Source organism: Eutrigla gurnardus (assembly GCF_963514095.1).
Source record: "Eutrigla gurnardus genome assembly, chromosome: 21".
Taxonomy (NCBI): Eukaryota; Metazoa; Chordata; class Actinopteri; order Perciformes; family Triglidae; genus Eutrigla; species Eutrigla gurnardus.
Window position 1 is genome coordinate 482853 of NC_139932.1, and position 144179 is coordinate 627031.

A 144179-nucleotide genomic window follows, 5' to 3' on the forward strand; every position below is an offset into this window, starting at 1 on the left:
CAATATATGATCATGTGTTTGTTTCCCCCACAGGTTGTGGCATGTTCATGAGTACCTGTCGAGGTGAAAGTATATGGCTGGATCGTGTGTGGACAAAGCGTTTAATTGCAGCTCACAGTTCACTCCATTTGAGTAAATTATTACAAATGCATTTACAAGACCAAAACTTCATACTCGTGATTAAATGTTTGATTATGAAAGATCTTGTAATGAAGACAATTACTGATTTCTAAATAAGTCAGCATTTTTATACAGTTTATATAAAGTTAAGAATTGAAATGTGTTTCTGGTACCCAACGTAATGTATTTTCAGTACTCTTAAGTTAAACACGACATGAAATAAAATCCATCCCTCCCTTGACTCAAATCTTCTCTACAACCTCCAGCCTGTCACCAAGGCAAAACTGTTAGGACTTTTTGATAATTTTTCTGGTGTACAAAGTGTCAAAACATTGGGACTGTAGCGACTCACTGGAAAAGTCACTTCCTTAGATGGTGAAAAAGGCATCGCCGTGGTAACAGCGTTCAAGACGTCCTCCCAATCGTCAACAGGAAGCATAAGCAATGTGTCTGACCAAATTGGAGGTGGATGCGGCCAACACATCAGGAGGAGCACATACAAGTGTAAAAAGATGACATTTCATGTTGCCAATTGCCAAGGTGGCGCTCTGATTGTGAGTGAGGTGTGGAAAGTTTCATGACTGTTGATCTGGTGGAAAGAAGACTGGAACTGCATTAAACAGGGACAGAAGCTCCTTCCATTCCCTGTCTGTCTAAAGTCACAGAGCTGAGAAGTTTCTCCATGTCTCACTGATAGATCTCTGCCTCCCCCTAGTGGTTGCTGAGTGTGTCTGTACTGATAAGTGAGTGAGAGGCATGAGTGGGTTACGCAGGGGGTTTAAAACATTGTTTTGGCCGACTTCATGTTGACTTTAGGCCGTGGGTCCAAGAAGATTTTTTGTACAAATCCACATGGTCTATCTAGGAAAAAAACATTTCATGCATGTAGGCCCAGCTTAAGGGGGGGCTGTTACTCAGAAAAAGGGCAGAAAATCACTCACATTTCATGTCCCCATTAGGTGGCGCTCTGATTGTGACTCAAAATTGCAATGCAGACATGTTCAGGGTGGGCCTCTCATCAAATGTGAGATGTTTGAACCGGATCAGACAATGGACACTGAAGTTATAACAGTTTAGAGTATTGTGAAGCATGAAATTCATTCGCGTTCGTGGCGTCGTCCTCGTCACGCCCTTTGACTTATGTAAGACCTTTTGATGATTTTTAATCATTGAAGCCTCTAGAACAGGCTCATAGAGTTTGGTAGGAATCGGATCAACGGTTTAGGAGGAGTTCGTTAAAATATACAGCATGAAAGAGGCGAAAAATCGGTTAAAATTTCACATTAAATTCAAAATGGCTGACTTCCTGTACATTTTAGGGTATGGGTCCAAGAGGCTTTTTTATACATCCCTACATACTCTACGTACCTACAAAGTTTCATACAGGTACGTCAAAGCCAAAGGTGATCTTTCTCTTCAGAGGAGCGGAAAAAGTGTAAAAACATGATATTTCCAGGTACCATCAGGTGGCGCTCTGAACTCATGTCAATATTGCAGTGCACACATGTTCAGGGTGGGAGTCTCATCAAACGTGAGAAGTTTGAACCAGATTGGATGATGGACACTGAAGTTATAACAGTTTAGAGTATTGTGGCGAAGCATGAAATTCGTCCATGTTCAGGGCGTTGTAATTGCGCTCCCGTAGGACTTATGTAAGAACTTTCGATGATTTTTAATTGGTGAGGCCTGTAGAACAGGCTCACAAAGTTTGGTAGGAATCGGATCAACGGTCTAGTAGGAGTTCGTTAAAATATACTGCATGAAAGAGGCGAAAAATCTCTTAAAATTGCACATTAAATGCAAAATGGCTGACTTCCTGTTGGGTTTAGGGCATGGGTCCAAGAGGCTTTTTTGTACATCTCTACATGTTCTATGTACGTACAAAGTTTCATGCAGGTACGTCAAAGTTAAAAGGTGTTCAATATCCCAAAAGGAGCCGTAAAAGTGTAAAAACATGATATTTCCAGGTACCATCGGGTGGCGCTCTGACCTTAGGTCAATATCACAGTGCATACGTGTTCAGGGTGAGACTCTAATCAAACATGTCAAGTTTTGAGCAGATTAGACATTGTATCCTGAAGTTACAACAACTTCCTGTACACTGGCCAAAACGCAAACCCTGGCCACGCCCTTTGACTTATGTAAGACCTTTTGATGATTTTTCATCATTGAAGTCTTGAGTACATGATGACCAAGTTTGAGATGAATCTGATAAAGCTGCTAGGAAGAGTTCGCTGAAGTATAAAACTTAACACTTTCTATCGCCAGTAGGTGGTGCTCTGAATATCAGTCAATATTGCAGTGGATATGTGTTCAGGGTGGTACTTTTGACAAACATGTGACGTTTTGATCATATCAGACTGAAGTTTTGATCATATCAGACAATGTACATTGAAGTTATAACAGTTTAGATTTTTGTGGTCGAAGCATGAAATTCGTCCATGTTCAGGGCGCCGTAATTGCGCTCCCGTAAGACTTATGTAAGACCTTTTGATGATATTTAATTGTCGAGGCCTCTAGAACAGGCTCACAAAGTTTGGTAGGAATCGGATCAACGGTGTAGGAGGAGTTCGTTAAAATACAAACCTTTCAATTGAAAAATGGCTGATTTACTGTAGCGCCCCCAAGTGGTCAATTTTAATAAAACTTTCAGGATATGTTCCAGGGAGATAAATGAACATATCCTGCAAGTTTCGTGATGATTGGGTTAAATATTGTGGAGTTATGTGTATTGATTTACAGAGTCCCGCCCCTTTTGATGTTCATTGGCTAATAACTTCTTAACGCACTGATATTTTACAAAGCCTTTGATATGACTTGATCAAATTGGTCTAGTGATGATCCACAGCAATTTTGGTGAGAATGGGATCTACGGTTTAGGAGAACTTAGCAAAAACATATTTTTCAGAAAATTCAAAATGGCGGACAATTTTGGTAGGCGGACTTTAGTAGTCCCGATGGCAATTTTGTAGAGCACACTTGCCTGCACATGTGTGCAAAATTTTGTGTCAATTGGAGTTACGGTGTGACATTTGGTCTAAAACGCGTTAGGTGGCGCTAGAGAGCCAGTTGTTTGTGGCCAAGTATGAAACCTTAAAAATCTCAAATTTTTCACCAGTCCCCATGAGCTCAGAAATTTTTTTCAACTTCTGAATAAGATAAGGCCTCCAAAACAGCGACACAAGTCGTAGAAAAAAAAGAATTAAAACTGCGAGCAGTGATAACGGGCCCTCGCATGGCACGTAACTCGGTTAGTGCTACGGCCGCCTGACGTGTCGGACCGCCTGGCCTGGCCACCGCCACGGGGCGGGTCGTCCCCGGCCACCGCCACGTGGCCAGTCGTCCCCCGTCGTCCCCGGCCACCGCCACGGCGCGGGTCGTCCCCGGCCACCGCCACGGCTGGCGTCTGTCGTCCCCGGCCACCGCCACGGCGCGGGTTGTCCCCGGCCTCCGCCACGGCGCAGGTTGTCCCCGGCCATCGCCACGCCACTGGTCGTCCCTTGCCTGAATCGTCGCGTCGATCACCGTATCAGACGATTGAAGTTGTCGTTGCTAGACTGTTGTGCAAAGTTCCACGACACTGGGGCCTTATACGGGTGTAAAAACATGACATTTTATGTCGCCAATAGGTGGCGCTCTGATTGTGAGTCAATATTGCAGTGCAGACGTGTTCAGGGTGGGACTCTCATCAAACGTGAGAATTTTGAACCGGATCGGACAATGGACACTGAAGTTAAAACAGCTTAGTGTTGTGAAGCATGAAATTCGTCCATGTTCAGGACGCCGTCCTGGCCACGCCCTTGGACTTATGTAAGACCTTTCGATGATTTTGCATCGTTGAAGCCTCTAGAACAGTCTCAGCGAGTTTAACAGGAATCGGAACAACCCTTTAGGAGGAGTTCGTTAAAATATACTGCATGAAAGAGGCGAAAAATCGCTTAAAATTTCACATTAAATGCAACATGGCTGACTTCCTGTTGGGTTTAGGACATGGGACCAAGAGGCTTTTTTGTACATCTCTACATGTTCTATGTACCTACAAAGTTTCATGCAGGTACGTGAAAGTTAAAGGTGTTCAATATCCAAAAAGGAGCCGTAAAAGTGTAAAAACATGATATTTCCAGGTACCATCAGGTGGCGCTCTGACCTAAGGTCAATATCACAGTGCATACGTGTTCAGGGTGAGACTTTAATCAAACATGTCAAGTTTTGAGCAGATTGGACATTGTATCCTGAAGTTACAACAACTTCCTGTACACTGGCCAAAACGCAAGCCCTGGCCACGCCCTTTGACTTATATAAGACCTTTCGATGATTTTTCATCATTGAAGTCTTGAGTACATGATGACCAAGTTTGACGTTAATCTGATAAAGCTGCTAGGAAGAGTTCGCTGAATTATAATATTTAACACTTTCTATCGCCAGTAGGTGGCGCTCTGAATATGAGTCAATATTGCAGTGCTCATGTGTTCAGGGTGGTACTCTTGACAAACATGTGAAGTTTTGATCATATCAGACAATGTACATTGAAGTTATAACAGTTTAGATTTTTGTGGTCGAAGCATGAAATTTGTCCAAGTTCAGGACGCTGTCCTGGCCACGCCCTTAGACTTTTGTAAGACCTTTCAATGATTTTGCATCGTTGAGGCCTCTAGAACAGTCTCAGCGAGTTTGGCATGAATCGGATCAACGGTGTAGGAGGAGTTCGTTAAAATACGAACCCTACAATTCGCTAAAATGGCCCAAAATGGCTGATTTATTGTAGCGCCCCCGAGTGGTCAATTTTAATAAAACTTTCAGGATATGTTCCAGGGAGATATGTCAACATATCCTGCGAGTTTTGTCATGATTGGGGTAAAGGTTATGAAGTTATGTGTATTGATTTCTAGAGCCCCGCCCCTCTGATGTTCATTGGATAATAACTTCTGAACGCAGAGGTATTTTACAAAGCCCTTAATATCGATTCATCAGCTCGGTCTAGTAATGACACACAGCAAATTTGGTGAGAATCGGATCTACGGTTGAGGAGGAATTAACAAAAACGTGTTTTTCACAAAATTCAAAATGGCGGAAAATTTCGGTAGGCGGACTTTTGTAGTCCCAATTGCAATTTTGTAGAGCATACTTGCCTGCACATGTATACCAAATTTTGTGTCAATTGGAATTACGGTGTGAGGGGTGTGGCCTAAAAGGCATTAGGTGGCGCTAGAGAGCCACTTTTTTGTGGCCAACTATGAAACCTTTAAAATATCAAATTTTTCGCCAGTCCCCATGAGCTCGGACATTTTTTTCAACTTCTGAATATGATAAGGCCCCCAAAAAGGCCGTCGAACTTGCGAAATAAGAAAAAGAAGAAACGACAGCATTTCAATAGGGCTTCGCTGCCCGACGTTGTCGGCGCTCGGGCCCTAATTATAATAATAAGAAACACTACAGTTTCAATAGGGCTTCGCAGCCCGACGTTGTCGGCGCTCGGGCCCTAATAATTAATAAATGTCCTGCTCCACTCTGATGTTACAGTGCTTGGCTACAAAGTTTGTTCATCCACAGATATCTTCACTGTCACTTGATTCGGGCTGCAACTAACAATTATTCCCATCTGAGAAATAGAAAACATTTTGTGACATTTTTACAAGAACATTTGACTTAAACGATTAATCAACTATCAAAATAGTTGGCGATTAAGTGTTACCCTACAGGGCATAATGAAATATCCCTGACTTAGAGAGATGCAGTGATGGCCTCTCTTAGGTGCCTATACAAGTTCACAGCCTAATAGGGATCTCTTGATAGAGTCAGATGGGACTCCGCCATGAAGATGTTGCATAGTTCATACACATCTGGATCGCATGGTATCGGCCGGCGAAAGACACATTCATCTTTGCACAGCTGAAGATGTTCATCTTCAACAGGGGAAAGGAAGTCTCTGGTCCCGTAGAGTTGAGGCAATGCATACATCACATTGGGCCGACCACTGGGGACACTGATGTTTTTCGATGGTCTGATTGTGTGTGTATTCCAGACCTGTGCAGTGTCATCCAACTCATCCTGTTAAAAAGAATATACAAAATACAATTAGGAAGAACTGTACATACATATATACCTAAATAGTGCAACAAAAAATGTATCCACAATTCTCTCTGTCTCTTTCTTCTTTTTCTCTCCTCTCTCCCCTCCTCCCTCCCTCCCTCCCTGTCTTTTTCCTCACCTTCTGTCTCTCTCTTCCCTCAGTCTTTTTACCTCCTCTCTCCCCTCCTCCCTCCCTCCCTGTCTCTTTCCTCACCTTCTGTCTCTCTCTTCCCTCAGTCTTTTTACCTCCTCTCTCCCCTCCTCCCTCCCTTCCTGTCTCTTTCCTCACCTTCTCTGTCTCCCTCCTCCCCCATCCTCCCTGTCTCTTTCCTCACCTTCTGTCACTCTCCTCCCTCAGTCTTTTTCTCTCCTCTCTCCCCTGCTCCCTCGATCATTCCTGTCTCCCCCCTCTCTCTCTCACACACACACACACACTCACACACACACACACACTCTCTCTCTCTCTCTCTCTCTCTCTCTCTCTCTCTCTCTCTCTCTCACCTGGATGAGTCCCATGCAACAGAACTGAAGGATGGCCTTGTCCAGAAATCCGCCGTCAAAGAATCCATTGTCTCTGATGTCTGCAAACAAGCACATCCAGAACTCCACACACTGGTTGCGCAGAAAACACCACCAATACTCGATTCGTTGATTGGCGGTGCTTGCTCCCTCCAGGTAGCTATCAACAGTGCCGTCAGGATGGATCGGGACAAGGAACCGCTGAAAGCCTCTAACACGGCCGTTTTCGGTCCCGAGATCGCCTCTCACAATCCTAGGGCAGCCCCCTAAACGTTGGACTGCATCAACGTAATAACCCCCGATCAACTTTGGGTCACTACTCGTGGTATAGGCATTAAGCCAGATTATTTTCCTGGAAAAACCATCGATGCTTCCGTTGATACAAAAGCCATATGGCTTCAGTTTGTCATAGCTGTCCATGTGCCAAATGAAGTTAGGACCTCTCGAAAAGTAGCTCCGTCGTCTTAGGCGTCTTGCTTGCCTAAGAGACACTCCTCTCGGGTCCAGCTCCTTCAACACCAACCACACATCCTCCTTCTTTACTCGTAGTCCATGTTCTCTACATTTAGCGTACATCCACCGGTACCCGTGAAGCTGGCCAGAGTACTGTAGTTCGTTGCTGATGAATTCAACCAGGACCGCAAGATCACAGTACTCTTTACGACGAGAAAGCCCCCTCGCCCTGAGTATTCTTTTCAGATGTCTCTCACTTATGTCAAAGCCATGTCTACGTGCAAGAACGGATTTGATATCTTTATATGTTAGGCCAATACCAAAATAGAAATCAATAAACTTCTCCCACGGATGATGGGTAGGCTCCTCCATTGCTGTGTCTGTTTTCTTCTTCTTCTTCTTCTTCTTCTTCTTCTTCTTCTTCTTCTTCTTCTTCTTCTTCTTCTTCTTCTTCTTCTTCTCGTGTTCCGGCAGGCTGTATGTCTGTTTCACTTTCGGTTCACTGAAGTAGGAAAGAACTTTGCGAGATCTCGCAATACTTTTTGCGAGATCTCGCAAAAAAAAAAAATCCTTCCATGACCCTTTAGGGGCTCCGTAGATTAGCATAAAGTAGATTCACTTCAACTTTATGCAAATGAGGAGCGGCCAACTCGCGCGCCGTCTCTCGACATTCGCCAGAATGCTACCAGCGCCAACGCTACCAGAATGCATTGCACGGCTTTTCACATAGACAATGAATGGGACGTGGGGAAACACCGCTGCCTGTGGACATGTACTTGACACCAGACGTGGAGCGCCGCGAATAGGCGCGGCCGTCCCGCGCCGTGAAGCGATCATTTCCGCGTCTGCTCTATTTTTTGCACGTGCCGCGAGTGAACGCGTCACAGAAAAAATCACACAGAGAAACACGAGACAATCCGGTCAATTTTCAAAATAAAAGCAATTTTCAAAATAGAGAGAAGAAAACAATTAATAAATGTGAAGAGTAGATAAACAAATATGTGTATTTCAACGGTATATCTGCACTACTATTGTCTACTACCATACAAGTGTACAAACTTCTTGGTTACAGAAACATGGGTTATTTACTCCATAATGAAAAAAATAGCTCTGAATGAACAACGGCTGAGCAGAAGCACTTGTCGATCGTCACGGAGAAATACGCATCTGGTGTGAACAGGGTGGCAGCGGACCGCGCACGATTTTCGTCGGTGCGCTTCCGCGGCCGGTGTGAACCCGGCGTAAACCGCACCCCACTGCCACAATATATATATATAGGGTTGTACGTCTCTCTGTGATAAACAATTCGATATGCATCTAGATACACAGGTTATGATTCGATTCAAAAACGATATCCTTTTATTACAGACCGATTCAAATCGATTCCATACAGTGTAAGAACGATACGATTTGATTCTACGGTTAATATTTGTTTTAGATATTTTATAAAATAAAGAAGCCAATTCTCTGCACGGTGGTGTAGTGGGTAGCACTGTCGCCTCACAGCGAGAGGGTCCCGATTCGATTCCTGTGTCAGCCCCGGGTTCCTTCTGTGTGGAGTTTGCATGTTCTCCCCGTGTAAGCGTGGGTTCTCTCCGGGATCTCCGGCTTCCTCCCACAGTCCAAAGACATGCAGGATGGGGATAGGTTGATTGATGACTCTAAATTGCCCGTAGGTGTGAATGTAAGCGTGAATGGTTGTTTGTCTCTACATGATAGACAGACTGGCGACCTGTCCAGGGTGTACCCTGCCTTCGCCCAATGACAGCTGGGATCGGCTCCAGCCCCCCCCCCCCCCCCCCCCCCCCCCCCGCGACCCTGAATACAGGATAAGCGGTAGACAATGGATGGATGGAAAAAGCCAATTCTATGAAAGTGACAGTAAAATAGAAAATCAACAACGTCAATCACATGTCATTGTCTTTATTTTTAGACATGGACCAAAAAAAAGTCGGGCTGAATCGTTGGATGGCGGTCACAGGACAGTGTCGTAGACGCTACCCGTGCTGCGGCCGCCACTTGTGGTGCAAGTTGAGTCACAAGCGATTGACATTCAAAGCCTTCCATCTCTCACGTCGTGGAGTGCCTGCGGTCACTCGGCAGCATTGCAGCCGCCTACCTGTGCTGCGCCCGCCTCTCCACCTCCACCTCCTCCATGTTCCGTGTTGTCCCTTGTTTATCACTCATACCAGCTAGGCAGCTACGGCGTTTTGCGCACAGCTTCAGCTCTCGCGTTGTTTTAGAGACGCTGGTGTAATGCCGCCAACCGCTTCAAAGTCTTGCGATACCCGATCCATGACTCTATAATCGATTCATCTAGGAATTCATTGATAATTTGTATCGATTGACGAGGCTGCTACCGATGCAGCCGTATCTCTCACTTGTTGAGCCGAATATCCGGTCGCATCGGTTCATCGTTCACAATATATATATATGTATACGGCAACATTCACAACGAAATGTTGCAGCTGGTAAAAGTGGAGCTCATTTGAATTACATTATATACTGCTGCTTATTTAATCTATAATAACAAATCATCATCATCATATATTATTTGATTACATGTTTATATATTACAGGTTCACATATTATTTATGTGAAGTAACTTAAATTAGTAAATAAATATAGTGAAGTGGAGGTATAAAGGGACTGAAGATGTATACTATACTATAGCACACATACCTCAAAATTGTACTTAAGTACAGTACTTGAGTAAATGGCATTGTGAACATAAGACTTGACAGAGTATTTTTAATGAGACATATTGATATTATTACTACAGTAAATCATATTTTAGAGTACTTCTTTCATTACTCGTACCAGATAAATACACTAACAGATATACATTGGGAAGGAGAGAATCGAGGATAAATAGAGAGAGTAGAGTATGAGAGAGAAAGGAGGAGGAGTGGGAGGAGGAGGAGGAGGGGGAGGATAAATGAAGCCGGAGGGAGGTGAAACAGATTTAGAAGTAGAAAGCAGCCGGTGTTTAAACTCAACAGTTTCTCAGGCGAGCACCGTCGCCTCCTCCTCCTCCTTCATCCTCCTCTTTCTCACCTCCTCCTCCTCCTCTCCATGCCGGCGGAGGTCTCCGCGGGGCTGCCATGGCGAAGATCCGGGTGTCGTACGAGTACTCCGAGGCCGAGGACAAGAGCATCAGGCTGGGGTTGTTCCTGATCGCCTGCGGGATCCTCAGCCTCTTCATCCTTGGCTTCTGCTGGCTCAGCCCGACCCTGCAGAGTCTGCAGAGCAAGCCGGCCAACTGCACGGTGAGCCCGGCTTCGAGCTCCAAGCAGCCGCCGCTGCTTCAGACCCGAGCTCCGGTAGTGTTAAGCTAGTGGAGGCAGCGTTAGTAGACTTACGTTTCCTTGGAGCAGTGTAGTAGGCGTGTTGTTGTTGTATAGTATCGGTAGTACTGTTGTCATTACGAGCAGTAACACTAGTATTAGTATTAGTATCGTCAGTGATGACTCGTGTCCACATTAGTAGGTGTGATACGAGGCAACAAGTGACTGTGAAGGATGTTATCACCATTATTCATCTTCTATGAGCTCTACTAATTGGTGTAGAAGCAATTTTATTCCCATGTATTATATAAAGACGAATATTAAGACAAGTATCCAACTTATTAGTTAGAACAGGAGCCCAGTACTCGATAGGTGTATTAGTTGTGTAACTTGCTACATACTAGGCTACTATAAGTAAGTATTATTACGATTGTGTTGTTGTCAAATGAGTATGAGTTATATCATTATGAGTAGTAGAAGCAGTACTAGTTATGTAGTATCATGTGGTATTACTGGTGTACAGATGAGTATTTGTGATAGTATTAGTGACTGTGTGGAGGTTATTATTAAGCTATTTTAATAGTACTTATATGTGTTGCATCAATATCACATATGACTATTTTTGCGTTATATTAAGACTAACACTAGCATCCTGCATTTGACACATAGTAGTAGTTCTTTGTTCTTTGTTTTATCAGTGTCGTTGCATTCATATTTAACTTCTCACAGTGGTATATTTCTTCTTGTTATAATAGAAGGATTTTGTATTGATTTTTAAATTGGTAGTAATGTTGTCATTAAGAGCAGTACTAGTAGTAGTAGCATTAGTAATGTAGTATAATTGTTACTGCTGTCAGCATTAGGTGGTAGTACTAGACTGTGAAGGTTAGTATCAGTGTTATTAAACTATTATTAATTATACTAGTGGGTGTTGCAGCAATGTTAAATATTAGAAAAATTTTGTATGATATCAATGTGAAATTATTTTAATCACAAGTTAAATAATTTAATTTACAGGTAAAAATGGTCTTGTTTGCTCATAACAATCATCATTAACTTGAAAGTTTTACTGTTGATACAAGGAGGGTTTGTCCTCCTTCAGGTCATTTGGTCTTTCATGCTGCGTCACTGTGGATTATTAAAAGTGCTGGCACAGTGTTTCAAAGCTGTTGGGAGTTTTCATGACATAAATTACAATCACAGCCTGCACTCCTGGCTCTTTACTGTGGATGATGAATTCATGCCAGCTTGATTTATCTGGCTGTTAGCTTATTGCATCATCCTGAAATCATGTTCATGCATTACAGAGAGTGGAAGCTTTTTGTTTTTTCGTCTTTAAATCACAAACTTATGAAGCAGTGAGAGAGTCCGCGCTGTAATTCAACCTTGTGAAAATCACCACATTGTTTAGTTGATCAAAAATGACTATTACTGTAATACAAGTAATTAAAATGTGTGCATTGATATCAGATCCTCCAATCCGAGTTCCATCAATGATTCACTGATGCAGATCCCATATTCACCATGACACATGCTCACAACCTGAGCACAAGCTTCTGATGGAGGCGTATGAGGAGTTCAAGCTCCTCCTAAAAAGAAAGGAAACACAGCAACCATGTGAAGTACTGTGGTTTAATGAACCAGACGCTGTTCTCTTGTTACTGCACCGCTTTAATCTTGAGCTCGAATACAATATGAACAACATTTGACAGCTACAGTGGCTGGGGAGGGACATACAAGGCAAACTCACACTTTATATATTGCTCTCAGCGCTTTTTCGGGACATTACAACCACAATCAGAGAGAGGGGAAAAGAGAGTCCTGAAAGGCTCCCAGCTAAATCAGCATCTTTACCTGATCCACGTAGAAGACATGAAAATTCAGAACGTGCTTTTTCTGAATCAGTTTTGCGCATTCTCAAACCATTTATTTTCATTTTTAACATTTGAAAAGGCTTTTAGGATGAAGCCTTACTAATGTATTTGGCACATTTATTTCAGGTAGCATTGCAGCTGTTAATGGAGCATAAACCTTCCCAAAATTCGAAATAAAATGCAATAGCTAGAGCCGCTAATGTTAGCTGCTCTGATAACTCTGATAGCATCCATTGCCACCTTGCAATTAACCTGTAACCTCCGCAAACCATGTAGTTAGCTAATGAAATGCTCTTTGGCTTTGAAAGGACCTCCCATGTTACAACCATTAGAGAAACCATAAGAGAAAATACCCTCCAAATTGGGTTTAGGGAGAAGAGTACTGTGTTCACAGAAATCTAAAATTTGACTTGTACCTACCCGCTATTGCTGTTTGGCTCTCACATAACCGTTGGCTCTGGGAATGTCCAGGTGTTTGGGGTTTTGGAGGAAGGTTATTCGTACCCCTTTAGCAGAACTAACGGGGACAATTGCCAATAGATCCAATGATGATTCCTAAATCTCCCTTACAATCAAAACATGCAAAGTCTGGGTGGGATGCCTGACTGCAGCTAATAATAATAATAATAATAATAATATAAGTAATAATGAATTTAATTCTTATAGCACAATTTAAAATCTCACAGTGGTTCACAAAAAGTAAAAACAACAATAGCCAATACCTTGGCTGCTAAAATTTAGGTCATTTAGCAGACGCTTTTGTCCAAAGTGACTTACAATAACTACATTTGTCAAAAGAAGCAAACAATGAAAACAAAAGATATCATTGCATTACCTTAAGAACAACAGTGCTATGATCAAAGTGTGTGTGGGGTTGGGGGGGTGTTAGTGGGTCATGCTATGTAGAGTCGAGGTGAAGTCTGAACAGGTGAGTCTTGAGCCTTTTTCGGAAGATGGCAAATGACTCTGCTGTCCTGACATTGGTCGGGACTTCGTTTCACCACTGAGGCGCCAGAACAGAGAAGAGTCTGGACTTTGCTGAGTGACATTTGTTTGATTTCAGCGATGGTGGTACCACCCGGCCAGCTGAAGTAGAGGAGCGAAGTGCTTTCTTCGGGGCGTGTGGTTTGACCAGTGTTTGAAGGTAGATGGGTGCCGTTCCATTGATGGCCCTCCATTGTCTTGAACCTTAAAACAAAACAATTTACACAAAAGAACCATGCAGGGAAATAGGATAGGTATATCATTAAAAAAAAATCTCAGGACCCAAGATGAAAGTTATAATATATAAATAATTTTGTGTCCAGCATTGAAATCCTCATTATGCCTGAGCTTTTCTTACCTGGAACTATCATCAACACATTTCAACGATGTGTGACCGAACAATAAGGACCCATTCAATATGTAATTAAATTAGGATGCTCTGTGTGTGTTGGTTGTGGTGGTGTAGATATGGAAATGAAAATGTAATTGGCAACTTGTTGTATGTAATTGGTTGGTGCTGCAACAAACTAAATGGGGTATTGTCATCCTCTCTTGGTCCAGGTGGTGTCAGTGTTGCGCCCGGAGGAGATGTTCGAGTGTGTGTTTACATGCGGTGCCGACTGTAAAGGGACGTCCCTTTATCCCTGCCTGCAGATCTTCGTTAACAACTCGGAGTCAAACTCGGTGGCTCTGCTGCACTTTGATGAGCAACAGTTGGTCCTCAACCCAAAGGTAACAACCAAAAGTCCAAACAAAAATAGGCCAATGTAAATTTTGAGTATGAAGATTTTTTTTTCCACAGGTATATCACCTGTAGTTTGAATTTCGTATTGAATTGTGGGAGCAAGAACCTCTGTTAGCCCAAAAATTGAGGCAGCAAAATACAAAACGAATGCTTATGTTGTAGAGTTGGAGAGAGTTGTTCAACTTTCAGCAACCTGTGTGTAACGTTTACCTTACCAGGTATGCGTCAGGGATGTTTTGCTTACAACTTTACAGACTCCAATTTATCTTTTGATGTAAGTGTGTGACAGAGCGGCTCTGACTGCGGGCAGCAACACACACATATGCACATGCACGCGCACACAAACACACACACACACACACACACACACACACACACACACACACACTCTCTTGAAGGGAAGCGTCCACTGTCTTCTATTCAGCAGGTTGATGTGCCAAACAATTTCCTTGATTAAGTAGGGCATACTCTTGCACTTTCTAGGTCATATGACCAGCATATATATGTATAATTGTTAATTATGATTTTTTAGAATTATGAATTATTATTATTCAGATATTTTTATTGATTTTCACATTATACATCCACAGTAGAACTCAATACCCCAGACAATGGGGAAAACAAAAAATAAATGAAATAAGACAAAAAAGAAATAGGTATAAAATCAGGAAATTAAAACAGATGTGTATCCACAAAATAGTCATACATACACACACACATAACTGCATAGTAACATTAAAAAAAACAAAAAAAACCACACAGGTTTGGGGGGTTGGCTACAATATGTCAAGGGGAGTTTATCTTCAAAGTATGACAGAAATGGTTGCTATGGGTAGTGCCCCGGGTATTTAATTTTAATTTGTATTTAAGTTGTTCAAGTTTGAGGTGGGACATCACGTCCTCCACCCAACGTCTATGAGAGGGAGGCATGACCTTCTACCAACTAAGGAGTATCAGACGTCGAGCTAGCAGAGTGGAGAATGCTATAGCCTCAGCCTGGTGCTTAGATATTGGTGTCTCCTGAGGGACGACTCCAAATAATGCAGTCAATGGGTTGGGACTGATAACTTTACTACACATGTATGAAAATGTATCAAATTTATTTGTCCAAAATAGATCTAGTTTTGGGCAAAACCAAAACATATGACTGAGGCTAGCTGGGTCTTGCCTGCATCTGACGCAAGTTGGGTCCGAGCCAGGATAGAGTTTGGCTAGCTTACTTGCAGATAAATGTAACCTGTGCAGAACCTTAAATTGCAGCAGCCCATGTCAGACACAGAATTATGAATTCTATTTTTTTTATTTTATTTAACCTTTATTTAACCAGGTAAAAGCCCATTGAGATCGAGGATCCCTTCCATAAGGGTGACCTGGCCAAGAAGGCAACAGCACAAGTCAGAACCAGTATACAAAGACGTAAACAGCAAGACACAAGTTTAAATACACAGACAAGACGAGATCAAGTACACATACATAGAAAAGACAAAGACTACAGCATATTCAAAACCCCTTTTTCACCAACTCAGTGCGAACACGCGGGACAGTTAAGTTCACAACATCATGTGAACGCAGGCCATAGTGGCTTTGGCTTCTGTGGAGATAGTTACACAGGTAAGAAGGAGCCAGACCAAGGGCTGTCTTCTTAATAAAGCTCACCATTGTGTCCGGCTGCGCACATATAATGAAGGCCACTCAGATCTAGTGTACAGAGTACAGTGGTGTGTAAGATGTTTACATCCAGTGACAGATCTTAAGGCACAGTGATACAGTGTCAGCGACTGCAGACAATGGACAGACGCCCCCTTGTACAACACGTCTCCATAATCAAGCAAAGGCAAGAAAGTTGACGACACAAGTTATTTCTTTGCTCTAAAGGAAGAGCAGGACTTATTTCTGAAATAGAAGCCTAACTTCACCTCTAGCTTGGAGACTAGATTTTCAATGTGCCTTTAAATGATAGGCTTCGATCGATAAGAAACCCAGGTATTTATACCTTGGAACTAGATCAATTACTTTTCCTTGAACAGTAAAAATATTAGGAAGATTTGAAGATAGTTCACTTGCTGTTGAGAACAGCATCAGTTTGGTTTTGTCAGGATTCAACGCCAATTTTAGCTTCAGCAGGCTAGACTGCACAACATCAAATGAAGACTGCAATAAATCAAAAGCCTGTACAATAGAAGATGAAAAGCAATACATTCTAGTATCGTCAGCATAAAAATGATACATTGCAGTTGATACATTTTCACATAACTTATTGACATAGATGGATAACAGTATAGGTCCTATCAGAACCCTGGGGCACGTCCTTTGACACTGTCAGAAAAGAGGAGATGGAACCTACATCTGAACACATTGTGTTCTATTACACAAGTAGTTTGCAAATCAGGATGCTGGTATGCTTAGTTATGCCAATATGATTCAGCATATTGATCAAAATACTATGGTCAACTGTGTCAAATGCCATTGACAAGTCAATAAATAGAGCAACACAATATTGTGTGTAGTCTATCGCCTCGATGACATCATTTATCACCTTGAGGACAGCAGTAATAGTGCTATGCTGTTTCCTAAAACCAAATGGATATTTGGATAAAACATTGTTAAAATCAAGAAAGTCCTTGAGTTGACTCAATGGAGTCAGATACACAGCCAAGTTTGTTTACACTACCAGTGAAGTTAGCGCTGATGCTAACTCTAGCGCTAATGCTAGTGTTAAAGCTAGTGCTAAAGCTAACGCTAATCTTCCTTGCTCTGCTGCCAGAGAGGCATGCGACTCGCAAGCCGTGACCGCAGAAGGCGACGCTGCGACGGATGACAGGCAGGAAGCTTGGCTAATCAGTTTATTAGGTCAGAATAAAATTATTGGTCAGATTTTTCTCAGAAATATATGAGAATTAAATATTGATGAGTTTCAACACCTGATGGATTTATTTTACGCTTATTGTATTTTAAGTATTTTAAGATTACAAAAGAAAAGTGTAAAAATGCCAGCAGTAAGAATTGCTTTAAGTAACATCCCATTCTTAATCCATACCCACATAGCAGTGACATTTGGCCCAGATTTGGCATGAAGCTGGCACAGGTGGCATTCAGTCGGCACTGGCATAAGGCATGTGAACCAAACATGGCCCAAGTGTGGCAAAGGTGGCACTGTCTTGACTCTGGCAGACAAGATCTGGGCCAGTTGTTGAGTGTAGTATTCGGCCCACATATCAAATCAGAACGCTGGGCCACATAATGTGAGGGTGGACTCAACCACCCTTAAAATGAAGTTTGAGATATTTTTGAGTGAGTTGTTGTTAAACCCTCTGGGGTGTGGGGTATAATTGGCCGTTTAACTATTTTTGATTTTGCCATTATATTTAATCTTAAAAACTATTTACCTTGCCCTACCTTTGGTGTCATTATTTTCAGCACAACCTCATATGTGTGACTGAACAGTTATTTTTTCATTTTAACACAATGGACCTAAAATCACACAAAAAAAACATAAAATCAGAGAAGGAAAAAGTTCGATATTTTTTACTGTGAAAACCAGAAAAACATTTTTATTAATGAAGAGCTGCTCCACATTCAGCAGTCTCCTCATTGACTCACAAAACAAAAAAAACAATTACACCAAACACTACATAACACACAAACTATAGAGTGACGAAGCCCCGCCCCTTCCGCTAGACTTGAAAAAAAAATCTAATCTGGACGCACGAGAGGGAGAGAGAGAGAGAGTGAAACATGCCACTTAACGTATTGAACCAGAAAGAGAGAGAGAGAGAGAGAGAGACAGCGCGAGAGAGAGTGCGAGAACGGCCCAGTAGACGCCACCGGAAACACCATCCTGTCTCTCACTGTCGAGTGAGTCCGCCTGCCGGCATTGTTGACTGTGCCCACGCACGCCTGTGAGGCATCCAACAAAGACGTGGTGAGTGAAATGCATCTATTTTATGTTTGCGATAACGTTTGTTTTTGAGTGCGTTGGCAGTTGGCATACAAAGACAATTTCTGAGTCTAGCTTGAATATTATCAAGGTGCTAACGTCTAGCTTGAATGTTATCAAGGTGCTAACGTCTAGCTATGTGGCTAACGATTAGCGTTAGCCACATCCGGCTCAGGAAAGCATGGACTGTATTGTTTAGCTGTTAAACTTTTCGGCTGGCCTGGAAATGAAAAATTGCCTTAACTACAACATAATTGGATTTAGTCGAAGACTCGCAGTTATACGAATATTCAAATGCATGCTATAATATCTTAAATTTGTCACTTGTGCCAGTTATTGTGTCTGGTTTCACATATTGTGAGACTGAACGGTTATGTCAAGTCGTCCCGCGCATTATTAAACAAACATGGGAGTGGAGCATCTAATCTTTCTGTGCAGCAACGTCGAAATATGGGACAGGCAGGTTGGACGTGGTTTTAACCTGCTGTACAGATGCCGTCTTTGCATGCCTGTTTACTGTGCATATAAGTTTAGTGATATGCAGTTGGTTATGCAGTCTTTGAAAGCTCAGGTCATATAAACTTATTGAATGGATGAACTGTGTGATTTTAGCTGCATGATCCTAGATTCACACTGATTTATTTCAATGTGAAAACTTTCACAAGGTTTCTGTAGTGTGTTGCAGTGCCTCTGTTTCAATGAAGTATTTATATAAATAATTTTCAAGCAAATTGTGTTTACACAGTACTGTTGTTTTTAACTGTTTGAGGTCTGCGCAGTCATGTACAGTATTACTGAAAATATCTGTTTTTTCTTTCTTTTTTCTAGATGACTACTATGCAGCTTGGCGTAAACTCCCTCAAGCTGTCGATCATACTGACCTTGGAAGTGATGGAGGGGACTCAACAATTTCATTCAAAAGAAAAAGGTTGTATGAATGAACAACAGCTGAGCAGAAGCGCTTGTCGACTGTCGCGGAGAAATACGCGCCTGGTCTGAACAGGGGGGCGGGGGGGTCCATTTGTGTGAGTGTGGGGGGGGGGCGTCATGAAACCTAGGACCGCCCCTGGCTACACTTAATGGCAAAAATTGCACTGGTCTGTTGGACTTGGTTGAACAAAAATAAGCTATTTTGTTGCTTAAGCTTATGCATTCAGTCATTATTCAATGGTATACTAAAAATCTATGTGAAAAAAATTACTTCTCACTGTTCTCAGGTCAAATATTTATATGCGACTAAAATGCGATTAATTTCGATTAATTAATTACAAAGCCTCTAATTAATTAGATTCATTTTAGAGTCCCGGCCCTAGTTTTCAGAGAAGCATACATTCAAATGGCCACAACTTCGTCAAATATTATCGGATTTCCATGTCTTAGACATCATTGGAAAGCTTAGAAACGTTACACTTTCAGAATCTGTGAATAACTCAAAATGCCCCGAGGTCGACTTGTTCCTGGTTTTGCCGTGGCTGGTGACATTTTTTCCTATGAAGAAATAACAAAAACGAAGTCAGTTCCAAGTCTATGTTACATTTGGCACATGTTAATTTACATGTGCCAAATGTAACAGACACTTTTATTAAACAGGCTACACAATATCAACATGTACTTCCTTTTTAAATAACAATACATAATAATATTAACTTAAAATGTTCCTTAAACTTTGACCTTCTCCTATCTTGGCCATTTGATGAGCTGTCTGCAGGCTATGTTTGGCTTGAAATCGAAAACCCAGTTTTTAGAGTAACTTAGAAAAAATCCAAGCACCTGAATATTTGACAGATGGTTTAAGGGTGTACACAAGGGTGCACGATGAAGCCTAAAGTCCAGATTGTTTGACTAATGTGAGTGCTCCATCGGTACGTTTCCTTGGCCCCGGCATGCATGGAAGGGCGGGATTCTGGGTCGGGCTTGGGGCACCTTGGTGAGAGCGGTACCGGAGCGGAACCGGACCAGTACCTTTATAGTAAAAATGCCGTTCTGCGCTCTGCCCGCTCGCTCAGCTCTGCTTGCTTGCGCTCACATGCTCTGACGCAGGCCGAGTATACGTGCTGACGCGACTCGTCAGTAAAGTTTCAGTCGTGTTCATGACTGAAAACAACATCCAGCCATACTTGTCTGCCATGTTGTGGCAGACAAGTATGGCATTGTGTGTGAGTGAGCGGGTAGGAGAGGGGCTGGTATTGGTTTCACAGAGAGGAAGAGAGGCGGGGCGAGGCGGAGTTGCGTGAGGGACAGATACAGGGACAGAGGACGATGTTGTGATCGTGTCATTGAAAGAATGAAGCTGTGCAATGAGCCTGCTAAATGTTGGAAGACTCTGGGCCCTAGTTTCGTGGCGCAGCGCAGGGCGGCGCAGGGTGGCGGAGCCGGCGCAATGCAAGTTTCGACCCGCGCAGCCTTGCGCACCGTCAGTTTGGCAGTTTGGTGGATCGCCTGCGCCAAGATGGGTGTGGCGGCGCAGCAGGGGGAGGCGTCACAGATTCAGCTTGGCGTAGCAGAGGTTTCGTGGCAAAAAGCCTCGCCGAGACTGCGCTGAAAGCTCGCCAGCTCCAACCTGGTCTACTTTCGGCGCAAGGCGTAAATAAAGTCCATTCATTCAATGCGAATCACAGCTGGCGCAGTGGAAGTTTGGCTGACTGCGCGCAGTGCGTACACGTCACCGAGACCTCACAGGCAGGTTTCCACAGTTCCAGGCACATTTAAATGCAATAAATAATCACAACAAACACTATTTAATGTCTATATAGATTGTCCCGTCACATCTGACGTCAGATCAAAGGCGGATGGCACGCGTAACGGAAACTCAGCCTCTCGGACCAAAACATCTCCCTCTCTCTCTCCTGTTTTTTATAATATGGGCATTGTTATTATTATGATACGCGCGCACAGCGCGTGATGCGCGTGGTGGGAGCAGCGGCGCTGCTTCTGTCATCGGGTTGTCAAGTGACGGAACTTGCACTGAACCTCCCCTAACGCATTAAAGGAGAGGAGAGGAGCTCATTTGATTGGTGAAGATCTGAATCGGCTGTATTAATCCCAGTCCACGCCTCGTCTCCTCCTCGTCTCCCACTCACGCCTTCTTCTCCTCCCTCTTTCCCACTTGCGCCGGTGGGCGAGACGGGAGGTGTGCCTGCGCGAGCCTGCGCGGTGCACGAAACTTGCAAAGTCCAGGCGGACACACCCCGTCGGCGCGGCGCAGGTGCGCTGAAAGCTGACTGCGCCTGGTCTACGAAACTAGGGCCCTCTGTTTAAATTAATCGATCCCGATCGTGTCTAGGTGGAGGTCGGTGGTCCAGTTTGCAGCACTACTGGGACCGCACATCAGAACGAAGACCACCAATCTCCATGATCCTACTGTAAGAAGTAAGACTTGCAACACATATATTAAAAAACGCATTGAACTCAGTGTGCAAAGTGTACTGTACTCATACGATATGATCCTTTCCCATGTCGATCAGTCTGTAGCTACTTCAGTGACTGCGTGAATCAACGTCCATCCATCCATCCATCCATTGTCTACCGCTTATTCAGGGTCACGGGGGGCTGGAGCCGATCCCAGCTGTCATTGGTCGAAGGCAGGGTACACCCTGGACAGGACACCAGTCTATCACAGGGCCAACATATAGAGACAAACAACCATTCACGCTCACATTCACACATACGGGCAATTTAGAGTTCCTAATAACCTATCCCTATTGTGGAAGAAAAACTCTTCAGGTCCAATTCTGTGGCTGGTTCAAATGAGATTTAATCACTGACAGTGGAGAAAGGGCAATGCCACACAGTCCATTCTAAATAATGTGATGTGAGGGATAGCTTTATACACAGAACCAAAGGGGCAGGTCTAAACAGTGGATTTACATAGATTCAATACGCATCTCTCCCAAGAGATGTCCTGAGACAACAGAAAGGTGTGACTTCCCTCGGAACAGCTGAGTTCTTTCTACATAGTGTCACAACAGGGGTCATTCATGAAGGCCTTGATCAAGTATGTGAGATGAAGGTGTTTCGGAGACGGTGCAGGAAGGGGAACAGATCAAAGGGTCTTTTCGTAAAGATGGCAAGGGTTAAATACAATGAATACAGCTCATCAGGACATTTAATGTTCCGAGAGAAAGGAATATTAGTATGAGATACAAATAAGAAATATAAGGTAACACATTTTCTTCTACAATTCCCCATTTTGTCCTATAGGACAACACTAAATACATAAGAAAATGTTATCAAGTGAAATAAGAAAATGAATATACATCAATTCATCAAAAACATCATGAAAGGGTTCTTCAGGTAAGTGGGTAGTTGACTGAGCCATCATTTTAGCAGTCACCTTAGCTGTAGTAGTTTTGCATATTGTTCTTACATAAGTAAATAATAAGAGGTAATAAAAAAACAGATTATTCCAACATAACAACAAAAACATATATTCTATATTCGTTTCCAATCATTCAAAAGTTTTGCTAATATTGCTGGTGTGCACCTCATCAGTATTGTGTTGAATGCGTGCAATGATAATCTGTCACATAAGTACAACATTCAACACAAATCACTGCACAGGTGCCACCCTGGGATGCTAAAAAGATTGTCTAAAGCTGTAGGCAGGAGGCGAAGACGAGGTTGAAGTCCAAATGATTAAAGTCCTTGTTGGTCATGGAGGAAAGCACGAAGTGACAATTTGAAATTCATGTCATGACCACTTCCGGTGCCTTTAATACACAATTCGAATGGTCCTGGAACTACACTAAGAGGGATGGTAGCAGGGGCATCCATGCACGCCTGACACTTGTTTATGGATATTTTGCAGGGTAAAGTTCTAATTTCAGGTGAAAACTGGGGAAAGTTCATGGGTGTGAGAAGTGTGTATTCCGGTGAAGTAAATGGCACGTGTCACATTCGGAGTCATCAGTGGGAAGAGTTCATCGGTATTATGTGGAATGAATCCACATGTGTAACCGTTAGGGTTAGAATTGGAGCTTTGGTCAGCTATCATTCTCGGCAGGTTGATATAAGTGTTTGTAGAAATAATTTGGTCATGTTTGAGAAATGTATCGGGTCCAGTTTCCCGTCTCTGTTGAAGGATGGAGCATTCAAGGAGGGACGAGATATTGCTAATATGCTTCTTTTTTTTCTTCTGGTGGCTCCGTGGTTTCAGTATTAAGAGGGGGATCTTCCAAAGGAACCTTCTGTCCCCATTGCTTAATACTGGTACTGCAAGGGAGCCACAGAAATGATAATCCGGTCACAAGCAGCAGCCATGTTGGTGTCCTCCGTCAGCATCTGGTCAGAACAGCACGGCTCTGGGTTGTCCTCCTGCTGGGCTGTTGATCTTCACTGGTCCATGTTGGCATCCCGCTGAGCTGTTGATCTTCTGCAGCGTGAAGAGTGGATCCATGTGGGGTGTCCTTCACACTTCATGACAGTGTTGTTGGTCAGCAGTATTTGAGATGGACCGGTCCACCTGGGCTGGAGAGCGTTCCTTCGCTTGAACTGCTTCAGGGTTGAAATCACCAGGCTGAAGGTTGTGACAGTCCCTGTCAGTGGGAGGCGTGTGAGCTGCGATCACCTGTTAGTGCAGAGCTTAGACAGAAGAACACAGTTCCTTGCAGAGTTCTCGTGTGAAAGAGGAGTTGAAATGGGTGCCTTTGTTGCTGTTAATGCAGCGCGGGATCCCAAACCGGCAGAGACATTGTCTCTGTGGTGTCTGCTTTTCTGTTTGCAAAAACTTCAGTCTATGTTGAAAACATATGATTAAAAAAAACAATAACAATAACATGTAAACATATGACTTTGTACAAAGTCAATCAGCATATTAACAAAAGAGTCCTCATGGGGGGAATGCGCTTCTTGGTTTGTGTCGACAAAATTGTTTGAAATTCTGGGGTCTCAAATAGGGGACCAATTGCATAACCTGAGTCAAGTGTGGGGCTCTCTGTTTCCCACTATGCGCATGGACTGAAACGCAGAATCTGACAAGAATACCTGTAAAACGTGGAATTTCGTGGAATTTGTCAAAATCTGAAAATCAATGTTTTCTCGAACATTATAAGAGTTTGTTACCATACGTAAGCAAAAAAAAATCCAGCATGTCTGAAAAGTGAAACATAAATAGCGGCGAGTGGATCGACAGATACGCTGATTTTAGACACGGCGAAAGTCGGGGGGCTGCTAGAAATTTCTTTATTTTGATTTATCACCTACACGATTAGACACTATTTGATGAAAAAAATGCTATAAAATTGTAAAATACAGAATTTCTATAAATGAAAACGGAAAACAGAATTTCAAAAATAAAAACGGAAAACAGAATTTCGAAAAATGAGAACAGAAAACAAAATTTAGAAACATTTAAACGCAAAACACAGAAGTCAGAAAAATGGAAAACAGAAAGCATGGAATTAAAAAAAAAAAATTAAAATGGAAATCAGAATTTAGAAAAATTTAAACGGATTTCATAGGGTTCTAGTCAAGTGCTCCAGAGCGGTATGAGCTACCATCTACAAACAAAATTAACTCAGGTTTTGCAAGTGGTTTGTCTAGTGGTTCGGGACGGGGTGAGCATAATGATCAACTAAGATCAACTTTCACAACTATATGGCTTGCCATCAATTAGGGAAGGAAGGAGGGAAACAGAGTTAAGAGGTGATCAGCGTTCAATAGTAAGGTTAGGTTTGGAAAGAAGGGTGAACTCATAACAAGTCTGTCTAGACGAGGAAAAATGTTCAGAGCGGAAGACAACATGGGAGACAGAGTGGGGGGGCAAATAGTGTTTCGTGGAGATCCCAGTACCATGGAGGAGGTAGTTTCTACAGCATGACTGAAATAAAAAAATACAGGGATCTCAGATGAACAGAACAGGAGGAGAGGATAGTGGTTGGATCTGGAACTACAGGAAAAATAGGGTTAACACAGTCATTAACTGCACTGGGGTCTTATAACTTGTCTTATTTGTTTTTTTTTGGTATGGGCAAAATGGGAGTGTTACAGGGGCTGGAGGTAGGTATTATTATGTCTTGTATTAACAGGGACTCTATCACAGGTGCAATTCCAAGTTCTGTGTCGGGTTTAAGGGGATACTGGCGTTTCTTTGGGAGTGGTTTATCTGGGTTGACATTCATTTTTACACTAGAAGCAGAAAGAATCAGTCCCACATCATTAGGGTGGGAGGAACACAAAGCAGGAGGGATCTGGGAGAGAAGATAGAAGGAGGTTGTAAAAAGAGAAATAGTCTGGGGGGGCTAGGTGTGGTTCTGTCTGTGACTCCAGGGGGTCCCCCGGACCAGCCGTGAGCTATAAATCCCGCGGCCACCAGAAAAACTTTCTCTCTCCAACGTAACTCGCGTTACACCAGGTGAACATTACGTCTGCAGTTTTCCCCCCTTTTTCTCTACTCGTTTTATTTTTCTTTTGTTTATCATTTTGGATCCCGAGGAGACCACCGCGACAGTGCGACTCTCCCGTTCCCCGCGGTAAGAAGAAAAACCTTCTTCGTCCCAGCTGCCAGCAGAACGGATTACTCGACCCGTCTTTGTCTGAAATCAGCTGACTAAATCGCCGAGCCACGCGATTGTTCCTGCAGAAGGAAGTATAACTAACGGTTTTCTTCAACCAATTGGATCCGGCGCTGAAAGAGCGCCCCACGAACTACTGTCCGTTGCCGGCGTCAAGGAACGCCATCGCCGCACGGGACGTAAACCCTCACATCGACGCATCTCACATCGACAAAGTAAGAGGCTATTTGTCTGGGCAGAAGCAGAGATTCGATAGTGTAGGACATGCTTGTAATTCTTGTTAATGTGTTTTAAGTTCTGATCGCGGATCGCCGAGTCCGTTTGTTCATGTGTTGCTGTATGTGAATGCTGATCGTGTACCCACGCAGCTGGGTTGATTTCTGTAACAGTGTTTCCGACTAACCTCCGCCATATTCGCGAGCTCAGAAAGCCTCTACTATCAGTTAAAAGATCGGTCTCACGGAATAAACGCCAGTTCATTCACGCGAGCCCGTGTGATAGCGGCACGCTTTCTGTCCCTCCGAATATCGCTCGCGCATCCTCGCTCTCTTTGTTTGTGTCCCGCTAACACACACACACACACATACACGCCGCACACACGTGTCCTAAGCCAGCTGTTCCCGGCGGACGCTAGGGACATAGCTACATCTGGTGGCTACATACGGCTATCTCTCTCTCTCTCTCTCTCTCGCTACTCCATCGGACGCCAGTGGCTCCGCCCCTGAAAGCTGCGAGGAATAGTTCCATCTGGTGGCCGCCCATAGCCATCTCTCCCTCTCTCTCCCTCTCTCTCTCTCTCGACACGCACGCACACACACGCACACGCACGCACACACATACGCACACACACACTCCACGTGTGTCTCTCCCTTTGTTTAAGCTTAGCTTTGTGTGTTAGGTAGTTAGGTAATAAGGCTTTGTTAATTGCAGTGTTATTGATTGTGATCATTATTACTGATTTTAATAAATCTTATTATGTTATAACTAGCGGTCTCTTGTGCTTGTTGTGTATGTGTCACTGGATAACAGCAGGTTGTGAAGGCTAGTGCTTGAATTTCACGCCCTTCTTAATTGTTAGATTGTTTTTATGCTTCCATGCCAATGATCACGATGATTGGCATGTGAGTATAAAACCTTTATATTGAGACTGAATATAGTTTTAGGTTATCTTTTCCCTGATCCCAGGGTGGTGCCCCGTTTATTCATGATTATATCATGATAATATATTAAATATAATTATTAATACCGATAATCATATTGATATTGATAGTTAACTGTTGATAACCAAATCTGCTCCTGCTACAACCCCAACACTGATTCTTGAGATAAGGGACAAAACATGTCCCACATCAAAATGTTGCAATTTGTCTTAAAAAACAATCAATTATTTATTTTAAAAAGGCTTTAAAAGTTGGATATGAAAGACTTTTGTATGTGTACACCCTTAGTTTTGTATATATTTCTATTATTTCATAGTAATTTGATAAAATAGAGAGAGCTCACAGTATCAAACTGTCACAGTATCAAACTGCCGAAAATAAGTGTTTTAAAATGCCCAAAATGTCCAAATATTAATATGAGGTTAATTGTATGGCTTAATAAAATACCACAAAACATTTAAAGTGGACATTCCATTATTTTATATATTTACAACAGCCTCTCAAAGTTTGTCCTTAATTCATGTCAACTCCTTAAGATATTTTTCAAATTCTAAATAAATCAAACATATTTTGGTCAGCCTTAACCCTGAGGACCCCCTTTGACTCCTTCCTGCTGATGGATGCAGCAGTCCAACACACGGTCTCGTAAGTTTTACATTTTTAAAAATATTCAGCAAACAAGTTGAAATCTCTGAGGTCACAGCTAGTGTGTGTCAACACTGTCTTCAAATTAGGGGTGATTTCAATCAATAATTTTGAAATAAAAGTTGGTATTTAGGTTTAGTTTAGTGGCATCTGACAACTGAGAAAAATCTAAATGGCTACCTTTTACTAGATATGAGTAATTTGAAAAAAACACGTCATTTTTTCAACTCCGTCAGACGTCAACTCCGTCAGATATTTCGTCTAACGGTGTTGACATGTGAGCTGACGGAGTGGAAAAGTGCTCCCAAATCCTTATTAATTAATGCATAACAACTACATAACATGATAATATAATCTAAGTATACATTTTGATTGAATTAAAGGTGACATATGATGACAAAACCCACTTTTCTGGGATTTGGGGTGTTGTTTGGGGTCTTTGGTGAAATAAGGCCGCACATGCTTCTTTGAGTGAGAAACGGATTTCTGGAAATACCCCGCCCTTTTTTTCAGATGAGCCTGTCAATTTCGGCGCTTACTCTGATGTAGGAATAAGGCACATTTGAATATTCCCACCCATTCTAGGTCAGTGCCCACGACCCACCTCCCCATCCTCCGCTCATTAGAACATTCAAAATGTCTTCTTGGGGATCCACCCAGTATGTAGAAACAAAGTCCTTACAGCGATGATGGTGTGTTTTTTTTCTGATAAGACCTACCGTTTTGTCAGAAACAGCCCAAATGTGAGACCAGCGCAGAAGCCAAAAATGGCTCTTTTTCTCCACGTTTCTGTCTCCCTTAGCCTGGTGGGGACTTCAAGTTGCCACAGTAACCCTTTAACTGAGTCTCAGGCCACAGCTACAGTTAAAGGGATAGTTCACCGCCACGCAGGTGGTCTAGTGGTTAGAGCACATGCCATGTACGCATATATGCAGCGGACCCTGGTTCGAATCCTGACCGGAGGTCCTTTGCTGCATGTCACATCCCCCTCTCTCTCCCATGTTTCCTCTCTGACCACAGCTAAATAAAAGGCGTCTATGCCAGAAGAAAAATCTTAACAAAACAAAAACAAAGGGACAGTTCCACATTTTGGCAAATTGGCCCATTGCCATAATCCCTATAGTCACAGCAGTAGGTTCATTACCTTTATTAGTGTAAACTATTTTTAGCTGCTCAGAGCTATGCTGAGGAGGCTAATGGGATTTCCTGGTTTCCCTCATCAAACTCATCAAATAGACAATCCAACAACTCCAAAATGCTTTCTTGGACAAGTTGTGACCTGCACATTCACCACGCTATGTAATGAAAATGTGACGTTACGAGACGGAGCCGTTTTAGAGGTAAATTCATGTTTTTCAGCAAGCAGTCTCTGTATTTGCCTCTAAAACAACTCCGTCTCATTTGAAATCTCTGAAGAATCTCATCTTAATGTACACACTCCGGCAGTAGCCCCTGTGGTCCGTTCAAAATTTCCCCAGGAACATTTTGACATTTTCATGTGTGCCTTAAAGATCCTGTGACCAGGTTTAAAGTTTGATACCCTTTCCCTTGATAGTCTCTCCCTTTGCCATGTTCAGAACATGGTACATATCCTTAATCAGTTTGATTCTCCATTAATTTGTCAACACCGTCAAATGTGTGTCAACCCCGTAAGATGGAGGTTTTTCATGTTTATACAAAAATGCATATTTCTGTTGCCCATCTGACTGTGTTCATATATTAAAACACCAATTTATCTACATCCATCAGTGTCTTTTGTGCACAAAACCACTGATTGTATATATAAAAATGAAAAAAATACTCAACGAAATGAAGGTAATTTAAATTGGCTCATTTCAAAACAATGGAAAATAATATTAAAAGTGTATATAATGCAATTTATCACTTAAGCTTGTTAAGGCACATCATTTCTACACACTTAAAGATTTCATAGTGTTGGTGAATTGATCAAACACACAAAAAACATATTTTCATGTGTCCGACGGAGTTGACAAATGTCAAGTTACTCACTGAGTAAATGTCAACTTTTATAAATATTGGTTAAATAAATTGCCTGTTCCTTTTCATGGTAGATAGATGAGACCTGTGTTTATGAAGATATCCAATTCAAATTAATGTGGCATTGATTTTTTGTTTGTCACTTTTCAAAAGTACTTTTGTCCCTAATCTCAAGAATCAGTGATATATCATTAACATGCAAGAGGGAGGTTGCTCTTTCATCTTGTTCAGCTTTTTGAGTATACTCAGAATTTGGAACTGCATCGTGATGAGCTAGACAATGGAGTGAGGGAAACCAGAGCAAAGAGTCAGATATTTCAGAAATCAGCCAAGAAAGGAAAGGAAAAGTGGGTTGTTTGGTTATATGGTCATAGATTGTGGTTGTGGGTCAAAAGAGACACACTGGATGTACCCCAAAGAGCCAACCTTGTACAGTGGGTAACTGGCTACCACTGTTGGGCAAGTTACTTCAAAAGCGTAATGCATTATTTATTACTTGTTACTGTCATTTCAAAGCAATTAGTTACATTACAATATTACTGTCTTTGAATTGTAAGGCATTACACTACTTTTGCATTACTTTTCGCCAAAATAAAAGGAAATATGGATTTTTTGTTTGCAATAGATCTTCTTGTGTTCAATGAAGCTCATTACACAGCAGGATGTGATGTTTTTCGCTTCAAAATAAAAGAACGAAAAGTGGAAAATGACCCGTATCCAGTTATTTGTTTTAAAAACGGAAAACGACTTGTTAACTGATATTGGTTATTGTGTGCATGAATGGGATTTGGGGATAAAATAACAGTGCCATTTTTCATTCCAGATTTTGCCGTACGTCTTTTTTAATGACCCGGAAGGCACTGTGTTATGCTACGAAATTACCTGAAAGCCTACCTGAGATATTTAGGGGGAGCTCTGAAACACTGTTCATAAAAGCTCTGACAGCGTCTGACGCTCGCGTTTTGAAGTAAACCTACTGTTTTAAACACGCACCAAAAGCGTTATGACGCGGACATAAAAGCGGAGCCTCCGCCTCTTCGCCACCGCCGCCCCTCAGCTGTTGATCCTCGGTGTGCCGGGGTCGGCTGCGCTCTGACCGACCGGGAGCCGCTCCGTGAGTCGGTGTCCAGCTCATGGAGCCTGCTAACAACAGCGATTAATTAACATAGTGTAGAGTTACACGGACCGGCTTTCACACTTTTCCAAAAGTGGAGCACACTTTTCCAAAAGTGGAGCACACTTTTCCAAAAGTGTCGCAACGCGACAAATGTATTTAACCATTTAAATAAAATGACCATAAACGGTCTATGACAAAGTGTTGAAGGAGCAAAAGTCCCCAAAAAATGCAAGAGCGTCAACTTCAGCCACCGATGCTGCTCCGTATCCCACCGGCTCCCGGCGACAGCGAGCGATAACGGAAGCTGCGACATTCATGCTAGCTGAGGACATGGGCCCCATCAGTACGGTTAGCAACCAGGCTTCAACACTTTGGACAAGCGGTAAGTGTTGCCATCACGCAAATACTTCAGCAGAGTTGCACCGTCTGCTTTGTACGATAAATGTCGCGCTGAAGTTGAAAAAGATGTGTATTATTTATTGTTTTTACATTGGTACTGCTATTATTTGTTCATCACTGAAGCCTGAGGTGAAAAGACTGCTGTTCCTGCCCAAAACCTCAGTTTGTAGGAAGCAAACTTCAGAGGGAACAGTCTGAGTGCATGTGTTTTTTTTATTGCTATTTTTTATTATTATTTATATATATTATTTAATATATTATTATTTTACCTTTTTACTTGTTACTAATTTATTTATGGTTGTTTTTCCTAAAAGTTATATTTAAAGTTGAGTTTTGGTGGCTTAATAAATACTTTTTTTTAAATCAATGAATAATCGTGTTTATTAATCGTGATTTCAATATCAATCAAAATAATCGTGATTATTATTTTTTCCATAATCGTCCAGCCCTATCAAGGCGTCCTCCCAATCTTCAACAGGAAGCATGAGCAATGTCTGGAGTCTCTTCTGACCAAATTTGAGGTGGATCCGGCCAACACATTAGGAGGAGTGAAAATAAATACATTTGAATGTGGTCACAAACTACAGATAGCCTACAGTCTAACGCGTCTAACAGGATGTAACTTTTTCTATGACTTCCTGTCAAATCTTCAAAGGCTGCTGCTCCGCCTGCTCTCGTCTACTTTCCAGGCGAGGTGCAGTTCATCTCCAACGAGCCTACTGCCCTGCTGAGTGGTGGAAGGACACGATTGGTGAGGTTCTCCAGGAGCCACCCCAATCCAGAACCAGGGAGGCAGAAGGTGGGGCCAAACACCAGCAGGAGGCCTGAACAGAGCAGAGGCATACACAAAAACACACAAACAAGCCCAAAGGACTAGAGTCAGGCGGCCTTAACATCATCAATGACTGGGGTGAGAGGAGGGGGTCTGGCTGGGGGGCACAAGTGAGAGGTGGGATTGATAATGGAGTTGATAACAAAGGGACCCAAGAATCTGAGGGAAAGTTTCTTGGAATCAGTCTTTCTCATCTTGTTTGTATCAGGACAATGCCCTGCAATGATGATCGGATAGAATGCTTGTTCTCCTCAGCTAATCCCCAAAGTGCAGTTCAAGTCTCCTAAATCCTGTGTCTACAGCGGAGGTGGAGTTGGATAGACGGATCTCCTCTTCCTGGACTGGGAACAATGGTGGATTGTATCCTAGGGAGGCTTTGAAAGGGGAGATTGTGGCAGAATTAGTGAGAGAATTATGTGCATGCTCAATCCAGGGACTGAGGCTACGACTGGCTGGCAGAACTCCTTCCAGACCTGAGAAGCGCCTCTGTCAGAGAAAACATGGTGAACCTCCATTCCGACAACCAAACATGTAACAAACAGACATTTTTAAGCTGCAAAACTGTTCTAATTCAATGTGGAGTTCCTTCTAAAATGGTCTATAAGACTGATAAACATAAACTGGTCAGACTGGTTCGATCATTGTCTTTCCTGTGGAGGATAGATTGCTTCAATCATAATGTGGAATGAGGTTGAATCAGAAGTTCTGAATGTCTGAGTGACGGGACATGCAAAGATAAAAATGGAGCTGCATGTGTGGATGAAGGACTTAAATCTCCATTAACAAACAGCTGATAGTAAGAACATCACGTGTGTTTAAGCTCCGCCATGGCCAAACATAATATAGACAACACCATATATTTAGTTTGGGTAAACATGTACAGCCAGACCATTTTGATAGTCTCAGCATTTTATAAACCTCTATTCATCTGCTGTTTTGTGTTTTAACTCATTGATCTGGAGGCATTAGCTCAGGAGGTAGAGGAGACTGGCGACCACAAGATTGCCGGTTCGATCCCCGGCTCCTCCTAGCTGAGTGCCTGGTGTCCCTGAGCAAGACACCTCACCCTTATTGCTCCTGATGAGCTGGCTGTCGCCCTGCATGGTTGACTTTGCCGTCGGTGTGTGAATGTGTGTGTGAATGGTTGTGTGAATGGGTGATTGTCAGTCATTGATGTAAAGCGCTTTGGAGAAAAGCGCTATATAAATCAGAATCAGAATCAGAATCAGGTTTATTGCCAAAGTAAGTTTTCACTTGCAAGGAATTTGTCTTGGTTGTGTATGGTGCATACAATAAACATGTAATAAAAAAGAGAAAAAGTACTGGAATAAAATTTACACTAAAAAATATATGAGACACTATAATATAATATAAACAAGTATGTACAATATAACTGTTTTGAGGCAGTGCAGTTTTGTGAGTGCAAAAAATAACAAAACTGGTTGTGCAAGTTCACAGTATATATACAATATATAAAGATTTGATGATATGTGCAATGATCAGGGATAATAGTCCAGGATGTGTGTGTTAGTGTAACATGTAGTTACTGGGTGGGGGGTTAGAGTCTGTCAGTGGGGGTCCTGAACCTTGTTGATGAGGCCCACTGCAGTCGGGAAGAAGCTGTTCTTGTGGCATGAGGTTTTGGTCCTGATGGACCGCAGCCTCCTGCCAGAGGGGAGTGGTTCATAAAGTTTGTGACCAGGGTGGGAGGGATCGGCCACTATCTTTCCTGCCCGCCTCAGGGTCCTGGAGGTGTACAGGTCCTGAAGGGACGGCAGATTGCAGCCAATCACCTTCTCCGCAGAGCGGATGATACGCTGCAGTCTGCCCTTGTCCTTGGTGGTGGCAGCAGCGTACCAGATGGTGATGGAGGAGGTGAGGATGGACTCAATGATGGCAGTGTAGAATTGCACCATCATTGTTCTTGGCAGGTTGAACTTCTTCAGCTGCCGCAGGAAGTACATCCTCTGTTGTGCTTTTTTGGTGAGGGAGCTGGTGTTCAGCTCCCATTTGAGGTCCTGGGAGATGATGGAGCGCAGGAAGCGGAAGGACTCCACAGTGCTGACTGGGGAGTCAGCCAGGGTGATGGGGGCGGGTGGGGCTGCGTTCTTCCTGAAATCCACAACCATCTCCACTGTCTTCAGAGCATTTAGCTCCAGGTTGTTTCCAAGTGGAGGCTGTCATAGTTCTAATGAGTCATCATGAGAACTGAAAAACAAAACAATAGGATCAGTACAGACAAACAGTGTCAGTGTCGGACGTCTCCCTCCTCTGATCTCCCTCTTCTTTGGTGGACATTTGGACCATTACCATAGCAACAGAGGCGACGTGTCATTGATGCCGCTCAGTTACCATGGCGACCAAAACGGAGATGATGTGTAGAGAGAGAGAGAGAGAGAGAGAGAAAGATATGAGTCAACTTCAGAAATCCTTTAATATCTAATGGAGACAGTGGATGAATGTTGGGATGGACGTCTCACTCTGTGATCTTTAATGAGAGGGAGAAACCATTAATGCTCCACCCCCTACAACGTCTGAGGATGGGGTGGCCGGTGGCGCAGTGGTTAGGGCAGCCGCCCCATGTACAGAGGCTCAACATCCTCGACGTGGCGATCCTGGGTTCGACTCCCTGCCCGGGATCAGTTTCCCGCAATGTCTTCTCCCTCTCTCTCCCTGTTTCCACACTGTCTGTATAAAATAATAAAAGGCTTGAACGGTGCTCTAGCCCAAAAAATTAAATACCTGAGGATATGTAGATACATCTTTTATGAAAATGAAAAAAATTACTGCAATATCCTTTTTTGTGCCCGCAAGCAAGTTGTAAATACAGATATTACAATCTTCTGTTTGTCTTAAAACTCTGAGATTCCCATTTGTACCACATTATTACAGTTTTTCTCAATTGCTAAAACACTAAACCCTATTGTCTGAACCAAATGCTCTGTTGCCTGAACCCACTGATTGAATCAGTCACTCTTTTGGCAAAACCATAAGCACTTTTCACCTGTTTAGACACAACTTGCCAACACATTTTCTTTGTGATGCTCCTGTGTTGCATAATGGTGAGCACAGGTGGCAAAAGTCAAACACAAGTAAAGCACAGGTGTCACTGGTTGAACACAACAACTCAAAATTGATCACACTTGTGGCTAACGATGTGAGGGAACATATATTCAGAGAGCACTGGTTTGTGAGGCACTACAATGGATAGAAATCTGAGAGGAGGAGTTCGTGTGAGAGGTGGTCGAAGAGGTCGAGGTGGTCAGCGAAGACAAAGAACTAGGGGTGGGTAAAAATATCGATTCAGCAATGCATTGCGATTCTTTTCCCCGCAATTCAATATCGATTCAGCAATCTTCTGAATCGATTCAAGCCCCTGGCCAGTGGGGGCGCTGTGACCGACACCCTCGTGTGATTCGCGCTGTACGGACGGGGGCCGCACTAGACCAAACCATTACAATATGGCGACCGGAGTGAGTACACACCGGCCGTGGAAGCGCCGCGAATAGGCGCGTAGCGGAGCCCGCTTCCTTTCGGCGACCCTGTTAAGCTATGGTGTCGTTCACACCAGACACGGAGTGCCGCGAATAGGCGCGGCCGTCCCGCGCCGTGAAGCGATCGTTCCGGCGTCTGCTCTATTTTTTGCGCGTCCCGCGAGCGAACGCGTCAGTTCTGGCAGTAAATCACACAGTAGCTGTGTCCCAATTCAGGGTCTGCAGCCACAGCTAAAGAAACACGAGACAATCTGGCCAATTTTCAAAATAAAAGCAATTTTCAAAATAAAATACCGCGATTGACAAATGCGATCATAGTTGTGTATCTCAACTCGCACTGGGAAACAGGAAGAGAAAATACATTTAATAAATGAGTGAAGAGTAGATAAACAAATATGTGCATTTCAACGGTATATCTGCACTACTACTGTCTACTACCATAGCTTCCGCGGCGGTTACATGCACTGTAGTTCAGTGTTTAAGTAGTGTCCTGTTTTATCATGCTATGAGTTATACCACGGCTGTTCATAAGGCATGAAACTAAATAAATTATTTGAAAAAATGATCTGGTACTCTTACTTGTGTATTTCTACTTGAAACTGAATCGATATCAAAGCATTTCAATCAATATCGAATCGAATCGATATTGAATCGAATCGTGACCCAACGAATCGAAATCGAATCGAATCGTGAGATTCTAAACAATACCCAGCCCTACAAAGAACAGTAATATCTGATGAAATCAGAGCTACTGTGATTGACCATGTTCTTGTCCATGGTATGAGCATGAGGGAGGCCGGACAAAGGGTACAACCAAACATCAGTAGATTCACTGTGTCCACCATAATCCCAAGATTTAGAGAAGAAAACAGGTAATTACCTTTTTTGACATTATAGTATGTAAATGTTGACAGCAATTACTGTATGACTATACTATATACTGTACCACAGTATACTGTAAGTAAATATGGGTTTCAGTACATCACTGTGCAAATGTACTGTAGTATTGTAATGGAGGGCTAGTCTAACTGTTTGTAGGCCTAGTATTCCATGTATATTTTTGTACTTTATGTTTACGTAGGCTTTACTGTATACAAGTGCTAAATGCACAAGATTTCTGTTTGTTTTTGTACTGTACAAGTGCTACGTGTAAATGCACAGGATTTCTGTTTTTGGTACTTTTATTTTTTACTATGTACAAGTGCTAAATACATTTTTTTTTTGTTTTGCAACATGCATTTAGGCTACAGTAAAAAATAAACATTTATTTCTACCGCTTCATGTCCTGAGCATTGTGTTTTCTATTTTTCTATGTAGTGTTCAGTGACTGCTCTGTAGTGTTTTTAATTTTGATTGACTCGGGGCACGATTTGACAACATAGTTCAGTTTTGAGCACCGATTGAACTATTTTGAGGTGAGAGTTCAGTTTTGGGCACAAATTAAACTGTTTTGAGTTGAAAGTTTGGTTTTGCAAGAAGAGTTTGAGGTTTTGTGAATGTAGCTTGAAAATTGGGTTTTGTGTTCACAGTTTAGAGAAAAGGAGAGCAGCTTTTGAGAAATGTGTCTTCGAGAGCAATCGAGAAAAACTGTAAAACAACATGTAATCAACTATCCATCCATCCATTGTCTCGTGCTTATCCTGTATTCAGGGTTGCGGGGGGGGCTGGAGCCGATATCAACTGATGATGTATTATGATAGATTAAACCAGCAGTATATAAAGTCCTTACAATGAGTTCTACCTTTACTAGCTGCAACATTAAAATTATTATCATATTAGTGCCTTGTTGGGACCTCAGCCTGTAGGAAAACAAAGCGGCCTAAACAGAGGCCAAAAGCCTTCACTTGCGGTCAGAAAAAAGGAACAAAGGAGACAAAGAACAACACCCCAAAACCTCCATCTTGCTTTACTTCTCACTAAGGTATGAAGTGTCACGTCACTCCAACTCTGGTGCCCTTTTGGCTGGGAATCCCTGGGATATGGCCACCTTTAAACGCCCTCTCTCCACCGTAACACGCCGTTACAACAGGAGGTGAACTTTTAACGTCTGTAGCGCTTCCTTTGTCCTAGGCCGCAGTCTTTCCCCCAAACTCGCTGGACGAGAGACAGACTGTTTTCCCTCCTTTTTCTCTACTCGTTTTTCCCTTTTTTTATTATTATTATTTCGGATCCTGAGAAGATCGCCGCACCGCGCAACTCTTTGTTTGCCTGCAGAAGGAAGAACACAAACTGTTTCTTCATCCAAGCTACCAGCGAGAAGGATAACTTCTACGCCCCGCTGTCGCCTGGAGCCAGCTGACCAAATCGCCGCACCGCACGATTTTATTGTTTGCCTGCAGAAGGAAGAAACACAAACTGTTTTCTTCAGTCAAGTTGATCAGCGAGAAGGATAACTTCTACGCCCCGCTCTCGCCTGGATTCAACCGACTCGTCGCATCCTCCGCTGCCGCACCAAAAAGCGCCGCCACGTGTTTGGTCTAAAGGCTCGGTTATGCTTCCGCGTAGTGATCACGCAATTGCCACGCAATGGCCACGCAGTTGCTGGGAGACCGTGATGGTTCTGCGTTGGGTTTACGTGTCGAAATGCAATTCAATGCCACATCGGTAAAGGGCGCTATGTTTTTTGTAAAGACTGACCGACCAACCGAGACTCTTGACGTATATCGGCGTTAGCCTCGTTATAGCCTATTTGTTTACCTTCCAGCTTTAAACATCCACAATTTTTCAGAACTTGGTGTTTTATTTCTTTGTGCAAAAGCGACAAGGTGCAAACAATAAAAGTAGCCTGTATTGGTACATGGCTAATCTATTAAAAGCGAGTCAACGCGTTTCAGCCAAACTGGCCTTCATCAGGACAAAAGTGAAATGTTTGTCAGTCTCAGTTCACAGTTAAGTAGGTAATTGCAGACAGCTGCTCAGTGTGAGCAGGTAGGAGGTCACATGACCTGAACAGCAAGACCTGCAAATGACAAGCAGACTCTGTACAAAAAGAAAAAAATAATAAAAATAATAATAAATATTATTTTTTTTTATTTTTTTCTATTCTATTTTCTATTCTATTCCTCTATTCCTACCTGCTCACACTGAGCAGCTGTCTGCAATTACCTACTTAACTGTGAACTGAGACTGACAAACATTTCACTTTTGTCCTGATGAAGGCCAGTTTGGCTGAAACGCGTTGACTCGCTTTTAATAGATTAGCCATGTACCAATAAAGGCATTTTAATTGGTCGTACCCTCACGAGTGCCTCGGTTTTCTGTCTGCAACCCACCCTTTATGGATCTCCCCAACTGAAGAGCACCTGAGGGATACACTTTTCTGCAACACCCAAGAAGCACTCCATGCACTGCGTTCCTGTCTGAATAAAAGTAGCCTATTAAAAGTTTAAATGGCGGTGTTTATGAGTGGAAACCGGATAGCGGTCTCCAGCGGATGTAGTTAGCGGACCAATCACAGCCAATGCCGCTGCGTTGGTGTTGCGTCGCCTCGACGCGCGTCTAGGATTTTTGGGAGGTGCACGTCAAGGACGTAAGGGGTCCACAAGCCCACTTGCGTTGTGTCGACGCGGAAGCATAACTTGGGCTTGGGCCTAACCTCGGACACATTCGCGAGCTCAGTAAGCGATCTACTATCAGTTAAAGGACCGGGGTCCCGCTGAACGAACACCATTTCATTCACGAGTTCCCGTGTGATGGTAACACGCTTACTGACCTTTGTGTATTGTGAGGACCGATCTCTTGCTAGGGCATTCCCTGCTCCCCTCTTTGTTCCTGCGAACACACACACACACACCGCCCCCCACACATATCCTACGTTCAGCTGTTCCGCCTCTGAACGCTAGGTGAAATAGCTCCACCCAGTGGCTGCACCCGGCCATCTCTCTTTCTCTATTCTATTCTACGTTCAGCTGTTCCGCCTCTGAACGCTAGGAGGAATAGCTCCACCTAGTGGCTGGCCCCGCCATCTCTCGTTCATCACCTTCCCTCCCCCCACACATACACACACACACTTCACGTGTGTCTCTCCCTTTGTTTAGCTTAGCTTTGTGTGCATTTAGGTAGTTAGGTAATCTTTGTTAATTGCAGTGTTATTTATTGCGATCATTATTACTGATTTAATAAATCTTATTATATTATAACTAGCAGTCTCTTGTGCTTGTTGTGTATATGTCACTGGATAACAGCAGGTTGTGAAGGCTAGTGTTCAGATTTCGAGCCTTTTAATTGTTTAATTGGTTACTCCTATGCCAATGATCACGATGATTGGCATGTAAGAATAAAACCCCTTTATATTGAGACTGAGTACAGTTTTCGGTTATCTTTTCCTTGATTCCAGGGATGGTGCCCCGTACATTTATGATCATATTGTAATAATATATTAAATATAATTAATTTCAATAATTATATTGATATTAATAATTATCTGTTGATAACTGAATCCGCTCCTGCTAGTACCCCAACAGCCTTAATAATTGTTAAAAGTTAGATCTTGAATACAGACATGTATGTACTTGTATTTCTACACAGTGGTATTACAGCTTTTAGTGAAGTAAAAGTAGTATAAGACTACTTCTTCCACCTCTGAGAAAATATCCAAAAGTATTAGCAGCAAAATGTACTTCGAGTATTGAAATTGAACTTGATGAACGTATTAATGCATAGATAATGTTCTAATGAATATGGATGTTTACTTCTAACAATGTTGTATAATACATAAGTAACGTATCTGTGAGCTAATAGAACACCCATTTCTAATGGGTGAAGCCTTGGCCTAGAAGGCTTCTAACAAAGTATTTCTACAAAGTTCTACAGTAGTATTGCTACTTTTACTGAAAAGGTGTGTTTCTTCACCCACTGCTGTATCCGTCACTCAATAAAATGCTGATATAGTTGCTAAAACGACTGAAAACATGTCTTTTACTTCTTCTTCATGAGCTCTGCGACCTTCTAACTTCAGGAGGATGGACAGACAGATGAAAGGAGAGAGACCTGAGTTCCCCTATGGACACAACACCACTGTGATGTGTCCATAGGGGGCGATTAGTTAGTGGAGCCACCTGTGGACCAGATGACTGACATGACATTCAGATTGGTTTCTTCATGAATTAACCTTTTTAATAGCCTCTCGTTTAAATGCCCACTCCAGCCATGAGCATGGACTTAAACACACACACACCTTCACGGCCCCTCTTAACTAAACATTTTAAAATATTACCAGAGGGTTTTAGATATGATTTTAGTTTGATTTAAATCATGGACAACGGACAAATTGTCCGTACTTGTTCGCTGAGGTTCGTTCTGTTGATGAGTGTGTATAACTATGGAACTATGGAACACAGATTAATGCCGGAGATCAGTCGAAAATAAAAGGCAGGCGGGGGGGGGGGGGGGGGGGGGGGGCAATTAATGGGTTAGGGGCTGTTGCAGGCTGGGGTAGGTAGGTCAGGTAAACAGGCTGGGTCACGGACAACTGAGTAACACTGATCAAACCGACAAGCCACAGATAGAACACACAGACTAAATACACAAGTGACTAATTAGGAAACAAGACACAGGTGGGCAAACATGAGGGCAGGCTGATGGGGGACTGGAGGGAGACACAAGGAGACAGCGCAAGGCTGACGAGATTAATCACACAGGCGATACACAGAAAAATTGAGGGAAATCTAAAACAACAGGAGGTTAATCGAACACGGGCGGGCGGAGTTGGCTCAGGAAGCCGGGAAGGAGGCCATCGGCAAAGGTGTATCTGAACAGATAATGACTTAAATCTGATACTTTGATTAACATTTGTAAATTAGTATCTGTGCATGTTTGTGTGTGTAATAGAGCTTTGATCGGGCCCAAGATATCCAGCCTGACCCTTCCCGAGCACATTCTGTCCGAGCCTGGCCCGGCTCGACCCATTAACTGTAATTATGAGCCCAAGCCCGATTTAAATCTGACAATTGTTTCATAAGTGGGCAGTTATAACTGACATTTTCAACTAATATTCCGAGTTATTTGAATGACAGAAATGTGTTTAGAATGAGCTTAATGAAAACAAGGATGAAGCATGTAAGAAACTGCATGCTTGTTTATTCAGAAATTCCGAAGCTTGCTGTATTTAATGCATTCCACAAAGTCTACAAATTTGTTGTCACTGCCCACGACTAATTTAAAATGGTTCCACACCTCCGACTTTCCTCCAAACTTGCTCAATGTTAATTCTCCTGTTTTTATTTTTGTCTTGACATCTTCAAGCTCCATCTTGCACTTAAAGGGGCCCTATTATGAAAAATTTACTTTTCCATGGTTTTCAAACCTAAAATGGGTCCCTGGGGTGTCAATAGGTCCCCACAGTATCAGAAAAAAAGACCACCATCTCCCTTTTTCTCTTTCTCAATTTGAAAGAAATCCTCCTGATAAACGAACGGTTTGCAGAATGTCCACTAAATTATGTCAGCAGCTAATTTTTCTGTGCCTTATATGGGTCATCTCGGCTCATTAGAATCGCTCCACCTGTGTGGTCCCACCCACATAATCCCCATATACCTGTTAGCTGTCAGTGTGATGTACATACAAACCAGTGAACCAAAATGCCCAAATCAACGGAAATCGAGTGGGCAGTCCTTGGCTGTGTCAAGCCACACAATTGCTGATATTTACTTGCATCGACGATGGAAATGTGCGCACACGGTTATGCAGTTCACCGACAGGAGCTTTGACAACATGGGTCGGTACAGCTAAGGATATGCCTCTAACCTGGGGCTAAAGTTTGGATCAGTACCGACAGTCCGAGAGCCAACCACAGACACTGACGCGGTAAGTTTCTAAATATTATGTAATATGCCGTGTTACAGTTTACTGTTGCTTTCTTAGCATTGGCGTGTTGCGCTAAAGTTAGCATTGGCGTGTTGCGTTAAAAGCTTCCATTGTATTGATATTGAGGACCGTTAACGATACGTAGTACCAGTGGCACCGCCAGCCGGAATCCTGTACGCACTGTGCATACTTTTTTTTGAAGGTGAAAAAAAAAATGTAAGCAATTTTTTTCAGCGGGCTAGATATTTAAATTATGCAAATGAGCGGGTGACACCAAACAACGTCTGCCCAAGCAAGTCAGAGCTTTTCTTTCTCTCACACAGTGACCTGGAGAGACGCAGCCGCATTTGAGAGGACGATCGTGCGTGTGTGCGCAATTGTGCATAGCGTGTGTTGGCCCCTCTCCACTACACAATACAGCTCGGCTCTAGTCTCGTCACCTCTCTGCTGCTGAGCACTGTGGGCCGAGCCGATGCATGTCTCTCTCCCCGGGCCGGGAGAGTTATCATACCGTACTGTGCGTGTGTGTCCAAGCGTGTGTGTGCGTGCGTGGAGTGCTCACAAGCGTGCGCTTGTGTTTAGAACATGTGTTTACAAAAAAAATATTTGCACCGGGGTCCATTTGTTGTTGTATTTGCCGTTTCTGTGCGTACATTGAAATTGAATCCTGGCGGCGCCACTGCGTAGTACTGCGGGGACTTTTCCAACATGAAACACCTCAAACCTGTAAAATAACGCCTCGAGATCAGTTTGCTTGTGAACGTTTTGTTCGCTTGAATGCGGCAGCAAGAGCAGCTGATCAGTGTTTGTTTATACACGGCGATGCGTAGACGACATCAACAAACGTTTCTTTTTGCACTGCTAACGAAGGGATTTTACGAGCTATTGGCGCATCACATCAGTTATAGTGAAATAGTAACTTGTTCCACATTTCAGATAGTTGTAAGCTCTAACTGTCTGACTGTCTGTCTGCTTACAGAGCAGTAGTTCACATCAGCGTCCCACACCGACCCACCACAGCAGCTACTGTTGGCACTCACCTGACTAGGAGGACTCTTCAGGCTCCTTACCCAAGTAAAGGTGTGTACCCTGACATGTAGCCTACTTTACATCAGGTTTAATAGCAACTACTAGTAGTCGTGCAGATGTGTATTTCTATTATGTGATATCATGGGTTTCATTCCTCCATACAACTCTGTTACAGCTACCCAGGCTACTGTGTCCTGCAAGGACTTTGGTGTTGGCACAGCCATGGTTCCAGCAGACCTGTTTGACATCCACTCCAATAAGGAGACCATCAAAGAGAGCTCGCCTGGACCCGGTAGAGGAGGAGGATACTTTGGAGAGCAGCTCTTCCTTGACTTCAGAAGAGCTTGATGCCACATATGACCCTGCAGAGTTGGCCACAAATGTGACACCCTCAACAGACAGTTTGCGAGTTACGAAAATATATTTTATTGCCATACCACCTGTTTTTAATGAGGTTTTGTAGTGTATGATCAACCTGGAGGAAGTACATTTTAGGAATGCTTCAATAAACTGCTGCAGATTTATGATGTTACTATGAGAGATGTTTGTGTTATTTAGTCCAATCCACTGAGGGGGTGTAAAAATAAAGGCCTATCTCTGTTCAGAAACACTACAAACAAAGACAGAACTAAGATTTCTGCCTAAAAGTCAGTTTTTTCTCCCCACTGTCACACTGCAATGCTACCTCCTGGGTGATGTTTGGATTTCTGAAAATCAAAAGTTCTCATCCTGCTCAATGTGTGAAGTGTCCAACTGTGAACTTCAACTGCTGATTAATTTGACAATAAAGTCTTTACAGTAATTGTAAAATGTGTCATGGTTGATATTACTGAAGTAACGGTCAGGAAGACTGCATAATATGTTGCATAGAGGAATTTATTTTTATAAAACACAATTGATAAACAAACAACTGACTGCTGTATTCCTCTTACGTGTAAAGCACCATAACCAGCTGTATATATATTTAATGCCTTTTGGAGAGAGAATATTCAGGCAGACGACCAGGATGTTCCACCATGCAAGCCTCTTCCTCCTCTAGCTGCTGCATCCGTCTCCTTACCTAGTGTGAATCATGATCATCGTCATGATGTCATGGTGTAACAAACAGAAACATTACCTGTGGTGTCTCCATGCAGCAGACATGTTCGGTGTCTGAAGGCATTGTTGCACAAATCCCACATGGTCACCTAGACAAATATAGTGCAGAATTTGAGCATTTTAACAACATAAATCTTGTTAATATGGTTACCTGACGGACACTGCTAAACAAGCTGAGGTGGATGAGCAGTAAACTTTATGTTTGAATTTTGTAACAGTAAGTTTAGCACGTAATGTTGATATGGAGCACAATCACGTTAATAAAACCTAGCCTATATTTAAAATTCAGCACATAATTCTGGAGGACGACATGATACTGAGCAAATCCCGTTCCTTGTATATCTCTAAATGTGTAGAGGATCAGGTTTTTAATCCTGTTAATGTGATGTAAACAAACTGCCCGCATACAGGACGCTGTTTTCATCGGGTTTTCATCTGTTTAAATATACTGTTACATCCCCATTTGGAAAACATGCAACTGAACTGTCAACAACACGGCACTACTAACGATATTAATTGTTGCCGAAATAGCTCACAGATACGTTACTTATAGAGCGAAGAAAGCAGCATTAGCGTCATTGTGGCTACCGCTAGCTACGCTTACACACATCGAGTTACCGTCCAAAACATGACATGTTAACTAACCATTCAGAAATGTCCTGCTGCAGCTGCGGCGTCAGAACTTCTGCAGGAGCTGCTCCTGGTTCTGGGTCAGAGTCCGGTTCGAAGAGGTACGGCTGCACCGCTGTTTGTTTGTAGGGCAGAACCATAACCATGGTAACAAGCTGGACGCGGACATCACGGGGCGGAGAGACACAACCACTTCCTCAGTAGGAGCGGGGTCGGGGGTCATCTCATTGGCATACAGCTACACCCCGACAGAATCACCCGTACATGTTCCGATTGTTTTTTCCAGTTGAGTAATCCAAAGACTAGGTTTGGAGACATCAATAACTGATATTAACTTGTTGAAAAATAGCATAATAGGGCCCCTTTAAGCTACACTACAGCACAGCAGCCTGGATCACATTGCGTTTTGTAACTTGTGCAACTTTGTACACATTTGTTACTTAGACCTACTTTGCAAAAATATGTATAATATTTCTAATTATTGCATAGTTTTATCCCAACCCAATTAGGCTATTAAAACAGTAATTTAAAAAAAAAAAAAAAAAAAGTAAACACGCATGATCAAAGGTCCAGCCCGGCCTGAGGATAATGGCGGGAAATATCGGGTCGGGTCAAGTTCGGGCTTGGGCAGAGAATCTAAACTCTATGTTTTTGTTTGTATTTAGTCTTGTTGAAATGGTTGTCTGTCTCTACATGTCGGCCCTGTGATAGACTGGCGTCCTATCCAGGGTCTACCCTGCCTTCGCCCAATGACAGCTGGGATCGGCTCCAGCCCCCCCGTGACCCTAAATACAGGATAAGCGGTAGAAAATGGATGGATGGATGGATAGTCTTGTTATGATAAGATAACACTTTATTGTCCGTTTGCATGGAAATTTGTCTTGCAGTACAATCTCCAACAATTATACAATTATACATGAAGACATGAGACAACATCAATAAAAAACATAAACAACAACTATGACTAATAAATATGATGGGGGTCCTGCCCCGCAAGAGTGCTCATAAATAGTCCGTCACTTCTTTGCCTTCCTGTGCTGATTCAGCAGTGATATGGACAAAGGAACAAATTTATGTTTATATTTGTTCTTCCTGCACTCAGGAACCCCATAGCGCCTCCCAGAGGGCAGGAGCTGGTACTCCCCCGTGCAACACATGGGAAGGGTCCAGAGAGATTTTGTCAGCCAATCTGACTGTGTGCCTGTTGTCACAACTCACTAACAACTGAACTAAGGTTACATACTTAACTCAACAATACATCAAACAAAAAATGACTTGTAAACATTAATGTCATCACATTCAGTTTCTGTCCTAAGCTATGCTCAGATTGTTACCAGTCCTTGAAGAGAGTTGGTTGTTCCTCTGAAGAAAGGTTGCTGTCTTCAGGTTCCTGTGAAGGAAAGTTGCTGTACCTGTGTCACTTTCAGGGACACAGGCCTGCAGGCAGATGGGGTAGGGGGAAAGACCCCTGTGGAGGTGTGTGGCTGTGTTTCCTCACAGAGGACGCTCCAATCTGAATGTTCAGAAACAATTCAATCTGCATCCATGAATTGTTTCATAGGGCCCTAGTTTCATAGACCAGGCGCAGTCAGGGCGCAGCGCACCTGCGCCACGCCGACAGGGTGTGTCCGCCTGGACCTTGCAAGTTTCGTGCACCGCGCAGGCTAGCACAGGCACTCCTCCCGTCACTCCCACCCGCGCAAGTGGGAAAGAGGGAGGAGAAGAAGGCGTGAGTGGGAGATGAGGAGGAGAGAAGGCGTGGAGTGGGATTAAGAGGCCGTCCATACGAAGCAAAACATTTTTTCTCTGTTTTGCCTTGGCGTTGTTTCAAGACAATCTGCGTCCAGACGAATCCACTGAAAATGACTCAGCGTGCTGTAGTACATATTCCAGGCCCTTATACAGCGCTGTTTCTGCTACAAAAATGCAGAAGAAGAGACGGAGCTTGACCGGATGTTTGCCATTGCTATGGCAACACGTGAGAGTTACGGGTAATCACCGCCCGACCACCCGATCAATAAACACCCATAAAATGACAATTTGGCCCGTATAAATAAAACCAACAATAAGCATCAACAGCCGTCACCTAAGGACCTTGACAAGGCGTTATCAATCTTTGGGATGGATTAATTAGACAAATAAATGCCTACCTTCATGGGAAGTTAGCTAGTGGTTGTTTGTTAGCATCGTAATAAAGTAGCATATCTGCGACTTTTTTCCAGAATATTGCCCCCCTCTCTCAGCTCCGTTTTTTTTTTTCATACAGTGGCTCTGATACGCCACCGTACAGACGAGCAGAATGTCTGCTACGAGCACGGAGGCCACCGTTGTTGTTGTTGTTACGAGACATCGCGGGGGAAGAAGTCAGGCTCGAGGGTCGAGGGGCGGGCCGATGACGTCATCTTATTCGTTTTCGCCGTCTACACAAAAACGAACATGAAACGGAGGGGTGCCGTTTTTTTCTTTTCCACCCTGACAGCTGGTTTCAAAAAAGTGAGTTTTCAGGCCGCGAAAACGCCGGATCCGTATGGATGGCAGGGCGAAACGCACAAGACTTCTGCGTTTACGCACTAAAATTGTTTTTGTGTGGACAGGCTCTAACACAGCCGATTCAGATCTTCAGCAATCAAATGAACTCCTCTCCTCACCTTTAATGCGCCAGGCGAGGTGCTGTGCAAGTTTCGTCACTTGACAACCCAATGACAGAAGCAGCGCCGCCTCAGCTGTGTTAATTCAGTCAGGCTGAGTTTCCGTTACGCGTGCCATCCGCCTTTGATCTGACGTCAGATGTGACGGGACAATCTATATAGATATAAATTCACGTGTTGATTCAATTAGTTGCATTAAGTAGTGTTTGTTGTGATTATTTATTGCGTTTAAATGTGCCTTTAACTGTGGAAACCTACCTGTGAGGTCTTGTGACGTGTGCACACTACGCGCCGGTGAGCCAAACTGCCACTCCACCAGCTGTAATTCGCCTTGCGCCAAGAGTAGACCAGGTTGGAGCTGGCGGGCTTTCGGCGCAGTCTCGGCAAGGCTTTTTGCCACGAAACTTCCGCTGCGCCAAGCTGAATCTGTGACGCCTCCCCCTGCTGCGCCGCCATACCCATCTTGGCGCAGACGATCCACCAAACTGCCAAACTGACCGTGCGCAAGGCTGCGCTGATCGAAACGTGCATTGCGCCAGCTCCGCCACCATGCGCTGTGCCACGAAACTAGGGCCCATAGTCTCAAAAATGAAATCAGCCTGGCTTTGTTTGATGGCTTATGACCTCCATCTTCCTCTGGATCACATTCCAGAGGTATTCAGTGGGGTTCAGGTCTGGAGATTGGGCTGGCCATGACAGTGGTCTTGATCTGGTGGTCCTCCATCCACACCTTGATGGACCTGGCAGTGTGGCATGGAGCATTGTCCTGCTGGAAGAACCCATCCTGAGTGTTTGGAACATTTCCAGAGCAGAGAGAAGCAGCTTTTCTTCCAGGAGGACCTTGTACGGGTCTTGATTCAAACGTCCTCCACGAAGACAAACCTGCCTCATTCCAGTCTTCATGAGGACCAAAATCCTCCACCAAATAACACACACACCCACTGTGTGAGACACTGTGGCTTGTAGACCTATCCAGGTCTCCGTCTTACCATTAGACCACCATTTCAGCTTACCATTGAAGCTGAAACTTGGACTCATCACAGAAGATACCCTTCAGTCCGGCCTCCAGGAGCCTGTTTCTAACTGCCCTCCTTGTGCACTTCACCCCAGCTTAACTTGATGTCCTTGATGTTTTTATACTTTTCCTTGTTAAATAAGATCTGGTTCAGGTGATCACCTTATCACTACCTCATTAACTAGAATGAGGTGTGCCTGTCATCACAGGCACACCTCATTCTAGAATTCAACAGACACTGGAATTTAATATCTGCCACACATAAAAATGGAGTGGGCTCTTATTTTTTTCCAGAGCTGTATGCTGAAAGAGGAAAGACATGTCTCTATTGGCCCCCCAATCAGAGTGGTAGAATAGGGGAACTGCAAATAGAAAGCATCGCCAGTATCACAGCGTTAAACAATCTCAACATCTGCATAATGTTTCATATCTTTGATTAATAATTAATTACTCACTTAGTATTGTTGTGTAGGAACAGACGTGTCTGTTCCCTGCAAGCTCCAAACTTCTATTGGCTTTCCATAAAAATGTCTGTCCAGATGGGGATGAAGCCAGGAAACTTGCGCAATAACATGTTTAAATGCAGTACCTTTTGACACAACATTAACAACTATAAACTGCTTTATAATGGCTGGTCGTAGTTCTGCTAGAGGGTCAAGGATGGGTTCATAGATCATAGATCTCGGCTGTGTTCGAAATGCCATACTAACGTCCTACTCGTACTTAATTGTGACGTAAATTTGAGTACGTAGTGCGTTCACATACAATAGCATGTGAATTTGTGTACGCGAGAAATGCCCGGATGTATACTGCATTGGCAAGAATTTCTGAGTATACAGCGGACCTTGCTAAATCTACTCAACTTCCCAAAATGCATTGCGGCTCGTCTGACTTCACAAGTTTTGGATAATGGCGGACGACTGCGGTGATTCTGGCGAGGAGCCCGACACAAACCGCGTACACATGTAAGTATACTGTAACATGACTTTTATGTTTCCAGCTGACTTTTAAATCGTATTGATAATGAACGTTACTTTACTTTGTTGTTGGCATTGTACGTTAACGTTACGAATCGAAGGTCCTGCCAGCCGGCTAGCCTACTGACGGTAATTCACCATAGGGGTTAGCGAACGCAAGCGAAGCGGAAAATGTGCCGTTTTTACCGGCGTTAACTAATAATATAGTGCTTATGTTAAACCGTGGTTATATATTTACTAACGGTGATTAATAACGCCGTGCACCGTTGTCCGTTAAAGGGACGGATGCAGACACCGGGCGCCTCATTCAGTGGGGGGAACGATGAGGAGACGTTCACGTTCACCGGCAGGAGGGATGCTGCTCTGAGAGGCTTCACTTAAGAAAATATGGTTTAAATGTTATAATTCTTATATCCAGGACTGCTGGAGACTCTGAGGATGATTGCGGTAAGAATATGTTCGGTGACTGCTAGCTAAGCTAAAATTAGCAAAGCAAGCCCAAGCTAAAAGTAGCTTAAAAGCTAATAGTCCAAGCTAAAAGTAGCATAGTAGCCTTGTAAAAGAACAAGAGAGAGGAACCCGTGTAACGTTAAGTTGCTTTGTTAAGTGTATGTTGTTGGTCTTTTACAGGAAGCAGTACGCCGTCTTCACAACTCGGAGACGAATTGTAGGCGCTACGAACCGGAGCAAGGGTACGATTTAAAGAATATGCTTTCATTCTGCTGTATAAGGAAATAGATGCGTTAACAGTAGATACAGATGTGTTGTGTCCATGCGCAGTGCATCGCGCAGTACTGATTGTCTTTATTGATTGTTTTACAGCTGCTGGAAGCGAGACGGAGTGTGCTTGCTGGCGATGAGGTGGACCGTTGGAAGTGCGCCACCACAGACATGATGTCTGATGAGGAGGACGGCGTCGTTGGCGGGGTGTCTGGATGGATTGTGCGACCTCCATCCTCTCGTAGCCAGGAGCTCACCGAGCTCTGTGCGACTCTACAGTCGCGATTAGAGAAGACTCCCAAGTACAGGGCCACGCACCGCAGGCGGCTGTAAAATTGACCAAATTCGGACAGAATGTCGCCAGTTCATTTGTTTGTTGTGTGGGCAAATTTGTACAGTTGTGTGTTGTGTTGTCAATAAAGCTCTTTCTTTGAATACTTCCTCCTGGCAATTTTTCCTTTCCTCAATAAATTCTTTCATATTTATATTTATAAATATATAAATAAATAAAAATAAATATATGTGTGTATATATATATATATATGTATATATATATAGTGATAGATCTGCTAACCAATCACTAGTGATTATTCTTGTTTAAAAGACCCAGTGTGACCAATAGTAACACATCTGCCAACGGGGGTGGGGTTTACATTTATAATGACACATCAGGTTGACCAATAGTGACAGATCTGCCAACGTGGGTTGGCTTTACATTTATAATGACCAGATCTGCCAACCAATCACGAGCGATTATACTTGTTTAAAACTAGTGGTTTCATCCAATCCTGAGTGAGGATATTCAAGCCATCTCTGGCCAGGCGCGGTTTCGCTGCTATTCATATGCTAATTAGAGCCTTCGCTGTGGTTCGTTTTCGACAATTTTCGGCACAGACGAACGCGGCGTTCGCAGCCTGTAAATTGTTGTTAACTCCCGAAAATTAGGGAGATTTCCGGGCGTTTACAGGGACGAAAATCCGACTTTTCATGCAGTGTAAGCCCCCGGATTTTAAACCTAGCTGCTCTACTACTGGTTCCAAACACAGTCTTCGAGATCCTAGATCTCTGAAGTTTTACCAAATGGTGAAAACAACCCTCACTCAGGAATTTTTATGTTGAGTAAAACCTTTTTTTCTGATTCAGTAAATACTCTACCTAATTTCTTTTTGATGCCTCAGATTCCTCCTTCTTTGGACCCCGTCACTGCTCTCCTCTCCAGCTGGGCCCGCCTTGCAAGGTATTCAGGTCCGGTAGTTGGAGAAGAGAAACAGATATTGGGCCCTATGTTGGGCGCCAAAATGTTAAAAGAATTTGTCCGTAAACTAATAAATTCACCCAAGGAGGAGATCGGAGACATAAGTAAAGTCGACGTCTGACTTTAATCTTGATCAAGAGGAGCAGTTACAATGCAACAACGTGTGAGGATGCTACAGAGAAAGTGCTCAAATCAGTGTTGTGCGTCATTGACAGTTAATCTTCATGCAGAACAAGACATCATGACTACCAGGCCTCTGATAACATTTAGGTCAGCCATGGGGATACTAAAGTAATAAACAGTTCAACACATAAAGCTGTAACCTGAACAAAGAAAACTTTAAGACATGAGGTTATACAAAATTCTTATAACAAAAAGTTTATTATCTTTGCTCTCCGTTATGCCGGTGAGGGAATTAATGTAATCAACTGATACAATAAATGTTTCAAGTCAATCAGCAATCATATAAATTAAATGTAATTTTAATAGAATAAAACAGTCAAATTAGCGTGATATAAGACAATAACAGAAGTGATCATTGGGGTACTGATCAATAACCGTATCAACTCAGATTCATTGAGAGCAGCAGAATATATTTCTTCTTCATCTTCTGTGTAGCAGATTCATGTCATCTTCCCAGAACATGTCATATAAAGAGCAACGAGCAGTAAACCATGTGGTTTGAGCTGCTACATGGTGAATAGAAAACGAGGGAGACCGGAAGGAAGAGAGGGGATGAAGGCAGATGGGTGGTTTCACTCTGTCAATTACTCGTGGAGGCTGCATGGTGGTGTAGTGGGTAGCACTGTCGCCTCACAGCGAGAGGATCCCGGGTTCGATTCCCGGGTTGGCCCGGGCTCCTTCTGTGTGGAGTTTGCATGTTCTCCCCGTGTAAGCGTGGGTTCTCTCCGGGTTCTCCGGCTTCCTCCCACAGTCCAAAGACATGCAGGATGGGGATAGGTTAATTGATGACTCTAAATTGCCCGTAGGTGTGAATGTGAGTGTGAATGGTTGTTTGTCTCTACATGTCAGCCCTGTGATAGACTGGCGTCCTGTCCAGGGTGTACCCTGCCTTCGCCCAATGACAACTGGTATCGGCTCCAGACCCCGCGCGACCCTGAATAGGATAAGCGGTAGACGATGGATGGATGGAATTACTTGTGGAGTAATTTCCTCGTTTATTACCTAATTATGAATGTTATAAATGTTAATGACGGCAGTGTCACTTGGCTGACTGACACACGTTTTTTTTTTTTACCATAATTTTAATATTAACTGACTGAAAGAGACAGCAAATTACATTAAAAGGTCAGCAGAACTATTAATTTATAAAGCTGTGTTTCTTCAGCACTTAATGTAATCAGTGAGGAATTACGACATAAAATAATTAACTTAATCAATGAATTATGATGCATAGCTTCTGGAGCTCCCGAACGTCAGGGGGGCCACAGGTGTGTCCATGCCCTGCCAGGAGCCTCTGTCTACCTCCGTTTCACTCTTGTGTCTCCGGTAACACTGGGCCTCATTCATCAATATCTTCCTACGTTTTTTCTTAAATTTATCTTAAAAAAGTTCCAAATAAATGTCTACGTTGGATTCATTATGTGTTCTTAAACAGCAGAAATGTTTGCACCTGTGTTCTTATGATGATGATGATGATGATTCCCACATCAAATCTGAGGCAAAAAAGAAGTCGCCAAACACAGAAGAGAAATGCCGACTGCGGGAGGAGGAAAGACTGCTCAGAGTAATCGGTTTAAATCTCTGAAACACTTAAAGAAATGCATTAAAATCTTAAAAAACAAAGATATACTGAAACCTGATTGTTGAAGTGATGCATTTTTTTTTTGGGATTCATTGTAAACTATGATCAATCACACTGTAAAAGTCTAAATTTTAAAGACTTTATTTACAGTGACCAATTAAATGCTTGCGGACCGCAAGTCTGTTGTCCGGTCCCAGGAGTGGGTCAGGAATGTTGTCACTTAATTCAACACTTAATTTATCAAAACCAGGATCATCTAATCTATTAACTACAAGCTACAAAGGACTCTTGGCTGTTAGTGATCTGAAGGTAACTCATTACTACTTCCAGTAGTGATGCTGACATACTTTACTCTAGAAACATCTAATACATTTCCCCAGCTCCTGGGGTCTGGTTCAGGTCAGGTCATCACATTTTGACATAGGGTATCTCTCTATTCTCTCTGGTATCACACAACAAAATACTTAGTAACTTAGTAATAGTAATGTAATGTATAAGCAGTAACACCACAATGTGAAGATCATTTTTGAAAATACACCTTTATAGTGAAAATACTAATAGAACATGGTAAAAATGCTCTGTTACATTATAAGTATAATCAGTCAAACATATTAACCACTGCCTCACTCAGGGCCTCACTTAGCGTCACTCAGGGCCTCACTGAAGGCCTCAGTCAGGGCCTCACTCAGGGCCTCACTTACCCCTTTTCCACCAACGCGAACCTAGTTCAAGAACCGGGCCGGTGCCCGTGCTGGTTTGCAGTTGGTTCAACTTGCGAACCTTCTTGGAACCTGTTTGCGTTTCCACCGGCTAGAGAGCCCAGGGAGCCACGTCATTACGTCACTGTATACGTCTGAGGTTTCCCCGCAGCGCTAATTTCCAAGCATAGCAGACATGACTCTGCAGAAAAAGTGTTTATTTTGGCAAATAATACAATAACAATAAAATACACAAAATACTTAAATCACAACATTTTTTAAAGTGTAGAGCAGTGTGTGATCAACATCAATGATGAGTGCTTGATGTTTAGTCATCTGCAGGTTGGACCTCCGTTCAATATCGCCGATGTCCGACAGCTCTACAAACACAAACCAGAGAACAGCGGTTTAATCACAAACTTGTCCAGGACGCTGCGAACACAGATGTTATGTTACGTTGGCAGTCAGAAAGTGGCATGCTAACGTTGTTGTTAGCAATATCACGCTAGCTGGCTAGCTAGCCGGTCAGCTTACATTACCCGAGGAAGCATAGCCACTAGTTGCTGCTGTTATGAATGTAATCACTAGCTTGGTAAACTAAACAGAAATGTGTCGTTGGTTTGCAACGTGGTGAAACATTTTAAAAGTGAAACTTACCGGGAACAGTAACGTTAGTAAAACTCTGCAGCAGCGTATTTTCCCCCGTCGCCTCAAGCGTTAACCCCGCCCCCAGCCCCTGACGTAGGTTTGCGAACGGTTCTAGTCCAGCAAAGAGTTGGGGCCGCTCTGGAACCAGTTTTCCTGGCAGAGAGCCGGTTCTTTGTCTGTGGAAACAGGAAGAACTGGTTCACGATTGGGCACCGGCTCCAAACCGGCCCTCAAAATGCCTCGGTGGAAAAGGGGCTGAGGCCTCACTCAGGGCCTCACTGAGGGCCTCACTCAGGCCTCACTCAGGGCCTCACTGAGGGCCTCACTCAGGCCTCACTCAGGGCCTCACTCAGGCCTCACTCAGGGCCTCACTCACCTCCTCCATGGAGTTAAAAGACATCCTTTTACCCTTGTAATATACCTTTAAGATTGCGAGATATATGAGGAATGACTCAATCCCTTTCTGCCAAAGCTTAGCTCAGAGCTCCTTGTATTTCTGTCGCTCTTGTGCCGTAGTCGGCGAAGAGTGCAGCGGGAGGCCGCCAGGCAGGTCGGCGTATCTCAGGAGCCTGAAAGTCATGGTTCGCCAACAGGAGGCATGTTAGAATATATCCGATGTGTGCGATCAATCTCCAGCGGTGTGTCATGTAGATCCTTGACAGAGGGGATCAATCGACAGAGCATCTTCTTCAGGAAGCCCCTCGGATCGTCGCCCTCAGTGCCGCTCTGTAAGTTGACCAACCTCACGTTGTTCCTCCGAGACCTGTCCTCAAGTTCATTTATCTTCCTCCGTAGCACATTCACTTCTGTGACACATGAACTCGTATCTTTCTCGGTTTGCGCATTCTGGTTTGAATAGTATCTATTTTGTTGAAACCCATGTTGAATTTTTTGGCATGGTTTTCAGCTTGTTCTTTAAGTGACCGCAAGATGTTACCATTCTCTGCCATATGTTTTCTATGGGGTCGAGAGCTTTGGCCAGCGATTCTTTAAGCATTTCCTGCAAGTTTTCCATCTCTGCAGCCGTGACTTGCTTGATTAGCATAGCATTAGCCATATCCTCGTTAGCAGCGTCGGTAGCTTGGTGCCATCAGCTCAAATCTTGCCTCTTGATCGTGTTTGCTTCCCTTTTTGATGCCATTTCTCCAATGTTGTTGTTTCAGCTACTTTTAATGTGGTTTTAAGTTGTTTATGAGTTAAAAAATATAAAATATTTGCATCAGAGCTCAATGAGGAGCAGCCATTCTGCTTCACGTCTCACCAGAAGTCGTGGTCTCCTTTTTATTAAATTGGCCCAATGTTTTGGGTAATCTGTGCACATGAGATATACAGCGAGCCAGTACAACAGACATGTTCAACGTTGCATGTTCAATAAAGTTGATAGCAACCTCAAAGTCAGTGAATGTCCCACAGTTAGTTCTCAATATCCTCAATATTACCCTTTTCTGACAAACCCTTTCAAAGCTGCCCTGGGTTTCCAGGGCTGCAGTTTGGACTCAAACTCATAACTCCATAATTGTTGGGCCAATGATCACAAAACATGTCAACACATCTACCTGGAACACATCCTGGAAGTCAAGGCCTGCCCCTTAGCCCTTAGTACATGGAGCACCAACTCTACCTCTCTACGCTATCCAGCGCCCAATATCTTTATTGTTACTTATGGATTATATTTGTTCTGTTTTGCCTCTTGTTGCACTTTCCCCTTTGTTGCTGAAATCCTGTAAATTCCCCTACCATCTTATCTTATCTTGAGGCAGCAAATAAGATCCATATTCTCTCTCTATGGCTGCTCCCCACAATCACTCGTTTTACTAACTTTATTTTATTTTAACCACAGAAGGATTGTAAAGCTAATTTGAATGTCAACAACCTGCAACAACAGCAGCACCTGAGAGTAGAATACAAATGTGTGTTCAGACTGTTACAACATCCTCATGACAGGAAAGCCTCCACAGTCAACACACACTCCAGATTGATCTCATTTAGGCCTTTTATTAGGGCCTAAGACACACACACACACACACACACACATAATTGTGCCCTTGGCCTGTTGGCATAACAACCGTATTCATCTAGTAGGGCGACCCACTTATGACATCATTGGACAAGGCATGTCTGATTGGCTAGGTGATGAATGGTGTTTGAGCTGAGCGTGTTAGTAGCTGACAATTACTTGAAAAACGAAGAGGCAGTGTCTCTACCTTCACTGATATGGGCAACATGAAATCAGATGAATAGAACATTATCATAAAAACATCAGCAACACTATTGCAGCTGAGAGGAAATAAAGGATGTCTGTGGTCAGCACCAAAGAGCTTGGGTTCCTTCTGTGTGGAGTTTGCATGTTCTCTTCGCCCAATGTTAGCTGGGATCGGCTCCAAAATCATACATAACGATGACAGACATTAAGACAGGGAAAGGGGGGCTTGATCTCCTATGGGGGCATATGTAGGCCAATGTACAGTGCTCCCAGGGAGAGACAAGCCATATTTTTAGGGGGGGTCATCCACTCAAGACCATTGGTTACATCAGCTCAGGTCCTACTCAATTGGATACACTTTGGATTCGTCAGATTATTATTGTATTGTTAATATATTCTCTAATAAGAGTCCATGGGGCACCTTGCCTATTATCATATTCATTTAGAGTTGAAGCTGCACTCTCCAGTTCATAAGTATAATCCTCTTTACAGAGAGAAAGGCTAGTATATCGTGTAGTTCTTGATTGTGTATTTTCCACTCTCTTTCCCAATACACACAACAGGAAAATGAGGGATATGAACCTGCAAAACATCAATTACAACAGCCGGGCCAGCACAGCTCACAAGCATTTGGGTCCATTTTTTTTTAAACTTGTGTGGTGTAATATAAGCCCTATATGATCTTCAAATGGATCATTTTATATCTCACAGAATTAGACATAGATGGTGAATGCTTCAATATTGAATATAATCTTGATCAAGAGGAGCCGTTACAATGCAACAACGTGTGAGGCTGCTACAGAGAAAGTGCTCAAACCAGTGTTGTGACTTGAGTCTTTTAAAGGCACAGGAGATAATGTGTCATTGACAGTTAATCTTCATGCAGAACAAGACATCATGACTACCAGGCCTCTGATAACATTTAGGTCAGCAATGGGGATACTAAAGTAATAAACAGTTCAACACATAAAGCTGTAACCTTAACAAAGAAAACTTTAAGACATATATACAAAATTCTTATAACAGATACTGTAAAACACTATGACAACATATGAGTGCATATATTGTCTTATTTTATCAAGTAAAATATAAGTTACAGGTTTACTCAAATTTCAACAGCTTAACAGTTTCAGAAATTCAGGTAGAAATAGGTTAACTCAGAGTTCCACAGCTTATAAAAAAAACAACCTTTATTTAATTAACATAGGCTGCCTAAGGGCGCGATCCGTAGCATGGATCGGCATGATTTCCTTCCCACAAGGGGTAACGCCGCTTAGCACTCACACTGCTCAGCCCAAAGGGGCTTCGGCCCTATTGCTGGTTGTACATACATCATCGTGTCCTAATACTTCACACGCATGGCTTGATGTTGTTTTGAAGGAGCGCCGTCTCTGCATATATTTCCGGTAAACACTCGACCTGCATCAGCGCATGTGCGCACCAGCGGATCTGTGTGAGCAGGCAGCGTGAGCCCAGCCGATTTCTGACGGAGACACACAACGGCATGTTTATTATAAAAGTACCAGTTCCGGTTCCGCTCACACCACGAGTCTGAAGACTGCAGCAGCTTACAGTCTGCAAAATACAGTCTCAACTTTCCGAGTTTTCAAAGTAGAAATTGTGGTGGTTCAACGAGGCAGACGGTCATCAGAACAACATCAAGCGTGTTAAGTACACGAAGAAGAACGTAGCGGGGGCACGTGGTGGGGATTGCTGTGGCTGCGTTTCTTGCAAGTCTACACTGCTGTGCGGAGATGAGAGAGGGCAGCTCATATCGGCCACAATACGGCCAGCATGTTTTAATGTTTGTTCCACTAAAAGGGCCAGTAAATATTCACCCAAGAGTCTCGCATTAACGCAGCACGTTAACGCCAATAACGGCCCACCACTAATTAAAATGGGGTAAACCGTCAGCTAGCTAATTCCTAGGAAACAACAAAAAGAGTGATCTGTAATTCAGAGCAGCAGGAATGAGGACTGGTGACTATTGAGTGGTAAACGAAATGTGTAACACACCGTTGTTTGAGCTCATACTGGAACGATTGCAACACAGACGGAAACTACACGCACTGTGCCGCTTCACGCCGGCTACTGCGGGCATCGGGGCGAGTGGGACAGAGGAGAGAAGTGGATCATACCATACCATGACGTGGTGGGGGGGTATGTTGTATTTTTAAAGTAAACCATATCCTGTCTATTGTTTTTTGACCATGTTTAAGCTTGTCAAACACGGACTTGCGTTTAAAAAACTACATGACTATTATTTTATTTTGCATTTATCTATGCAATATTTGTTAGGGGTGCTGGGAAAAGCACCCCTAAAAACGGACTTGATAGGCCTATGGTCTTACCTCTCAGTATCATCTCTCCCTACTGCTTCCCTGTCTCTGCTACTACATCCAAATTATTTTCTAATCTCCATCTACAGGAGTCAATAATGTTTGAGTCACTCAAATCGAAATCAAAATGAGATCATCGGTATTATTTAAAAATGTACTTTAGTCCCGTGATGTCATGTTATCATTCCTCAATCCTGATTCTTGTTTCGCGCCTAAACATAGATTGCTGCATGCGAGCCGCAGTGCACCGACTACGACATGCACACTGCCGTGCACAGACAGTAATGTGCACGCCGAACCCGGACCGCAAGGTGTGCGCCTGAGCTTGTAGTTTAGGTTGAACTGCATTGGTTTGACATTGTGGATTAGAAAAAAAATCCATTCTTTTACCGTTATTATCAATATAAATTAATCCACTGCCAAATAAAGTACCTCGTTAAAACTCGAACGTGAGATTTTGCTGGGGCACGGCAGCTCAATACTGGGGTACGTGCCCCATTAAAAGGGGTCTAGCAACACCCGTGCTCCCAACTACCTACTGCATAATTATATCTTTATATGCCTATGTCAGTGGATATCTTGCATTGTAGATAATAAAGATGAACATCAGGGATATCCAGACCACCCTTGTTTCTGGACATGGCCAATGTTTTAGAGTTAATTCTAGCTATTTTTGTCCTACCACAGAAAACTTGAAGATAATTTGTCGATGTCCTTAAACCAATGCTTGGGAAACTTTAATGGTATAGCTGATATAACTAAGGAGATACTGGGTAGAAGGTTCATCTTTGTGACCTCTGCTCTGCCCCGCAACCAAAAAAAGGCCGGACTGTCCATCTCTTTATATGCTCTCTAAACTGTTTAGGCCATTTAGGTAAAATATCTAACTAATATTTACTAATAATACTTATATTTATTCCAAGGTACTTCATCCCTTGAGGTTTCCAGTGTATTGGTTAAGAGGGATAGTCTCACTTTTACTACAATTGATTTTATTTCCATTTGTGGGGGGGGTTAGCTCAGGAGGTAGAGCGGGTTGGCTGGAAACCGCAAGATTGCTAGTTCGATCCCCGGCTCCTCCTAGCTGAGTGCCTGGTGTCCCTGAGCAAGACACCTCACCCTAATTGATCCTGAGGAGCTGGCTGTCGCCCTGCGTGGTTGACTCCGCCGTCGGTGTGTGAATGTCTGCGTGAATGTCAGTCATTACTGTAAAGCGCTTTGGATAAAAGCGCTATATAAATGAGGACCATTTACCATTTCCAGAAAGTTGCAATTGCTTCTATAAGGACAGGATGAATAGTCAAACATTTGAAACTGTAAATTTGGCAAATAGTAAATAATAATTGATCAATTGACAAAGGATTAAAAACAGGGAAGTTCAGATGTCGCCATATTGAGACGCATTATGCACCTTTACATATTTATAGTAGGAACATGATAGCCACAGGCAGGAAGTCAGGCAGATTTTGGATCAGTTTTTTTTTCTGTAGCAATTTCCTCCTACAATCAACATTTGCATTTTCATTGTCCCATCTTTTATGTCGATACAATGTTGTTAATTTTGTTGAGTTAAAATGTAGTTTAGTTTGAAAACTACCCCTCCATTCCCCTTCTGTGTACCAATCACACAGGCACCATGGCAACCAGTTGATCCACAGTAACCAGACAGACGCCAATCAGCCTCCTGCTACGTGAATCTGTGTGTGAGGTTATGTTTGGAAACTGAGACTAAAACAGAATTGAAGAAAAAGAGAGCGATGCAGCCCTCCCTCTGAGCCAATCAGTATCACACTTGTTTTGACCTTATTACTTTACCCATGCTGGGCAATAATCACCAACTGACAGTTAGTTTATATTATTTGAGAGTTGCATTTCTACTTGAAAGAGTAAAGAATGTCACATGCGTCAATACTTATTCGTCATTTGTCACAAAGCAAGGCCATGTTCTTGTTTTCCTTTTTTGTAATTCAAATTGTATTCATTTTGACATTATACACATAACACAGGACTCACAAGCATTAAAGACATAATTACAACAAACCAAATAACTAACCCACCCTCCTCCCTGCAACCAAATCATTCTCACTCAAAGTAAAACCTACAGTTATGTTCATAATAATAGCAGTGCATTTAAAAAGTTGAGTAAACCTCAAAATTCTTCAAATAAATTGTATTTTAATGAATACAAATGCATTGGGGACACTGCACATTCTATTTCAAAGCAAGAACATTGGAAAAAGTAATTCCATCCATTGTCTACCGCTTATCCTGTATTCAGGGTCGCGGGGGGGCTGGAGCCAATCCCAGCTGTCATTGGGCGAAGGCAGGGTACACCCTGGACAATTCGCCAGTCTATCACAGGGCCGACATGTAGAGACAAACAACCATTCACGCTCACATTCACACCTATGGGCAATTTAGAGTCATCAATGAACCTATCCCCATCCTGCATGTCTTTGGACTGTGGGAGGAAGCCGGAGAACCCGGAGAGAACCCACGCTTACACGGGGAGAACATGCAAACTCCACACAGAAGGAACCCAGGCTGACCCGGGAATCGAACCCAGGACCCTCTTGCTGTGAGGCGAGAGTGCTACCCACTACACCACCGTGCAGCCCGGAAAAAGTAATTGAATTTGATAATATTTTACAGAAAGTCAAGAAATATAATGTAAAAAAAAATAGCAGTGTTGACATCTTTCTTTACAAACTCAAAAATGTACTGTATAAACTAAGAAATGTGACCAGCCACGGCAAAACCAGGAACAAGTCGGCCTCGGGGCATTTTGAGTGATTCTGAAAGTGTAGTTTCTAAGCTTTCCAATGATGTCTAACACATGGAAAGCCATTTGAATGTATGCTTCTCTGAAAACCGTTCACTGAGAAAACTGGCCTGAAAGATTTGCAAATCTCACCTCACCTCCCCTCACCTGGCCAGAAAAGAAACACAATGGTGCTCATTTGCATCTCATTCAGATAAGCCCTCCCCCCTACAAATGTCACTCAGTGATATCTTGTATCTGTTAGCCTGCAGGCACCGTCTAAGGGCCTGTCCACACGAAAACGTTTTCAGTGCGTAAACGCAGAAGTCTTGTGCGTTTCGCCCTGCCGTCCATACGGATTCGGCTTTTTTGAAACCAGCTCCAAGGGTGGAAAAGAAAAAAACGGCACCCCTCCATTTCGTGTTCGTTTTCGTGTGGACGGCGAAAACGAATACGCTGATGTCATCGGCCCGCCCCTCGACCCTCGAGCCTGACTTCTTCCCCCGCGACGTCTTGTAACAACAACGGCGGCCTCCGTGCTCGTAGCAGATATTCTGCTCGTCTGTACGACGGCGTATCAGGGCCACTGTATGAAAAAAAAAACGGAGCCGAGAGAGGGGGCCGATATTCCAGGAAAAAAGTTGCAGATATGCTACTTTATTACGATGCTAACAAACAACCGTTAGCTAACTTCCCATGAATGTAGGCATTTATTTGTCTAATTAATCCATCCCAACGTGTGAGAACGCCTCGTCAAGGTCCTTAGGGTGACGGCTGTTGATGCTTATTGTTGGTTTTATTTATACGGGCCAAATTGTCATCTTATGGGTGTTTATTGATCGGGTGGTCGGGCGGAGATTAGCCGTAACTCTCACGTGTTGCCATAGCAATGGCAAACATCCGGTCAAGCTCCGTCTCTTCTTCTGCGTTTTTGTAGCAGAAACAGCGCCGCATAAGGGCCTGGAATATGTACTACAGCGCGCTGAATCGTTTTCAGTGGATTCGTCTGGATGCAGATTTTCTTGAAACGACGCCAAGGCAAAACAGAGAAAAAAAGTGCGTTTTGCTTCGTCTGGACGGCCCCTAAGTAGCTAGTGCTAAGGATTTAGCAACTAGCCTATTGTCTTCAGGTAGGTTAGTTGCTAAACTAGCATCACAGTCAATTTGAGCTATGCCAACAGGCAACTTGGCACCTTACTGTTAAATCAGATGCCCACATTACAAGCCAAAAACCTCCCATTACAGCTTAGTTTCGATGTACATATACTTTTAAAACGACAGTACTGAGCTAGCTTAGCTAGCTAAGCAAAGTAGATAACTTGGATGTTAACGGAAACTCACCCCCTAAGAAACTGAAAAGTATTCCTGCAGACTTCGTTGGCTCCGATGAAATAAGAGGTCCGGGCTGACTTTCTTTTCGTCTGCAGCTTTTTGGTGGATGCAGTCATCTCTGAAGTAACTACGTGTCCGTTTGCTCTCGGCAGCTAAATAATACATCCATATGCTGTACATAAGCTCTTGAGAAAGTTTGTCGCTCCTTTCTTCTTCCGTAGCATTTGCAGTCAGAGTTACGGATTTCCTCCATTTCGCTGTCTTTATCCCGTTGAAATGTAACTGTAGATGAGCGTCTGATATCTTCCGCTCCAGCTGATCCGCTGCGCTGAATAAGTAGCCAATGTTTTGGCCGTTCACGCGCTACAACAGCGCGTGAACGGCCAACGGTGATCAGTATGGAAATGAACTGCATCGCTGTACACGCCCCAGCAAAGACAGAGACAACGTTTTTTTCCGAAACTACAAATACAAAATGTATACTTTTACGGCATCCAATACTGTTATCTGAAACATGGAGTGTTTCTTCATGATCTCAACTTGCATATTCTGCAAAAAACCTGAAAATCACAAATTTTGAAAAAAAAAAAGCTTATTTCGTCTTTTACGCAAATTCATCCCAGCCGACTTGTTGCTGGTTTTGCCGTGGCGGGTCACAAATGCTTGAAGATTCAACTTTCCTGAGAATCATATACTAATATTTAGTTGCATAACCACGGTTTCTGATAACTGCTTCACATCTGTGGTACACGGAGTCGACCAACTTCTGGCACCGGTCAACAGGTATTGCAGCCCAGGACAATTGTTTTGCTTCATGAACAGCATTTTTCATGTCAGCCCACAAGTTTTCTTTGGGATTAAGGTCCGGGGATTGGGCTGGCCACTCCATTACTTGAATTCTGTTTGGCTGGAACCATGATTTTGCTCGCTTGCTGATGTTTGGGGTCATTGTCTTGTTGAAACACCATTTCCTCTTCAGCATACGGCAACATGACTTCTTCCAGTATTCTGATGTACTCAAACTGATCCATGATCCCTGGTATGCGATAAATAGGACCAACGCCATAGTACGAGAAACATCCCTATATCATGATGCTTGCACCACCATGCTTCACCGTCTTCACTGTGTACTGTGGCTTGAATTCAGTGTTTGCAGGACGTCTGACAAACTGTCTGTGGCCCTTAGACCCAAAAAGAACATTCTTTCTCTGTCTTAATCAGTCCACAAAATATTACGCCATTTCTTTTTAGGCCAGTCAATGTGTTCTTGGCAAATTGTAACCGCTTCAGCACATGTATTTTTTTTAACAATGAGACTTTGCGGGGGCTTCTTGCTGGTAGCTTGGCTTCACATAGACGTCGTCTGATTGTTACAGTACTCACAGGCAATCTAAGATCTTCTTTGATCCTCCTGGAGGTGATAAATGGCTGAGCCTTTGCCATTTTGGTTATTCTCTGATCCATTTGAATGGTCGCTTTTCTTATTCTTCGCCTTTCTGGTTTTGGCTGCCATTTTAAAGGGGCCATATTATAAAAAAAAGGTTTTCTCTGGTCTCTACACCTATAAACTGGTCCTCCCTGAGCCTGCCGACTCCCAGGATGAGGAAAACAAGCAATTACTGCATGGTGTCTGCACCCACCCTCTGAAACGGTGCTCCTACAGTAGGGTGACCAGACGTCCCGGATTTTCGGGGACAGTCCCCGATTTGGCCGACCTGTCCCCGGTTAAAGCTGTCCCCGAAAATGTCCCCGATTTGAATGGGAGAGAAAAAAAGTTGCGCACCAACGCAAACTCCAGTTATTACGGTAGCCAGTAAAAAGTTGCGCACCGACGCAAACTCCAGTTATTACGGTAGCCAGTGAAACTAACGTACTGACGTTACAGTCATTGGAATTAAAAAGGTGGAAGACATAATACCTTCTTACCTCAGGCCTGAGTAGACAGGATTGTAATATTGTTGCTCCGCACAATGAATTCACAGCATTCACAATTTTTCTATAACTTTGAGAAGACCTCTTTTAAAGTCAGTTGTCTGCACTGTGGTTCTTCATATGTGCACCATCAAATGTGTTCTTGTTTTCTCCATAAAGCTTGTGAACTGAAAAAAAAAAAATCATCAGCTAAATAATAAATAAGTTGAATAAGATAAGAATCTGTTTTGTTGTTTTTGTTTCATCTGTGGTTTTTACAGCTCTAATGTTAATTGCTGCAGACTGCTTTTATATTAAAATTAACATGTAATTGCCCCTGTTATTTATTTCATAATGATAACATTGGAATTTTGACCACCGCGCTGGAAATGTCCCCGATTTTCATTTCAGAAATCTGGTCACCTTATCCTACAGGCTGTTCAGATTCAGCTCCTTTCGTTACGTAACGAAAAGAGTAATTTGCATAAGCCTGAACTCCTCTGGACGATGATAGGAGATCCAAAAGGCAGGCGTTTCGCAACACAGCGCTGAGAGCAGACAGCGCGGACGGAGAAAGCGGACAGACAGCGCCAAACAGAGAGACCCATGGAGAGTGCTGACAGAGAGCACTGACAGACCGACAACAGGAGTGACACCCCGGGCTGACAGCCACTGCATGAAAAGTGGGATTTTCGTCAGTTAGCGGCCCTGTAAATTGCCGTGGAAGTTCAGGTTTACGACTGCACACGGCAATTTGCAGGAAACAACGAAAACTGACGTGAATTGCCGGGAATTGACGTGGGCCTTGCTTGGCAGTTGTCCCCCCATGACCCCCCTCCCCGTAATCCTAGGGGAGGCTTTAACATGTAAAGGAAAATGCTGTGAGCTATACAAATGCAAATCAGGGTAGCAGGGGGAGTTTTACCCCAGGTGACATTTTTCTGAAATGTGTTAACTTCATTTCATCTTCATTCATAGATATAACTTCATTTCATCTTCATTCAAAGATACACAAAACAATTTGCTTCAACAATTACTTTTAATCAGGCTTTGCCACAAAGGTAAAGGGTCAAGGATGGGTTCATAGATCATAGATCTCGGCTGTGTTCGAAATGCCATACTAACGTCCTACTCGTACTTAATTGTGACGTAAATTTGAGTACGTAGTGCGTTCACATACAATAGTATGTGAATTTGTGTACGCGAGAAATGCCCGGATGTATACTGCATTGGCAAGAATTTCTGAGTATACAGCGGACTTTGCTAAATCTACTCAACTTCCCCAAAATGCATTGCGGCTCGTCTGACTTCTGAAAAGTTTTGGATAATGGCGGACGACTGCGGTGATTCTGGCGACAGCCCAACACAAACCGCGTACACATGTAAGTATACTGTAACATGACTTGTATGTTTCCAGCTGACTTTTAAATCGTATTGATAATGAACGTTACTTTATTGTTGTTGGCATTGTACGTTAACGTTACGAATCGAAGGTCCTGCCAGCCGGCTAGCCTACTGACGGTAATTTACCATAGGGGTTAGCGAGCGCAAGCGAAGCGGAAAATGTGCCGTTTTTACCGACGTTAACTAATAATATAGTGCTTATGTTAAACCGTGGTTATATATTTACTAACGGTGATTAATAACGCCGTGCACCGTTGTCCGTTAAAGGGACGGATGCAGACACCGGGCGCCTCATTCAGTGGAGGGAACGATGAGGAGAAGTTCACCGGCAGGAGGAATGCTGCTCTGAGAGGCTTCACTTAAGAAAATGTGGTTTAAATGTTATAATTCTTATATCCAGGACTGCTGGAGACTCTGAGGATGTCCCAGGACTGCTGGAGTGGCTGGGCTTCGTCGCTGTCACCCCCATCACCACCGTGGAACTATGGACATGGAACCCATCTGTTCTGTTAGTAAGCAGTGGACGAGGTTCTCCGTGGAACGCCTTGAAAGACAGAAGTCCTTCCTTAAAGAGACTAACGTTAACTCGAAGAAGAGAAGACGGGTGAACAATCCCAAGATTGCGGTAAGAATATGTTCGGTGACTGCTAGCTAAGCTAAAATTAGCAAAGCAAGCCCAAGCTAATAGTCCAAGCTAAAAGTAGCATAGTAGCCTTGTAAAAGAACAAGAGAGAGGAACCAGTGTAACGTTAAGTTGCTTTGTTAAGTGTATGTTGTTGGTCTTTTACAGGAAGCAGTACGCCGTCTTCACAACTGGGAGACGAATTGTAGGCGCTACGAACCGGAGCAAGGGTAAGATTTAAAGAATATGCTTTCATTCTGCTGTATAAGGAAATAGATGCGTTAACAGTAGATACCGATCTTAACTGTTCATTTTGTTTTCACAGACGAACCTCGCCTCATAACGAAGCTGTGACCTCTTACTTGCTCGGAGCTTTGTCCGCAAGTCCGGATTTCTATGACGCTGATAGTGACGCCATTGTGTGTAAGTAACTTTTACCGTTTTCTTCTTCCTTGTTTTAATTTTACTGTGACTTAAGTTTTCTTATTCATACCACTCATTTAATTGTTTTCCAGCTGCCTGTAAGACATACTATGAAACGGTACGCAGGAGCTTCAGACACACACAGCCTGATCTCGCATCGCAGGCGGAAGCTGTGAAGAGGTCAGCTCGGAGTCGTTCCAGGAGAAAGAGGGAAAGACTTATTAGATTTATTAGATCCGTTTTTGGTCAATGTGACCAAACCTACCTAAACCTATTTTTCAGGTGCATTAATAGATGTGTTGTGTGCATCGCGCAGTACTGATTGTCTTTATTGATTGTTTTACAGCTGCTGGAAGCGAGACGGAGTGTGCTTGCTGGCGATGAGGTGGACCGTTGGAAGTGCGCCACCACAGACATGATGACATGGCTAATTAGAGCCTTCGCTGTGGTTCGTTTTCGACCATTTTCGGCACAGACGAACGCGGCGTTCGCAGCCTGTAAATTGTCGTTAACTCCCAAAAATTAGGGAGATTTCCAGGCGTTTACAGGGACAAAAATCCGACTTTTCTTGCAGTGAGCAGCACGGACCAGCATGGACCGAGAGCACGCACGGACCCACAGCACGCACGGAGAGTGTGGACCAACATCACGGACAGACAGCGGGAGAGCGCGACCGACAGACCCATAGCATGCACTGAGAGCACGCACCGAGAGTGCACACGGAGAGCACGCAAGAAGAGCACGCACAGAGAGCAAGGGCAGACAGCACGCACGGACCCACAGCGTGCACAGAGAGTGCAGCCCAACTTACCGGTCATGGTGCTGGGTGATCCAGCTGGTGCTCCGTGAATAAATCCTGGTGCAGGTGAAGCTGGAGACAATCCTCCCTGTCTCACGCGCTCTGGTGCGTCTTCACTGCTGCCTCCGGTCTGACGGACCCGGGGGCGCGTGCCCGACAGAGCACCATGCACGGCGGTCCAGGTCTGGGGCCTCATTTATAAAACTGTGTGTAGGATCCTTACTAAAAGTGTACGTACATTCAAAAAGCAAAAGTTTGCGTGCGCCAAAAAAAAAATCAGATTTATAAAACTGTGCGCACGCAAGCTGTACGCAATGTTTCCTTTATAAATCACAGGATCACCTACAAGTGTGCGTACCTGAATCCCGCCCTGTACACGCTCTCATTTTACCATATTAATGAGCCAGCATGCAATCGTTTTTGTGTGGTGAATCACGGCGACAGGCCAGGAAAAAAAGCAAAGAAACTTAACTTTTCCGAAACGGAGAAGAGACACTTGTTGGGGAGGTGGAGGCCCGGACAATAATTTAATTTAGTGGCCACAGCAGCAGGATCACGAATAAAAAGAAGCAGTGCGAGTGGCAACACATTGCTGCTGCTGTCCACGGCGTCAGTGGGACGGAGCGGATGGTGGCGGAACTTGCGAAAAAGTGGTCTGATCTGAAGGTAAATTACATCTTTCTGCTCCTTTACCAACATGTATTCAATGTATTGCTTCAGTATTTGAGGAAGTTTGATTTTGATGTGACTTTGGGGATTGTGTCTGAAAAGGAGGGAGACACAGACGTGACTGAGACCAGAGGGATAAGGGTAAACAGATTTTAAACTTTTATTATATATAAAACAAAACGTTAAATCGTTTCTGTCCTTCCAGAGTCTGCAGCGTTGGGCTCAGAGGAGGGTGACGTGAGAAGGGTGACGGGCCCTCGGCACAGCGTCCGGGTCCGGCGCAAAGCAGCAGTGCACCGCTCCATGGCACATCAAGCAACCGCTTGGGTGCACACTGATGCCGTCCTGCAACTTCAGCGAGACACAATCACCGCCATCAACAACGTTGCAGATGAACTATAGCAAACGCGCACTGTGTTGCAAGAAATTGCCATATTAAAGTGATGGTTCGGAGTGAAATGAACCCTAGGTAATTTCCACCAAGACATCCAGCCAAACACCCCCTCGGAAGCATTTTTAGCGATGGTCAGCAGTGGTCAAGATAGGGCGATCAGCCGAACGGCTTCGTAATAGCGCGATGGTACTTACAGTATATGTCGTAAATTTCCCCACTAATAATGAATGGAATGTTACCAAACTTCTGCAGTAGTACACATAGGGTCTGTACTCACAAAACGAGGCATTTTAAAGTTTGTAAGTACATCAGGAGTGTATTTAAATGAACACTTGCCTGATAGCTTCTACTGCTAAAGCTACGCTGTTTGCGTAGACCGTGTTTACACAGCTTCTTCTTCGTTGGTGTTTAATGGCAATCGGCGTATACCCAGCTGTTTCCGTGACGCAAGTTTCACGCCAGCGTATGAAAAAGTTTCGCCGATTTTTTATAAATGCTTGTCGACCTGATAATATAAGCATTTATATAAAAAAAAATTGAAATCTAAATATTTTCATACTCCCACGTGAAACTCGCGTCACCATAGCGCTATTACGAAGCCGTTCGGCTGATCGCCCTATCTTGACCACTGCTGACCATCGCTAAAAATGCTTCCGAGGGGGTGTTTGGCTGGATGTCTTGGTGGAAATTACCTAGGGTCCATTTCACTCCGAACCATCACTTTAATAAAACAATACCTTAAAAACGAACATTGTTGTCTTCCTTATCTTACAAATGCAGCATGACATCCTCACGGATTCTTGCACGCTGTTGATACCCCTCCAGTCGGGCAGGGGGCCGAGGCTCATCATGCTGGGGACTCTACCACCTTTGCTGGGTGGTGGAGTCTGCCTCCTGAAGTTCGGTAAAGTTGCGCTCTCCTTGCTCATTATAGCGCATTTCCTCTGCGCTCTGGTGGTTTAAAAACGAGGAGAAAGTGTAACAAGTATACGATGGCTTAATGGCTGTATGTATGTGTGTTGATGACATATGCACAGTAAATAAGGAGACTAATTAGTTATTCCTGCTGTGTTCTGCAGTGATCTAATGGAGGGTATTTGTTGTATCCTGTATTACATGCAGTCGGGCCGTCTCCTCCTCCTCCTCCTCCTGCGGTGACAGCGCTGATTCAATATTTCGAAATGATTTTGATTTAAGATAAGGGTTGGATTTTAAAAGAAGGTGTTTATGAAGTTGAGTTCCTCATGATAACGCGGATCTAACGTATGATATGGAGTGAAATTAAATGTGTGCTAGTCATCAAAACTATAATAGTTCTTCTCACGTTTACTTCCTACAATCTGACATCTGTATCGCTGATTCCCCTCCAGTCTCCAGAATGTGCGTACCGGTACGCATGCCTCAGAGTTTGCTTATGGGTACGCACACTTTCCCGTCAAGTTAGGTTTTTATTAGAGGTGTAACGATTCATTTGATTAATTGATGAATCGATTGTCAGTCCTATAGATTCTACTAAATCGATCTGCTAAAATAAATAAATAGAATGAATCGTTTTGGCTTCACCAATAATCGGTATAAATGCGTTTTATCGGATGAATCGTGATTCTTACTCATGATTAATGTTTTAATACGTTTAAGACACTCTCTCCCCTGACAGCATGTAAACTACTGAAAATGTTAAAAATAACATAAATATAATGCAGGACTACTTTTTTATAGAATAAATATGTTATTTTTTCAGCTTTCAGAAGAATACCGCTAGTCTCACTCGCATTATTGCATGTTTATTTCATGGATATAGAATTTTGGTTACAAGTTACTGAATCGAATCGTGGTTTACAGAATCGAATCGAATCGAATCGTTACAACAACAAAAAATCGTCCTTGAATCGAATCGCCAACTACTGTATCGTTAATCGAATCGAATCGCTGTGAAGCCAAAGATTCACACCCCTAGTTTTTATAGATCACAACCTTTGCGTGGAAAGTGATGTACGCACCTTTCCAGCCCCGTTTTGTGCGTACGCAAGCTTTATAGATGAGGCCCCTGGTCTCTTGTGTTTCATTTTTACGGCTACGGTCCGTGTTAGCTTCTATGTGTGTGCTAACCACTTCACATCAGGCTGCTTCAGTAACGAGGGTCAGTACAAAGCTGGCTTTGCCTCGACACTGACCCTAGTAAAAGGATCTGTCCCCACAATACGGGCCCAGCAACTTCACCAGAGACACATAGGCGAGCCATAGCGATACATCCACGTAAACATTGCCGCATGCGTAGCGCAAGCAGCATCCTCTCAGTCTCTCCGAGTAGGCATGACAGACGGAGCTCATTAGCATTTAAAGGTGCAGACACAGAAGCAGCATGTTCTGAGTAGAGCTCATTTGAGCAACTTATAGAGCCCTAGTTTCGTAGACCAGGCGCAGTCAGCTTTCAGCGCACCTGCGCCACGCCGACGGGGTGTGTCCGCCTGGACTTTGCAAGTTTCGTGCACCGCGCAGGCTCGCGCAGGTTCGCGCAAGCTCGTGCAAGCACACCTCCCGTCTCGCCCACACGCGCAAGTGGGAAAGAGGGAGGAGAAGAAGGCGTGAGTGGGAGACAAGGAGGAGCCGAGGCGTGGACTGGGATTAACACAGCCGATTCAGATCTTCACCAATCAAATGAGCTCCTCTCCTCTCCTTTAATGCGTTAGGGGAGGTTCAGTGCAAGTTCCGTCACTTGACAACCCGATGACAGAAGCAGCGCCGCTGCTCCCACCACGCGCATCACGCGCTGTGCGCGCGTATCATAATAATAACAATGCCGATATTATAAAAAACAGGAGAGAGAGAGGGAGATGTTTTGGTCCGAGAGGCTGAGTTTCCGTTACGCGTGCCATCCGCCTTTGATCTGACGTCAGATGTGACGGGACAATCTATATAGATATAAATCCACGTGTTGATTCAGTTAGTTGCATTAAATAGTGTTTGTTGTGATTATTTATTGCATTTAAATGTGCCTGGAACTGTGGAAAACTGCCTGTGAGGTCTCGGTGACGTGTGCGCACTGCGCGCCGTCAGCCAAACTTCCACTCCGCCAGCTGTGATTCGCCTTGAATGAATGGACTTTATTTACGCCTTGCGCCGAGAGTAGACCAGGTTGGAGCTGGCGAGCTTTCAGCGCAGTCTCGGCGAGGCTTTTTGCCACGAAACTTCCACTACGCCAAGCTGAATCTGTGACGCCTCCCCCTGCTGCGCCGCCACACCCATCTTGGCGCAGGCGATCCACCAAACTGCCAAACTGACCGTGCGCAAGGCTGCGCGGGTCGAAACTTGCATTGCGCCGGCTCCGCCACCCTGCGCTGCCCTGCGCTGCGCCACGAAACTAGGGCCCATAGACAGCTGAAATTCAGGACCACAGATGGGTTTGGGGCAATGCATGTTGAATACAGTGTTGTTGGACCTCTGACAACTGTGTGGAATTGATGAAAACAGTATAATATGTGACCTTTAAAGCATTTGATATCATTTTAGCTGGACAGTCTATCATTTTCTGCACTTCTTTATAGGTTTTCCCCTCTTTTATTTATTTCTTAATCAAAGAACACTCTTCTTCTGAGTAATGTGGGAGTGCTATTATTTTGAACACAACTGTATACATACAGGTACAGGAAAAGTCCCAGGCCACTGGCGCTCCCCACCTCCCCTCAGGTTTTGACTTTATAATATAAGTCAGAAAATATGTTTGGCCAGCCCCACCTGGAACACCTTTCACCCTCATATTTTCATAGGCAGCCGTCTCTATCATGATTTTGACACTGTGAGCTCAGGGATTTGTCTCTTCCAATTTCTCAGAATAAGCCTTGGTGCTACGATTAGTGTCTGCCTGATTTCTGCTTTGGTGAGGCCTGGTAGCATAAGTGCTTTGTCCCCTAGTAGACATAGTTGTGGTGATTCTGATAAAGGTTATCTGAGCCATCCATCTATATGCTGCTCCTCAGCTGTAAATATTTCCAGAAATCCCCTTTCTTTGTTAGATTAAAATTGTTCTTCAAGGTCCTCAAATGATCTCAATGAATTCCCTTGATAGAGATCCTTTATAACATGTATCTCTTTAGCTATCCATGTATTTCATAAGAATGTTTTTGTAAAATATGGTTTCTGTCTTTTTTTGTGAGAATACAAAACCTTTCCATAAGAATTCCTTAATTAAGCGATTGCATTGCTTAAAGATTCCTTCAGGGATGTTCACTGATATCATCATAGAAATGTAATTGTGGAGCCACTGGCATCTTGATAATACTTATTTACCCCCATAGGGTGAGATTTATCAGTTTCCATTTGTCTAAATGTATCTTAATATTGTATCAAAGGGGTCATATTAATAGAGATTATATTTTCTATAACTGAGCAATAAAAACTGAAGCCCTCGGGTCCTTGATCAGGAATAGAATATCATCTACATACATACATGTTGTGTTCCCCTTATAAAATCCCTTTAATACACACTTCTGCTCTGATTGCGACAGTCAAAGGTTCCAGGAATAGAGTGAAGTAGGTTTTTATATCACAGCTGTGTCTGTACTGTATGTTCAAAGCTTAACAGCATTCTATAATTACAGGTTAGAAACCTTGAAGTGTTTATAGGTTTTTCATCCAAATGTATCGCACATTTTAACAGAATTTCGGGATGTGCGCAAGAAAATGTGAAGGAATGCTTGTTCCCATCCACACCGTTTTATGCCATTACTAGGAGTTGGTTCAGGGAGATAGGCTGTAGGTGGCACTAATGCTCGAGTCAGAAAAATGTTAAACCACTGCAGAAGAAGCAACAAGGTGACCTAATTAAAAGAGCGCTAGTCGAACATGAAACACTTAAAAACAGGAAAAATGGAGAGAAATACAACATGTGTTAGTTTCTTATATTGATGAAAGTAAGGTTCCTTCAGATCTGTGTGGAGCTATGAGGAAACCATTTGACATCTCTTCAGTGGATGTTAAAGTCACATGCTTCATCATTTATTTACTGAATATTGTTTCATTGCACTTTACCGCATTTTGCTATTATGATATTGCCAACTTTTCCACCTCAACCAAATGAAAGAATTAAATTCTGAAATATTTTTTTGTTTTTGTTTTTTTGCATAATTTCAGCTAGCGGCCTCATGTAGCGATGTAGAGAGAGAAGAAGAGTATTGTTGGAGGTGAGGACTTTTCAATGAATTTACTTAGAAATCACAGATTCGGGCCTGTATACTGGATATTGAGGCATCAAGGTTATTCTTCAATAATGTATTTCAGTTCAACTAAACATGCTAGATTCAAGGCTAAACTCAAACAGTTGAACGAGTGAGTGAAGCATTTATCCTTCAACTTGTATTAAAATCGGATCAATCTGGCACAAATAGTACAACACATCCTCTTACCTAAGCCACAGATTGTGTGTGCCAATGTTAGAAAAATAGGGTTTTATTTACCCAAAACATGCAAACCAATAGAAACCAAGCCCTTAATAATGCACATGGGGAAAACAAGATGGAAATCATTACATTGAAACAAAAGAAAAGCTAACATGGCAGCATATGTATGGAGCATGAATGCAGCAACAGGATGTCACAGTCCGCCACCCTTGACCACCTTTTGCTCCACCAGGAAGGGACCTCCACAAGCATGGTAACTCAAAGGACAAAGAAATAATAATTAATACAACGGAAATTGATTATTTAACGCTACAATGTGAAAATTTGTGCACACCACAAATTTTAGACTGGTTACCTGTCTGTCTCTTCATGTCAGCCCTGTGAGAGACTGTTATCAGTGTCAGCTGGAATCGGCTCCAGCCCCCCCGCAACCCTGAATACAGGATAAGTGGTTGATAATGGATGGATGGATGAATGGATGGATGGATGGACCTTGTGATGTGTACTTTAATGTGGAAATGAATTGTTTGGTGTGTGGGTGACGGCAAATGAAATTAACTAGTTTACCTAAAAAAAGTAATGAGGGGACAGTGTGGACAATATTACCTCTGCTGGCTGTTAACGTGTGGCTGTGGCCAAAATAACATATACAACCTTTGGAGAGTACCAGCGACAGGTGAACACTGTGGGAAATGGTTGTGTGTGGTTAACATTATGAATTGTAAAAGTATGACTGTATTTGGGGAAATGTCTTGGTTGGGGTTAAAAGAAGTAAAGGACAGCAGTAGTTCTCTTCAAACCACATTTGGTCTGGAGAAAGGAAGGAAGCTGCTTTGTCTCTTGTTGGTAAGTCAGAAACTAATTGTAGATTTAGGTTTAGGCATTGTGTGTGTAAAGCTAGTGGTAACATTTAGTCTAGTATTGATAGCTTGTTGTTGAACTTCTTGTGAAGCTGTCTATGGTAAGTGAGCAATCAGCTTGTTTGAGCCAGCTCACCTGTAGTGAATAGACTTGATTAGAGGGAAGGAGGAGCCACAGTCAGTACTTGCGGTAAATTGAGCACTTAAAAGGCTGTCACTACAGCGTCAGCTGCAGCGTCGGGCCATCAGAACGAAGACAGCTGAACAAAGACACAGGGAGTCTATCTGTGGGAGTCAAGACAGCTGAACAAAGACACAGGGAGTCTATCTGTGGGAGTCAAGACAGCTGAACAAAGACACAGGGAGTCTATCTGTGGGAGTCAAGACAGCTGAACAAAGACACAGGGAGTCTATCTGTGGGAGTCAAGACAGCTGAACAAAGACACAGGGAGTCTATCTGTGGGAGTCAAGACAGCTGAACAAAGACACAGGGAGTCTATCTGTGGGAGTCAAGACAGCTGAACAAAGACACAGGGAGTCTATCTGTGGGAGTCAAGACAGCTGAACAAAGACACAGGGAGTCTATCTGTGGGAGTCAAGACAGCTGAACAAAGACACAGGGAGTCTATCTGTGGGAGTCAAGACAGCTGAACAAAGACACAGGGAGTCTATCTGTGGGAGTCAAGACAGCTGAACAAAGACACAGGGAGTCTATCTGTGGGAGTCAAGACAGCTGAACAAAGACACAGGGAGTCTATCTGTGGGAGTCAAGACAGCTGAACAAAGACACAGGGAGTCTATCTGTGGGAGTCAAGACAGCTGAACAAAGACAAGGGAGTCTATCTGTGGGAGTCCATCGAGGAAGCCCATTGAGATAGGTACAACATCTCAACCCCCCCCCCCCCCCCCCCCCTTCCTCGCAGCCATGTGTCTTATCCCAGTCAGGACATCGCACTGGAGAAGATTTTACCGAAGTCCCTTCATTCGAGGCTGTAACCCATCCAATCTCTGCTACCCACCAATCTCCACCGGTAAGGAACTTGAGGTACGAGGGGGGCTGTGGAACTGCCAGTCTGCAGTCAAGAAGGCGGATACCATCTCAGCCTATGCCTCCCTGCAGACTCTCCACTTCCTGGCCCTCACAGAGACCTGGATCACCCCAGAAAACACTGCCACTCCAGCTGCCCTTTCAACTGCCTACTCGTTTTCACACTCCCCAAGACAAACAGGGCGAGGAGGAGGAACTGGGCTCCTCATCTCACCCACATGGTCCTACCAGGTCCTTCCTCTCGACCACCTACCCCGATCTACGCTTGAATTTCACGCCGTCTCTGTCACCCTTCCTTTCAAACTCAACATCATAGTGATCTATCGCCCACCCGGTCCTCTTGGTGACTTTTTGGATGAGATGGATGCCCTCCTGAGCTGCTCCCCTGATGATGGCACACCGCTCGTCGTCCTCGGTGACTTCAACATCCACCCGGGAAAGCTGCATTCATCTGAATTCATTGACTTCTTTTCCGCATTTGACCTCACACTCTCCCCCTCTCCACCAACTCACCGGGCCGGGAACCAACTTGACCTTGTCTTCACAAGATCCTGTGGCATCTTGGCACTCTCTGTTACCCCGCTCACCGTGTCCGACCACCACTTTGTGACTTTCTCCCTCCCCATGAAGCCCACCTCATCCCTCCCCTCTACGCCTCGAATGGTCACCAGCCGCCGCAACCTGAAATCCCTCACTCCCTCCGCTCTCTCCTCAACTGTTATCTCCTCGCTCCCATCCTCGGAACAGTTCTCCTTAATGCCTACTGAGGAAGCCTCCTCTTTCCTGATGTCCTCACTCGCCTCTTCTTTGGACACTCTCTGTCCCCCAATCTCACGACCGGCGCGATCATCTCCCCCCCCTCCCTGGCTGTCTGAACCTCTGCGAACCAACAGATCATTGTTGCGAGCGTCAGAGAGAAAATGGAAGAAATCGGGACAGCACGAGGACCTTGCTCACTACCACCTCCTCCTCTCTGACTTCACCTCAACTGTTTCGGCAGCTAAATCTGCCTTCTACCTGGCAAAGATCAACTCTTCTGCCTCCAACCCCAGGAAACTCTTCTCCATGTTCTCTTCCCTCCTCACCCCTCCTACCCCTCTCCCTCCCTCCTCCCTTACTGCCGATGACTTTGCAACTTACTTTACCAAGAAAGTAAATGACATCAGCTCCTCATTCACGCCTATTCCCTCCCACTCGGATGGTCTTACCAGCTTTAGCCCCCTCACCTCTGAAGACGTTCACGCACTTGTTACATCTAACCGTGCCACCACCTGCTCCCTTGACCCGATTCCCTCCTCTCTTCTCCAGGACATCTCACACGACATCTTGCCATTCCTCACCACCCTGATCAACTCCTCCCTCACCTCAGGTGTCATTCCAGCGGATTTTAAGACCGCTATCGTGAAGCCTCTCCTGAAAAAACCCACCCTTGACGCTACTGACATCCAAAGCTACAGACCTGTATCTCTTCTTTCATTCCTCTCTAAAACCTTGGAACGTGCTGCCTACAACCAACTGTCATCCTATCTCTTGCGGAAGAACCTCCTAGACCCTAACCAATCAGGATTCAGGACTGCCCACTCCACTGAGACGGCCCTCCTCACGATGACCGAGTCCCTGCGAGACGCCAAAACATCATCCAACTCCTCCGTTCTCATTCTCCTTGACCTATCTGCTGCATTCGACACAGTCAACCACCAAATTCTCCTCTCCACTCTGGCTGAACTTGGCATAACCGACTCTGCTCTCACCTGGTTTACATCATACCTGACAAACCGCACCTTTCAGGTCACATGGAATGGCTCTATGTCCAAACCCTGCTCTCTGGACACGGGTGTCCCTCAAGGCTCAGTATTAGGACCGCTTCTGTTCTCACTATACACCAGATCACTAGGTTCTGTTATCACATCGCATGGATTCTCCTACCATTGCTACGCTGATGACACCCAGCTGTTCCTCTCTTTTCCCCCGTCCTCTGACGCTCACATTGCAACTCGCATCTCGGACTGTCTGGCTGACATCTCTGTCTGGACAACTGCACATCACCTCAAGCTTAACCTGAATAAAACCGAACTCCTCTTCATCCCAGGGAAAGACTGCCCTCGCATGGACCTGTCGGTCACTGTTGAGGGCATCACAGTATTTCCTTCCTCAACTGCGAGGAACCTGGGTGTAATCCTCGATGACCAACTATCCTGCACCCCCAACATCACTGCTGTGGCCCGATCCTGCAGATTTGCCCTCTACAATATCCGCAGGATTCGGACCTTCCTCACAAAGGATGCAACGCAGCTCTTGGTCCAAGCACTGGTCATCTCCCGCCTTGACTACTGCAACTCTCTCCTGGCCGGACTCCCGGCCTATGCGATTAAACCATTGCAGCGTATCCAGAACGCTGCAGCACGCCTTATCTTCAATCTACCCAAATTCTCCCACGTGACCCCCCTCCTCCGTGACCTCCACTGGCTCCCTGTTGCAGCACGCATCCAATTCAAGACGATGACACTGGCCTTCAGGGCCATCAATGGAACGGCACCTGCCTACCTTCAAACACTGGTCAAACCTCATGCCCCGAAGCGAGCACTTCGCTCCTCTACTTCAGCTGGCCGGCTGGTACCACCATCGCTGAAATCAAACAAATGTCGCTCAGCAAAGTCCAGACTCTTCTCTGTTCTGGCGCCTCAGTGGTGGAACGAACTCCCGACCAATGTCAGGACAGCAGAGTCATTTGCCATCTTCCGAAAAAGGCTCAAGACTCACCTGTTCAGACTTCACCTCGACTCTACATAGCATGACCCACTAACACCCTCCCTCGACCCCCCCCCCCCCCCCCCCGCAAAAAAAAAACAAAAAAAAAACCTTACCTATGGCACTCAGATCGTAGCACTGTTGCTCTTGAAGTACTACTTTACTCAGATGAGGACCTAACACTTGTTCTATTTTTAGCTCTTACTGCATCGGCAATGATACGTCGTGGTTTCTTTGTTTCCTTCTTTTGACAAATGTACTTATTGTAAGTCGCTTTGGACAAAAGCGTCTGCTAAATGACCTAAATGTAAATGTAAATGTAAGTAGTCTGCTAAGTCTTACGTTACGTTTCTAAGTTAGGTACAAGTACGTTATTGACCTTGTATGACTTATAATATGTTTTGACATTGACTTTTAGTTTCAAAATGGACATAATCAGCGGCCTCCTGGGTGAAAGTCCTGTGTTTGTTAGGCCTATCTACCTCCTGCCTGCGCAGACTTGGTCGCTTTATATGCTGCGTATAAGTTGACTTAGAACAAACTCCCAGAAAACTGTAGATCCACTGCAACCTTCAGTTAACTCAAGAAGAGTCAAGCAATGGTTCTGATCCACTTCTGGCAGCGTGTCTCGCTGTGATTGGGGCCGTCCAGAGATCACCAGAGATTATCCTTTGCTCCTGTCATAATTACTACAGCCACTACAGGTTGCCACCTAAAAATATGTGTAAATATGGGTAATTACGATTGGGAATCACTCCTGATTCCCTGAACAGATTCAATTGTGGTTCACAAGGTCCCGATTTGATTCAATATAGATTCACTTAGAGATATTTCAGTTTCTTGGTTATGAAAGATATTTCCATGCAAATTATATAATTATATAAAGATCTCTCTAATCTGGTGCAATATTAAAATGATTGGTGTACATTTAATTTGGACTCCTAAGCAGTTACATTAACATGAGCCACACACTACAGAACTCCACAGATCCCTACCGGCCATTTTTGGTTCCCAGAACGTTCTAGTTACGTACGCCTTTGGTTCCAGTTACGTTCCCTGTATGTTACCTTTGGTTAGGTTTTGGTTGCCACTTGGTTGCAGGGGAAAGTTGGTGTTACGTTCTGCAAACGTTAGGTTGTTTGGTTCCCTCAGCGTTCTCCTAACGTTCCCCTAACCTTGTTGGTTATAATGTTGGTTCCCCTAACATTCCCCTAACCTTGTTGGTTACATGTTTGGTTCCCTCAATGTTCTCTTAACGTTCCCCTAACCTTGTTGGTTATAATGTTGGTTCTCTCAATGTTCCCCTAACGTTGTAATGTCTGATGAATGAACAGGCAAATTTGGCAGGACTTGAAAGTTTAATACAAAAAAAATTAAATACAACTGTAATACAAAATATAATAAAATACAAATTAAAAAAAATAAATAAAAGAGATACAATATAATGCCAATAATACAATAAAAAATTAAATATAAAAAAAAAAAACAATAAAAGTAATCTAAAAAAAAAAAGTGCAGAATTGCTGCTGTCCGTCTTCAGGCTTCAATTACTACAATATTTTGCAGTCATCTCTAAATGGGGCCTCCGTTTTGCTGACCATTTGACCTAAAAAGAAAAAGAAAAAAAAAGGTTTACACAACAAGTTCACAAAAGCACAAGAAACACACTTCTACCAACCAAGACATTTCAGAGACAGAAGTTTGATTTACCGTCTGTGTGGAGCAAACTTGAGCGCATGGCCGATGCACTCCTCAACCTCGGCTTCTGTCTGGCCAGGGAAGTTCTTCACACAGGCTGCTACAGGTAGAAGTAAAAAAGTTACACATCTAAATTTCATCAGTCAAGCTTGGCATAAAACTGATGTGAACAATATATAAACACTTACCTATTATAATCCTGCACAGAACCAGTTCCTGGAAGGACTTTTTGGCCCTTCTCCCCTTCAGGCTCTACTGGGCCAGGACATCATTTGTTGCCACTTGACGTAATATACGTCGAATGGCATCCCCTGCATTTGCCCCTCCAAATGTGCCAAGGAAATGTTGCTGTAAAAAAAAAAAAATTGAAATGAATGTGGAGAGCTTATACGATCTAATTTTATTATAATGAGAATTTATTTTATACAGGATTATGGCCAATTAATTACCATTTTGTTCCTCTGGTCTTGTTGAGCCAGACTCCTGTCCAACTCCTCTAGCTCGATAAGTGTTCCGCAGGGTGCCAACAAGAGCTCTTCCTGAGGCAGAGGAGGCTGAGGCGAGTGTGTTCCTCGGGCCATGGCGTTTACTGTATTCTCCAAGGCATCAATCCTCCTCATCAGGTATCTCATCAGGCGGCCATTGTGTGCTTCCATGACTACGGGGACATTTGTGATGGAATTAATTTTAGTTTTATACATAATATATTTTCCTATGCGAACATCTTAAGTGTGTATAAAGTACTTACCTCTCTCAATCGTGGCCACGACTAAGGCCCCTTCATCTCCGTCGTGAGTCATTGCTGAAGTTTTTGAGAAGAAAAGAAAATGTTTGTTTTCGGCTTCTTGGTTAGGAATTTGTATTCAGACTGTAAATGGAAAATTCAAAGCCACTGTACCTTGAACTGGTTGACGTGTTGGGGTGTGAAATGTTGGACTGACTGCACGTCTGGTCGAGGTGCTGGCTACATGTCTGAGTGGTGAAACATCTGAACAGAAAGTGATCATGAATGTCAGTTAATTTATGATGGGCTTCTTATACATGGTATTTACAAAACATGAACCTATGCTAATACATCAGACAATAAAAAAAAAAAAAAAAGGAAAAAACTTACACGACGGTGGTGAAGGCAGAGATCTCTGCTGACCTGAAAAGGGTATTCTTGACGTTGGAGTGGCGGCATCATCTGGAAAGAAAGACAGTGTACCGATTGGGAAATAAACTTTGAATTGTGTCATAATCAATCAATCTCTTTAGTTAGTAGTCTGTACTGACACATCAGATCAATCACATAACATACACCAGGTTATTCCTCATGAGTGTTAGCTCCAAGCTATGAAAGATGACTTGATAACCGTTAACTTACCCACAGGGTTTCCAGGCATACCCACAGTCCTGGGCTGCTTTGCTGCCGGTGGAGCAGAATCATCTGGAGAGAAAGACAGTGTAACTATTGGGAAACGAACATTGAATTGTGAAAATAATGTAGTCTGTACTGAAGAGATCTTACCATCACTAGAGGCAAAAGAATACCTCCTTGGACGTCTACGCTGCCTTGTCTGATTAATAGTGGTGTCATCTTCCGTCTCCACACTTGAAGAGTCCATTAATTTCAGACACATCCGGTCTGCTTTGGTGTAGGAATCTATGTAAGGAGAAACATTTTTATGAGCCAGTAGCAGAACAAAGCAGTATTTCCATACAGAGAAAACTTTATTAATATATTCTCTATAGTATATAGCAAAGATAGCTCACCTGTTCTGTACCACACTTTCTTCACTGGATGTTTAGCCCAGCTTCTGTTTGGCTCGCTGCAGCTAATAACGTGCTTTCGCACATTAAGTTGTGTCCAGTAGCACAGGTAGCCCTGCAGTTTAAAAAAAATGCAACTCATTTCAGATCCTCTTACAATGTAGGGAAAAGACACTTTGAATAGAAAAACAAATTGTGTCAGCACAAAACCACATACCTCATCAGTGTTTTCAAGCCATGTAGTTGGCACAACCTCAATGGCATTGTCGTTGAACTCGACAACACTGAAGTCCATCTGTTAACAGAAAGGCATCATTAGAATGGCAAGTAGAGCACCATAGATTGCAATAATGAAAACAGTCACAGACAAAGTCCTTTAGGCGTTTTTTTGTAAAGCAGTTTTTATTTAGTTTTGAATAGATATACACAGCATCAGGATGGAGTGGGTACATTTTCCTGTAAAACTCCATCCCAACCCACCCTTTATCAATACAAGGCTCAAAAACAGAATATCACATATTAGGAGAGTACAGATTTTTTGCAAGCGAGCAAATACAGTCAACGAACCCCTCCAAAAAAATAGATTGAAGTTGTCTGTTTGGATGTCTCCTAAAAATCATGCAGGACTGTCAAGAAAACATTTGTCTGTTTCTGTGGCTCCTCAATCATGAAGGCCTGTGTTGTGAGTTCACATTCTGGCACCAGCTTCATGATAAAGTCTCTCTTCTTCACTCTGAAGCACCCGATGATTCTTGAATCACAGGGATCTGTGAACAGAGGATCCGACTTCTCAAACACCTTGCACAAAACCATGTCATTCCTCTCCTCAACGGCCTCACAGCAGTTGTCACCTGCCAAGATGTATGCATTGTTTGGACTTCGGATTTTCTTTTTTTGTGCTGGAACTGTGCTGCTTGGACCCTGTTCCATCTCCGACAGCCTTTTGGCAACTTGAACAAGTGGTCGTCGTCCCGATCGTACCAGACGTTTCAGCCGTCCCAAGTAGTTTTCAAACGGGAATGCACTACATGCATCCAGACATCCAAAGGTTTCTGCTTCATCTGGTAAATGGAGCATGGTATGGACATTATACACCATGAAGTGACCGCCATACAGCTCTGCTGTGTTTGACACAAAATACTCCATCAGACTTCTGCTGTAGTCTGCGTGTTTGCCTGCCAGGTTTGGAGAAACCAAAATATTCAGTGCTACGCTGAAAGCCATGAAATGCCTATACAGTGGCTTGGACAGCATGTCCTTGAGCACTATTTTTCCTGTATATAGGGCAAACTGACGCAGCTCTGTAGCCTTCCAGCGGTCCACTTCTTCCAAGTTCCTAGGCTTCCTGGTAAAGCAACTTGGTATAGATTGTTTCAAACCACAGAGTCTTCTGCTGATCTCTTGAACCTGTCCAGCAGACAGTCTAACCTGCCTGCGTCCCCTCACCCATTCCACCAGCAGTTTCCTCATAACACCTAAACAAGCTTGGTGCATGTAGTCAATGGGAAACATTTTGATCATATCAATGGGAAGTTGCAGAAATGGGGAAACAGGATGGCCATCGGTCTCCTTAGCAGACATTTCTGTTCTGAACATCTCATTGGTTCGCATGGTGTTTAGAACATCAGGGTATGTTACACGTCTATCCATCCATAGCCCTCTCTGTGTACATTTGTCACATCCATTGTATCCTGTGCACAGTTTGATTGCTTTGACCATTGCCTTGGCTGGTGCATCGCATACAACACAACGCATCACAACAGTCTTCCCTTGAATTCCGTTTTCAAGCAGATCCTGCATTTCTGCAACCACATCAGTGAGAAAGTCCAAATCCTTAGGTTTGGATGGGCCACATGTTAAGGTTACAGGGAAAACACGAGTTGGTGACAGATGGATGGCACACAAGACAGGCCACAGAGTGTTCTTGCTACTTTTGAAAAGTGGAAGGCCATCAATGTTGAGCGACAACTCCAGTGTGTTTAGTTTTTTCAGAACCGCCTCTGGGTAGAGCTTGAGTTGTCCTTCAATAGTTTTCCTTAAACCAAAGTGGACATACTCCATTCCCGATACTGTGACTGTCCTGATATCTCTAGGGGTTGATAGCAGGGTTCTGGCCGTTGAAGGTAGCTCTGGGTGCCCATTGGCTTTTAATCCTTCAAGAAGGTCATCAAGTGCAGAGTGTGGAATGTGGTGTTTCAAGGCCCAGTGCTGTAATAAGTTTCTAACTGAGCATTGTGGGTGGTTTTCCTCGCTGTAGGGGTCACTGGTATCATCCATAGGTGTGGCCCACATTCCCATGTCCGACGCAAAACCATCACTGCTGCTGCTGTCCTCCTCAGCGCTGCCGACAGAACTTGGTACTGCCATGAACTCTGGCTCTTCTTGAATCTCCTCTGCCAGTTGGAGCTGTTCCTGATGTTGATGTAACAGCGCTGCAGCCTGCTCTGCCCGTGCTGCAGCTCGCGCCTCCTGCTCGGCACGCATCTCTGCTCGCACAGCCGCTGTAATTTTTCGCACCTCTCGCCGCGCCCTCTTCCATTGCTTTGTGTAGGCTTGTCTGGCCAACCTGGTCAAAGTCATTGCATGCTAATATAATGCAAATGCTCACCTGATGTCGAAGAAAAGCATAAAAAAATCATACAACAAATTAAAGCAAAAATCTGACCGACAATCACCACCTTAACCATCGACCTTTACCATCAACCACCGAATCCACTGAAAGCGACTCAGCGCGTTGTAGTACATATTCCAGGTCCTTATGTTTCTGCTACAAAACCGCAGAATAAGAGACGGAGCGTCACCGGATGTTTGCCGTTGCTATCGCAACACGTGAAAGCTACGGCTTCTAGCCACCCGACCACGGAATCAATAAACAATAAGCATCACAGCCGCCACCCTAAGGACATTGACGAGGCGTTGTCACACGTTGGGATTGATTAATTAGAAAAATAAATGCCTAGTTCGCTAGCGGTTGGTTGTTAGCGTCGAGGAGCGGGGCGATTACGTCACTGGTATGCGCTGAAAGCAAGTTACATGCCGTAAAAAAACTAATCCCTGCAATCATTTGAACTCGCAATGATGTACTAACACACCCAGATTTTGAGAATTGTTTTTTAACGTATTCAATGGTCAACTAAACTTTCTCAAAAGAGTGCATCAAAAACAACGCTTTGTCTTCGAGGAAAAGGACTTTGCATTAGCTACTCAAACCCCGTGCATTACAACATCATGGAACTCAAAATTAGCAAAGATCAAGCAAACCACAACACTTATACAACCACAATGATAACGTTAATTACACCTTACCTTTTCGCAAATGAATCACAGAAGTCTTAGAAGTAGAAGTAGGAGTCTAGTAGAAGCCGCTCTGCATTCAAATCTTCCGGGAATGATTCACTGCGGCCACCTGAGTCCAGTTATGCATTTCTTCCAGCCAATGAGGAGCGTTCGTGCTGGACACACCCCGCGACGTACCTGGCCAATCAGTATTCTAGAGTCAATTCAAACTAAAGAGAGGTCGTTGCTATCTCCGACTTTACATGTTATCAAAGATTCTATATTACTGACTATTATCCCACTCTTGCACTAAAACCTATATTTCTATAACTATATTTATTTTTTCAATCTTTAAAAGTAGGCTACCATATATAATGGTACAGCTTGTAACAATAACCCTTTGTTCAAAGAGACAGGCAGATATGGCATCATGGTTTGAGCGAGCAAGCTATTACAAATGATTTCATAATCAGCAGACCAATTTTGTTGACTCCAGTTATACAAATAATGTTCCGTCTATCACTTATAGACAAACAACAAATGTTACAATGCTACATGGGCAAAACGTTTGTCGATCGTAAACTCACCTTGTGCGGTGATCACGGCGGTAGACAATGCCATCAAGAGTAGTGTCGTGGCACACTCAGAACTTCAAAATGCTTCTATTTATTTGGCCTTGATGAAGGCGTAAGCCGAAACGTTGTAAAATAAGCATATCGAAGTTCTGAGTGTGCCACGACACCCTTGTTTTGACTACATGTACACGCTGGCAAACCATCGTCTTCTTTGTTTAAACCAACAGGCGCTTTCTCTTGACGTCACACACGCGCGACGCAATCTTAAAGGCACAGGCATTTGATATTACTTCAGATATCAGATGTTGTTGTAGGAGGCCTTTCAAGCAGAGAAAATAGTTTTTTTTAAGTATGTTTGATTTTAGAGAAATGTTATAATATTGGAACGTTGCTAGTTGGGAGCAGAATTCCAACTCACGTTGCCTGAACAACAATTCAGAACAACTAAGCTTACCCCATAAAGGTAACATCAATAATCACACATCAGTCATATTTTTCAAGTCATTTATTACAAAAAAAACAAGATAAAACTCCAGCTTTTTCTAGCAACTTAATTAACATGTATACATATGCTTTTTATATTGTAGTAAATAACCTGAAGGAAAAGACTGAGTGGTCAGGAAATGTTTTCCAGGCAGACAATACTGTCTGCAAGTTGCTTTGGACAAAAGCATCTGCTAAATGCCCTAAATGTAAATATAAATGGCTTGCCTATGCTCTGTACTTATCATGCTAAATGAAACCTGCATCCCAATCACCAGCCATATAGTCACACAATACTGCCTACTGCTTGTTATGCTCTCTAATTATCATACTAAAAGGAAAACATGCATACACCACTTACATCTACACCCCACATTCAGGAACATTTTCACCTTTCCTAGAACTGAATTGTCTGTTGATATCCTCATTGTGGACAAAGTCATGGTATTTTAGGTCAGTCTGATCAAATTAACTACATTTTGTAATGATAAAACTTTTAAATTAGTCAAATCTGACCAGAACACAACACGGGTAGAATGTATACTGTCCATGTATAATAAAATACTTTGTTTCAGGCAGTACATGCTCTAGACATCGTAATTACAACCAAAAAATATATAATAGACATTTTACTTACTGCAATCTGATGAATCCAGTCCAATGAAACAAAGAGATGTTGTTCGAAGAAAACCTTGAGAGGTTGTGTAAGTTCATGGCCACAGGACTTATAAACAAATGTACGATCTAATAGCATTGTGAGACTGGACAATAAAATAAAATATACTGTAAAATATATTGAAATATATTGTTTTTTAGGATGGCTAAAGTTTAACGTTGTAATTTTACAACAAGGGGTGTTACAGTTAAGCTCTGGATGTCTAAAATTTCCCACTGGGATGAATAAAGTATCTAGATGGATGGATGGATGGATGGATGGATGGATAGATAGATAGATAGATAGATAGATAGATAGATAGATAGATAGATAGATAGATAGATAGATAGATAGATAGATAGATAGATAGATAGATAGATAGATAGATAGATAGATAGATAGATAGATAGATAGATAGATAGATAGATAGATATCCAAATCCATCCATCTTTAAAAAACACTTTGCATACTTGCAAATTAGTAACCTGATATGTCTGGAATTATTCATTTTGAAGATCTTGAATAGCATTCCCAATGGTTGTCATAATTAAGCTCTTTCTTCACAATTTTTTCTCACACTGTTCTATTTATCATCATTGTTACTAAAGTATACAATTCTGTCAGGCCTTTCATGTTCATTCATGTCCAATTTATGTTCATACTCTTGTGTTTCCATATTGAATAAGTATATATAAGTATATATATGAATAAGTAAGTAAGTAAGTATCTATCTATCTATCTATCTATCTATCTATGCTACATGCAAATTAGTAGTCTAAATGTAAAATATCAATGAAACAGGATTTGTCAGCTCTAAAAGTCTTCGTTCTCAGATCAACCAAAAAAACACCAAACATAACGTTGTGTGGAGGTAAACAGTGCAACCACAGGAGAACGTTGTTGTTCTGCGGTTCTCAAAACGTTAGGGGAACGTTAGGCTTTGTTAGGTTTCTACATAACCACGGGGAACGTTCTCTAAACGTTAGTTCTTGGTTTGGTTCTAACCTAACCTTTAGAGAACCAAATGCTAACGTTCTCTAGACGTTATGTGTTAGTAGGGAATTACCGTACAGTCGTAAATTCAACATTTGATCAGAGTGACAGCTGAGAGAGGGAGAGAGAGAGAGAGAGAGAGAGAGAGAGAGAGAGAGAGAGAGAGAGAGAGAGCAACCCTCAATAGGTAACAAATCTACTATGAAGCAGGTCATATCTCAGATATGATTCTCCTCTTTCATTATTATTTTTAAATCCAAAATGCTGCCAGACATCTGCCTTCAGGACTGACATTGCTTTCAGTAGAGCAGCTTCTGGCATGCTTTGGTCCACCGTCTCGCATGTGGACAGATATCTTTGCAAGGTCACGCAAGTCTAACGGGATAAAGGAAATGGTATCTTTTAAAAGATCCATCCAAGGATTTGATGAATCGATATTGGATCTTTCAAATTAATCGGAAAATATTTTTTTAAACCTAGCTCAGTCATCATAAGCTGCTAGTATGACTAATGCAGCTGTTTGAATCGCTGATATTTTATGTTCAGACAATCAACACCTTAACTGTTGATCTATTGAAGAATGTCATTGATATCAATCCGTTTCCTGTCTCTTAGTGCTCCTACGTCCCCCCCTGTGAGAGGGACAACCAGAAGAACAAAGACAGTGTATTGTGGTGGGAGGATTACTTCACCAAAGAGGTCAGCAGTCAGTCCTTCACCTGCTTCTTCAACAAGCAAAGGAGGTGAGACACATTTACAGACTATTCCAAGGTGTGATGCAGATAAGAAATTGGAAATAGGGGGAGTGTGATGCTGTGAAGTTTTCCTTTTTGGCAGATCATTTTTTATTTACACGGGGAGTCAGAGGTCTGCCAAAACCTGCAGCATTACATGGGCATCTTTTGACAAAAATTGCACTTTGCTGCCTTTGACACCAAAGAAGTGACCCTCAACTTAAATTCCTTATATTATATTTGTTTTGTGATGGACATTTTTCATAAGAGCTGGACCAATATGAAAATAGTAAGCATTTTGGGTGATAAATAAGCTACAGTTGCTAAATCTGTCTTCATTTTAGGTTGACGAGAGGTGACAAGTACCACTGGCCGCCCCTTATTTACATACAGTAACCAGAGAGACAAATGTTCTTTTGATCTTGTTTGAATTGTGCCATGAATTATAAATATGAATTTGGCTAAAATGTATTTTGTTTTAACAATTCTCAGTGTGTCGTATGTTTGTCGTATCGTTATGTTTAATGCGAAACCTCTCAGTGAACTACATCTCTGCTCTCACACACCATACATCACCAACACACCGTTAGTTTGTCTTATTAGCTAGCATATTAACTGAGCTCCGTTCCATCAGTAATGTAATGTTATGTTAGCTACACACAGAGACCTGTTGTTAGTGTGAGTAACATTACATCCTGGTACCGAACACAGGGAAGGAAAAAAAGAATTGGAACACTTGAAAGGTGAGGAAAACAAAGTGAGTCATGATTGATGAGGTTATATCAGAGGTGGAATGTAGGTTAGATCCCAAAACTCTTCTGTGAAACCTCTGAATGAAACTCTGTACTTTTTGTATTGAATGCGTCAAATACCACAGTGTGGTCAGTCTGACACAGATGCAGTGTCTGTGTGCGACGTACTGGGCTGGCTGGACCTACCGGGCTGGTTGGGAAGGTTGGACCCACTGGGCTGGTTGGGATAGTTGGACCAACCGAGCTGTTTGGGATGGTTGGTTGCACCCGTTGGGCTGGTTGGACCCCCCGGGCTGGTTGAACCAACCGAGCTGGTTGGACCAACCGGGCTGGTTTGGAAGGTTGGACCCAGCGGGTTGGTTGGGAAAGTTGGACCCACCGGGCTGGTTGGACCAACCAAGCTGGTTGGGATGGTTGGACCAACCGGGCCAGTTGCACCCGTTGGGGTGGTTGGACCAACTTGGCTGGTTGGACCCGTCGGGCTGGTTGGACCCACCGGGCTGGTTGGGATGGTTGGACCAACTGGGCTGGTTGCACCTGTCGGGCTGGTTGGGCCAACTGGGCTGGTTGGACCCATTGGGCTGGTTGCACCTGTGGGCTGGTTGGACCCACTGGGCTGGTTGGACCAACCGGGCTGGTTGGGACCACTGGGCTGGTTGGGCCCACCGGGCTGGTTGGACCTACCGGGCTGGTTGGACCAGTCAGGCTGGTTGGTCCTGTCCAGCTGGTTGGTCCTGTCTGGCTGTTTGGACCCACTAGGCTGGTTGGAGCCACTGGGCTGGTTGGGCACACAGGGCTGTTTAAACCCACCTGGCTGGTTGGGATTGTCCGACCCACCAGGCTGGTTGGACCCACCGGGCTGGTTGGGCTTGGACCCACCAGGCTGGTTGGACCCACAGGAATAGTTGAACCCCATGGGATGCTTAGACTCACCACCGTTGTTGCTAGACGCTTACAGCAACTGAAGTTGTATTGAGATCCACCTTATTTATAGAGCACTGCTGTAGAAGTCAAACAACAAATCACACAAAAGCACACAATAAAACATACACAGTATGTCACATAAAAAAAGAGAAGTCTTTTAAGCTATGTCAAAAGCCAAATAGATGTGTTTTGAGGCTTTGCAACTTACTTTACCAAGAAAGTAAATGACATCAGCTCCTCATTCACGCCTATACCCTCCCAGAAAACATCTCCCCCAACTCTCAACTCTGATGGCCTTACCGGCTTTAGCCCCCTCACCTCTGAAGACGTTCACGCACTTGTTACATCTAACCGTGCCACCGCCTGCTCCCTTGACCCGATTCCCTCCTCTCTTCTCCAAGACATCTCACACGACATCTTGCCATTCCTCACCACCCTGATAAACTCCTCCCTCATTTCAGGTGTCATCCCAGTGGCTTTTAGGACTGCTACAGTGAAGCCCCTCCTTAAAAAAAACCCACCCTAGATGCTGCTGACATCCAAAGCTACAGACCTGTATCTCTTCTTTCATTCCTCTCTAAAACCTTGGAAAGTGCCTTCTACAACGAACTGTCATCCTATCTCTCGCAAAACAACTTTCTTGACCCTAATCAATCAGGATTCAGGACTGCTCACTCCACTGAGACAGCCCTCCTCACAGTGACCGAGTCCCTGCGAGACGCCAGAGCCTCATCCCACTCCTCTGTTCTCATTCTCCTCGACCTATCTGCTGCATTCGACACAGTCAACCACCAAATCCTCTTCTCCACCCTGGCTGAACTTGGCATAACTGACTCTGCTCTCACCTGGTTCACATTATACCTGACAAATCGCACCTTTCAGGTCACATGGAATGGCTCTATGTCCAAACCCTGTTCTCTGGACACGGGTGTCCCTCAAGGCTCAGTATTAGGATCGCTTCTGTTCTCACTCTACACCAGATCACTAGGTTCTGTTATTACACATCGCATGGATTCTCCTACCATTGTTACGCAGATGACACCCAGCTGTTCCTCTCTTTTCCCCCAACCTCTGACACTCACATTTCAACTCGCATCTCGGACTGTATGGCTGACATCTCTGTCTGGACAACTGCACATCACCTCAAGCTTAACCTGAATAAAACCGAGCTCCTCTTCATCCCAGGGAAAGACTGCCCTCGCATGGACCTGTCGGTCACTGTCGAGGGCATCACAGTATTACCTTCCTCAACTGCGAGGAACCTGGGTGTAATCCTCGATGACCAACTATCCTGCACCCCCAACATCACTGCTGTGGCCCGATCCTGCAGATCTACAATATCCGCAGGATTCGGACCTTCCTCACAAAGGATGCAACGCAACTCCTGGTCCAAGCACTGGTCATCTCCTGCCTTGACTACTGCAACTCTCTCCTGGCCGGACTCCTGGCCTCTGCGACTAAACCATTGCAGCGTATCCAGAACGCTGCAGCACACCTTGTCTTCAATCTACCCAAATTCTCCCATGTGACCTGCCTCCTCCGTGACCTCCACTGGCTCCCTGTTGCAGCATGCATCAAGTTCAAGACGATGGCACTGGCCTTCAGGGGCATCAATGGAACGAAGCGAGCACTTCACTCCTCTACTTCAGCTGGCGGGCTAGTACCACAATCGCTGAAATCAAACAAATGTTGCTCAGCAAAGTCCAGACTCTTCTTTGTTCTGGCGCCTCAGTGGTGGAACGAACTCCCGACCAATGTCAGGACAGCAGAGTCATTTGCCTTCTTCCGAAAAAGGCTCAAGACTCACCTGTTCAGACTTCACCGCGACTCTACATAGCATGACCCACTACCCCCCCCCCCCCCCAAAAAAAACTTTACCTATAGCACTCTGATCATAGCAATGTTGCTCTTAAGGTATGTTTTGCTGACCAGCTACTACTTTACTCAGACTATGATCTAACAGTTGTTCTATTTTTAGCTCTTACTTTATCGGCAATGATATGTTGTGGTTTCTTTGTTTCCTTCTTTTGACAAATGTACTTATTGTAAGTCGCTTTGGACAAAATGACCTAAATGTAAATGTAAATGAGGCGTGATTTAAACCCCTGCAGAGTGGGGGCCTGCCTAACATGCAGCTCGTTCCAGAGCTTTGGGGCTGCCACTGCGGAGGCCTGGTCTTAGGAACAGCCAGGAGGAGCTGATCACAAGACCTGAGGGACCTTCAAGGAGCATAAGATTCCAGCAGGTCCGAGAGGTAGAACGATGCCAAGCCATTCAGGTGCTTGAAAGCAAACAGCAGAATCTTAAAATCAATCCTAAAACACACAGGAAGTCAGTGGAGGAAAGCCAGTACAGGGGAAATTTGCTCTTGCTTACGAGTACCCGTTAGTAGACGAGCAGCAGCATTCTGGACTAACTGCAAGAGAGAGAGGGAGGCCTGACTGACGCCAACATACAAGGCATTACAATAATCGAGACGAGAAGTTATAAAAAAGGTTTGTCCTTGGACAGCCTCCTAAGCTGGAAATAGCTCTTTTTCACTACAACATTTATTTGTTTGTCCATCTTAAGGTCACAGTCGAGTTTGACCCCTAGATTGGTGACAGTTAAAAAAATCCAAGGGGGCCCAAATCACCAGGAGGAGACACATGGACATTACTGGGACCAAACACCAGAACTTCGGTTTTACTCTCGTTAAAATATAAAAGGTTTAAGGCCAGCCATGCTTTGACAACTTCAACGCATGCTAACAAAGGTTTTATAGAGTTAGGATTATTTTGTTTAAAAGGCAGGTAGATTTGAGTGTCATCCACGTAACAGTGGAACTCCTTCCAATGTCTAGTATAGATCCCAGGAAGAGCAAATATAGCATAAATTAAATTGGCCCAAGAATTGAGCCCTGGGGCACCACGCAGGGGAGAGGTACTCTAGAGGGTACAGAGTCACCCAGGCTGACAGTAAAAGAATAAGAGAGTCACCAGAGTCAGTGGCCAAAACGATATAAATAAAAACTCTTAAGAGTGCAGTCTCGGAAGTGTGCAGCGCTTTATAACCAGACCCATGGGCGTAGCGGACGCGGGGTACGCGGGGGACTAACTGAAGAAGTGACCCGGAAGTAAACAAGTGGCCGCCATGTTAAGAGCCGTTCGGATTCTCTAAGTGCAAAAGAAAGGAGCTCCAATGCTTCCTTTCAGAGCTCCTTTAGCATAGGATGCAACGGACCTTCCTATATGAAAGGAAAAGAGATTACGCCGACCCACAGTTCTTTGCGAGAGCAACATTTAAAGTGCCGCACACCTCGGCCGTTCATGAAAACAAACGATATGTGCATTTGCATATTTAACAATTAGTTTCATGCAGACATATAGTCATTGGAATTGTGTTGATAAATGTGTCGACAGTGATAATAATTTAATATTTGTATTTATTTCAATCATGTTACAAATGTTTGTCAAAAACGAAACTAAAACCACAAATTAAATGTAAATACAGCAAACGGTCAAACAGGAGGAGGAGCTGCTGGAACTGAAGCCGGTCAGTGAACGAGCTGCTTATAAATCCAACAACATGGGGAGAAGTGGACGATGCTTTTTGTAGTCCATTATTGTAGTTTCTCCAGCGCAGATCATCAGCTGTCAATCATCAGCGGCCGCGTTATAATGACGTAGCTTAGTGAAAGTCTGGTTGGATTCTCTGAGCACCGCGGCCATCTTTTCCTAAATGCTTTTGAGTTCTCCTATCGCCTTTCCTAAACCCTGTGACGTTTTACCCAGAGATCAAGGAATAGGAGTTAGGAATAGGAGTTAAGAACTTATTTTTTGACTATTCAACTGCACCCATCGATTCAGATCTTGTTCACCATGTTCAACAAACCAGCAGCTAAGAGGCAAAAAACGTTACTGTTTTTCCAAACAAACCATGTAAGTTGAGTATTGCTGTTGCATGTAGATAATGTTTAGCTTGATGATGACTTATTAATACATGTCAATATATCAAGTTAGCTATGTTGAATCACTTGCTAGGTGCAGAGGTAGTAACTAGTTACATTTACTCCTTTACTTTTACTTGAGCAATATTATTCTAAAGTAACAATACTCTTACTTGACTACAATTTTTGGCTACTCTACCACCTAGAAATATACCATTTAGGTCATTTAGCAGACGCTTTTGTCCAAAGCGACTTACAATAAGTACATTTGTAAAAAGAAATAAACAAAGAAAGCACAACATATCATTGCCAATAAAGTAAGAGCTAAAAATAGAACAAGTGTTAGATCCTCGTCTGAGTATAGTAGCTGTTCAGCAAACATACCTTAAGAACAACAGTGCTATGATCAAAGTGCTATAGGTGAGGGTTTTTTTTTGGGGGGGGGGGGGGGGGGGGGGTGAGTCTTGAGCCTTTTCCGGAAGATGGCAAATGACTCTGCTGTCCTGACATTGGTCGGGAGTTCGTTCCACCACTGAGGCGCCAGAACAGAGAAGAGTCTGGACTTTGCTGAGCGAGAACGTCTCTGTTATCAATGGCTGAGAGAAAATATCGATAGCATTAAAGGGACTTTGAGGTTAAATTCTACAACAATTTCACCACTACTAGTGTATTCCTAATTCTATTTCAAAATGTTGCTTTCTACATATTTTTTAATCTTTATTGCCAAAATAGAAAGAGCAGGGTGAGAGAGGAGACGGGACCAGAGGCTAGCAAGGATGATCATGCAGGGTCACAGGTGAGAAGAGAATATAACTAGCTGAGAAAAAATATAGATAGCATAAAAGTGACTTTGCGATTAATTTCCACAGCTATGTCACCACTACTATTCTTTTTTTTTATGTTTTTATTTGAGAAAATGAGGATTGATCACAGATACTTAACATACATAGTTTTTCTGATAAAGCGTATAATACATTCTTAACAATATTTAAGTCAATATATGACAAACATTGCCCTATCTATCAGTTCAATAGGAAAATTAAATATGCAGATTGTCCTTGGATCTCAAAAGGTTTACAAAATGCCTGTAAAAAGAAAAATACACTCTATAAGGTCTTCATAAAACAGAGAACAAAAGATGCAGAAAATAAATACAAAATATATAAAAATAAATTAACTAAAATATTAAGAGAAAGCAAGAAAGAATACTATCATAAAGTATTGGAGAAGAACAAAAATAATATGAAAGGAATGTGGGGCATACTAAACAAGGTCATAAAAAATGGTCCAAAGCAAGTGAGTTATCCTAAGTATTTTATCTACAATGAAAAGGAGAATTACAACATGAATGAGGTGGTAAACAGCTTCAATAATTTTTTTGTAAATGTTGGGCCTGAACTTGCGGGAAAAACCCCTATTCTGTGCCTTCTGCAGAAGGGAATGATCTGTGAATTGATCAAAATCCTGCCTCCATGTTTCTCACAGCTGTGGAAAAGAAAGAAATTATTGATATTGTTAAAAATTGTAAAACCAAAAGATCTACAGATTGTGACGGAATTGATATGACTGTTGTTCAAAAGGTCATAGAGGGAATTTCAGAACCACTTGCTTATATCTGTAATTTATCATTTCAAACAGGTAAATTTCCTAGCAAAATGAAAACAGCAAAAGTCATTCCCTTGTACAAAACAGGGATAAACACAACTTCACAAATTATAGACCTGTTTCTCTACTGCCACAATTCTCAAAAATTCTCGAAAAACTATTCAATTACAGGTTAGCCAAATTCATAGACAAACATCAATTACTTACAGACAGTCAGTACGGATTCAGGCCAAACCGTTCAACAGCACTTGCATTAATGGAATCAATTGAAAAAATTACAAACTCTATAGATCACAAACAGTACACAGTTGGGATATTTATTGACCTAAAAAAAACATTTGACACAATCAACCATGAAATACTTTACAATAAACTGGAACGGTACGGCATCAGGGGGGTAGTTTTAAATTGGTTAAAAAGTTATCTCAGTAACAGGAAACAATTTGTGCAGTTGTGTGGATATTCCTCGTCATGTTTGGATATTACATGTGGTGTGCCACAGGGGTCAGTACTGGGTCCACAATTGTTTATAATGTGCATTAATGACATTTGTAAAGTTTCAAAGGTGCTCAAGCTGGTATTATTTGCAGATGACACAAGTATTTTTTGTTCTGGGCTCATCTGCAGAGACTATTAGAGGTGATAACCCTTGAAACGGACAAGATAAAAGGCTGGTTTGACAAAAATAAATTGTCACTAAATTTGTCCAAGACTAAATTCATAGTCTTTTGCAATTTTAATATACATTCTCAAGTAAAGATAAAGATAGGGGGAGTGGACATTGAAAGAGTGCATGAAATTACATTTCTTGGTGTGATAATAGATGACAAGATCAATTGGAAATCTCACATAAAACATTTACAATCTAAACTGTCAAGAAGCATTTCAATATTGAGCAAAGCTAAGCATATTCTGGATCACAAGTCACTACATATTCTATACTGTTCCCTGGTTTTGCCATATTTCATTTAGTGCGCAGAAGTCTGGGGAAACACATATAAATCTACATTGCAATCACTAAATATACTTCAAAAAAGAGCTATAAGAATAGTTCACACATCGAGACCACACACATTCATTTTTTTTAAAGTCAAAAATAATAAAATTCATTGATATTGTAGAATTAAAAACGGCACAAATAATGTTCAAAGCAAAAAATAATTTATTACCTGGTAATTTACAAAGACTATTCTTCAATAGAGAAGGGGGTTATAATCTGAGGGGGAAAACAGATTTGAAAACTGTTATTGTGCGTACCACAATGAAAAGTTTCTGTATCTCAATCCGGGGGGTAAGACTTTGGAACAGTATGAGTGTGGAGCTGAGGCAATGTACAAGTCTGATTCAGTTTAAAAAGATGTATAAAGAAGGAATTTTCATAAAGTACAGCGAGGAAGAAGGAAGCCATAATCACTGATTATAAAGATGTACTAAAAAAAAAAGAAAAAAAAAAAGAAGGAAAAGTGTCTAGGCAAATGTCTAAACTATATATTATGAAATAGATTAAAAAGGATTTCAATGTTATAAAGTTTGAAAATGGAGAAGGGGTAGTATTAAATAAGTTATTCTTCTTACTACTCCTTTTCGGACATGTTAAAATGTTTAAATATTTTGTGTTTTATTACTGGTAAAAACAAAAAAAAACAACAAAAAAATGTTACTCTGATTTTGTTATTATTCCTGTTTGTTGTTTGTTTGTTTTTGTTTTTTTGTTTGTTGTTGTTTTTCCTTTTCTTTACATTATTTCTATTTATGTTGTTATTTCTTTCACATGTTCGAAATAAAAATAAATAAATAAATAAATAAGTCAGTCATCGTTTTTATGTCAGTTTTATGGCTGTCGTGACCAAGTGACCTCATCTGAAAGCCCTTTATATGAAAGCATGTTGTCTCATCCACAAAATCAAATACCATAAAATAAAAGAAACATAAACAGATCAAATAACCTAATATGACAGCACTCAAACTAAACCCCTTTAGAATCCATTCTAACCGTGCCTTCGCTTCCCCAACTGAAGCAAACTGCAGCTCCTTGTATAATTTGTGTGTCTCCCGGTAGACCATCCTCTCATTAACTAACTTGGGGGGGCACCCAATCAACGTATATGCAGGAATTGCATTATAAATCTATAAACAGAACCAGTAACAGTGTTTATAAACAGTGGTATATATGCAAATATGCTGTTATTCAGGGAAACTTCACAAACAACTGTGATCAGAGGCCCAGATTCAAGTACTAGCTAACATAACAGTGTAGCTATCTAGCTGCAACACATTAAACCAGGGAATCTAAACATTAATTTCTGGACCTTAGATAAAGCCGTTAGAAAATAAAACAGGACAAGTAAATGAAATACTAATAGTCTAAGCCAAACCATACATAATCCGACATTACTTGTGTATGTGTGGGAAATACTGAAAAATAAAGTAAAACATTTCCATATGGATTCTTGGAACTGAGCTTCTATCTTACCCACAATCGATCCCTGAACACAGAGTGCACAGTTGCCACAAAATAAGATTTGCAGTCATTGCTTCTCCAGACGTGACGAGCCTGCGGGCAGGTATTCACTTTGCAACCCGGCGATCGTAGAACGCTTGGGCCTCTTCTGGCGTCTCAAAAAGGTGACTTTCTCCATTAAAAGTGACTCTGAGTCGGGCTGGAAACAACAGGCGGAACTGCACTCCTCTCTGGAAGAGAACCCGTTTAACGCCGTTAAATGCTGATCTCTTCTTAGCGAGAGAGGTGCTGAATATACGTATATTCTCGTGCTGCCTGGACCATCTCAGAGCGGCGTCTTTCTCCCGGTGCCGATGAAAACACAGGATGAGGGGCCGTGGGGGTCGTCCTGTTGCGGGCTTCGGTCCTGCTGCGCGGTCCGCTCGGTCCAGCTCTGGGGGGGACGGGAACACGTTATCCCCCATGATATCTTTCAACAGCTCTGAGATAAAGATAGCAGGGTCATGGCCATCTTCACTTCCTTCAGGCAAATTCAGGATGCGGAGGTTAGCTCTGCGAGACCTATTTTTCAAGTTTTCAAGGTGATCCAGCAGGCTGGCGTTCTGGGCCTGAAGGGATTTGACAGTAGCTTCAGCTTCACAGATACGTTGAAAGTTGTCACCAGTCAGGCTTTCTGCTGCGACGAGTCGGCCCTGATATGAGCTAACTTCGCCGCGCAGCCCATCCACTGAAGCCTGCAGAGGCTGGATTGTCTCTTGGATTAATGTGGCCACATCTTCCTTAAAGTTGGTCCGTTGCTTAGATAGTTCTGCAATCAGTTGAGACATGGAGACAGAGTCTCCGTGTTTGCTGAGGCCAGTTTTTTCCGTGTCAGTAGACGCAGCCGCCATTGTTACTAGCTTGCTAGCTATGCTAGTTGTTTGCCTGGTAGAAGTCGCGTGTCTCCGTGATTTAGTGTTGTCGCTGTGCATTTCATCGGCGTGAAGGTTCAACAGCTGTATTTACACAAGTGTGACGCCTAATATGCGTGTAAAATTTCAATGACTAAAGTTATTAAGAGAGTTGACAGGGAGCCCCTTCACCCTACGTCTCTCATCTACATCGCCAAACCGGAAGTCCCCACTGCACTTTATAAATTTTGCTTCGCACATTTATTATCTGGCTACTTACCCTGTAGATGCTCGAGAGTCATTCTGTGTCAACTCAACCAGTGTTTGGCAGCTTTAGAGTTTAGATTTTGACTTTAGATTTTGATAGTATATAATTCTAAAGAACTAAAGTCGGTCCTCTGGTGCTGTGCTGTTTGTAGTTATGTGTTTTTTTAGCCACTAAGGAGAGGTGCAATTGAATGCGAGAGGATGATAAATCACTCAATAGACCTCAGAACAATTTGTCCCCCTCACTTCTGAAATGATGGCCACGCCCCTGGGAACACCTCCAGAATGCCATGTGTGTCTAGAAAATACGTCAAATGAACAAGTACAGGACAGAGGCGTCCAGGTTGAGCTTTTTAATCAGCGGCTGCGCCACAGCATGTTTAAAATTTAGAGGTACATCTCCGTCATTCATAATTCTTTGGACATTAGGTCCTATAGCCCTGCTGGCCTCTTTAACAAGGCGAGGTGGAAGGACATCTTAAGTAACAACAGTAATAGAAGGGTCATATGTAGGGGTGGAGATGCTAGCTCTAATGTTGTCTATTTTATCAATAAAAAACTGCAGAAGGAGCTCACGTGTTTCAGCCGAAGCTTCAAGACAGACAGACTGGGGGGCATCAAAAATATAATTAATAGTTTTAAAAAGAACCCAAGGCTTGTGACAATTGTTTAAAATGATCAGAATAATCAGAAAAATGTTTAGCCTTTACAGCTTTGATAATTTGCCAGCTATCCCTCAGAATGTCAAATGACACTTGCAGCTTGTCCTTTTTCTACTGTCGTTCAGCCCTCCTGCACTCTCGTCTGGCTTCACGTGTACTGCAGTTTAACCAGGGCTCAGGTTTAGGTTTGGAGCGCCTGGTTCGACAGTATCCAGATTGTCCAAACAAGCGGAGTCAAACCGAGAGGTGAACTCCTCCGTGTTAACACACAGCTAATTACAGTAGTGCTATTAAAAGCAGATGAGAACTGATCAGCAGTGTAAGGGTTAAACATACGGCAATGACAGGTGGGTGCAGATGGTTTGGCAATATAACAGGGGAGAGATACATGAAATAAAACAGGCATGTGGTCAGAGAAAATGGCATCACAAATTTTAATATTAGAAACAGGTAGACCATATGATAGGACAAGATCAAGTGTGTGCCCGTGCTCTTGTGTGGGACCAGTCACAGACTGCACAAGATCAAATGAGACAAGATTTGAAGTCTCTAGCCAACGGCTTAGAAGGAGAACACGTGTATGTTCATCAGTGATGCCACTAACACACTACTTAGTAACGCGTTACTGTAGTCGGACTACTTTTTTCAGTAACGAGTAGTCTAACGCGCTACTATTGCCAAACCAGTAGTCAGATTAAAGTTACTTATCCAACTACACGGTGCGTTACTATTTTTGTCAGTAAAAAAAAAAAAAAAGATTTGCTTTCTTCTTGCATGTCAGGGGTAGGTTAGCCAACACCTTCACCGACGGTCACGTGTAGTAGGCTATACCGGCAGAAACGTAAACAATGGAGGGGGAGAGATACGCATTTTCCAGCTGGAAATACAAGCATTATTTCGACTTCATCTCAGCAAAAGATGGCAACCTAAAGGTTCGTTGTACACTCTGTGTTAACAACAAAGTGTTGTCTACTTTCAAGAATACAACGTCAAACTTGAAAAAACATTCAGAGTCACAGCATGGCACAACCACATTAAAAGAGCAGGTCCCGCTCCACTGTTTCTCTCATAAAATGCAATTACAACATATCAAAGATATCAGCCTACATGTGGTGTTACACTGTTTTGTTTCATAAAACCACTCCTTGCTGCTCTAATGCTGGTTCAATATTCATAAAATGTTCATTCATGATGTTACTGCCATTACAATATGCAAAAGAATTATTTAAATTAAGTGAAGTCAAGAAAGACTGTTTTTATTTTTTTATATAAAAACATGTATTTTCTTTCAGGAAATAGTTTTCAAGTGCAACTTAAAATGTCAGTGGATACATTGTTGATGTTACTGTTAAAAAAGCACGTCAATAAAGTGAGTATTGGCAAAATCGGTAGTCGGCAGCTGTTGAATGTAACTAATAAAGTAACTTGTAATCTAACTTAGTTACTTTTAAAATCAAGTCGTCAGTAACTTAAAGGGATAGTTCGGAATTTTGGACATAAGACCTATTTTCCAATTTTCCACCCGGTGTGTTCGAGACGTCTGGAGACGCTTTCAAGAAATTTCCTTCAGTTCTTCTAGTTGCCGAGTTCGCTTGTGCTATGGCTAGCGCAAGTCAATCGTTCTAGTTAGCATGGCATACAAAACACTCATACGGACTCCACAGTGCACCCGAGGCAAATCAATTGTAACGGCAGACTATCAATGTACATATGTGTTGATAGAATGTTTGAAATAAAACCAACCTTGCATTTTTAAGGATTTATGTCTCAGCAGCAGCAGCAGCATGTCATACTTCCTAGTAGGCTATGGCAGCGGCGGACTGATATCACCTGGCACTAAGTTACCGGTTCTATAATTGTTTGTTTACCTGCTGTCATTGCTACAGACGCAGAGTAGCCTGCAGTGCTAGTTTCTTCAATCTCACAAAAATGGCCACTTTTGGAGAATATACTGAAACTTTTGAAGACTCTGATGAGGAGTTTTTTTCCACCCAAACCCAACCGTACCTGTACAAGCCTGAATATACAGAGGAAGAATTGCGCGAGAGGGATGCTCAAAGGGCAGAACGTGAACGAGCGTCTGTGGAGGCCGAGATAGCCCCCGCTGGAGCTGAGAACCGGGACCGAACAAACGGAGCCTGGTGGTGCCAGGAGGGAACCCCCCGCAACGCGTCCGAGGATTTACGGTTCTGCGGACGGAGCAGAGGTTCGGGTTCGCGGTGCGTAATTGTGGGTTCACGTGGCTGTGTGCTGCCCGGTGTTTGCGTGAGCTCCGAGGGCTTTTCAGACGGCCTTGGAGGCTTAAGGGCCGACAAATCGGCAGTGTTCAGGTGTGTATTTACTGGCTGGATTCAGAGCAGCGCGTCTTAGAGTTTTGAGTCCAACGGAGCAAAGTAAAATTCCGCTGCTGCTGAGAAACTAGTCCCTCAAAAAATGGATGATTCATGCGATGCGAGGTTAGTTTTGTTTCAAATATTATTCTATCAACACAGATATGTACATCGACGGTCTAGTGTTTTAATTGATTTGCCTCGGATGCACTGTGGAGTGGGCAAGACTGTTTTTAATGCCATGCTAACTAGAACGATTGACTTGCGCTAGCCATAGCACAAGCGAACTCGGCAACTAGAAGAACTGAATGAAATTTCTTGAAAACGCCTCCAGATGTCTCGGACACACCGGCTGAGTTCGAAAATAGGTCTTATGTCCAAAATTCCGAACTATCCCTTTAACTGAGTTACTTTTTAAAGGAGTAGTCAGTAGTCAGATTACCTTTTCAAAGTAACTGTGGCAACTGATGTTCATATCACCCAGAATTAAAATGCGGTCATATTTAGGCATTATTTCAGCAAAGAAATCAGAGAAGTCAGTGATGAAGTGCTTATATATGTATATCACCGTGCACAGTACAGGGTGAGAGCGACCCAGCCCAAATATGTTCAGCTCAAAGCTGGAGAATGAGACTGAAGACAGTTGTTTGTACACGGTCGCAATTCCCCGTCCTCGGCCAGCCGCCCGTGCACCGTTAAAAGCAAAAGTTCAGAAAAGAAGCTTGACTCACCAACGCTCTGCCAAGTCTCACTGATGCACAATAAATCCAATTCACGGGTGATGAAGAAGTCATTCAATTCCCCATCCCAGCCGATGACAGGTACCAGCCAGGTGCCGACAGGCTCCAGAGAACGACGGGAAACAAAATAAACAAAATGCGCTTACCTCGCCTCCGCCGGGGAGGAAGAGCCGGTGCCCGGTAGAGGTGAGCAGGTATTCCCGGCAGGAGCGGCGGAGGAAAAGTTCTCTGTCCCGGATCAAACTTGACCAGATTTTCACAAGTAAGCTGGATATCAAAAAGTGCTTGGTGATCATAAACCAGAAGAGAGTTGACATTTTTTGTGACGGATGACAAAACCAGCACAAACACAATCAAGACTGACAGCGGCAGACTACACGCCACACACACTGGCGCCATCACTTCCGCTTCCCCTAGTATAGGAAAGTTAGTTAGTTGCTAGTCACATGAGTCATTAGGCACTCGTGAGACACCCGCTTGTCACGTGAGATGTTAGTTCCTTGCTAGTGACCTTAGTTGTCAGTCACTTGCTTGTCATGTTAGACAGTTTCATGAATGCAGCCTGAAATGATAAATGATTAATCTTCCTCAAATGGCTTCATAATTGACTTTTCAGCAGGTTAATGGGCACAATCCCTTCCTTTATCCAATGGTCTTTTAACCTGACTGCAAAGTAGAAGCAACTGGAAGAAAGCACCAGCTGTATTATGCTTTTATTGTTTGCTTATGTTTTCTTCTTTTTGTGATTTCAGGCCAGACGATGTGCTGTGGCACCGTTCCCATGACACCAGCGTCCTGCTACACTGTGTCCTCTGGCCAATGGTGTCGCTCCTCTTGGGCACGCTCATTGTGCTCCTGACAGTGTGTGCGCGCTCCCTGGCCGTTCGAGCCGAGGCTCTTCAGAAGAGGAAATGCTCATACGAAGTGTGCCCAGACCTTTCTGCAGCACCCACGGATCACCGTGGGAACAAGGCAGAAGACCCCCTCACGACAAACTCTGATCCCGAGTTGTCGTCACCAACAAGGACCTTGCCGCTGTTTGCGGTGCCGGTGCGACGCCGCGATCGAGAACATTGAGACGTAGCAAAAAGCTGTTCAGTCAGGAAGCTAAGGAGCCGCTGGGAGACTGACTGCGGATGCCACCAGCAGCACATCGCTGTCTGATGGGGTTTGTGTCATCGGAAGTGTTAAAACAATGAGTGAGCATGAGAAGAGGATGATGGGAGACCCACTCTGTTGGCTATAGGTGTTATCAGAAATATCAGTACCTTTCCTCTGGTTTGAACTCAACAAACTGGATCAGTGGATCTGGAGAGTCATTATTATAGCAACAGTGGCGTGACAAAAGTTAGCCAAATATAAGGACTCAGTCGCTAAGTACGGCTGTCTGAATTGTAGCGATTATATTTATATATATATATATATATATATATATATATATATATATATATATATATATATATATATATATATATATTTGAGTACTTTGAGTCCCAGTAGCCATAAATGTTAATAGAAAGCCAAAGTCCTGACGTGTATCTTAAAGCTGTCATTGAGGGTTTCTTCCATCAGCCTTTCTGGAGAAAGTCACTCATTTCATTTCTATTTTATGTACTTGTGAGGGACCATGCACACTATAAAAGATATCCACAGCACTTATTCCATCATGCCAGTCGTACTCAGCACTCCACTTCTATGAATTTCTTGACTCTAACAAAAGTGAACCCTAATGTGCTCAGTGACAATTATCTTCTCAAATCCATTTACTTTGCTGCTTTTCTATCTTAGTTTTATTTTTACATCCAAAATTTCATGATTTAACGTTTCGATTCTCCTGGGGCCCGTTCCAGAAAGCAGGCTCAACAAACTCTGAACCTAACCCTGAACTCCGAGTCGACCAACTCTGAGATGGGAAACTCTGAGTTTTGGGTTCCAGAACAGCAGTTCTGAATTAGTTCAATCAACTCTGAGTATGTAAACTCTGAGTTACGCGCGTGCCTGCCGACTCTACAAAGCCATCATCAATGGAGCTCCGATACTACGATTCACCATGGCAACAGGGAGAGAGTTATTAGATATTACTGAGTGTTTATGTAGAAAATGAGCTCATCCTGAGAAAGCGGAGCAACGTAACTGCAGCAAAGTAGAGATAGTTGGCGTGGCAGACAGTGCGGCCCGACTTAATGCGTATAACTGAATGAAACAGTCGATTGATCTAAAGGTGATAACTCTTTATTTTCCGCCATGCAGAGTGACTCTGTGGTGTAACGGTTAGCAACACTGCCTATGGTGCAGGCGACAGGCGTTCAACTCCCGCAGTTCCCAAAGTAGCGCAATGAACAAATGATCATTTTCATATAGGTGTAATCCCCCAAGGCACAGAAAAAGAAAGTGACTTCAGCTGAAAATTAAGCATAATAATATTGCAAAAATACGTAGACTAAGACTTTAATCATATTTCACATATTAAACAGTAAATATAGGTGGCTATTTCAACAAAGAAATGTCTTTTTTCAGAAAACTCCCGTTCGCAAAAAATCTAAAGAGCTCTGCAAAGAATTTGGATTATCTCCGAGATATGAAATGTTGAAAATGTCGGAGGATATTGCTAAGATATGTGATTGGTAGGAAAAACGGTAATTTTCTTCTAAGTAATCAAAATCCTCTCCCAACGTAAAGCTGCTAGAATCACTTTTATTTCCATATCGATTAGGGTGATGAGGACGCCACATTTTTTTCAGAGTTGGTTCAGATTCCAGAAAAAGGCGGAGACATGTAGGAGAAAGTCAGGGTTTGTTGAAGCAAACCTGCCAGTGAGCAGGTTAGGTTCACAGAGTCAGTTACCATGGTAACTGACCTAAAGGTTGAGTTACCTCTGTTTCTCCAACGGAAATCTCAGAGTGTCCCTCTTCTCAGGGTTAACAAACTCAGAGTTTCAGTAAAACCTGCTTTGTGGAATGGGCCCCTGGTTGATCCTAGTTTGGATCTAAGTCAGGTCAATGTTTGAACAAAGGAAAACACCTTTATGTATACATGTATAATGCAATCAGCAAACAAGCTCCATGGTAGGTGTTGTTCACCAAAACAGCAGCAAAGTAACACCATTGCTGTTATTTTTTAACATTAGGTCACATTTCTCCTCACATATAAAAAGATAGATAAGAAAATGCAGCACTCATGATGAGTAGAACGAATATTAAATCTTAAATACAGATAGCTATTGCTATCATCATCATGTATGTCAACATGAATTTTATGGTTGAGTCTGGTTACTGCGTAACACTGTCGGATGGTTCCAGCTACAGTAACGTGTCAAATTACTGGGTTTATTGCATGTTTAATATAAAATGTAAACAACCAGCTACAGATAAATGTAATGGAGAAGAGCACTAATATTTCCCTCTACTGTAGAATAAAAAAGAAAATATCCAAAAACAGACAGTACCTGTACTTCATGATTACAAGTAAATATCATAAAAATATATATTTGATTGGAGATAAATGTAAGTAATTCCACTTGATCATTTTTTTTTTTAACTGGAAGTGTGTCTCATCAGACCAATTAGTGGCTCCCATTGCTTCTGGGACTCCAAACCACCTCCTGGTTAATGATGTGGGAACTCTTTGAACTGTGACAGCAGGAACAGTACACATGACCAGTCTAAATGTTAGTGGTTAAACTGGGAGCTTCCAGTCTAAATGTTAGTGGTTAAACTGGGAGCTTCCATTCTAAATGTTAGTGGTTAAACTAGGAGGTCTAAGTCTAAATGTTAGTGGTTAAACTGGGAGCTCTAAGTCTAAATGTTAATGGTTAAACTGGGAGCTTTCAGTCTAAATGTAAGTGGTTTAACTGGGAGCTCTAAGTCTTAATGTTAGTGGTTAAACTGGAAGTGTCCAGTCTGTGGAAATAACTAAACTAAAGTTCACATTTCAGGTCATTTACTATGTTTTTGTCATGCTGCTTTCTTCGTCTCCTCCATCTTAGAGGGAAATATGGTGTTTTTTATTGCGCTACATTTATTTGCTAACTTAAATAATTAAGACGTTTGTGTCCAAAACATATCAAATGCTTCTTTTTGTCTTGGATCTGTTTTTTTAAACAGTTATATCTCCACCATTGAGCTACTTTTAAGTATTTGTGTTGTTTTTAGATAAGCAATGGCTGACAGACGTGTAGCACAGGTTCAACCTGTCATTTTAGATCATTAATGTACTATATGGAGAGGCAGAAGACATGCTGTCCTCCACAGCTGAAAATCGATGGCTGAACTCACAGGGCAGGGCGATTCTTCCATGTACAAATCTGATAGGCAGAGTACTAATGGCAGGTAAAGCCACTTGAATGGAGTGCAAGTGTTGAAACTGCAGCAGATTGATTGGATCTTTTCACCAGTTCTACACATTGCAAACAGTGCATTTGTTACTCTTCTAACAATCCTGTTGGTATGATATTTTCTTTTTCTAGGCCATTATAGAAGGCTCTTGGTGTTGTCCCTCAGAGGCTCTTGAAATATAATTTTCTGCCTGCAGCCTGGAGTTTTAGTTTGGAACGTAATTTTGTGGGACCAAAGGTATGCTTTTAATACAGTTCTGATCAAATATATATTTTTATAATATTTCAGTTCACCAGTGGATAGTAGCCTAAAACACAGTTTATAACTTTATAATTGCTATTGCTTGATTGAGCATGCTAATGCTAATTGAGGAGTTTAAAATGATCTATTTCTATCTTTCCTGTAAAACATGTCTCTTATCAATTAGTTGTGAGTTAACCACAAGTTTGCATACACATTTTAAGAGTAAGTACATTTCCACATAACTCCCACTTCATCCCCACGTTGATTTGGCAGATTAATGTTTTCTTATGATATGGTAATAGGTAGTTTCTAACTTGATATGAACATAATCCAAGCAAATAACCCAGAGATTTCGATTTAATTCCTGTTTATTCCCCAAAGTTACCATTAAATATCCATAGAATTGTTCAACCATAGTAGTATTAATATCAAAAAGACATAATGATAGATTGATGCAGTCCTTGTGAACAGCAGTACTTGGAGTCAGTATGGCAGCATGTAAGCATCAACCTTCAGTATTTTGTTTTGTGTCTTCTCTTCTTGTTATGAGTACAGTAACTTTCAAAGACTGAGACTGAATTGCCACCCAGCAGAGTTCACAATAGATCTGCTACTGGAAAACAGAATCCTGTATCAAGTGTCCATATTGCTACCACCACCATTCCTACAGTCTGAAAATGATCGATACATTGCTAAGCAACAGCCTTGAGGCCAAGTGACGTCGCTGCCAATGAGGTGAAGTGAAGTCTGCAGCTACTTTTGTTTGCTTCATTATTAAATACATATTTTCTTCCTCAGGTTCACATGTTTTGCATTTAATGTAACTGTAACACATTTTGTGTGGGCAGCTCCTCGTAGAAAAGTCTCAGATTTGTGTTGTTGATTTCTTTTTGACCTTCCAGAAAGTAGGTTTTCCTGAAACTCTGAGTTTGTTTACCCTGAGAAGAGGGATTTTCCGTTCCAGAAAGAGAGGTATCTCAACCTTTAGGTCAGTTACCATAGTAACTGACTCTGTGAACCTAACCTGGTCGCTGGCAGGTTTGCTTCAACATACCCTGAGTTTCTCCCTACATGTTTCCACCTTTTTCCGGAATCTGAACCAACAATGAAAAAAATTGCCGTCCTTTCCTCGTCAACCTAATCGATACGGAAATAAAAGTGATTCTAACAGCTTTACATCGGGAGAGGATTTTGATTACTTAGAAGGAAATTACCATTTTTCCTACCAATCACATATCTAAACAATATTCTCCGACATTTTCGACATTTCATATCGCGGACATAATGCAGATTCTTTGCAGAGCTCTTAAAAATTTTTGCGAACGGGAGTTTTCTGAAAAAGGACATTTCTTTATTGAAATAGCCGCTTATATTTACTGTTTAATATGTGAAATATGAATCAAATCATATGCCTTAGTCTACGTATTTGTGCAATATTTTAATGCTTAATTTTCAGCTGAAGCCAGTTTCTTTTTGTGTACACATTAAGTCGGGCTGTAAATGTCCGCCACGACAACTGTTTTGCTGCGGTTACGTTGCTCCGCTTTCTAAGGATGAGCTAATTTTCTACATAAACACTCAGTAATATCTAATAACGCTCTCCCGGTTGCCATGGTGAATCGTAGTATCGGAGCTCCATTGATGATGGCTTTGTAGAGTCGGCAGGCATGCGCGTAACTCACAATTGTCATACTCAGAGTTGATTGAACTAACTCAGAACTGCTGTTCTGGAACCGAAAACTCACGAGTTGGTTGACTCAGAGTTCAGGGTTAGGTTCAGAGTTTGTTGAACCTGCTTTCTGGAACGGGCCCCTGAGCGAGAGTAGAAATCTGGTTTAGTTTCTATTAGCAAGTCTTTTGCAAGATTTTACTGAAACACACACTATTAATGTAAAACAGGAATTCTAAGGACCTGCCAACACAGATATTTTTGAAAATAGATTTTTTTTTTTTACATTTTTTGTCCACATTCCCATTTTTATTTCAAGAAAAAAGAGACTTTTGAACATGCCTTCTCAGGTGCAGATTTCTCTGATAACGACAGAACATCACTTTATGTGATGAGCATGTGCCAGACACAACAACAACAAGGGTGGACAACCTACTATCAATAAAGCAGTAAGTAGAGCTATTGTGTAACTATTCTTTGATTTATTAAAATGTCATTGTTGACTATTGGCTTATTATTCTGAAAAAGCCAATAGTCCCAAAAATGGCCCATTTGTCCGACAGGGTGAAAACAAACAGTCATTGTCCTGAGGATACACAAGCAGAATGAGGTCATCCCACCTTCCTAATCACAATATTCTTTTTCTTGAAATTGTGAAGGCATGACCCACCCTACTCTGCTGCTGATTGACTTACCCTGATATTCTTATTCTAAACCTAATAGTGTCACTTCAAAGGAACCTAAGCAACACAACCAACAAAGGCTTCTTCCATTTTCAGAGCCATGCCGTTTGTTTTTGGGGTAATGCTTGTTGGTATTAGGATTTTGGAATAATGGGCCATCAGAACAGTGGTCAGTCAACAACTCAGAATTGTATTCTCTGGTATAACATCGTTGATCTAGCTTTTTTCCTCACCTACTGACTCGGCAAGCATTTCTAGTGTGGATGGAGATATAATGTAAAATAGATTGTTGTGGACAGATTCTTTGTTAACTGAGGGGGGGAAATATCTGTTTTCAAAAATATCCTGGTCATATATGTGTAGTATAGTTTTCTAATTGATTTTCGTTAACTCATAAACAAACAAATTAAAGCACTGTTATACATTCAGAGCCATATATAGCTATAAATGTAAACGGAAAATATATATTATTTGACCCCAAAACTATCTGGCCCTCACCATAAACTTACTACCATACTATTTCTCAGGTCCCCTTAGAGATTTCACAAAATATGGCTGAGCTAATCGCTGGGTTTTCAATTCTGTGTTGGTGCAAGTCAAGACATTGCTTGCTGTTTTGTGCATGGGACAATACTGGAAGATTGTAGAAAAAGAGTTTTTGCTTATGTCATGTTCATACAAATAACCTTGTTAAGATAAAAAAAAAGAAATAAGGTTATCCACAAACACTACTTTCCAAAGAAAATATGATGAATTCTGGCTCTTCAGTTGGATTTGTTTCCAGCGAGATGTGACAATTAAGTGCTGGGGAAATCACATGACTGATCTGAGTGAAAGTAAAAAATAGTTGTATGACTACATGAATGCAGAGAGACTTCTGATGTAGCTTCATGATGTAGCTTTGTTTTGTTTTTCATTACAAAGTCTTTACTTCCCATCTTCCATAAATCACATTGTATGTTTTTTTTATCTGGTCAGAGCAAGTTGTGCGCAGAGCAAGTTATGCGCAGAGCAAGTTGTGCGCAGTATAATAATGAGTATAACAAGTGAGCAAGTTCTTTTCCTGAGGAAAAGCAAACTTTGACGCTTGTTACATAAAGTTGCATAACAAATTGTTATTTGACTTGGAATTTGCAAAATCAAATATAAAGTAAAGATTCTCGACCATTATTTACTTATGATAGTTACATTGATCCTTTACATTTTGATACATTACATTGCTACGTTGTTTGTTAACTTGTTACCTTATTATTTTCACACCAACCATGACACAAAAACTAAAAAAAAATGAAACTTGTGATAGAATGTTTTGTTTCTGTATCACATCACTAATGTTTTAGTACAATATAAACAAGGTTTATACACTGAATGAAAGCCATCATGTTCTCTGGATTTCCCCTGAATCATATACTCTCCAAAGAAAATGTAGCTTCAGCGTAGCATTCTGTCTGTCTTTCTGAGCTGCTGTTGTCTCTGTCCGATTTGTTACACTTTATATCTGAAGCCATATGCTAAGCTGTGAACTGCAGTAGAACAAAATGTATGTTTCTGTATTTTACTTCTTCACCACAAAACATAACATTGTATTAATTGTATTCCTACAGACGTGATTTTAGTATTTAATGAGATTTCTGTTTACTTTCTGAGTTAATCCGCAATGTAAAATACAGAAAGTGATTTATGACATGAAGGAAAATGTATCCGTTTCATGTACTTTATTAATATCATTATTGTTGTTATTTTCTTTTACTGTATATTTCTACTGTGTTGTTCATGTCCTCTGAACCTCACCTGTGTACCATGTGACCCAGGTAGCTGCCTCGTCCATGTTTAATAATAAAGATGATAACTATAGTGCCTCGTAGAGACCTTTAAATGAAACACATTTTATCTTCAAATAAAGTCTCATGGCACCCTTTCCTGCATCCAGTCTAACTTCCATATGTAGTGAGAAAGTGAACCAATATTGTCTGTCCAGATGAAATCTCCCACTGAGCTCAACAATTCAATTCAAAACAGTTGGTGTTACTGCTATTTTCTATACCTCACCACATTTACTTTACAGTGTGTTTGGGATCCCATTTCACATGAATGTAGTCAGAAAAGGATTGTTGTATGAAGAGCCATGGTCCAAGGTCCTTCCATCCCCAGTCCGCGGCAACATTTCTTCTCCAAAATATATTTGATAATGTAAGTTATGACTATAACTATGGATCAATGAGACCAATGATGACGTCACCACTAGGGATGTCCCGATCCAGCTTTTTGCACTTCCGATCCGATACCGATATTGTAGCTTTTAGTATCGGCCGATACCGATACCGGCCGATCCAAGCATGTATTAAAGATTAAAAATGCCGGTTGATGGAAATTATCCAAAATTAGGGGCTGGAAAAATATGGCTGGAAAATGATGAGCATCACATTAATAGCTACAGATACTGTAAAACACTATAACGACATATGAGTGCATATATTGTCTTATTTTATCAAGTAAAATATAAGTTATAGGTTTACTCAACAGCCTAATAGTTCATAGAAATTCAGGTAGAAATAGGTTAACTCAGAGTTCCACAGCTTATCAAAAACAATCCTCCCCCACAGGGAGTCCCTTGCTTTGCATTCACACTGCTCCAGCCCAAACGGGCTTTAGCCCGTACACACGTCATCACGTCCTAATACTACACACACAATATGGCTTGATGCTGTTTTGAAGGAGTGCATATATTTATCGACAACACTCGACCTGCATCAGCGCATGTGCGCACGAGCGGATCTGTGCGAGCAGGCAGTGCGGAAGCCGGTCCGGTTCCGGTACCGGTCCGGTTCCGCTCACACCACGAGTCTGAAGAGTGCAACAGCTTATCAAAATACAGTGTCAACTCTGTGTTTTCAAAGTAGAAAGCGACATCGTGGTGGTTAAACGAGGCGGAACGGCATCAGAACAACATCAAGCGCGTAAAGTACACGAAGAACGTAGCGGGAGCGTGCGGCGAGGATTGTTGTGGCTGCGCGTCTTGCGGAGCAAGTCTACACTGTGCTGCACGGAGGCGCTCCTAATGTAAATGATTAGTGATTTATGAATGAATTGATAGGTGGCTTATTTTTGGCATATTGATTTTATGGCCTGTACAATGGTAGGGGAAACACTGGACATGCACACAAGTCCGTCTTGTTGTTGTTTAGTGGATGCTGGACAGGTCGCGAGGTGTGCGCTAGGTGTGCTGGAAAACGCGGACCGGACTTTGGGGAAAAACAGAAAAAAACTGGAATGGATTACCTACATCGGTGTGCTGGAAAACACGGGCCGGAGTTTAAAAAAAAAAAAACTGGATCGGGAGTCCGGATCGGGATTTTCCCGTGCAGGCCGATCCGATATCGATATGCATTTTTTGCTAATATCGGCGGCCGATCCGATCCAAATATCGGATCGGGACATCCCTAGTCACCACCGTCTTCCCCCTGAATGATACCATCATCTCCCTATCCTGGAGACCATATAACAACAGTCATGTGATTGACCTGAAGGAGGCTTGGCTTGCCGCCTATAAAACCACCCTGGTGAGCACGCCTCTTCCTCTTGCCTGGAACGCCTCAGCCCATTCTGAGCAATAAGAGATGGTGATGGTCATCGTTCGGTCTCATAGATCCAGAGTTATAGTCATAACTTACGATCTATTTCATCCTCACTCAGACCGCCACCACGGTCTTCACCCTGGATGACTAGTTCTATCAGTGTCGCAAGGAACTGGGTACTCCCACCACCTCCTCCAGCAGCCCAGGAGGTGGCCATGCTCCTGGTGGAGTGAGCCACCACATTTCCTGGAGCCGGGAGGCCCTGCATAGAGTACACCAAGGAAATGGTATTGGCAACCCAGTGGGACAGACATTGCTTTGACACAGGGAGACCCAACTTGTCACCTTAGAAACGCACAAACAGCTGACAACTTGAGCACCTCAGAGATTGAGTGCGTGAAATGTAAGCCTTGAGTGTCCGCACGGGGCACGAGGTAGTGAGACTCACCTCACCTCAAGTTGGGTCAGGTCGAAAAGCACTGATTTCAATAACCTCGTTCACTGTCTGAGGGTTAACTACTTTAGGCAGAAATGCAGGATTTGGCCAAAGAGACACGCCAGCGTCATCAGCCTTCCACCTCAAACAATCCCCACTCACAGACAGAGCATGTAATTCACCCACTCATTTACATTTACATTTAGGGCATTCAGCAGATGCTTATGTCCAAAGCCACTTACAACAAGTACATTTGTCGAAAGAAAAAAAAAACACAACATATTGCAGATAAAGTAAGATCGAAAAAATAGAAACAAGTGTTAGGTCCTTGTCTGAGTAAAGTAGTAGCTGTTCAGCAAGGATACCTTAAGTACAACAGTCTCAGGAGCTTTGCTAAACATTAAGCTCTACTGGGGCACAGGCCCCCTATTACTCAAATCACTAAAAGAAATTCTTGAATGCCGGCTGCGTGTATGAAATGTGTTGTACATGCTATATGAACTTCCCTTGTTTAGCCCACTATTACTGCCACGGCCATACTGCTGCTGCTAAAACTGAAACTACTACTGGTAAAGGTAAAAATGTAGAGATATTAATATCTAATTCATATTTATTTCAAAATGTAAAGATTGCCATAATGTCACCTTTTACTGGCCGAAATGAATGAGGATATTTTGCATATGTATATATTATAAATATGTATTGTTATTTTTCTCATTGACTTATGCCATGTATGTGAATTTGATGGTCGGCCAATTATGTTGAACCCGCGTTTGTGGATAGGAGCGGATGTTTATTGCATTGACTTTATATGGGGACGGGGAGAGCGCTCGCCCCGGCGGAAATGGTTGGCCTAATTCCAGTATGGTGAACCTGCGCGCGTCTGAGGCCTTCTTGCTGGAAAATTACCGCGGCCCTTTCTGGAACTAACTGGTGGATTACCTTTTTTTGGGATCATTGGAGTAAAGCAAGTTAAGGATATTTTTCTTGCGTGCGTTCGTGGAGAGTTTGCGCTGCATAATTGGATACCCGTGGCAGCGTCTCTACAAACTGTGAGGCAGATATTTCCTTTTGTTTGCAGGAGTTCACGCTTAAACTCAGGACATGATTTGTGTTTGGACTGTTTGATTTTGGGGTTAAGTGTCGGGATTCATGAACGCTGGGCTTTGCAAGGGTTGATCCATCCATCCATTTTCTACCGCTTATCCTGTATTTAGGGTCACGGGGGGGCTGGAGCCAATCCCAGCTGTCATTGGGCGAAGGCAGGGTACACTTTGGACAGGACGCCAGTCTATCGCAGGGCCAGGGTTGATTGTGTGTTTAAAATATTGTTTCATTGATTGTTCAAGAGTCGGCTTTCGCCGCTAAAAAACCCTTACGTTCACACCGGCTGCGGAAGCGCCAAGGCGAGGCGCGCCCACGAATATCGTGTGCGATCCACTGCCCCCCTGTTCAGACCAGACACGTATTTCTCTGCGACGGTCGACAAGCGCTTCTGCTCAGCTGTTGTTCATTCATTTCTTTATGGAGTAAATAACCTCATAAAATTAATATGCCATGTTTCTGTAACCAAGAAGTTTGTACACTTCTTTTATTTATCCATTCTCTCTCTCTCTCTCTCTCTCTCTCTCTCTCTCTGTCTGTGTGTCTGTGTGTCTCACACATATTTGTTTATCTACTCTTCAGATTTATGTAATGTATTTTCTCTTCCTGTTTCCCAGTGCAAGTTTAGATACACAAATATGATCGCATTTGTCAATCGCGGTATTTTATTTTGAAAATTGACCGGATTGTCTGATGTTTCTTTGTGTGATTTCCTGCCAGAATTGACGTGTTCGCTCGCGGCACGCGCAAAAAATAGAGCAGATGCTGAAATGATCGCTTCACGGCACAGGACGGCCGCGCCTATTCGCGGTGCTCCGCGTCTGGTGTGACCTGCACAATCGCTTAACAAGTGTGCCAAAAGGAAGCGGGCTCCGCTCCACACCTATTCGTGGCGCTTCCGTCACGCGTCAGCGCGCCTGCCTTCACGCTAGTGACTAAGTGTTGTAATCACAATACAAAGGAATTTAATGTATATAATGGTGTTTCATTATTTGTAAATCCAATATTTTGTTCTATTCCTGTTATTGATAGGGAGGCCAGGCCTTCCGTTTGTTTACGTTAGTTGGAACTGCTGATATGATTTTCGCAACATTGCGCAATAGATCCTCCCGAGACCTTAATTGTGCATTGTGGCAATGACCGTCTAGTTGAACAAGGGCGTGAATTGTTACAAACATATATTATGAACATTCTCAACATGTTTTTTAGGCATAAAAGTCATACCCTGCATATTCAAATAATAACAACAAAACCCGACTCGTCATTAAACTATTGTGCATTTGCATTCTTCTGCATTCCACAATAATAATACTAATTAAAACTGCATAGCAGTGTTGTGACGGGCCCTCGCTCATGCGGTCATGCAGTGCCTGCGGTCACAGGGCAGTGTCGTGGACGCTTACCTGTGCTGCGGCCACATCCTCGTGGCGCTAGTTTAGAGACAAGTGATCGACATTCAAAGCCATCTATCTGTCACGTGCAGTCGTGGAGTGGCTGCGGTCACAAGTGAAACTACATTTCAGAAACAGAGCTCACACACATGTCCATGCCTTTCTGACATCAGGTGTGGCTGTTACTTGAAAAAGGTCACAAAATCAATGACATTTCCTGTCGCCAGTAGGTGGTGCTCTGACTGTGAGTCACTGGCTGCGTTTCGGATCGCATGCATTTGCGCCTATGCATGCACGAGACTTGAGAGGATCTGCCGGAACTCGTCATAAACACGTCAAGTTCCCACCACGTCAAGTCGGACACAGGTGCACTTCACGGACTTTGCACAAAGAATATGGCCTACCCAGTGGCGCTGGCTTTATTCGTCGCGGACGAATTTGAGGCATTGGAACTCCCCTTGTTGATGGAGGCTGAGGAGCAAAGGTGAGGAATTTTCTCACGTGGGAAATTCCACGTGGTGATTCTAACCAACTAGGGCAACGTTGAGGGGAGTGTCTTATGTCCGCACTTATTTGAGACCATCTGCACAGAAAAGCATGCGGAGGTACCCTGGAGATCCTGCAAATTTTTAAAGCCATGTGACATGTCGCAAAGGGAAGTTATCACCAGCATTTCTGACGTTTTTATCCCAGAATGCCTGGTTATGCGAGGCAAATGCATAATATAACAGTGCAGATGTGTTCAGGAAGGAACTCTTATCAAGTATGCAAAGTTTGGAGCAGATCAGAGAAGAAACACTGAAGTTATAATAATAGTTTTGATGTTTATGGCGAAGGTTCAACTGACAGCTGTGTAAGGTGCGTGTGAAGTTTGAAGCAGACCAGACAATGTATAAAGTCATTAGCAGGTGTGGAAAATATCCTGACTGTTGATCTGGTGTTAAACAGTGACAGAGGTCACATCTCCTCCATGCCTTCCTGACATCTCTCTGAGTCCCCTTAAGGTGCGTGTCCACAGGCAGCGGTGTTTCCCCGCGTCCCATTCATTGTCTATGTGAAAAGCTGTGCAATGCATTCTGGTAGCGTCGCGGCGGATGTCGAGAGACGGCGCGCGAGTTGGCCGCTCCTCATTTGCCTAAAGTTGAAGTCGAATCTACTTTATGCTAATCAGAGGCGCCGGGCTCGCCTCGCCGCCTCGCGAACGCTCGCAAAAATTTGTTGTTTAAAGGAGAGCGCCTGTCAATCATCCTCTAGTGGCAACCCACCAAGCGTGCAATACTGGGAAGCGGCGCGTCCACACGCGTTTAAAATCGCCCCTGTGGACACGCACCTTTAGTGTTTCCCTCTCCCCTCCCCCAATATTTACAGTCACAGAGCTGATACGCAGGTGGCATTTTTTTGCCCACTTCCTGTTTACTTTAGGCGGTGGGTCCAAGAGGCTTTTTTGCACATCTCCACATGGTCTATCTAGGAAAAAATATGTTGTGCATGTACGCCCAACCTGAAGGGCGGGCTGTTACTCAGAAAAAGGGCATAAAATCAGTCACATTTCATGTCGCCATTAGGTGGCGCTCTGACTGTGAGTCAAAATTGCAGTGCAGTTGGTTCAGGACGTGACTCTTATCAAGCATGAATATTTTTGAGCAGATCGGAGAAGAAGCGGTGAAGTTATAACAGCTTTAATGCCTTTGGCGAAGGTTGAAAATAGCGCAGTCATGGCCACACCCCTAAACTTTTGGAGCATCTTTTGATAAGTTTTTGTCCTCAAGGCATTTCCAACAATTGATACCAATTTTGGTATCAATCGGATTAACGGTATAGTCCAAGTTGGATTTAGTACATCCCCTGTGAATGGCCAAAAACGGCCAAAAATGGCAATTTTGGGAATTTTTTGGAAGCGCCCCACATTACTCAATTCTGATGAAAACTGACATGTATGGTCTTTAAAGCTATGTCAACATAAGTTAAGAGTTTTGTAATTATTGGGCCAAAGGTTATGGAGTTATTCTAATTGTGTTTTGGTGGCACAACCCTCTTAGGTTCATTGGCCGATATATTCTGAGTAAAACCATATTTTCAAAACCTTTTTGGACCATGACCCCAGCTAGGTCAAATGAGTATGCACACCAATTCAAACGTCTTAATCGGATGAACGGTGTGGGAGAAATGAGCAACATTGTTTTTTTCACAAAATCCAAGATGGCGGAAAATTTCGGTTGGCGGACTTTAGTATTCCAAGGCATTGTATTGTAGAGGGCAGTTGTCCGCACATGTGTGCAAAATTTCATGTCAATCAGAGTTATGGTGCGGCGGGGCTGGTGAATCTCCACGCTAGGTGGCGCTAGCGAACAACATTTTCGTGGCCGAATGCCAAACCGCTACCATATCGAAATCTTGTGTAATTTCTGCGCACACACCAATTTTGGTTCGTTTTTTTTATGTTGAGGCCTCCAAAACGCGAGTTACTTCCGCGTAAGAATTATAAACATTTGAATTACAATAGGGCTTCGCAGCTCGACGTTATCGGCGCTCGGGCCCTAATAAAAACAATATCTGTACTGGCCTCGCTAGAGGTCCATGTCCCTAGCTGTCCAGTCAAATACAACATCCAGGGGAACCAGCATTCTGTTTCTGATGTTAACTTCAATAGTTTTTTTTTTGTAAAACTGAAACAAACACAAAATTACATTTTGAAAAAATTACTATGAAAAAGTCAAAGTCGATCACCAGTTTATCACCAACTACAGCAAGGTCTTACCCAGGGGCGATTCTAGGATCAGAGCCTTAGGGGTGCTGAGCACCCAATTTTCCCTTTTTTTAAAAAACAACAAACTTAATAATTGAATAACTTAATAATTTTGGACTATCAGTCCCACATTTGTGAATGAAGAACATCAGACTTTTGGGGTAGGGGAAATCACTGTGACTGTAGATCGTAATTTGGGGGGGCAAGCGGGGCAGGTGTGAGAGAGAAGTGGATTAGACCATATCATGACGTGGTGGGGAGTCTGTTGTATTTTTAAAGTAAGCCATATACTGTCTATGTTTTTTTGACCATGTTTAAGCTTTTCAAACAAGGACTTGCATTTAAAAAACACCATGACTGTTATCTTTTTATTGTATTTATCTATGCAATATTTGTTAGGGGTGCTGGGAATTCATGGCATATCCAAGATGGCAGCCAAGTCAGTCCTTTGTGTGGATGTCAGTATGTGAGGTCTAAGTTTGTATGTTTTTATGTGTTATACTTTGTAATTTGAGCCTGAATGAGTGATACTCCACAAGAATCAACTTATTCCATGCAGTCTGGGATTTGTGGATGCCATATTTGTGTTGGATGTTATTGGATTGCCTCAGAACTCTGGACTGTTTTAGGCCTTGGCCTACTCTGAATCCATCGGCTGGAGTCTAGCACCCAAGCTAAACCTGAGTACCTGGCCCTGCCTACTAACCTCCAGCACCTGGCCTTACAGCATCTGGCACTCCCTGCTTGCCTCCAGCTTTCGGACCTGCCTGCCAGCCTCCAGCTATCGGACCTTCCTGCAAACCTCCAGCACCTGACCCTGCCTGCTAGCCTCCAGCTATTGGACCTGCCTGCTAGGCTGTTGAATATCTTCAACATGCTTTTGACAGAGTACAAGAACAGCTTTGTCATCTGCAACTTGTTTTAAACGTAGGAAAAACAAAACTTATGTTCTTCACCACTTCCAAAACAGCACGATCAGCACTGTCTGGGAAAATGTTAACAAGAAATGGTCAACAAATGGTCAGAGAGAAGTCTGGGCGTCCCTGCTCAGGCAGCTGCCCCTGCGACCAGGTCCGGACCTGCCTGCCAGCCTCCAAGACAATGGATGGATGGATGGTCAACAAATAGAGTTGGTATCTACTTTTAAATATTTAGGATTTTTAATTGATGACCACTTGTCTTTTAAGGAGCATATTCAGTATGTTGTTAAAAATCTGAAGCTCTTATTAGGATTTTATTATAGAAACTAGTCTTGATTTTCTTTTTATGTAAAACAGAAACTGATGGAATCAACCTTTTTATCTGTTATTGACTACAGAGATCTGCTGTATATGAATGCATCTGCTACTTGTCTTCACATGTTGGATAGTGTGTATCATGGGGCACTGAGATTTATAACAAACTGTGGTTCTCTCACTCATCACTGTGTTCTCTACACTAAAGTAAGCTGGTTATCGTCATATGCACGTCGCCTTAGTCACTGGTATATGTTCATCTATAAGGCCATTCTGGGTAAAATTCCTCTTTATTTATCTTCACTTTTAATTTGGAAACATGGAGGTTACAATCTCCGTTCAATGGACATTCTGCAACTGGTTGTTACAAAAGTAAGAACAGAGTTGGGAAAGAAAGCATTTAGGTTTTCAGCACCTGTTGCTTGGAACAATCTTCAAACTGAACTACATCTTCAAGTAACCTTGACTGATTTTAAAGATCTGGTGAAAACTCTGGAGTCCAGGCTCTCTGTATGTGTTTTATATAAGTAGTGTTTTTGTGTTTTTATTTGGCTTAGTATTTGTTGTCTGATTTTTTACTGTAACTGTACTGCTGCTGTCTTGGCCAGGTCTCCCTTGTAAAAGAGATATGTGTTCTCAATGGGAATAACCTGGTTAAATAAAGGCTAAGAAGAAGAAAAGCACCCCTAAAAACGGGCTTGATAGGCCTATGGTCTTACCTCTCAGTCTCATCTCTCCTTACTGCTTCGCTGTCTCTGCTATTATGTCCAAATTATTTTATGATCTCCATCTACATGAGTCAATAATGTTTGAGTCACTCAAAGAGTTGTTAGTGAGTAATGCTATGCAGAGTCGAGGTGAAGTCTGAACAGGTGAGTCTTGAGCCTTTTTCGGAAGATAACAAGTGACTATGCTGTCCTGACGTTGGTCGGTGTGAAAAGCGACGGTCGCCTTTTCCCAGAGCCTTCCAGGTTTCCCTGAAGTCACACACAGAACATCACCATTGCCGCACTACATTTCCCAGAATGCACACATATCAGCTGCCGTTGCGACGGCGCTACACTCCTGGAGTAGCGACCAATGCAGTCGGCTAGGCACTCGGACATTAACAACCACAACACACGTCAGTTCAGTTAACGGCATTTATTTTACATAACAACACAGCGAAACAGTGAGGTGCCCACTGATTCCGCTCCATAATTAACTCAGTAACAATAAATTTTCTCGAGACCAAACACACCCGTCTACTCACATTCTTCCGGTCCGTCCGCATACTGGTCCGTGTGGAAGCGCGTGCCACGTCGGAGCCAGTTCCTTATCTGCTGTCCCGGGATGGTGGAATGGGGTTTGCGAAGGGCGATGAGTAGGCGTTCATATTTCATTGTCATTTGTGATTGTGGATGTGGTGTTTTTATATTACACGGTTTGTAGGGGGAAAATATAGGGTGTTTATATAGGTATGAAAAATATTTCTCTATGGTTATGTTATTGTTACTGGTGCAATGTGATATTGTGCTTACCTCTCCTGGTGGGTTCTCCCAATAAGGTGCTGATGGGTGGGCCTACTTAAGGCTAAGGAGGGGAATGGTGGATGCGTCAGCTTGTGGAGAGGCTGTTTCTTTTTCCCCCCACTGAAACCCAAAAGTGAGTTTGGCATTGCCTATGAATAGCTGGTTTGGCATTTCAGTATTTTGTATTTTTTTTTTCTTTTGAATTATTTTTTGCACCTCGCACCTGCAAAATAAACTGCACTTAAATTCCGTGAGCTGCCTCCTGCTTCCTGCATTTCATCACCATTTCCTGGTTGCGTTCCGTCCCGTATGCGAGTTGGGGTGCAATCCCTTTTTCTCACAGTTGGTGGCAGTGGTGGGATTTTGGCGCCCTCCAAGAAAACTAAAAAGAACACCGGAAGACGGGAGCAGATACGGCAGAGGATGTCCATCCGACATCTAACCAGGGGGAATCCATGGCGTGAGCAGGATGAGGAAGAGGATGGAGCACGAGGAGGTGAGCCAGTGGCTGGGGATGTGGCAGAGGAAACAGGGACACTGAACCTGGCACCTCTCTACCACCTCCTTCAGAAGACCCTCCAGAGTCAAGAGGGAGAGGCCCATAAGCAGGAGCAGAGATGGCGTAGCATGCAGCTGCAGCTGAACAATGTCCGAGATGAGATGGGGGAAGAGCAAGGGCGTAGCAGTGATGAACGTCGGCCAGGGGGAGGTGGCATTTGACTTCCAGAGGCACCACCACCAGCAGCACCTCCGGATCCAAGACTTGGACCAGCAGCCCCAGGAGACCCAGCAGCGGCGTCTCCAGACGCCTGGACCAGGGCAGCAGTGCCAAAGCTGGAGGAGGGAGATGTGAAAAGTGAATTTCCCCAATGTGGGATCAGTAAAGTCTATCGTATCGTATCGTATATTGAACAGTATCTCACCACCTTCGAGAGACTGGCAGTGGCCTATCGGTGGCCAAGAGCTGATTGGGCTGCGTACCTGGTACCTTACTTGACAGGACGGGCCCGGGCTGCATATATGGCGATGGATATCGTGGAGGCCATGGACTACGACAAGGTGCGGGAAGCCATTCTCACCAAGTACGAGATCAGCAAAGAGATCTACAGGCAGCGGTTCCGTGATCCAAAGGTCCGACCAGGAGAGACCCCGAAAGAGCTGTACAACCGCCTGAAGGACTCGTATAGGAAGTGGATCAAGCCAAAGGGGAAGACAGTTGAGGAGATCGGGGAGCTCCTCATCCTGGAGCAGTACCTGCATTCCCTGGCTCCTGAGGTGCGTGTGTGGGTGAAGGAGCATGACCCGACGACTGGCCAGCAGGCTACCGAGCTGGTAGAGGCGTTCCTTGGTGCCCGACAGGGGCCGAAGACGTTCTGGTTCCAGAGCTACAGCCGACCACCATCCGGGGGTAAGTCTGGGGTATTCGGTGTGGGAGTTGGTCCTAGAGGGTCTGGACAGAGTAGGGCACCAAACACACAGTCTCACACAACCCCCACTTCACAGTCTAGACCACCCTACAATTCACCATCTACCTCACAGCCTAGCCATGCCCCAGCACCCCCAGCCACACAGAGCAGAGGGAGTGTGGTATGTTTCTACTGTAACCACGTAGGTCATATTAGCCGAGAGTGCCCCATCAAAAAGGCCAAAGAGATGGGCATGTGGTGCAGCTAATGAGTGTGTTGGTAAAGTTCAGACGGTCCCGGTTCACGTCAATAGCAAAGCTACTGTTGCTCTCTTGACACAGGCAGCACACAGACCTTAGTTCAGCCCTATCTGATAGACAGGCCAGAGGAACTGGGGAAAGGACAGATAAGGTTGCTGTGTTAATGGAGATGAGCATGTATATCCGGTGGCAGAGATATGTCTTAGAGGGCAGACATTTTGGCTTACGGTGAGGGTGGTTAAAGGCTTGAGCCATCCAGTAGTGTTGGGACAGGACATATTTAGGCTAAGGCTAAAGCTGATGCTACCAGGTCCTTGCTCGACATGATGCCTTTCAGTCAGAGTGACATTAGCCCACCTGAGCCGGTAAAGCCTCACAAAAGCTGCAGTCAGAGAAGGAGAGAGAAATTGCAGGGCACAATGCAGAAGCTGGGAGACAAGTTGGTGGTTCCTGAGGTGCCAAAAGGAGATTTGTGAGAGATGCCAAGTAATTTCCAGGAACTGCAGAAGGAAGATGAGAAAAAAGAGACATTTAGCAAAGTTACAGAAATTGACGGGTGTAGCTGGAACTTTATCCGGAGAGTACTACTTTATTATGGATTCTGATTTACATTTCGACAGTCACGTTAAATCAGTAACAAAATCAGCCTACTATCACCTAAAAAATGTAGCAAGACTTAGAGGGCTCATGTCAGCTCAAGACTTAGAAAAACTTGTACATGCCTTTATTACTAGTAGGCTAGACTACTGTAATGGTCTCCTTGCAGGTCTTCCGAAAAAAACTGTCAGGCAGCTACAGCTTGTTCAGAACGCTGCTGCTAGAGTTCTTACAAAGACCAAAAAATGTGAGCACATTACACCAATTCTTAAATCCTTACATTGGCTCCCTGTATGTCAGAGGATTGATTTCAAAATCCTCCTGCTCACATATAAATCACTACATGGTCTAGGACCGAAGTATATCACTGATATGCTCCCACTACATAAGACTTCTAGACCACTAAGATCTTCTGAGACCAATCTGTTAGTGATTCCCAGGGTAAACAACAATCACGGGAGAGCATCATTTAGTCACTATGCAACAAATGGCTGGAATAAACTTCCTGAAGATGTAAGACTTGCCCCAACTCTGACCACTTTTAAAACTAGACTGAAAACTGTTATGTTCACCATAGCTTTCTGCTAAATCTTTTAATGTCTGCACTGTTTTTAATTATTGCAAATATGTTTTTATTCTCTTTTCTTTCTGTAATGCATTTTTAAATTTTTAGTATTTTCTTTTAATTCTTCTATTTTTTTCTTCTCACTTTGTTTTATGATGTGAAGCACTTTGAGTCTGCCTTGTGTATGAAATGTGCTATACAAATAAAGTTGCCTTGCCTTGCCTACTTGATGCGGGGAGGTCTATTGTATCACCAACCTGAAGAGGGCAGCAGTGAGCAGTTAGTTGTCCCTAAGTGTCTCAGTCAGAAGGTTTTGATGTTGGGTCATGATGTCCCTTGGGCAGGACATCTTGGCAATGTTAAGACATTGGAGAGGATAGCTGCACGTTTCCACTGGCCAGGGTTATACAGTGAGGTTCAAAGGTACTGTAAGTCGTGCCCCACCTGTCAGCTTACCAGTAGCCACAAAGTCAGACCTTCCCCTCTACATCCACTCCCCATCATAGGTGTCCCCTTCCAAAGGATAGCCATGGACATAGTTGGGCCCTTGGAAAAAACTCAGTCAGGCCACCGGTTCATTCTCGTTGTGTGTGATTATGCTACCAGATACCCTGAAGCTTTCCCCCTGCGCAAAATCACAGCTGGCGCTATTGCACGTAGTCTACTTCAGTTGATATCTAGGGTAGGCATACCACATGAAACCCTCACAGACCAGGGCACTGCATTAAAATACTCAAACAAGTGTATAGTTTACTAGGGATAAAAGGGATAAGGGCCACTCCCTACCACCCTCAGACTGATGGGCTGGTAGAACGGTACAACCGAACTCTGAAGAGCATGCTGAAGAAGTTTGTTGCAGCTAAGTGACTGCCATACCAGTCTTTCCCCCCACTGAAACCCAAAAGTGAGTTTGGCATTGCCTATGAATTTTTATATTTGTTTTGTTTGTCATTTCAGTATTTTGTTAATTTTTGTTCTTTTGTATTATTTTTTGCACCTCGCACCTGCAAAATAAACTGCATCATTTTTTCACTTAAATTCCGTGAGCTCCCTCCTGCTTCTTGCATTTAATCACCATTTTCACCTCCTGGTTGCGTTCCGTCCCGTATGTGAGTCAGGACTTTGCTGAGCGACATTTGTTTGATTTCAGTGATGGTGGTACCAGCCGGCCAGCTGAAGTAGAGGAGTGAAGTGGGGGCGTGTGGTTTGACCAGTGTTTGGAGGTAGATGGGTGCATTTCCATTGATGGCCTTGAAGGCCAGTGCCATCGTCTTGAATTGGATGCAGGCTGCAACAGGGAGCCAGTGGAGGTCACGGAGGAGGGGAGAATTTGGGTAGATTGAAGGCGTTCTGGATGTGCTGCAATGGTTTAGTCGCCGAGGCTGGGAGTCCAGCCAGGAGAGAGTTGCAGTAGTCAAGGCGGGAGATGACCAGTGCTTGGTCCAGGAGTTGCGTTGTTGGTCATCGAGGATTACACCCAGGTTACTCACAGTCGACGAAGGCAATACTGTGATGTCCTCGACAGTGACCGACTAGTCCATGCGAGGGCAGTCTTTCCCCGGGATGAAGAGGAGTTCGGTTTTATGCAGGTTAAGCTTGAGGGTTAGCTGAACATATAGCCAGGGGGAAAGCATTTTTGTGAGACAGAAACTTGAGGTCGGGCTGATCAAGGGGCTCATAAGGAGGTTTAGTCAGGGACCTCATGTCCCACGATGGAGCCCTGTGGGACCTGCTTGGACGCAGACGACAGGTCCCTTTAATGAACTGAGACACCAAAGAGTGCCTGCCTATGGTAACCCCACCCACTGCCTCATGAAAGTAAGAGATAGCAGCAGTGTATACCTTAATGGTGCTAGCAGCCCTCCCTGTCCAGTCCAGGAGCGACTGAAGAAAATGGAGAACCAGCCCAATGGGACAAGTAGACGGGCCGGCCCGTGCACGTCCACACCATGCCAAGAACACCCTCCACTTCTGGTTATAGATGGCCCAGGTGGAGGGGGCTCGGGCATGTCCAATAGTCCTCACAACAGCCTCATCTAATCCCTGAGAGAGGGAAAAAGGAGGGGCCATGCCTAGAGCTGCAGTAGAGCAGGTCTGGGATGCCAAATCAGCCTTGTCCAACACACGCTGAGAGTCAGGGTGAAAAACATTTGTTGGCACAATTGGCATGCTTATGAGCTCCTCCTTATATTCTCTCTGCCAACCAAATCTGCCTCCTGGACATCATGGCAGATGACAAATCCGCACCAATGTTCCTTGTAAGTTGGGAATGGGTAACAAGAGCCGAGTCTATGAGGCTCATAGTGTCCCGTTCTTCCAGGTTAGCTGTCCTCCTGAGGGCTGTTAACAAGATGGCAAGTATAATATAATATTTCTGGAAGTGGTTATAGCACATGTGTGTGCTGTAACAACAAAAGAGGCAAAAATAGCAGATATAAGATCAGAAATAAGAATCCATCACATGACACTTTTTAATCAGCACACTCCACATTAATTGTCAAAAATCGAGTTTTGGCCCAAATGGCACACTAACATCTCACATTAGCAAATCACATAATTAATTAATCAACTGTTTGAACAGCATAATATATCATCATAACGTTAATTACCATGGAAAGGAAGCATTGGAGCTAATTTCCTTTGCATTTAGAGAATTAGAACGGCTCTTTTCATGTCGGCCACTTGTTTACTTCCGGGTCACTTCTTCAGTTAGGAACCTTCCTAAGAGAAATAGACTATTCGACTGCAACCATAGTATTTATTGAGGTCACAGGTAAAGTATGGCAGCGCTGGGCTCGGAATGGTAGAGCCCTGTACAGACGTTGTACTTGTACGCAACCGAGTCTTACTGGTGAGTTATCTCTCATGTGAACTTACAGAAATGTAATATCAAATATGTATGGGTGTTGTCCTTCAGGCGTGTATCTATTCTAGCAAACCTAACTGTCAGAACAAAGACGGCCTTGAAGATTCAATGGGTTCCTGCTTATCACACACTGCTCTAATGAGTACAACCAGTGATTTTTACGAGTTCAGTGAAAAAGTACAAATCTAAAGTGAATAAAAGCCAACTCAACAACAATTCCCCCTTTTGACATCATTTTATTTAGGGCCGGGACTTAGGTTATCATTGAGGTTATGATAAAAAAAATAGCTCTGAATGAACAACAGCTGAGCAGAAGCGCTTGTTGACTGTCGTGGAGAAATACGCGTCTGGTCTGAACAGGGGGGCAGGGGGGGTCCATTTGTGTGTGTGTGTGGGGGGGGTGCTGGAGGTGAGGTTCGCCCAGGGCGTCATGAAACCTAGGACCGCCACTGGCTACACTTAATGGCAAAAATTGCACTGGTCTGTTGGACTTGGTTGAACAAAAATAAACAATATTTTGTTGCTTAAGCTTATGCATTCAGTCATTATTCAATGGTATACTAAAAATCCATGTGAAAAAAATTACTTCTCTCTGTTCTCAGTAGAGATGGGATTTATGGCTCTTTGAAGGGAGCCGGATCTTGAGGAGCCGTTCTTTTCAAAGAGCCGTTCAAAAGACTGGCTCATTTATACTAATTTATTTTTAAGAAGCTAGCCTAATGGTAACCCATTTTATCTGGGAAATAATCACTGGGAGGAATGATAGGGTAAGATTTGGATCTGAATTATTCAGACTTAGAGGTCGGATATCTGAGTTTGATATATTTTAAATATTGATTATAATTCAATTTAACATGTGTGGACTAGATTTTAATGTCTGATCTGCATTCATTGTAAACATTCCACAAGGTGGTGCTATATCCCTCTGCTTTGACAGGGAGAGAGTACTCTGCCTCTCCGCCCCGGCCGCACTCACGTGAAACAAACAATCGGTGTTCCCCTTCTGACTGACATGTGAAATTTGCATATCAGCACTCCACCACGAGTGCACTCTGCATGCTCTCCGTCTCAATGGAGTAGGAGGAGGAGCATATGTGCGCATGCTGTGAGCATGACAGCGATAAAAAAAAAAAAAAACGAACGGCTCACCACTGCGACTCGGTTCCCATCGTTCATGTTAAAGAGCCGTTCAATAGATTCGGTTCGTTCGTGAACGTCACAACCCTAGTTCTCAGGTTGTTCTCTCCGGGTTCTCCGGCTTCCTTCCACAGTCCAAAGACATGCAGGATGGGGATAGGTTAATTGGTGACTCTAAATTGCCCGTAGGTGTGAATGTGAGTGTGAATGGTTGTTTGTCTCTACATGTCTCCCTGTGATAGACTGGCGACCTGTCCAGGGTGTACCCTGCATTCGCCCAATGATAGCTGGGATCGGCTCCAGCCCCCCCGCAACCCTGAATACAGGATAAGCGGTAGAAAATGGATGGATGGATGCAGGGCTGGACTGGGAGAACAAAACGGCCCGGGCATTTTTTGGCTCAGACCGGCCCACATAATTAGCGGAGCACATCTGCCATTAAATTGACGTAACTTATGTCTTCTAAATGTACAAACGTTCTGGCCTAGTGGAAAAGGTGCACAATTTAACTAAAAACACTCTCTTTCAGGTACCAAAAAAACACCAGGAAATGTGCAGTGACTTCACACTCAATTGTTTATTTAAAATGAATCTATACATTTGTCATGATAGCTGGCAGAAAACCTGGACGTTGAGAGAAGAGAGCCCCTGGCAGCTGCCGATGAACTGGCGTTATCTGCTCTCTTCAGTCCAATCAGCTCCTTGGACAGAGAGAGGGGGGGGGGGGGGGGGGGGGGGCACATACCCACTCTGATGTTAGGCACATACAACATCAGATTTTTAACGCTTTTATGTCGTGGTAATGTGGATATGTTTACTCACTTGGTGCATAGCCTTGTCTGCGCTCTTCAGTTCCAATCAGCTCTTTGGGCACACACACTACAGTCAATCAAACACTCATGAAACCTACAGATAGCCACACACACACACACACAGAGGGGGGGGGGGACATACCCACTCTGATGTTAGGCACATACAACATCAGATTTGTAACACTTTTATGTTGTGGTAATGTGTATATGTTTATATGTTTACTCACTTGGTGCATAGCCTTGTCTGTCTACACCGACTACAGTCCATCAAACACTCATGAAACCTACAGATAGACACACACACACACACACACACACACACACACACAGATAGAGAAGAGGAGGGGGTTGCATGCACACTTTGATGTTAAGCACATACAAGCTCATAAAAAATCTGGTTTGCAACACGTTTATTATGTTCTGGTGAGGTGTAAATGTTTACTCACTTGGTGAATAGCTGACTTCACCGGAACCAACGCTCACAAACCCCGTCAATCCAGTAAGAACTATGTACATGTGAAGCCCTAGAGGGACAGGATTTCATAAAGAGGAAGACACAGAGAAGTGAGACTTGAATACATTACATGTGTGTGTGTGTGTGTGTGTGTGTGTGTGTGCTTGTGTGCGTTTGTGTTTGAATCAGATTGATTTCTTCTCACTTACCCAGAAACCAAACGTCTGTCCATCTCCAAAAACAATCCTCACAATCCAATCTCACAATCCTGAAATGGAACCCTAAAAACAGTAAATAACAGAAAAGGATGTAATGCATGTTAAAGGGGGGGAAAGGGAAAAAGTTTTAATTTCAAGCCAAACAATTACATTCATTTCCATAACTATAATACTTACTTTGTGAAAGCAAGTCGTCGCCACAACCTGAGACAGAGGCTTCCTAAAAGCAAAAAGAAGACAATCAACAATGAAAGTGTTATGCCTTTTATTCCTTACTATCAAGTTTAGGTAATTTTGAAGAGAAACAAAACTAAACTAATATTAAAAATATTGTCTTACTTTAGTAGAGTAGGAGCTTCCGAAGAAGTTCACTTTTTTCGGCCACTCTGTCTATGACACTGTCTGTGTCCAATCCCATGAGGATGTCCTTTTCTGTGGACGTCAGCATGAAGGCCTCCAATTTACCAGCAGATAAGCTGCTCCTCAGCCTGCTCTTGATGAATTTCAAAGTTGAAAATGATCTTTCACAGGCTACCTGTGTCACTGAGAGTGTCAGCAGATATTTGTAGGACAGAGAAAGAAGAGGGTATGCGTCTGTGAGCAGGTTGAATCTGAGGAGAATCTGGTAGCAACACAGGGGGCAGTTTTTACATGAGGCACAGGCTTTGCTGACAATTTTCATCTCTGGGTCTCCACCAGGTCCTTCCTTCACAGTACGGGATGTGTACTCATCTAGTGGTGGACGCTTCAGCATGTCCCACTGGCTTGCCAAGCTTTCAAGTTCAGATTGTGAATTTGATATGGTTGCCGAATTGTTAAATTTGATGAGACATCTGCTTAGGTCTTTCAGTGCAGACTCAGGAAGACCACTGGTTTTGATATCTGGGAAGTTTCGGGGGTCAAGAATTGAGAGGTCCGCATACAGATTGCCGTTATCGAGGAATCGTCTTTGCATGGCCTCAATAACGGTGTCCATAATTTGGTTATGGACTTTAACCTCATACGTCTTGCTTGGGTCATTGGAAGTTTCATCCTGGGCCATCTCTCCTGGCATGGACTTCTTCTTCTTTGGCCTCCTCTGCGGTAGTGAAACCTCCACCTCCATGCCCATCTCCTCATCCTGCTCCTCCAGCTTGTCATTTGCCCACTTCACAAAACTCTCTGTTGCATCCTTGACTGTCTGGAAATCTCTTCCCATCTCCTTAAGGGCCTCGTGTGTGGACATCACCATCCTGTGGGCAGAGAGGATGTCCATCCCGCCTGTTTGGAGGTATTTGGATAGTGGGGTGGTCTTCTCAAATATCCGCAAGAATAATTGCGCGGTCAGGATGGTCTCGTGTCTGAGAAGGCCATCTTTGTATCCCCTTGCTTTGGATCTTACATTTGACTTCACTGTCGTCTGGTCTTGAATGGCTGAAAGGGTGCACAGAACATCAATGTAGAGACAGTCCTGCGGTTTCCCAAATGAGCCAAACACTTTCTTTAAGGCATCATGCTTTGCCCACCAGCGTGTCTCTCCAATGGGTCCTATGCGCTTGTGCCTGCTGCTGTGGCTTTCCTTCTCCCATACGTTCATTCTCTGATGAGATTCTCGGATGAACACAGCGATGTCATTCAGGAGATGAAAAAGAGATCCACTCTCTATCACAATTTCAGTGGTGTCAGAAAGAACGAGATTGAGCACATGAGAGTAGCACCACACATGGACATGGTGAGGAGATTGTGATGACAAGAGTGAAGAGAAGCCTCTGTATCTTCCCTGCATGTTGGCAGCTCCATCTGTGGCATTTCCAATGCAGAGGCTTTTGTCTAAGTTCAGACCATCAAGCACATCACTCAACAACTGAACAAAGGCCTCTCCTGTGGATGAACTGCACCTTACCACAGCAACAAGCCTCTCGTGTACAGTATCAGTGACGTACCGAAGCACAACTGAGCACTGGTCTTGTGCTGTGATATCCTGTGTTGTGTCCAGTTGTACAGTAAACATGCCGGCTTTTTGAATTTCCGTGCCGATGTTGTCTTTGATCATCTTAAGGATTGTGTCAATCACTGAGTTGACAGTCGATTTAGACAGCAGAGTGACAAGGGAACCCCTGCCTCTTGAGCCTGATGCAGATTCATGGAGCTTTTTGCTTTTATGAATTATGTCACTGAGATGTTCTTTCAATGCCACATCATATTTCCCCAGCAAAAGTATCATCTCCAAAAAGTTGCCATGATCAAGGCTGCTGTCCTCTAGAGTATAAGCAGCCTCATTGTCTTCGTGCCTGTAGCTTAGGCCCCTCTTTCCAATCACTCTGACCACTTCCACCACACGGTCTAACACCTGCCGTCTCTTCTTGATCTGCTCTCTATGAGCAGTTAGCTGTCTTCCTCTAAGCAGGCTGTTTATGTCAGATTTTGAGCAGTTTAGAAAATAAGCTTCAGCACAAGCTCTATGTGCCATGCTTTTTTCATGCTCTTCTGCTCTCTGGTGAGCATGTCTCGAGTCAGACATTCCAGTAATGAATACACTGTTATCAGAGGGCTTGCTAAAGGCCAAGCATACAAAACAAAATAAAGCAGGACGTTGATCACAGTATGTCAGCCACTTCCTGCTTGTACCTTCTTTGTTTGTGAAGACCTTTCCTATTGGGTTTGGAGCATCTTGCTTTGGATGGTGGTTCAAAAAAGTTTGCAGTGTAGCACGTTCTGGACGGCAAAAGTAGTCAACATCTGCCTCAACAGTCTGGCTTGACTAGAAAAGAACAGAGGGATCAATTATTAATTACAAATAATACAATACTTAAACTAAATATCCAAATGTATATTTATTTGTAGTAACATTAATGCTTAAATGTTATATTTTATTTGGAAATATCCAAATAAGTTATACTGTATTCATCTCCATTAAGTCATTTTAATATCTTTAAATTACCCATATTAAGAACACTGTAGGATATCTCCAAAATATGCCAAGTTTTAAAAATGCAATTTTATAGACTACTCCCCATTTTGCTTTTTTGTTGCTCTCGCTTTTATTTTCTATGCTTCGTTCGAGACACATCTCCTCGAGACACATATCAACGAAAAAGAAAAGGCTTTCCAGCTGTGCAAACAAGAGCCTCGTTTGGAAAAAGACAACGGCAACCATGTCGGCTTGAACATTTAGACTCGAATCATTAGAACTTTATATTGACAGATTATATTTGGAGTGTGAGAGTACGTTAGCCGAGAGCATCAGACAAACTACCCCAGTTAGCTGGCAGGGTCTTGGGGGGGAAGCGGCTTATTTTCAACACAGAAGAACCGAACGTTGGCCAGAATTCCCCAATTTCTCAGTTTCATTATAACCCGTCCCACCATAGAACACTAATCGTTTGTCATCGAGACACATTTCAACGAAAAGAAAAGGTTTAAGCTGCGCAAACAAATAAGAGCCTCGTTTGGGAAAAAAGACGACGACAACCACTTCAATAATAACCACCAACCCCCTGTAATAAATTGGCTCGGCTATTACCATAATGGCCCAAGTTGCATCGCTAAATACACTGTGTAATGCCATAGTAGTGTAATACTACGTGGTAATAAAAACTTTCCAACGACTATTATTACAGCATTCCACCTGTGAACGGCGTGTATCGTGGGTGGGGCTATGCTGTGTGCTTGCTTATCCGTCAGGCATGATAGCGTGTAGCATGACTATTCATCTATCATTTTCATTAGCATATTAGCATAGTAGCCGTTTGTCACAACTATTACGCATCATTTTCATATCGCTGCGGCTGGCTAAATTCAAATCCATCATCTAAACGTATTATCCTTATGTTAATAGCTGCTTACCTGGTGCACCGGCAGCGGCTCACTCAGTCCATGACCCTCGGGTTCGGACTCATCATCTCCTCCTCCCTGTTCATCTTCCACCATCTGTGCTGTCTCCATGGGTGGATCGCTGCAGCTAGCCCCCTCGCCCTGTCCACTGGTGCTGGTGGTGCTTGATTCACCTGAGGTGGAGGGGGCTCCCGAAGCACCTCCACTGAACATGTCAGTTATTTTAGCACATTTTCCGGCGTCTGCGGCTAGATTTTTGAGCCTTTTGGCCCTGAGCTTTTCAGCTCCACCTTTAAGTTTACGCTTTGGTTTGTCCATCCACATCATAAAACAAAGTAAGAATTAAAAGAAAATAATAAAACATTTAAAAATGCATTACAGAAAGAAAAGAGAATAAAAACATATTTGCAATAATTAAAAACAGTGCAGACATTAAAAGATTTAGCAGAAAGCTATGGTGAACATAAAAGTTTTCAGTCTAGTTTTAAAAGTGGTCAGAGTTGGGGCAAGTCTAACATCTTCAGGAAGTTTATTCCAGCTATTTGTTGCATAGTGACTAAATTATGCTCTCCCATGATTGTTGTTTACTCTGGGAATCACTAACAGATTGGTCTCAGAAGATCTTAGTGGTCTAGAAGTCTTATGTAGTGGGAGCATATCAGTGATATACTTCGGTCCTAGACCATGTAGTGATTTATATGTGAGCAGGAGGATTTTGAAATCAATCCTCTGACATACAGGGAGCCAATGTAAGGATTTAAGAATTGGTGTAATGTGCTCACATTTTTTGGTCTTTGTAAGAACTCTAGCAGCAGCGTTCTGAACAAGCTGTAGCTGCCTGACATTTTTTTTTCGGAAGACCTGCAAGGAGACCATTACAGTAGTCTAGCCTACTAGTAATAAAGGCATGTACAAGTTTTTCTAAGTCTTGAGCTGACATGAGCCCTCTAAGTCCTGCTACATTTTTTAGCTGATAGTAGGCTGATTTTGTTACTGATTTAACGTGACTGTCGAAATGTAAATCAGAATCCATAATAACCCCAAGGTTTCTGGCTTTGTTTGAGGTTTTCAGGGACAGAGAGTGAAGGTGTTGAATTACTTTAAACCTTTCTTTTTTAGCACCAAAAACAATTATCTCAGTTTTGTCCTCATTTAGTTGTAGGACGTTTTGGCACATCCAGTCTTTGACTTGCTCAATGCACTGGCATAGAAGATCTATGGGGCGATAGTCGTTTGGTGATAGTGCTACATAGATTTGGGTGTCATCGGCATAGCAATGGTGGTCAATGTTATTATTTTGCATGATTTGTCCTAGTGGGAGCATGTAGATGTTGAATAAAGTCGGCCCCAAGATTGAACCTTGGGGGACTCCACATGTTACATTGGTAGGTTCTGATACAAAGTCGCCAATGGAAACAAAATAGTTCCTATCTTGTAGATATGACTTGAACCACCTTAAGACTGTGCCTGAGAGCCCCACCCAGTTTTCCAACCTGTCCAAGAGTATTGAGTGATCGACAGTGTCAAATGCAGCACTGAGGTCTAATAGCATTAATATTGAAGTTTTGCCAGAGTCTGTGTTAAGACGGATGTCATTTACAACTTTAATAAGGGCCGTCTCGGTGCTATGAAAAGGTTGAAATCCTGACTGGAAGTTGTTATGGCAGCCAGTTGAAGCCAGGAAGTGATTTAGTTGTTGGAGGACAACTTTCTCAATTATTTTACTCATGAAGGGTAGATTTGAAATTGGTCTGTAGTTGTTGATAATAGAGGCATCTAGGCTCCGCTTTTTTAGAAGAGGTTTAATGACTGCAGTTTTGAAGGCCTTTGGGAAATTGCCTGATTGAATGGAGTTATTAACTATTTGCAATACGTCTATTGATAGGCAGTCAAAAACATTCTTAAAAAAGTTGGTAGGTAAAGCATCAAGGCAGCAGGTGGATGATTTTAGATCTGTCACCGTTTCCACTAGAGTTTTAGAGTCTATGGCATTAAAGCTGGCCATGATTGCTGTGTTACTTTTGCCTGAACAGGGTGGTGATCCAACTTTTTTGTTTGAGATATTGATGGCGCGTCTGATGCCTTCAATTTTATTAGTATAAAAGAATGCAAACTCATTGCATTTCTGTGTGGAGTGGAGTTTAGCTGGTATTTGTGTTGGGGGGTTGGTCAGTCTGTCAACAGTTGCAAATAGGGTTTTCGCCTTATTAGTGTTGTTGTTTATGATATTGGAGAAGTATGTTTCTCTCGCACTTTTTAAGACTAAATTGTAGGCCTGAAGGCTCTCTTTATAGATGTCATGGTGAATATGAAGTTTAGTACTCCGCCAGATTCGTTCAGCCTTCCTGCACTCTCTTCTCTGGGCAGCTTTTCTCCAGGGTGCCTTTTGCTTACCAGAAATTGTTTTAACCGTAGCAGGTGCAATGACATCTATGACATTCAGAATTTTGGAATTAAAGATGTTTACAAGATCATCAGCATGACATGGGTTTAGAGGTGGTAACGAGGAGATGGCATTTTTAAAGAGTACATTGGCATGTTCATTGATGTACCGCTTTTTGACCTTATTTGATTCTGTTTGTGTGTCAGGAATGAAAGAAATATTAAAGAAAACACAGAAGTGATCAGACAATGAAGGATCAGTCACAAAAACATCAGAAACACGGAGACCTTTTGTGATAATCAGGTCCAGGGTGTGTCCCTTACAATGAGTAGCCTCTTTCACATGTTGAGAAAGGTCAAATGTGTCTAGAATATTAAAAAGTTCTTTTGCACCCTTGTCATTCAAATCATCAATATGAAAATTTTACCACTTAACATTCACAAGATTCTCTAAGTAAGGCTGACATAAATAGTTTGCTTTCTTCACAGAATTTATTAAGTAAAACTAATTCAATTTTGGGGGTTTTCCTCACAGTTCACCAAGCTATTTTATCCGTTTCTTCACAGAGATTATACAGTAAAACCAAACTATTTTTTTCATTTCTACAGATTATATAGTAAAGACAACCTATTTTTTTTCCTTTTCTACAGTTAAAACACAATAAAGCCAACTGAAATCTTTTGTTTATATTCATTATACTTTGTAAATGGTACCTATTTTTTTGGTTTTCAATATACAATTGAACACTTGTACAATTTTAAGACGTCATTACAAAAATATTACTCTTTAATGAAGGTTTTAATTTGAAATTTAACATAAAATGTAACTGGTTTATTTCCTGAGAAACACACAATGCACCGTATGGATTACATGTCCATAAAACACATAAGGATCAATATGTATTTTGTTAACTTCTTTATTTTAACAGAATATATCCTGCCAAACAACAGAAGGTGCCAGAAATGTCCAATGTGGGCACAGATTTGAAAGTTTCAAGCTTAAATAAAGCCAAGTAGATTGAACCCTAACATTTCACATCTGTTGGTATTTATTTTCCATATCTACAAGATAACACTTCAGTTTCGACAAATGTATTACCCTTTACAAATAATATACAAACAAACATAAACCGCTTCAAAGTGCTTTAGGTTGAATGGATGCACGCCTTCCCTGTGTGTCACATGCCAGTACTTCAGTGCCATCAATCAAATCAAAATCAAATCAAATTTTATTTATATAGCACATATACAAACGGCTGAGCCGCAACCAAAGTGCTTCACAGAAAGTGCTTGTGCTTAAGTGCTAAATGCAAAAAGACGTAAAAAAATTAATTAAAAAAAAAGAGACATTTTTCAGGCATTTTAAATAGACAAAAAAGAAAAAAAAAGAAAGAAAAGAAAAGGGTTAAAAGACAAGGTCTGAGTTAGACAATTTGAAAAGACACTAATCGAAGGCAAGGGGAAAAAGGTGGGTCTTTAACTGGGATTTAAAAATATTTAAAGACTGGGCCGCCCGGATGTGTAGGGGGAGGGAGTTCCAGAGTCTGGGGGCTGCCACTGCGAAGGCTCTGTCCCCCCTGGTTTTTAGCCTGGACCTGGGCACTTCCAACAACAGTTGGTCGGCTGACCGGAGTGCTCTAGATGGGATGTGGTGGTGGAGAATATCAGACAGGTAGGTGGGGGCCAGACCATGGAGGGATTTGTAAACAGTCAGGAGAAGTTTGAAATCAATGCGGTAGCGGATGGGGAGCGAGTGGAGTGATGCAAGGACCGGGGTGATGTGATCTCGCTTCTTTGTACAGGTGAGGAGTCGGGCGGCTGAGTTTTGAACTAACTGCAGGTGGCGGAGTTGTGATTGGTCGATGCCGGTGTATAGGGCGTTGCAGTAGTCCAGTTGTGAAGTTATGAAAGCATGAATGACTCTCTCAAGATCACTCTGGGGCAGGTAGGCTTTGGCCTTGGCAATAGTTCTCAGGTGGAAAAAGCTTTTTCGAACTACTGCGCTGACCTGCTGCTCAAACTTGAAGGCACTGTCAAAAATCACGCCCAGATTTCTGACAGAAGGCCTGATGGTAGAGACGAGAGGGCCCAGGGCATCGGTGGAGAAGGCTGGAGAGGTTTTTCCAAAAACAATGGTCTCGGTCTTGCTGTCATTGAGGTTGAGGAAGTTTGCACCCATCCATGCTTTGATGTCAGCCAGACAGTCAAGCAGTGGATGGAGTGCAGCCTGCCCATCAACCCTGAGGGGGAGATACAGCTGGACATCATCTGCATAACAGTGGAAGGAGATGTTGTGGTTAATTAGGATTTCCCCTAGGGGTAGAACGTACAACAGAAAGAGAATGGGGCCTAGTATGGAGCCTTGAGGGACCCAGCAGGTGAGGGGGGGCAGCAGACGAGATGGAATCACCAAGCTGTACAGAGAAGCTCCTGTTGGCCAGGTAGGACTGGAAGAACTTCAAGGCTGTGCCTTTGATGCCTACGTGATGCTCTAGCCGAGACAGCAGAATCCTATGATCCACCGTGTCAAAGGCTGCTGTAAGGTCTAAAAGAACCAGGATCACAGGGCTACCTGAGTCAGCGGCTAGGAGCAGGTCGTTAAGCACTCTCAGGAGAGCAGTCTCAGTGCTGTGGGCTGTTCTAAAGACAGACTGGAATTTCTCATAGATGTTGTTATTGTTTAAAAAGGATTGCAGCTGGACATAGACTTCTCGCTCAAGGACTTTAGACAGGAAGGGTAGCTTGGAAATAGGCCTGAAGTTAGAGAGAATAGAGGGGTCAAGGTTTGGCTTCTTTAATAGTGGCTGCACCATGGCATGCTTGAAGGCAGCCGGGACGCACCCAGAGGAGAGGATGAGGTTGATCAGCAGTAGAAGGATGGGGGCAACTGAGTCGAAGACTGCAGAGTCCTTGAGTAGACGGGAGGGAAGGCAGTCAGAGGGGCAGTTGGAGGGCTACAGATGTCTAACTGCATTAGAGAGGGAGGATAGGGTACTGGGCTCAAACTGCTCGAGGACAGCTGGCTGGGGGAGGGCGGGTGAGTCAGGAAGTGGGGTGGCAGAGGTATCAGTAGGTCTGAGTGCTGCAATCTTTTCAATAAAGAATTTTAAAAAGCTTTCACAGAGAGCAGGTGAGGGCACGACAGGGGATTCATTTCGGGGATTTATGAGAGAATTTAGTGTGTTGAAAAGAACATGGGGTTTGTGACTGTTTCTGGAGACCAGGGACGAAATGTACTGGGATTTGGCAGCTCGATGGTAATCCGCCAAGCAACTTCGTAGAATCTGGAGGGACACGTGGAGGCAGTCCTTCTGTCACTTGCGCTCAGCCCGCCTACAGGCACGTCTGAGGATGCGCGTTGCATCAATAACAATGTAAACCTGCTCCTCTTCTCTGCTTGAGTGGACAACGAAGATCTTCAGCACTTGCTGAGCAAAGTCATCCTGATTGTACTCCATTGTGGATCCCAGAAAAAAAGCACAAAAAAAAAAAAAACTAGGGCCAGGACGCGATTAATCTAATCAATTAGAGGCTTTGTAATTAATTAATCGAAATTAATCGCATATAAATATTTGACCTGAGAACAGTGAGAAGTAATTTTTTTCACATGGATTTTCAGTATACCATTGAATAATGACTGAATTTTGTTTTTGTTCAACCAAGTCCAACAGACCAGTGCAATTTTTGCCATTAAGTGTAGCAAGTGGCGGTCCTAGGTTTCATGACGCCCTGGGCAAACCTCACCTCCAGCGCCGCCCCCTCCCCCACACACACACACAAATGGACCCCCCCATGCCCCCCAGCGTATGTCGACAAGCGCTTCTGCTCAGCTGTTGTTCATTCAGAGCTATTTTTTTTATCATACCTCATAAAATAAATACGCCATGTTTCTACTACCAAGAAGTTTGTACACTTCCTTTATTTATCTGTTCAGAGAGAGAGAGAGAGAGAGAGAGAGATAGAGAAAGAGAGACACACACACACACACACACACACACACACAGACAGAGAGAGTGAGTATGGTAGTAGACGGTAGTAGTGTAGATATACCATTGAAATACACGTGTTTATCTACTCTTCACATTTATTAAATGTATTATCTCTTCCTGTTTCCCAGTGCGAGTTGCCAGTGTAGATACACCAATATCGCATTTGCGAATCGCTGTATTTTATTTTGAAAATTGACTTGATTGTCTCGTGTTTCTTTGTGTGATTTCCTGCCAGAATTGACACGATCGCTCGCGCAAAAAAATAGAGCAGACGCCGAAACGATCACTTCACGGTGCGGGACGGCCGCGCCTATTTGCGGCGCTCCCCGTCTGGTGTGAACTACACTATCGCTTAACAAGGGCACCGAAAGGAAGCGACGCTTCCGCGAATAGGCAGGTGTGAACCAGGTGTAATCGGACCGCCTGAAACTCATCCAGTGAGAAACGTTCCGCGGTGCAAAACTAAGTGCGATTAAAATGCGTACATTTTTTTAATGCATTAATGTTTGTGTAATTAATTAATCTGAATTAACGCGTTAAAGTCCCGGCCCTAAAAAAAACATAAATATACCAAGATTCAACAAATGCTCAATAAATGCACACAGATCATCTAGGATTTATGAGATGCACAGTAATCTCCTTTGATTTTGCTCAATTCCAACTCAGAGCTCTATGAACAAATCCTCCCATGCTCTCTCATCTCGTCTCTTATCAACACTGTGGCTCTGCAAGATTTGTTGACAATACACATTAGGCAGAGGCAGATCCGTTGCTTTGACATTGAACATTACATGGTAATCATTATATTAAAAAGGGGGGTTTGAGGTTGAAAGGCGGTCATCCAGGATTCATAGAACCGTAGTTACATTTGTAACTTCTGTTCTATTTCATCCTTACTGACCGCCAGAGGCAGTGCTTAACACTGGATGACTCATACCAACAGAGTCACGAGGATTCCGGAATACCCACCTATACGGGTGAGGTGGAGGGAGTCCGGCGGAGAACCACGCCCAATGGATGGGGTGTAGCCACATTCACACTGTAATATCTGGAGAATGTGCTTGGTGATGCCCATGAGGCTGCAGCACACATGACCTCCAAGGGCACTCCTCTCAGAACAGCTCATGATGTGGAGACACTGCTAGTAGAGTGTCATTTTACTCCAGATGGTAAAGAGAGGCCCATATGCAGAGGCTATGACGTTCACGATCCAGTGGGACAGGACTTGGACAGAGCAAGACTCCTCCTGGGTACACCGTGACAGATAAAGAGCTGGTCAGACAGCCTTATGCCTTCAGTAGCATCTACATAGGCTCTAAGGGCCTGCACTAGGCACAACATCTCAGAGTTATCACCCCCCTCCCCTAATGGGGGTTCAAACCGTGCCAGTTGGATAGGCTGATTGAGGTGCGAGCACGCCAGCACCTTAGGAAGAAAAGCCGTGTTTGGCCACAAGGTAACCCCAGAGCCATCTGAGCTCCATCTCAAGAATGAATTGGTCACAGACAAGGCGTGCAGCTCACCTACACGCTTTGCTGAAGTGATGGAAAGGAGAAACGCAGTTTTGGCAGACAACCACCGTAGCTCTGCCTTGCCAAGGGTTCATAGAGTGGCGAGCATAGGGTGTCCAACACCAAGGGCAGGTCCCATGCAGGAGCTCTAGGGGCGCTAGGAGGGCGCAACCTCATTTCCCCTTTCAAGAAGAGGGACACCAGCCTGTGGCTCCTCACTGTGTCATTGTCGATTCTGGTGTGCTGCGATAAAATAGCAGCCACATACACCCTCAGTGTAGGAGGCAACCGATCACTGTCTAGGAGCGATTGCAGAAACTTAAGAATGGTAGGCACAGAGCAGTGCACTGGATCAACGTTCTCAACTGACACCAGTTGGAAAATAGTTTCCACCTGTTCTGATACTGCAGGCGGGTAGAGGGTGCTCTGGCACTCAGAAGAGTTCTCCTGACAGGCTCTGTGCAATCGATCAGCAGCGGGTTGGGCCCTGCAGTGGCCAAAGCTGAAGGCGGCAAGGGTTGGGATGCCAAATCCGACCCACCAGCTGCAACAAGAGGTCTGTCCTTTCTGGAGGGCGCCAGGGTGTCCCGCAACAAAGTTTGTGCAGCAGGGGAAACCAGGTCCTGGCAGGCCAGAAGGGGCGTTTAGAAGATCAGGGGAAGTGGCAGGAAGGCATACAGAAGTCTGTCCCAGAGGGCAGGTCGTCTCCATTAAGAAGAGAACCAGAGTGGGTAGTGGGCTGACTCTTCCGAGGCAAAGAGGTCCACCTCTGCTCTGCCGAAGAGACCCCAAATGTTGTGCACGCCCTCTAGATGAAGCCGGCACTCTCCTGGTGGAGGCCTGTGACGGGAGAGGAAGTCCGCGACCTGATTCGATCCCCCGGTAAATACGCCGCCCGCAGGCTGGTCAGGCGAGGGGCTGCCCACGTTAGAAGAGCCTGGAACACCCGCAGTAACCGTGCGGACCTGGTGCCCCCTTGATGGTTTATATGGAAGACCGCCGCAGTGTTGTCCGACCGGACAAGCACATGCTTGCCTCTCAGATATGGCAGGAAGTGCTTGAGTGCTAGGTGCACAGCCCTTAGCTCCAGCACATTGACATGCTCTGTGCAGTCCAGAGCAGACCATTGCCCCTGTCCTGTTCTGCCACACCGCGCCCCTTCCGGAGAGGCAGGCAT

General features: G+C 43.3%; 2 protein-coding genes across 2 annotated transcripts in view; both read left to right on the forward strand.

The window, feature by feature from the left end:
• Positions 1-67, forward strand: part of LOC311032189 (uncharacterized protein) — a gene marked incomplete at both ends in the record, with an annotated part of 10747 nt that extends 10680 nt beyond the window's left edge. Inside the window, one exon of the mRNA XM_084038827.1 lies at positions 34-67. Within this exon, the coding sequence (XP_083894953.1) occupies positions 34-67 (34 nt within the window). The remainder of the gene's footprint in view (positions 1-33) is intronic.
• Positions 68-10224: 10157 nt separating this feature from the next.
• LOC311031945 (calcium-activated potassium channel subunit beta-4-like) lies at positions 10225-105422 on the forward strand. The gene is made up of 4 exons (XM_084038541.1): positions 10225-10430; positions 13868-14038; positions 89388-89515; positions 104818-105422. The coding sequence occupies exons 1-4, from the start codon at positions 10266-10268 to the stop codon at positions 105140-105142; spliced, it is 789 nt and encodes a 262-aa protein (XP_083894667.1). The 5' UTR covers positions 10225-10265; the 3' UTR covers positions 105143-105422.
• Positions 105423-144179: the final 38757 nt, after the last annotated feature.

Excerpts from the sequence above, each read along its gene's own strand:
- LOC311031945 (XM_084038541.1), top strand. The coding sequence starts at position 10,266 with ATGGCGAAGATCCGGGTGTCGTACGAGTACTCCGAGGCCGAGGACAAG. Across the intron at positions 10,431-13,867 it reads GCAAGCCGGCCAACTGCACG|GTGGTGTCAGTGTTGCGCCC; the intron begins GTGAGCCCGGCT and ends CTCTTGGTCCAG. Across the intron at positions 14,039-89,387 it reads AGTTGGTCCTCAACCCAAAG|TGCTCCTACGTCCCCCCCTG; the intron begins GTAACAACCAAA and ends CCTGTCTCTTAG.